Source organism: Pantherophis guttatus, chromosome 9, assembly GCF_059756535.1.
Source record: "Pantherophis guttatus breed Tessera chromosome 9, ASM5975653v1, whole genome shotgun sequence".
Taxonomy (NCBI): Eukaryota; Metazoa; Chordata; class Lepidosauria; order Squamata; family Colubridae; genus Pantherophis; species Pantherophis guttatus.
This window is the reverse complement of record NC_142071.1, coordinates 2,964,005-3,104,819: the sequence shown is the minus strand read 5'-3', so window position 1 is coordinate 3,104,819 and position 140,815 is coordinate 2,964,005. Positions and strand designations below refer to the sequence as shown.

General features: G+C 45.1%; 6 protein-coding genes and 3 long non-coding RNA genes across 10 annotated transcripts in view; 4 read left to right on the top strand and 5 right to left on the bottom strand.

Moving 5' to 3' along the window:
* The window catches only part of LOC148112459 (uncharacterized), a 6,127-nt gene extending 2,515 nt beyond the window's left edge, over positions 1-3,612 (bottom strand). Inside the window, exon 1 of the long non-coding RNA XR_015729321.1 lies at positions 821-3,612. This is a non-coding gene — a long non-coding RNA (uncharacterized LOC148112459). The remainder of the gene's footprint in view (positions 1-820) is intronic.
* A 2,709-nt stretch (positions 3,613-6,321) lies between these two features.
* Positions 6,322-17,215, top strand: PURB (purine rich element binding protein B). Its single transcript, XM_034406005.3, has one exon. It carries the CDS (start codon positions 6,645-6,647, stop codon positions 7,722-7,724), a length of 1,080 nt encoding a protein of 359 aa, XP_034261896.3. The 5' UTR covers positions 6,322-6,644; the 3' UTR covers positions 7,725-17,215.
* Positions 17,216-26,539: 9,324 nt separating this feature from the next.
* Positions 26,540-29,099, bottom strand: LOC117676056 (uncharacterized). The gene is made up of 2 exons (XR_004594337.3): positions 28,856-29,099; positions 26,540-26,888 (listed from the first exon to the last, which is right to left on the bottom strand). It is a non-coding gene; the product is annotated as an uncharacterized LOC117676056 (long non-coding RNA).
* A 4,801-nt stretch (positions 29,100-33,900) lies between these two features.
* On the bottom strand, positions 33,901-39,469 carry LOC148112458 (uncharacterized). The gene is made up of 3 exons (XR_015729387.1): positions 39,439-39,469; positions 36,572-36,603; positions 33,901-34,064 (listed from the first exon to the last, which is right to left on the bottom strand). It is a non-coding gene; the product is annotated as an uncharacterized LOC148112458 (long non-coding RNA).
* Positions 39,395-54,268, top strand: LOC117676055 (histone H2A.V). Its single transcript, XM_034435211.3, has 5 exons — positions 39,395-39,811; positions 47,880-47,957; positions 50,206-50,319; positions 51,584-51,713; positions 52,993-54,268. The coding sequence occupies exons 1-5, from the start codon at positions 39,809-39,811 to the stop codon at positions 53,052-53,054; spliced, it is 387 nt and encodes a 128-aa protein (XP_034291102.1). The 5' UTR covers positions 39,395-39,808; the 3' UTR covers positions 53,055-54,268.
* LOC117676052 (heparan sulfate glucosamine 3-O-sulfotransferase 1-like) lies at positions 52,252-56,525 on the bottom strand. Its single transcript, XM_060683528.2, has one exon. The coding sequence runs from the start codon at positions 56,523-56,525 to the stop codon at positions 55,590-55,592; it is 936 nt and encodes a 311-aa protein (XP_060539511.2). The 3' UTR covers positions 52,252-55,589.
* Positions 54,648-84,458, bottom strand: POLM (DNA polymerase mu). 2 transcript variants are annotated; one of them, XM_087875806.1, is made up of 14 exons: positions 84,305-84,450; positions 83,133-83,367; positions 82,007-82,193; positions 80,797-80,895; positions 79,073-79,243; positions 78,048-78,119; positions 77,276-77,396; positions 76,472-76,604; positions 75,664-75,766; positions 73,483-73,773; positions 71,278-71,361; positions 70,350-70,500; positions 67,541-67,643; positions 54,648-56,804 (listed from the first exon to the last, which is right to left on the bottom strand). In XM_087875806.1, exons 2-12 carry the CDS (start codon positions 83,321-83,323, stop codon positions 70,414-70,416), a joined length of 1,539 nt encoding a protein of 512 aa, XP_087731932.1. In that variant the 5' UTR covers positions 83,324-83,367; positions 84,305-84,450; the 3' UTR covers positions 54,648-56,804; positions 67,541-67,643; positions 70,350-70,413. The 2 variants fall into 2 exon arrangements, with proteins under 2 accessions (XP_087731932.1, XP_060539510.2); XM_060683527.2 differs by lacking the exons at positions 54,648-56,804; positions 67,541-67,643 and having other exon boundaries at positions 70,243-70,500; positions 84,305-84,458.
* A 78-nt stretch (positions 84,459-84,536) lies between these two features.
* LOC117676051 (N-acetylglucosamine-6-sulfatase-like) lies at positions 84,537-106,286 on the top strand. Its single transcript, XM_034435202.2, has 13 exons — positions 84,537-84,980; positions 88,203-88,262; positions 88,899-89,102; positions 89,673-89,738; positions 90,918-91,016; positions 93,095-93,259; positions 93,846-93,928; positions 95,917-96,035; positions 96,518-96,621; positions 98,970-99,071; positions 100,338-100,448; positions 104,742-104,849; positions 105,288-106,286. The coding sequence occupies exons 1-13, from the start codon at positions 84,810-84,812 to the stop codon at positions 105,429-105,431; spliced, it is 1,536 nt and encodes a 511-aa protein (XP_034291093.2). The 5' UTR covers positions 84,537-84,809; the 3' UTR covers positions 105,432-106,286.
* A 7,259-nt stretch (positions 106,287-113,545) lies between these two features.
* Positions 113,546-127,737, top strand: LOC117676063 (SH2 domain-containing protein 6). Its single transcript, XM_060683530.2, has 13 exons — positions 113,546-113,729; positions 114,652-114,713; positions 116,591-116,660; positions 117,125-117,244; positions 118,529-118,557; positions 118,695-118,743; positions 119,344-119,413; positions 120,922-120,952; positions 121,751-121,775; positions 122,913-122,944; positions 123,643-123,726; positions 125,304-125,459; positions 127,157-127,737. The coding sequence occupies exons 1-13, from the start codon at positions 113,546-113,548 to the stop codon at positions 127,271-127,273; spliced, it is 1,029 nt and encodes a 342-aa protein (XP_060539513.2). The 3' UTR covers positions 127,274-127,737.
* The last annotated feature ends 13,078 nt before the right edge of the window (positions 127,738-140,815 follow it).

The window sequence follows — 140,815 nt, the reverse complement described above, 5'->3', positions numbered from 1 at the left end:
AGAATCCTTTCTCATAGGTGGGGAGAGTGCAGCTCCGCAGCAGATGGTTTAATTCAGGAGATGGGGTGGGGAGGATAGATGTCCTTGAGAAAGGAATCTCTGAAAGGAGGGGCAACTTTGAAAGGTTCCTTCTGCAGTTCTAAGGGACGCAGTGGCTCAGTGGCTAAGACGCCGAGCTTGTCGATCAGAAAGTCGGCAGTTCAGCAGTTTGAATCCCTAGTGCCGCATAACGGGGTGAGCTCCTGTTACTTGTCCCGGCTTCTGTCAACCTAGCAGTTCGAAAGCAGGTAAAAAATGCAAGTAGAAAAATAGGGACCATCTTTGGTGGGAAGGTAACAGCGTTGCGTGTGCCTTTGGCGTTGAGTCATGCCGGCCACATGACCATGGAGACGTCTTCGGACAGTGCTGGCTCTTCGGCTTAGAAACGGAGATGAGTACCACCCCCTAGAGTCAGGAACAACTAGCACATATGTGTGAGGGAAACCTTTACCTTTACCTCTGCAGTTCTTGATATCTGGACATGGTTAAAACAAGAAAGTTGTTTCCCTGTTGTCGTTCGGTTGCTAAGTCATGTCTGACTCTTGTTCACCCCATCAACTCCTCCACTGCTGAACTCTGGCCAAACCCATGATCACTGTATCGATGACACCATCTAACCATCTCATCCTCTGCCGCACCTTTCTCCTTTCTCCTTCCATCTTTCCCAACCTCAGGGTCTTTTAGCCGTAGCAGCAATAAGCACTTTAGACTTATATGCTGCTTCACGGTGCTTTACAGCCCCTCTCTAAGCGGTTTACAGAGTCAGCCTCATTTTACTAACCTTGGAAGGATGGAAGGCTGAGTCAACCTTGAGCCGGTCAAGATTGAACTGCTGGCAGTGGGCAGAATTAGCCTGTAGTCCTGCATTCCAACCATTGAGAGGGAGGGAGGGAGGGAGGGAAGGAAGGAAGGAAAGAAAGAAAGAAGGAAGGAAGGATTAGCCTATATAGATTGTGACTGTGTTCAATAAAAACAATTGTTTAGAATAGATCATGGCTGTGTCCTGTGATACCAATAAAGGAGACTATTTGTAACTCAGGGTTGAAATGAGGTGCTCTCTAACTCTTGAACGAGTTAGATCAGGGGTCGGCAACCTTAAACACTCAAAGAGCCACAAAGTGCTTGCAGAAAAAAATGCTTTTAAAAGCCTCTGACGATCCCAGCTGAGCCGCACGATTATCAGAGGCTTTTTTTTTACTTTTAAAAGCATTTTTTTGGCTGAAGAGATTGTAGAAAAAATGCTTTTAAAAGTAAAAAGAAAAAGCCTCTGATGATCGTGCGGCTCAGCTGGGCATGGGGGGGGGGCAAGGATTTTTGCTACCGGTTCTCCGAACCACCCGCCACCATCGCTACCGGATCGGGTGATCCGGTCTGAACCGGAAGCATTTCACCCCTGGTTTGTACCCACGGAGGTTTCGGGGTGTCCTTTAACAATAGAGAGAGATGCAGCCAGTTCATGGGTTACAAAATTGTGGAAACCTTTTGGGAAAAGTGTATTTTCTAAAACTAGCTAACACCACCACTTTTTTTGGGGGGGAGTAGTACCAGGGGTGAGTTCCACTTACCTTTACTACCGGTTTGCAACAGGAGTACGCGCGCGTTTCTGCGCACGCGCAGATTGTCAGTGATGACGTCGGGGCGGTTGGGTGGAGCCTCCCGCCATTACTACCGGTTCACAAGAACCGGATTGAACTGGGAGCAACCCACCACTGAGCAGTACCCTGAAATGATATATCAATGGAAAGATAATTTAATCACGAACACAATGCAATCACTTTTATGAAGGATTTGCTATTAGAATAGCAGTTACCGGATAAAGAAGAAAAGTGAAACACATAGAAAAAACGAGATATGCAAAAACTATCACCACGTCAGCTAATACTTAGTTGGGTAACCTTCAGCATGAATTACAGCCTTACAATGTCTTCCCATGGAGTGAACCAAGTCTTTGAGTTCTGCAGCTGTTCTAATGTGAAACCAAGATTGAATGGTTGCTTCTATTAACCGGGTTTTATGGTTTTATCGCTTCTGACTAAAAAGTTTCTTTAGTCGGCTCCATAGATTTTCAATTGGGTTAAGGTTTGGGCTATTCCCAGGCCGTTCCAGCAGTAGAATAGGATTATCTTGAAACTCCAAAAAAAAAAGTAGTGTTATTAGGCATCAAAACCTCCAAAATACACTTTTCCCAAAAGGTTTCCACAATTTCGGTCACTCCTGTATTGTCAAATCTGAAGAGCTCCGGATGGAATGGTTGCAGCTGGCTCACCAGAGGTATTTGTGCAAATGCATTCCTAGGCACAGCTGTCCTCCAGAGACAGCTGAGGATAAGCAGGCCCTGGCAGACCAGGAATCTCAATTCTTGGGTCTGGTTTCCTACCAGTTCAACAAGCACATCTGCTAATTTAATTCGAGCGTCTTCACTTTCATCCAGCTCCAGTTGACGGAACCTGAGGTGACAGTCAAAAGAGTATCGAGTGATTCCTGGGAGTTAAAACAGCGAAGGGCTAGAGGTCCTGAACGCATTAGAAGCATCTCAATCCAACACTCAACTTGTAATAGGATGATTGCGTTAGCAAAATCGAGATCAGGTGAGGTTCTAGTACCGCTTTACAAAGCCTTCGTAAGACCGCGCTTGGAAATATGGCATCCAGTTCTGGTCACAATATTAAAAAAGAAGAGGTTGAGACTCTGGAAAGAGTGCGGCGAAGCGCAGCAGAAATGATTAGAGGGCCGGAGGCTAAAATATTTGAAGAAGAGTTATAGGACTTGGGATGTCTAATCTAATGAAAAGAAGGACTTAAGGGAGACATGAAAGCAGTGTTTCAATATTTAATAGGCTCCTACAAAGACGAGCGGGTCAAACTATTTTCCAAAGACAAGAAACAATGCTTGGAAGTTAACCAAGGAGAGAAGCAACCGAGAACTAAGAAGGAATTTTCTTGACAGTGAGGACAATTAACCAGTGTGGGAAGCTTGCCTTCAGAAGTTGTGGGTGGCTCCATCACTGGAGGCTTTCAAAGAGACTGGACAGCCATTTGTCTGACGTGGTATAGGATCTCCTGCTCAAGAAGACTTCCAAGGTCCCTCCAACTGTATTATTCTGTGTTCTAATATCATGTATTTAATATGGGAGGTGAGATGAAACCAGTTTGATGTAGTTGAACATGCACCTCCCATCCAGTTCCAAACAGAAGTCATCCTACAAGGTGACCATAATCCAGGGGTGAAATCCAGCAGGTTCTGACAGGTTCTGACAAACCGGTAGCGGAAATTTTGAGTAGTTCGGAGAACTGGCAAATACCACCTCTCGATGGCCCCAGAGTAGGGTGGGAATGGAGATTTTGCAGTATCCTTCCCCTGCCACACCCACCAACCACACCATACCCACCAAGCCACGCCCACAGAACCGGTAGTAAAAAAATTCTCCCGCGGCTCTGCCCACCCGCCCCATTCCCCGGAGTTGGGGAATGTACTATTTCCTGACTCCTACTGCTCACCTTTCTCCCGCAGCTGGCTGTCAGGGAAGGCAAGCGCCCAAAAGTTACCGGAGTCGCTCATTCTCCTTCTTGAATGAGCCGCTCTGGTCCACGCGCCGGCTGCGTAAGAGCACACCGTTTATTTAATTCAGCGGCAGGTTGGGTGTGCACTTGCGCAGCTGGCGCGTGGACCAGAGCGGCTCATTCAAGGAGAATGAGCGACTCCAGTATTTTTGACTTCCCAATCTAGCCTGCTGCCATGAACTTAATACTCTTTTGGCATGGATTCTTAAAAATTGCACAGCCTAAAAATTGTGTTTTGGTGCCCACAATTTTCTTCACTTCGGATCTTTAGCCTCCAAATTTCCCTTAACACACTTTTTTTTTTTTGCTCTGCTCCCAGTGGTTTTATGGTCATCTTTATTTCTAGGTCTTCCGTGCACCTCTTCTAGCCCATTTTTCAATCTAATGGTTCCTTAGCCAAGCAACCTTCCAATTCACCCAACAGCGCTCAGAAATTCTCTGATCCTTTTTCTTCCGTTTCCAATCTTCTTCCCTATCCTTGATTTCCTTCTTCGGGCATTTTGTTTTCTCTGGCTCAGCACTGTTCTTATTGTCCTTCTCTATTTTATCCCCTACGCTGTGGTTCTTTCAGGCTGATCATTAACCTGAGCTGTCAATCCCACTCTGAGATTTTGCTTCCTTTCCGTCTCTCTGGAAGCACAACCTGCAAGTTAAATGCCATGTTTTTTTTCTCCCTCTCATTTTCTGGCTGTGGATGCACCATGACATCACCTCTGGTCAATCAGCGCTAGAAACTTAAAATTTCAAACCAGAAGATACCCCCTGCGGTCTACTTCTGCTATCGGCCAAAGGCCAGATTCTTAGTCCTACCTGGAAAGTGAAATCAGAATGCAAATATAATTTCTGCCACATTCCCCACCACTGTCCCAAAGGTGGTTTTTCAGGAGGCAACTGGACTTCCTTTTCTTTTCTTTTTTGATTTGATTTATATGCCGCCCTTCTCCGGAGACTCAGGGCGGCTTACAATGCGTTAAGCAATAGCTTTCATCCTTTTGTATATATTTATACAAAGTCATCTTATTGCCCCCATAATCTGGGTCCTCATTTTACCCACCTTTGAAAGGATGGAAGGCTGAGTCAAACTTGAGCCTGGTGAGATTTGAACTTGCAGTAATTGCAGGCAGTTGATGTTAAAAACAGTGCACAGTTAATAACAGTGCTTTAGTCTGCTGCGCCACCAGGGACTTTTTCTTTTGAAGACGTTTCGCTTCTCATCCAAGAAGCTTCTTCAGCTCTGACACAGGAGAGTGGGGAATGGAAGGATTTACTCCTTGCAGCCAGCTATACAATTTTAGCTATACAATTTGGAATGAACGCCCTTGGAATGGTGTGGGAATAGGAATGGATTTCCAGAGGGAAAAAAGTGCAGACTACAGGAACCGTTTGCACCACTCCGGTGACCCTGAGGACACAGATAAACCTCCAAGGGCTTCAAGGACCCTCTAAAAGGATGCAAATGACCAGCTGTCTGCAAGGAATACAGTAGTTTCCGCTACCGGTTCTGCAGAACCTGCTGGATTTCACCTCCTGCCCCCCCACCTTTGCAAGCCCAGAACTCGCACGACCCCTCCCCCCACTTTTTTTTTTTTGCTCAGCTAGGGATCATGCACAGCCTTGCAAAGCTTCCCCAACCTACAGCCTCTGAGATCACGTGCGCGCGCACACGTGTCTCCCGCATCCCAGGGCGGCCAACCCGTGCAAAGTGGCTTCTCCACTTCGCAGGGTGGGGGGGGAGAGTCTCGACGACTTCCCTCTCCTTCCCCCCCCCACCCTCCACGCAGGTTGGGAACCATGGGACATGTCGTACGCCCAGAGTTCTAGCGGGGCGAGCGCACCACCGCTTTTCTGAAGTTTCCCCGCGAGGGGGACTACGGGGGAGGGGAAGGAGGAGAAACGCTGCGCGCGCATCCGAGGACGAGCGTGCGCCCGCGTGAGAGTGAGTGAGGGAGTGGGGGGGGAAATGAAGAACGCTGCGCGCGCATCCGAGGGCGAGCCTGCGCGCGCGCGTGAGAGAGGGAGAGAGAGTGAGGGAGTGTGCGGAGGGGGGGAAGAACGCTGCGCGCGCATCCGAGCGCGAGCCTGCGCGCGTGCGTGACAGAGAGAGTGAGGGAGAGAGAGAGTGAGGGAATGTGTGTGTGTTTGTATGGAGTGGGGGGGGAAGGGAAAGAGAGAGAGAGAGAGAGAGAGAGAGAGAGTGAGCGCGGCCTCGCCCTTGTCGCAGCGAAGCGGAAGAAGGGGAGCGGGCGGAAGACGTCACCGCTACGGCGGCGGCGAGGAGGACGTGGGAGGGGGGGCTCTCTCTCAGGGAAAGGAAGAGAAGAGGGCGGAGCTTTTAAAAATTCTGAGGGGGTGGGGGGGTGGAGAAACGAGCTTCCGGCGCGGCGTGCGCGCGCGCACACGCGCCCGCGGTGATAGTGGGAATGGGGTATTTTTTTTAAAGGGGGGAGGGGAAATTTTACTTTTTATTGTTGAGTTTTAATTGGACTTGTTGTTCTTGTTTATTGCCGTGAGCCGCCCTGAGTCCTTGTGGAGAAAGGGCGGCGTATAAGTCCGATAATTAAATTAAATTAAAATAAATTAAAATAAAATAATAAAATAAAATAAAATAAAATAAAATAGTGTTGGGAGGAGGGAGGGAGGGGTGGGGTTAGGCGCGCGCTCGCAGGCAGGTGACTGCCGGAAATTTGGGTTGGAGGCGGCTGAGGAGAAGGAGGCGCGTGAGGCGAAATCTGAGCGCGAAATCTGAGGCGGGGCAGAGCGCGAGGCCAGGCCAGGGCGGCGCGCGCGTTTCTTCCCCCCCCTTCCCTCCCTCCCTCCCTCTCTGTGGGGGGCGCGCGCATGCGTGCGTGCCTCCGTGCGCGTGCGCGTGGACGCCTGCGCCTCCTGAGCGTCTGAGGGGAAAGAGAGAGTGAGGAGAGAGAGTGAGGAGAGAGGCGGACGGACGGACCGACGGGCGGAGGAGGAGGAGGCGGAGGAAGGCAGAGCGGGCTGGGCCTGACGGCGGCGGCGGCAGAAGCAGGAGGAGGAGGACTCGGGGCGGAGAAGATGGCGGACGGGGACAGCGGGAGCGAGCGAGGCAGCGGGGGAGGCGGCGGTGGCGGCGGTGGCGGCGGAGGAGGAACCGGAGGCGGCGGAGGCTTCCAGGCCCACCGAGGCGGCGGTTCTGGCCCCGGCCCCGGCCCCGAGCAAGAGACGCAGGAGCTGGCCTCGAAGCGCCTGGACATCCAGAACAAGCGCTTCTACCTGGACGTCAAGCAGAACGCCAAGGGCCGCTTCCTCAAGATCGCCGAGGTGGGCGCCGGAGGCTCCAAGAGCCGCCTCACCCTCTCCATGGCCGTCGCCGCCGAGTTCCGAGACTACCTGGGAGACTTCATCGAGCACTACGCCCAGTTGGGGCCCAGCAGTCCCGAGCAGCTGGCTCAGGCGTCCCCGGGCGGAGGAGAGGACGGCAGCGGAGGCGGAGGCGTCGGAGGGCCTCGCCGGGCTTTGAAGAGCGAATTCCTGGTGAGGGAGAACCGCAAATACTACCTGGACCTGAAGGAGAACCAGCGGGGACGCTTCCTCCGCATCCGCCAGACCATCAACCGAGGGCCCGGAGGCGGCGGCGGCGGCGGGGCCGGCTTCCCCGGGGGGCCTCCGGGCCTCCAGAGCGGCCAAACCATCGCATTGCCGGCTCAGGGCCTCATCGAGTTCCGCGACGCTTTGGCGAAGCTGATCGACGACTACGGCGCCGACGAGGACGAGCTGGGCGGCGGCGGGGGTCCCGGAGGGGGTCCCGGAGGTGGAGGAGGAGGCGGCGGAGGTGGAGGCCTTTACGGCGAGCTTCCCGAAGGCACCTCCATCACGGTGGACTCCAAGCGCTTCTTCTTCGACGTGGGTTGCAACAAGTACGGCGTCTTCCTGCGAGTCAGCGAGGTGAAGCCGTCTTACCGCAACGCCATCACCGTCCCTTACAAAGCCTGGGCGAAATTCGGCGGGGCTTTCTGCCGTTACGCCGACGAGATGCGAGACATCCAAGAACGACAACGGGATAAGCTTTACGACCGGCGTGCGGGACCGGCCGGGCCGGGCAGTGGAAGCGGCGCAGGAGACGACTCCGATGGGGATGATGTGGACGACGATTGAGAGCCTCCCTCCCTTCCTTCCTTCCTCCTCTTCTTCCTCTTCTTCTTTTCTTCCTTCTCTTCTTCTTCCTCTCCCCCCCCCCATCTCTCTTCCCTTCCCCCACTACGCAGGGAGGGGGGGGTTTCCATGGACCGGGCAGGAGGAGTGGATGGAAATAGGGTGCAAGCCCATCCTAAGCTTCCTTCTCCCCCTAGGACAGTGTTTCTCAACCTTGGTAGCTTGAAGATGGGTGGACTTCAACTCCCATAATCCCCCAGCCAGCAGCGCTGGCTGGGGGATACTGGGAGTTGAAGTCCACCCATCTTCAAGCTTCCAAGGTTGAGAAACACTGCCCTAGGAGGAGGAGAAGAGAGAGAAAGAGAGAAGCCCTGCCTGCCCTGCCTCCACCCACCGCTTCTGGAGCAGCCCCTCTCCCGAAATTGCTTCCTTTCCCCACCCTGTTGTTGCCCCTCACCCTCCCTCCAGGATACAGCATCTGCCTGTGAGTTGGCCCAGCTTTAAGCTCTCACCCCACCCCACCCCAGGCTTGCCATCCTCCTCGCCCCATAGAGAGAGAGAGAGAGAGAGAGGAATCCAGGTGACCTCAGTTAACCTCCGTCCTGGCCCGCTGAGTGGAGGAAAAGGGGATCCTTTCCTACTGTGAAAACTGGATTCCTTTCCACCACTGATCTGCTCCGAGCTTCCCAAGGCTTTCTCATCTTGCCCCCTGAAATATGTGGCGTCTTTTTTTTTTTTCTTCTTCTTCTTCTTCTTCCTCCCACCCACCCGCCTGCCTCTCCCTTTCTTTTTAATTTATTCGGGAGGGGGGCGAAATGGGGGAGAGCATTTTCATCTGATCTCCTTCTCCCTTTTCTCTGGGTGCCCTCTCCCCCCTGCTCCCCCCCCCCCCGCCTCCTGCATTTTGAGATCTCTTCCTCCTCCTTCCTCCGCTCTCAAAACCAGCATTCTGGAGACTGCATGGCCATCGAGCACAGTCGGAAAAGGAAGAAGAGAAGCTGGCACAGCTATCTAAATCCAGCAGCCTAACCGGGCAAGTTGTTTTAAAAAAAAACAAAAAAAAAAAACAAAACACCAAGGATGGTGATTGTAGCCCAATGTGAAGAGGAAGGTTGAAGCCCAAGGCAGATGGGAAAGTTGAAATTGGGGGAGGGGGGGCGAGAGACAGGAAAGATGGCTGAAGCAACCCTGAGAATGTTCCTATGGGTTGGAGAGGGGATGAAGCCTATATTTGGACCAACGTCCACTCTTCTCCTCCTAAATTTTTACCCGTAAAGCTACAGGTGCCTGAACTGGAATTGATATGAAATAATTATTCTAAAGTTGGCAGGTCATAATGAGGTTTTTTTTCCCCTTCTCCTCCTCAGGGGTGGGGGGGTTTGCAAACAGGCAGGTTCAAAAGAAAAAAAAAAGGCATAAAGCACAAGGAATGCAGAGTGGACTAGTTGCTGCTCACTGAAGTTCTTCCCCTTCTCTCTAAATAAGGCGAAAGAGCAAAATGGCTTTAGGCTTTAGTAGGAAGTAAAAATTGGAGCTGCCTTTCTCTGGGCTTTTTTTTTTTTATTTTTAAAGATGATCTACTCCAGTAAGGTGGAATCTGTTCTGCAACTCGCCGGGTTTGTAACCACAAAAAGCATTAAAATCGTAATCTGGTAAAAGAGAAAGAATGTGAGGCTTCGAGTCTTAAAAAAAAAAAATAATAATATGAGAGGGAAACGGAAAGCTGCTTTCACCTTGCAAATAAATGGACATGATCTATGAAAATAGACACCCAAGAACCTCAGGTCCAGAAGTCCAGCATCTGTTGTTATTTTAACAAGATTTTTTTTAACAACAAGAAGAGAACACAATCCATTTCCTCAGTACCTCACGTTAATGTTAACAGCAATGGATTGTTCAGAGCACCGTCTGCCCTATGGGAGGTTCATCAACACCATCAGAAAAAAAAGGAGCAGAATCAAGCCAAGTTCTGTGACTATGAACACGAGCAGCATTTTACCACCTTCAAATTTTACTACAGACTGGCTACTGCCTATTCGTCCAGTTGTCTTTCCCAAGCAGAGTTGGGTCTCCCCACCCAAAGAATTGCCTCATCTATATTTTAAATGGATTCTTACCTAAAATGATATTTTTTTAAACAAATGAAGTCAGTCCTATTCCCTCTAAAAAAAAAAAAAGTGTTTTTAGCTACAACATTATATACTAGCAACTTTGAATTGAATGGAAATTGCGTACTGTTCATTACAAAGTTTCAGGTATTGTTTGTGTGACATCTTAAAAAGAGGCAGGTAAAGCTTCCTCTACAATCTTTTTAAATTGTGCATGCCTGTCCTTTATTTGAGCTGCCTTTTTTAATTTATTGCATACCCTTATTTACCTTATTTTGGTATTGCTCTTCTCTACACTGTCTTTGTTTTGTATTTATTAGAAAGCAAAGAGGCGTATAAAAGGCATTTTCCTCACTTGGTTCTTGCTGCAGTAGGGAAATTGGCTGGAATTTTTCTAAAAAAAAAATAATAAATTGGGTTTTGCTACAGTTATTATAAAGCTCAGCAAATGTCAGATTAGTTTATCACAAACATTGATTGTTTATTTTAAAAGCTGTTTTCTTTATTCCATGCGTTCATGGTAGATCTTATATCCTTGAAAAAAAAAAAAGAAATCCAACCTTTCTTTCCATTTTTCTCCGTTGCAAAGAGCTTGTTTCCTGAATTGTAATGGGAGCAATAGTATTTCTTGATGTTTTAATTACATCCATATACTTGTACTGTATTTTGTACTCTCCGAGGCAGCTGTTTTCAATAATGTCCTGCTGTATTTACCTATGTAATTTTTATTTTTATTTTTTTGGTTCTATTGTATTTAGTTCTTTGTTGCGGAGAACAATATTCACCCACAAAAAAAAATTCAGCGTACAAGGATCGCAGCCTGGCTAGGACTGCAGAGAACTCTGCTTTTAACTAATGAGACTTTAAAAGGCAGCAATGAAAATGGAGGCTGCAAATGCTTAATACCGATTGCTGTAACTCTTCATTCAATTTAAAACAGTGTATAATACTTGTATAGACCAACATTATTTTTTTTTGTTGCGTTAGTGGTAATCGATTCCCTCCCCTCCCCCCCTTTTTATTATTTTGTTTTGTTTTGTTGCTCAGCTGCCATGAGCCAGTTCTTGCAAAGATGCAGTACCTCTCCTCTTCAGGAGAACCTTTGGTGTGTGTGTGGGGGGGTGTTTTGGGCTGAATTGTAGTAACTAGCCTTATTACATGGTAGTGGCAGGGATTTTGACTGCCCCTGGCCAGTGACTATAATAAGCTATAATTAGCTGCCCAAAAAGTATGTGGAAGAAGCGGACAGAAGCATATCAGTTGTTTAAGCAAGGAGCGTTGCCATATATGGTGTTGCCTTTGGCAACCAAGATGGGGCCATTGCAGACCAGCTAATACTGATACCGAGTATACCAAGTGATACATGACCCCCTTCAAGGTGTGCAGTTAGGGTGACAGTGCAAGATGCCAGTGGGGATTACTAAGGTGTTGGGCCTGCTTGTGCTCACGTATAAGTTAGAGGCGTTTTAACTGATTCCGCAAATGTTGAGGCTATCGTGCTACGTTAGGTTAATGCCCAAGAGTCATTTTAGGGAGGAATTAATTCTGGTGCCACAAGCTTTGCTTAGATGCAGCATATTTCAGCGGGGAAACCATCCCTTCTGCTTGTTGGAGAATGGGGAAAGAGTTATATATATATATATATTCCTTTCCCCCTTGTAGAGCTTAAGATGTCTGGGCTTAAACCACAGTGGAGGCTGCAGATACTTTTCAAATTAATTTGACCTCTGTTGGAGAGGGCGCCTCCATTACTTACGGCTAAGCATTTAGAAACCTCTGCCTTCCCAGCTGCTAGCACCATCTTGCACAGACCATATCTGAAAGTATTGCATCCCTGCTCTCTACGTCTGGTAGTTCGCCTCAGCGACCAGCTTTCTGCAGATTGCAAGCGGGCACCTTTGGTGTCCCGTTCGGACGAGTCGCTATTCACGCGGGGGTGGGGCCGTGTCCAACCACGTTAGGAAAAACCCATTACCCCGGAGATACAACCCAACGCCGGTGAACTTTAGTATTCCTGTTATACTCCCGTGCTTAAATGTCCATTTTGAGTAATGAAAAGCTTCTCTATTCTCGGTGCTGCAGTTTTAACTCATATCCTTGATCTCTTTCCTGCAGCGATGTTCGTGGACCGTGTGCCGGTGCGTTTTGCAAGCTGCCACATCCTGCACACCTAAAAAATGGGAAACAAGCTTGACGTCCCACTTGAAGTTTGGGAGTTGAGCTGTGGAACGTGAGGTGTGTCGAATTGAGGTGGCTTGTGGACTGCATTGTCATCTTTACGTGTAGATTTTGTAGAGGTGTGGGGGAGGGGGGAATGGGTAACCCCTGTATCTGGCATTGCCCTTCGAATGGTGCATCTGCTGTACAAACGAAATGTAAATCTTGTATAGCACCAAAAATTGTAAATAGGCGAGACATACAGGTATAAACGCCCATAGCTTTAGCTCACATCTAGTTATGGGCCATGTTCCTATTTCCATAGCTATCTGCTTCAGAGTGATTGCAGGCCCTAACCCAGGAGGCTGCATCTTCATTTTTTTCCTCCAAGAGAAAGCAATTCCCGTTGCTTACCCTGGAATCCTCTTTGCACAAAAAAAAAATCAAAAAAAATAATAATCACAGATTTATTTTTTTTAGTAAGATTTTAGCTTCTGCTTTAGTGTGTCTCTAAAATACAACTTAAAACGATCCTGTCCTTGCTTGTACTTTTCAGGATAATGGGCGCAAGAGGCAGGTTTTCAAATAAACCCCTCATATTGAGTGGCCCCTTTGTTGACTGCACGCTTCAGGTATTGGAATAGCTGAAGTTGGGTTTTGATTTACTCCCGTCATTAACAAAAAAAAAAAAAGAAGAAGGTGTAATATATTTGACTATACAAGACATCTGAAAAGTGATTTAACTCAGGCTACTTTTCTCGTGTGAGGGTGGCAGTTTTGTGATTTTGGTAGAAAATTGTTCATTGCATAAACATGCTTTTGGACCTCTCAAAGTTTTAATAGAAAGATGGTGGTACTTGATCTGATGCACAATTTAATCTCTCAGCAGATATTCGCTTTTTTTTTTTGTTTCTTTTTTAAAAAAAAAACAAAAAACAAAATGTGGCCTTGACTCTTCAAAGGAGGAAAGAAAAACTTGCTTTCCCTGTATGTAAGTGGCACTTTTTTTTGGCTTCAAAATTATTCCGATTCTGCAAGTTCTTCGTAAACATGATATTGATATGCTTCCTTTTATAACAGGTAAAATGGTCGATGTATTGAAATATGTTTGCTATGAATTTAGTTTTATAAAGGAACAGGAATGCCTGAGGCTAAATACCTAAAACCTAAAGGACCATTATGCTCTTTTTAAAATAGCAGTAATCACAATTATTTCTGAAGAAACGCAGTGTAGATCATTTTAGTTCCACCGAGCACAATCCTGCAAAGGCACAGCAGCTACAGTACCGACTGAATGGGTTTATGTCAGACGCCTTGTAATTTTCGTAGCATTATCTGGGGGATGGTTTGATAGGAATGCTTCCAGATACCTAGTGCCCTTCCTTCTCAAAATTTCAAAAAAAAACTGTAGAAAGAAGACAGCAATCAGGTTTGCTGTGCAGTGAGTGACAACTCTGCGCATGGATGTTCCCAAGTCAGTACAAATACCAAGCAGCGACAGGTATATTTCTTGATTCTTTGTTTTACGCCAGTGAACAACCATGGTGTGTAAATGCATAATCTTCACGGCCGCTTGGAATATAATCTCTGGTAGCCTTGGTTTCCGGTGTGTGAGAGGTTTTCTGAAGTCTTGCCCTCTTGTCGGTATTGCTGCTTGCGATTGTTTAGTGCCAGCAGAATTGCAATAGTTAGATGTTGTGCCTGAACATTCAACTGAATCGTTTTGATTGAGGAATTTTTTTTTCCCCCTTAAATTTTGCACAGATTGCAATGATTTAATAGATTATGACTACAGGTGACAGAAAAGTCTGGTTGAAGTGAAATAATTCGCATTCCCCCCCCCCCGCCCCACTTTTGCAGGTTCCAAGAAACCTCAGCTTTTGCACTTTGTAGCTTTTATACCCATTAGTGATCACACACACACACACACGCACGCACACACACTAAGATTATGCTTCGTTTTGTTTTGGAGATAATGTGACATTCAGGAGAGGAACGTAGCAAAATCCAATAGCTGTCTCCTGCAGGATTAAAAGGAACGTTTAATATCTGAAGCAAACATTCAAACATCAGGATGTAACCATGGATGGATTACTACCTCTTGTACCTGTAAAATCACGGTTATCTGCAATGGTGCTAGACTAATTTCACTTTAAATATACTTAACATTGCTTCTCTGTTGTAATGTATAGTAAGGTTGGGTGGTTTTTTTTTTTTTTCCATTGTGAAATTCACTATTCTGGTCTAGACATTAAAGCAACTATCATGTACGGTTGTGTAAAAAAATAGAACAGTTACCAAATGGAGATGCAGTTACCAAGTGGAACAGCAATTTTTTACTAGCTTGACCTAGATTGGATTTTTTTTAGAGAGCAACATGTCCTCTCTATAGCCTGACAAGCCACTCTTCTCAAGGGAGCGGGTTTTCAAAATAAAGTTTGTAGCACAGAGGAATTCTACTTTGTCAAGAGAAAGAGCCTAAAATTACGCTCAGCGTCTACAATTCCACTGAATACAATGAAAGATTTCCGGCCTCTGATTTTCGGCATAAATTTCTATGATTATGGAATTTAAACCCAGCCATGTTAATTGATTTGGGCCCAATTTTGGAAATTTGAATAAAATGATAAAGACGCTCCGTAGGAGTAGAATTCTGGCCAATGGGATTGCTCCCGATGGAGGTTTTCTATTGAGAATCATTAGCCTGCCAACGTGTTTACTTAAATAAGGAATATTGGCGAATTTACATAGGAGCGAAAGTGTTCTTTTGCTACTACTCTCTTTTGCTCCAACTCCTCCATTTTAAAATTTGACCAGGAGATACAGTGCTCACAGTTCCAAGGTCGACTAACAAAACACCAACAAAATTTTATCTCTGAAATTCGGCATAAGGAAGGTTTAGTGTGCTTTGTCAAAGCCATTTGTAATATGCTGCTATGTAGCCTTAATATTGTAATGTATTGTGTGTGTATATATATGTACATATACACTTAAATGCAAAGTAAGTAACCCACGGCCAAGAAGCAGAAGGTTGCGTGGCTTGTTGAAGCTGGGTCCTGCTTTGTGTAGCCAAGATAGGTTGTATTTAAAACTTGCAGAAAGAAAATAATTTAAAACAGCAGTCGCTGCTCATCATTTTCACCTAGGCAAATGTCCAAGGCTAAATTTTTAATTTCTTGCCCTGATTTTTTATTTTTTGTTATTTTTTTTGCGCTGAAAGGCCTGCTGGTTAGAAAATCTCCACATTTGAACTTAAGTGGGATTTACAAGCAGCATACGGCTTTTTTTTTTTCCCCATGTTTTGTTTCCCCTCTTGTGACAATTAGAAATATCGGCCCCGTTACGTTTCAATTGGAAGTCGCCATGCTAGGTGGGTTCGTGAGTTGATCTGGCTTGTGCAGAATCCCTGAATAGTTGAACCCGGCCACTTTTTGCAGGAGAAGGGATGGCTGGAGCTTTGGTAGATAGACACCTCCTATTTGTGAAGCTGCGGTGAACTTTTTTTCCTTCGGCACGCTGGTCTTGCGTTGAATTGAATAACTCCTCCTCCTCCTGGTACCTGGTAGTTAGTATGTTGTTGCCGAAAGTAAGAGTTTCTGGAAAGTTTAGCCAGAAGGATGGTCCTTAACACTTCTGCAAAAAGAAGGTGTTTTTTTAACTGATCATCTATGGATCGGGGGCTCCCCGGTGTTTAACCAAGTGTGCTAGACAAAGCTAAGAACTCCTCGCCTCTCCGTGCGAAGGCTTTTGCACTGGTGCTTCAATTGATGCACAAGCCAGGAAAAAGCCACTTGAAATAGGTTCTCCAAGGTTGGGACGTACAAAAACCCAATGAGGTTTGAGCAGCGGCTGTTCTTGTGGTAAGGAGTTTATTCTTGCTAATGTTAACTTTGCCAGGCCTCGAAGTGCTGGCAGTCTTCCACATTCTCCCAAAACCACTGGAAGAAACGCTTTCGTTCCGATTTTGGAAACCCTGCTCTCTTTCTTTCTTTCTTTCTTTCTTTCTTTCTTTCTTTCTTTCTTTCTTTCTTTCTTTCTTTCTTTTTCTTTTTGCAACTTAAGTTGAACAAACACTTGCACAACGGGTGGAATTTGCAAGCACATGTCCTGTATTGGAACGACCCAATTTTTTTTTTTTTTTTTATCCCTAAGAAAGGGGGCTGAGAAGTTAACTCAGTTCCCCTTAGTAGTTACTGTAAATCTTTCGCTGAAGTGTTTTGCCAGTGGTCAGGACGATGGAAAAAATAAATTAATAAATGCCCAAGTTATGGTGGGGGGGCAGTACAGCCAAGGGAGTGGAAATTTGCTGGGCCGGATGTATAACGTCAGAAAGTAAGCAAATAATTTTGAGTTTGATGTGGCATTCACCCAAACTTGTGCAAGTGATAATAGATCATATACAGACGTAATTAGCCAACCCATTTGTAAATATACACACGTTTGTACATTGTATACATAGAAACAGATGTCCGTGTACATGTGTATGTATTTATAAAATTGTTTCTCTGCTAGATGCAAAAGTAGCTCTAATTTTATATTATATTATAATATATATATATATATATATACATATACACGAAAAGGCTCCCCTCTATAAATATATAAATGCTAGAAATTTGTAGTAATATAGGACTGATTTCAGGAATATCTGCTGAGAGACCAAAAAGTTCACTTTGAAGTACCTTAATTAAAAAAAAATAAAATAAAGTTTATTCCTCTTGTTTATTTTTTTATTAAAATTTAAATGCACTTTAACTGGCAACCTACATACGCAGATCTAGCTGCATGGTGCAGTTTCAGACTTAGAAATGTAAAAGTGCAGCACCCATTGAAAAGACCGACGATTCCTTTCTCACCTGCCAAGCAGAGCGCTGGAAATGAGTTCAAATCCTCCGCAGGGTCAAGAGCTGCCCGTTGTCTTGCTGCCCATTGGCTGAAGCTTAGATTCTGATTTCCCTGGGGGTGGGGGTGGGGCCGCGGGGGGTGGGGGCTAGCAGGACTGCTTTTTAAAGAGGCTGTTGTCAAAATAGGCAGGTCCTGGATTTACCACTAGCTAACTAGCAAAAAAAAGAAGAAAAAGAAGAATGTCCCCATGACCTGAATAATTCCTCATGCTAGTTGAGCGCTCCTTAAAATAGCAGGTTTTTGCAAAATGGAGTTTTACAGTCTATATTTAAAAATTGTATGTTTGTAACAAATAAAAGTATGCGGAAAAGTGAATGAACCATCCTTGGTGTAGTCTGTGTGTTTTTTTGTTTTTTTTTTTAATGCAGTGGGGTTGGATTTTTTTCAGGTTGGAGGGATCCTGTACATACAGGGGAATTGTGGGTGGGTGTGTCTCTTGGGACTTTTGCAAGTGGAATGATTGCAAGGTGAAATATGACCAGGTTTTTCTGGGGGGGGGGGGTGGGAAATAGCCCAAGTGGACGAGATAATCCCACGCAAGAGGGCTCTTCACAAAGGGTGTGCAAGGCGACGAAAAGAAGGAATGGAGTTTACTGCCAGCAACTCCTGAACTACAACTTTTATGAGGTGGGGGCGAGTTCTATTAAAATGCCATTTGAGGAACCAGAGAACTCTTGGGTTTCTGGATGGGTTAGTGTTGCCATTTTCCTGTAAATAATCTGGATTTATTCCACGCTGATAGGATTTGTTTTTAAGAGTTGCCGCCCCAGAGGGCCAGTAACACCGTTTTATTCGTTTTTGACCAGTGAGTAATAGTTGCATAACAGATTGGCTTTGCCATGTACTAAGTGATGATTTATTGACTTAAGCCAAAATCTAGTTGCACAAAATACTTTGCCATAAGCCAGACCTATGAGCCATCGTGATTAGGTGTATACGATGTCCTAAACCCAAATCCCTAAAATCATTAGGGCTTAACACAATAGTGTTTTCTCAACTATGGTAGCTTGAAGATGTTTGGACTTCAACTCCCAGAATTCCCCAGCCAACATAGCTGGTTTAGGAATAAGAACTGAATCATCATTTTAGCATAGAGCAGGGGTCCCCAACCTTGGCAACTTTAAGACTTGTGGACTTCAACTCCCAGAGTTCCTCAGCCAGCAAAGAATTCTGGGAGTTGAAATCCACAAGTCTTAAAGTTGCCAAGGTTGGAGGCCGCTGGCATAGAGAAAACAGGCAGAGAGAGGGTTTCCGGTCCACCCAAAGACTGTTGGCTTGGAATCGGAAAGCAATTTTTTTTTAGCAATAATTGATCTGCCCAAGCACATTGGGTCTTGCTTTAAATCTGATCCAGAGATTTAACTCTGCTCCTGTTCAGTTTGCCACTTCCAAACAGTTTGTTGTGGCTCCCAGCCTTTTGGTGTTTTGAGCCTATTTAACTTTTTCAAGCTTGCGGGAGCTTCATCCCTGGAAGCTTTCAGGATGAGATTGGGCTGCCATTTGTCGGAAGCGGTGTAGGGTCTCCTGCTTGGGCGGGGGGTTGGACTAGATGACCTACAAGGTCCCTTCCAACTCTGTTAATCTAACCTAATCAAAACACCAAGGGATGGTTTTATCATCTGCCATGGAACTGCGCCTACTGGTACCAGTACTAGGGAGAGCGATCTCCCAGATTGCTGTTTTTGTCATTTCCATTCCAAATTTTGTAATTGCCAATATTACAAGCCAGAGTAATCAGAATAAGGCTTATTCTGTTTTGTTTTGTTCATATAATGTTCATATAATGAACATTATATATAATAACATATATAATAACATCCGCCTTGAGTCTTCGGAGAAAGGCGGCATACAACTTGAACAAATAAATAAATAAATAATGTAGGAGAAAGGTCTGTTGGACACATTCACTGTCTTTTAAATTAATTGTAGAATAAATAATAAAGGCAGGATGTACGTTTTAACAGATTAACAAAGTTGGAAGGGACTTTATAAGTCAAGGAGATCCTACTCCACCATTTATGACAAATGGCAGTCCCAATCTCTTCTTGAAAGCTTCCGGTAAATATTGAAATTAAAAAAAAAATAGTGGGAGCAGGTAGAACGTTCCAAATTTACAGAATTGAACTTGGCAATTTGGAGAACGATTAACTGATTGAATTAATCCTTTATTTGAAAATGCGCTGAGTAAAAGAAAACACCTACGACGCAGGGGTACAAAAATGAATATACTGTGCAATATTGGGCACAGAATTCACCCGGTGATTTCTTTTTGCTTTTAAAAAGCAAATACAAGTTTTTAGTCCGCGTGACTGCAAATACTTAATTCACGAAACGCCTAACCAGTCTCTGACTCAAGGAAGTCAATGTAGCCTCCCTTGTATTCCTTTTGTCACATTTCCCTCTTTGGCCTCAAAAATAGAGTGAGTTTAACAGGGAGTGCCTTGAAATCAGATGCTTTTTCTTTTAAGGCAGGTTAAAAAAAAAAAAATTCTAGTTACAGAAGGCAGGTTTGTTTTCAGAAGTCACGGGGCTCTACTTTACAATTTTAGCAAATGGGAGGAAACTGACTTTGACCCAGTCTCTCTCACTCTCAGCCCAACCTGTTTTACGGAGGTACAACTAAGAGACACTCCTGTGTAAACTGCCTTGAGCTCACGGAAGAAATGGGTGACATAAATCTTAACAATATAAAAGTAAGCGATAACTCTGCAGAACAAAGTGCATAGGATACTATGTGCAAAAATGCTGAAAGCTGCCTGCATATCATGGGATTCTCCCTACAGATACACGGACCCTTAGTGATGATTCAATCCTGTTCTTGTTTCTCTGGGCACCACTGCCCCAATCCTTGTTGATCAAACGTTGTATGTGGGATATTGGACCCAAAGAAATACTCTGCAAAAAAGGTTTCCATGTTACGAAGGTTGCAGCTTATTCAGCTCAGGTTACAGCATTTGATACCTGTTGATTCACCTGTAGCTGGCAGACGGCTGGTAAGTGTAAAAGGCAAAACTTTGTGAGTTAGGGGAATTTGAGGTACATACTATAAGGGACGCGGTGGCTCAGTGGCTAAGACGCTGAGCTTGTCGATCGAAAGGTCGGCAGTTCAGCGGTTCGAATCCCTAGTGCCGCGTAACGGGGTGAGCTCCCGTGACTTGTCCCAGCTTCTGCCAACCTAGCAGTTCGAAAGCAGGTAAAAAATGCAAGTAGAAAAATAGGGACCATCCTTGGTGGGAAGGTAACAACACTCTGTGCGCCTTCGACGTTGAGTCATGCCTGCCACATGACCACGGAGACGTCTTCAGACAGCGCTGGCTCTTCGGCTTTGAAAGGGAGATGAGCACTGCCCCCCCTAGAGTTGGGAACGACTAGTACATATGTGCGAAGTGAAAAGAAATTGATTGAATCCTTTGTCACTCCAAAAGAGGCTACAAAGCACAAGTAAAGCTTGAGTAGCACATCGAGGTTCTCTATTGATAAGAGTGCAGCCTCCATTGATTTAAGCCATTTTTTTTTTCAATCTTACTGCTTTGCGTTCCACCTTCCAAGTATTCCACTTTCTGATATCAACCCAGAGACCACGCTACAAACCAGAGTAAGCAATTTTATTTCAGAAGGAAATGGGGGGGGGGGGAGGAATTTACAAGAACTGGTGGAATAAAAAGATTCTTTTCTGGGCCATCATTTTTTTGCATTTTTCTCCTGTCTGCATCGTTAACAACAGAAATTTGGGGCTCAATTTGCGATCGTAAATCAGGGACTACCTGTATTTACCTCACAGAGTTGTTGTGGGCAAAATAGAAGGAGGAAGGACTATTATAGGTACGTTCACTGCCTTGAGTTATTTGTAAAGATAATTAAGGCGGGATATAAATAAATAATAGCAGGTTATTTAAAGTTGCTGCTTTTTTCCCCCTTGTATTTTGCTCTCAGCGATTTTCTTCATTATAAGCCTGAAAATATAGAAATGAGGGCTTATCAGGTTAATTACCTATAAAACCATCCTAAAGTACATAAACTACATTTTTAAAACGACAGGACGTAAAAAGCCATATGAAATTCCAGAAGCCAAACATTTCTGAAATTTTGGAGGGCCCTGCAGATTATGAGGCCCTAAACTGTACAATAGTTTATTTATCTTATACTTAAATCAGATAATTCACCGGCCTAAAAACCTCTTTCAAAATAATAAAACACTAGTCGGAGAAATGCGCAACGATGTACACTATTATATCCATTTTAGTAATAATTCTATTTTATTCCATCAAGACTCCTGTGTGAAACTGGCAAAGGAACTGAGCACAATTTATTGTTATGAAATCAGTTTAATATCAAAATTGCACGTGAATTTCCCCTTCCGGCTTTCACTCCGGTAATGAAGTTTTTCACTTTCTTTCTAATGGGGGTGGGGGAGGTTATCCTCATGGAATTATAAACACAGTGATTAAATGAAATATCTGTAAATGGATTGCACAAACAATGCAAGTCTGCATTAGATAGATAGACAGGAGTAAAGATCGTGGATTAGAGTTGTAGGTGAACAAACTACGATTTAGTAAAAAAAAAAAAACAAGTAAGAATGCTTCCTGCGGCTGTTTGCATGCTCATCCCCAAACGCTATTTAACAAACCACAATAGTGGGATATCACATAACATGGTAAACTAAAGCAAGGCCCATTATGGTTTCACATCCTGGTCTGCAGGATGCAAACCCTTAAGAGGCAGATCCGCCGGGCTCAGTTTTGAGCCATTGTGGTTTAGTTAAATTACGGTTGAGGGTTGAGAGAGGGATGCAAACACAGCCTGTGCCCAAAAACCAGGTTTTTTTTGCTTGGAAGCCAAGCCAGCTTGAGACCGAAAAGGGGAGATGGGGGGGTCCCTACTAAAAAACATGGGGGGGGGCGGGAGCTCAAAAGTCGCAGCTGGATGGATTCCCACTTTCGCCCCCGGGGTGGGATCAGCCTGTCTTGGGGCGATGGGCAGAAGGCAGGTGGGGAGCCTGTGTTTTTTTGGGGAGGGGGGGCACAGAGGAAGAGGAGGAAATGCTGCAAGCCCAGCAGGCTGGAAATATGAGGTGGGGGGGGCAACAGTTCACAGGAGGAGGAAGAGGAGGGGGCACTGCAAAATATGGAGTGGGGAGTCATGGTTCACAGGAGGAGGGGGAGAGAGGAAGAGGAGGGGGCTCTGCGAGCCTGGCAGGCTGGAAATACGGGGGGGGGGGTGACAGTTCACAGGAGGACGGGGTGGGGGATGGAGGAAGAGGAGGGGGCACTGCAAAATATGGGGCGGGGGGGCGACGGTTCACAGGAGGACGGGAGGGGCGTTTGCAAGCCTGGCAGTCCAGAAATATGGGGTGGGGGCCGAGGGTTCACAGGAGGACTGGGGGGGGTGGACGGAAGAAGAGGAGGGGGCGCTTGCAAGCCCAGCAGTCTGGAAATATGAGGTGGGGGGGTGAGAGTTCACGGAGGGGGGTGGACGGAGGAAGAGGAAGGGGCACTGCAAAATATGGGGGGGGTACGGTTCACATGAGGATGGAGGGGGACGGAGGAAAAGGAGGGGGGCTTGCAAGTCCAGCAGTCTGGAAATATGGGGTGTGTGGGGGGGAAGAGTTCACAGGAGAACGGGGGGGGGGACGGAGGAAGAGGAGGGGGCACTGCAAAATATGGGGCGGGGGTTCACAGGAGAACAGGGGGGGACAGAGGAAGAGGAGGGGGCGCTTGCAACTCCGGCAGTCTGGAAATACGGGGCGGGGGAGGGACGAGAGTTCACAGGAGGACGGGGGGGGGGGGTGGACGGAGGAAGAGGAGCGGGCACCGCAAAATATGGAGTGGGGGGCGAGGTTTTCACAGCAAGTCGGGAATGGGGGGGATGGAGGAAGAGGAGGGGGCGCCGCAAAATATGGGGCGGGGGTTCACAGGAGGGTGTGGGGGGGACAGAGGAAGAGGAGGGGGCGCTTGCAAGTCCAGCAGACTGGAAATATGGGGCGGGGGGGGGAGAGCACGAGAGTTCACAGGAGGACTTGGGGGGGGCACTGCAAAATATGGGGCGGGGGTTGACAGCAGGACGGGAGGGGGGGACGGAGGAAGAGGAGGGGGCAGTCTGGGGGTCGACAGGGGGATGGGGGAAAATAGGGGGCTGGGCAGGTTCACCTGAGGACGGGGATGGCGGGGGGGGGAGGGAGAGGCAGGCGTCGGGGCCGCGCCTCTCCCCTCCCCAGCCCTCGGGGGCGCGCCCCGTCCGCGGCGCTGGAGCCTCTCCCGACGCACTGCGGGCGGCGCTTCCTTCCCTCCCTGCCTCCCTCCCTCCCTGCCGTCGGCGGCCCGCAAAGGAGCCAGGCGGGCAGGGCGGCGCTCATCCGGGCGCGGGGGCGCGCTGGGCTCCCTCCCCCCCTCCCCGCCTTACCTCAGATGAACCCTCGGCTCGGCCACGGATCGATAAACCGCGCATGCGCGCTTCTGCCCGGGCTCTCGCCACATTGTGTGCGTGAGTGTGTGTGTGTGGCCGATTCCCACGACCCCCGCTGCGCTCCCGTTTCCGATGCGGCTCGCAGGACTCGCCCGGCCCCACCTAAGCCTCCTCCGACCCGGGACGGCAGCGCAGGAGACAGGCACCCCCCCACCCCCGCCCCCCCCGGGGCTAAGCCTGAGCTGGCTGGTTCAAGCCCCGCAGCCTCGGTTAGAGGCCGGGAGGGAGGGAGGGAGAGGGGGGGCACAGGCCGCTTAAGGGGGGGGGACAATGGGCGGGGGCTTCCGAGGATCAGGGCGAGGGGGGGGATGAGGGGAGGGGGCGAGAGAAAGGGCTGGCGCTCTCGCTCTCCCTCCCTCCCTCTTTCTCTCTCTCTCTTTCTGTCTTTCCCTCTCTCCCCCACTCCTCTCTCCTTCTCCTTCTCTCTCTCCCTCTCTTTCTCTCTCTCCCTCCCTCCCTCTCTCCCTACCACTCCTTCTCTCCCACTTCTCTCTCTCCCTCTCTCTCTCCCATTCCTCCTGTCTCTCCCTCCTTTCTCTCTCTCCCTCCTCTCTCTCCCTCTCTCCCATTCCTTCTCTCTCTCCCTCCCTCTCACCCTACCACTCCTTCTCTCTCCCTCTCTCCCTATAACTCCTTCTCCCTCCCTCCTCTCTCCCATTCCTCCTGTCTCTCACTCCTTTCTCTCTCTCTCTCTCCCTAAAACTCCTTCTCCCTCCCTCCTCTCTCTCCTCTCTCTCTCCCTCTCCTTCTCTCTCCCTCCCTCTCTCCATTCCTCCTGTCTCTCACTCCTTTCTCTCTCTCACTCCTTTCTCTCTCTCTCTCCCTCTCCTCTCTCCCTCCCTCTCTCCCATTCCTCCTCTCTCTCTCTCTCTCGCTCTCCCCCCTCCTTCTCTCCTTCCCTCTGCCTCTCTCCTTCTCTCGCTCTCCTTCTCTCCTCTCTCTCTCTCTCCTCTCTCCCTCCCTCTCCTTCTCTCTCCTTCCCTCTCTCCCATTCCTCCTCTCTCTCCCTCCCTCCTCTTTCTCTCTCCCATTCCTCCTTTCTCTCTCTCTCTCTCTCTCTCCCCCTCCTTCTCTCCCCCCCCCTTGCCCCATCCTTCCCCTCCCCCGCTGTCACTCGGCTGTTGCGGACGTGCAGCATCGCGGCGCGGTGACGAAGGAGCGGGCCGGTCCCTGCCGCCGCCGCCGCCGCCGCGAAGGAGCCGAGCGCCCGATGCAGCCGCCGCCGGGACACTCGGCGCGCACGTAAGACCCGCCGCCGGGCTGCGAGCCGCCGCCCCCACCCCGCTCCCGCCTTGCAGCCTTCCGTGGGGACTTTCCCTCCTGGCAAAGGCGATGGGAGAGGAAAGAAGCCCGGTGGAGCTTCCCTCTCTCGAGGCAGTCTACCTCTGAAGCTGGGAGAAGCCTGGAAAAGCAAGCGACGGGGGGGAACCACCTTATGCAAGCCTTGGCTCCTTCCGTCCCTTTGCACAGGGTCAATCGAATTATGGTTTCCTTCAGGGGGTCTCCAAACTTGGCAACGTTCAGACGGTCCACAAGCGGTGGCCCAGAGGTGGAGGCCGCGAGTTCGATCCTAGGTAGAGGCAGATATTTCTCTCCCTGGGCACACTGAGAAGATATATATCTGCTGGGGGAAAAGAAAAACTCCTCATTGGCGACAGGGAAGGCATCCGGCCATTCAAACACTCCGCTAGCTCCATTCAGTTGCCCAGACTCCACCCCGCATTAAATGAAGATGATTAGTAGTAATATTATCATTAATAATAATATTATAGTTATCTTGCAGTGAGTTCTCCCGCAGTGAGCTGGCGGGTTGCCCCATTCCGATTTCAGAAGGGGTTTGCGCGGAAATGGGACAACTTGCTACAACCAACTTTTTTTTTTAATCAAGTTTTATTGGTTTTTTTCCTTTCACACACACAGACATATTTTATGAACAGAGTATTGACCATATCGTATCTTATACAACTTATCTTATCCAATTTCATTTTACATAGCTACCATTTTTGCCAAAATATTCTTTTTCCATACCTTTTTTTATCTTAATACTTCTATGCTTATTATATAAACAGCATCTCCATCTGCCCTCAAATCCTAGCTTCTTAACATTATTTCAGTTAGTTATCTTATCTTATCCATTGTATATTCCCTTTTAACTTTCATATTAATTCATTCTTCAGCCTAATAAATTTGAACATGCTCAGGGTTGCCTTTCGACCATTTCATCTCCCTTGTTTAACAACAATTCTTTTTCTCCTCTCCTCTTTCCTTCCTGCCTCCTTCCTCCTTCCTTCCTTCCTCTTTCCATCCTTCCTCCCTCTCTCCCTCCCTCCCTCCTTTCTTCCACCTTCCTTCCTTCCTCCCTCCCTCTCTCTTTCCTTCCTTCCTTCCTCCCTCCCTCCCATCCTTCCTCTTTCCATCCTTCCTCCCTCTCCCTCTTTACTTCCGCCTTCCTTCCTCCCTTCCTCCCTCCCTCCCCACTCCCTCCTTCCTTCCTTCCTCCCTCCCTTCCTTCCTTACACTTTCCATCCTTCCTCCCTCTCTCTCTCCCTCCCTCCTTCCTCTTTCCTTCCTTCCTTCCTTACTCTTTCCATCCATCCTTTCTCCCTCTCTCCCTCCCTCCTTCCTTCCTCCCTCCCTTCCTTACTCTTTCCATCTTTCCTCCCTCTCTCTCTCCCTCCCTCCCTCCTTTCTTCCACCTTCCTTCCTCCCTCCCTCCCTCCCTCCCCCCTTCCTCTTTCCTTCCTTCCTTCCTTGCCACAGAAATTAAGGGCAGTTATACCAACCTTATCCACATACAGATTTTAGGATTGCTGCAAAGTATTAATTGAAAGGATGCTAGAATCTAGTTGCTGTAGACATCTATCTATCTATCTATCTATCTATCTTCCTTCCTTCCTTCCTTCCTTCCTTCCTTCCTTCCTTCCTTCCCTCCCTCCCTCCCTCCCTCATTCCCTCCCTCCCTCCTTCAAGAAATGCAGCCCTGGCTGCCTTAACTGAAAATCTCAGCCCCTCCCCCCCTCACCTTTTTGACTCAATTTGTCTGGGGATTTCTGAGACTAACATCTTAAAAGTTGCTAAATTTTGAGGAAACCCTGGCCCACCAACAAGTCCTACAGATCCAGGGCATGTAATGAGTTCACCATTCCTGGGTCATGTAGATTCCCCCCCCCAAAAAAAATCAGGTTCTCTGAGCCAACCCTGTTTATTTTAACCGTTGGGTCAGTATGTTGTGTCAACAAAGCCCATTATATGATGTGTTTTGTTTCCTGCCGCTCTGAGAGGCTAAAATTGGTTCTTGGTATGAAACGTCATCGAAAGCAACGGAGAGCAAATCATCTTAGCAACCTTTTTGAAAGCAGAAACAGGAGACAAGCGGTGCAGAGAAAGTTAGCGCTGAAAACGTACCCCTGGGGTCCCCGTCCCCTTGAACCCTCATTGATGCAAAATTGCTCTCTTCTCCATCTAAATCGTGGAATCATGGGACTTCATATACATTCATTAATCTTTAAGGAGCCAGTTTGCTGCAGGAGTCCTGTGAAGACAAAATCAAAGGGTTAAGGACAGCTCCTGTAGGGAAGGGAAGGATGCAAGCAATATTATTTTAAGCCACGACGGGAACCAGGTTGCAGAAAAGAATCCTAAACCCTGGCTTGCTTCCGTTCAGACAGCCGCTCTTATTTTATTTTTTTTTACTTTCTACATGGCTTTTCCTTTCTCCCTCCTTTTTTTTTTTTTTTTTTACATTTTTATTCTTAAAACCACTATTGGCTCCACGGATGCCTCACTTATCTTCTCTGGAAAGGACTCCTAACTGCCTTCCCTTTCTGCAAAAAGCTCCCCGCTCACACGGAGGACACAAGATTGGCACTGCCCAGGTGTGTGTGTGTGTGTGTGTGTGTGTCAAAATTGCCAATTAGATGCATCCGTGCTTTTCAAAACAGGGGGAATAACTAGGCTCAGGCTCAACCCGTCCAAGACCGAGTGGCTGTGGTTTCCGACGTCCTGATTTAGTCAGTTGATGCCATCGCTGACTATCGGGGGCGAATCGCTGGCCCCCACGGAGAGGGCTCGCAACTTGGGCGTCCTCCTGGATTCACGGCTGTCTTTAGAAGAGTACTTGACGGCCGTGACCGGGAGGATCTTCCATCAGGTTCGCCTGATTCGCCAGTTGCGTTCCTTTCTCGATCGGGACTCCTTAAACACGGTCACTCATGCCCTCGTCACTTCCCACCTGGACTACTGCAATGCTCTCTACATGGGGCTCCCCTTGAGGAGCACCCGGAGGCTCCAACTGGCGCAGAGTGCGGCCGCGCGGGTGGTTATGGGAGCGACGTGGCGCTCCCATGTAACACCTCTCCTGCACGAGCTGCACTGGCTCCCGGTGGTCTTCTGGGTGCGCTTCAAGGTTTTGGTTACCACCTTTAGAGCGCTCCATGGCTTAGGGCCTGGTTATTTACGGGACCGCCTGCTGCCGCAAACGTCCTCCCACCCACCGGTACGCTCTCACAGAGAGGGGCTCCTCTGGGTGCCGTCAGCCAAACAATGTTGGCTGGTGGCCCCCAGGGGGAGAGGCTTCTCTGTGGGGGCACCCACTATCTGGAACGAGCTCCCCCCGGAGATACGGAGGATCCCGGATCTATGCACCTTCCGCCGTGCTCTTAAAACCTTTTTATTTCACCAGGCTGGTCTGGCCTAACCTTTCCCATTCTTTTTTAATGTAAATTTTAATTTGTTCTTAACCTGGGGTTTTAAATTTGTCTTGGGCTAAATTGATTTAATTCGATTTTACTTCTGCTCTTAATTTTTGCATTCTATGCGTTTTATTCTGTGCCTGTTCACCGCCCTGAGTCCTCCAGGAATAGGGCGGTATACAAATTAAATAAAATGAAAATAAAATAAAATAAATAAATAAATAAATCCCTGTGACAAGCATTTTTGTCGCTCCCTGCTTTGCAGAGTAAAAAAAAAAAACTGAAGCGGCTTAATTGGAGAAAGGCCGAGGAACTCCCACCCCCCCTCCAAAGAAAATCTCCACTGTGACCCCCATCTAGGGGCAGTGGGGGGGAGGAGGGCAGGGGAAGGGCATCGTTTTGTGCATTGTTTGAGGCAATGGTGGCTGGGTTGTGTGCAGATCTTATGTTCTTCTCCCTCTCCAAACAAGATGCTCTCCGGTGCTGCTGCGCTTATTGGCACAATCTGTTTTGCTAGCTGTGGGAATAGAACAGCTCTTGGGCATCGCCTCGTCCTTCAGCTGCAGCCAGGGAGCATGCTCAGTAGAGGCTGGGATGGTGGTGGTGGGTGGGTGGGGGGTGAGCTGTGCTTCGCAGAGAGAGCCCAGGCAGCTGCCCCTCCCAGCCGCTGTCCTCAGATGCCCTCTGATGCGCTTCCATCTGTTCTCGGCTTTTCCCATGAATGAGTGCGCCAAAAAGATAAAGATTAATGGACGCAATCGATGCACGGGGGAGAGGGATGGGGGGGGGGTCCTGAATGCTGGCTCACCACATCGTTCGAGAGACACCTGCAGGCAGCCAGAAATTGTGGCCAGGCAGCAAATAAGAGCCTCACATCGACAAAAGGAGCCCTGTTACGTGCCTCCCATCGAAGGCGACATCGTCTTCTTTTGGAATTTTGGAACCTTTTCCTTCCAGAATCCATTAATCCTCGACTTAACAGCCGTTCATCAAACGAGCGTTTGAAGTTGCAGTGGCACTGGGGGACAAAAAAATGTGACTTACAAATGGTCCTCGCGTTTGCAAGCGGTGCAGCATCCTCGCGGTACCCGTCGGTGCTATGGCCGCCCCCCCCCCCGCCAAAGGATGTTCTTTCAAGGGCAGCTGAGAAAGTCAAGATAAATTATCTCCCTCTCACGATTTTTGCAGGCAAATATTGTTTGTGCATATCTAAAGAAACGCACCTCCTGCCTGGCTCCGTTTCGATGCGGTTTGCAAAGGCGGTTCTGTCTTCTTCTACATAACGGTTGGTACTAAGTAAGATCTAAGTAAGTAAGAAAAACTAAATGCAAAGGTACAGGATAGATACCCTGTTTCCCCCAAAATAAGACATTATCCCCTGATAATAAGCCCAATTGGGCTTTTGAGCGCATGGCAATAAGGCCAAGAGCTTATTTCAGGGTTCAAAAAAATATAAGACAGGGTCTTATTTTCGGGGAAACACGGTAGTACCTGGCTCAGTGCTATTAACTGTGAGAGGGATGTAGGAGTCCTACTTGAGCACCACTTCAGGGGTGGATTCTACTTATCTTTACTACCGGTTCGCAACAAGACCATGCGCGAGAGCTCGCTTCGCTCCCCCGCACGCATCTCCACATGCGCAGAAGCTTCTACACTCGTGCAGATCGTCAATTATGGCCACGGGGGCTTTTTATCAGGTTCGCCTGATACGCTAGTTGCGCCCCTTTCTGGATCGGGACTCCCTACGCACGGTCACTCAAGGACTCGTCACTTCCCGCCTGGACTACTGCAATGCTCTCTACATGGGGCTCCCCTTGGGGTGCACCCGGAGGCTGCAGTTAGTCCAGGATGCGGCCGCATGGGGGGATTATGGGAGCAACGGGGCGCTCACATATGACACCTCTCCTGCGCGAGCTGCACTGGCTTCCTGTGGTCTTCCGGGTGTGCTTCAAGGTGTTGGTGACCACCTTTAAAGCGCTCCATGGGCTGCTGGGGGTTCGCAGGGGTTCGGGAGAACCTCTTGCTCAGATTCTGTGCAGTTTGGAGAACCCCCAAATCCCACTCCTGCCCACCTTGCCTCTCCCAGGAGGCCTGTTTTGGATACAGGTAAGTGCAGGGTACACATAGAGGCTCGGGGAAGGCGAAAAATGAGCCTACTGGAAGTTTGGGAAGGCTGGAAACGGCCCCATTTCTGGCCTCCAGAGGGCCTTTGGAGCCTGGGGAGGCCATTTTCGCCCTCTGGAGGCTCAAGAAAAGCCTCTGGAGCACGGGGAGGGCAAATATGCCCCCCGCGCTGTGGTACAGAAGGCTGGTTAGGCCACACTCACCATGGCCACACCCACCCAGCAACCGGGCAGAGAAGCCCTTGCTAAAATTTTTGAAGACAACCCTTTGATCAGGAGGATATCAGGTCTCCTGCCTTGAGCTGAAGGTTGGACTAGAAGACCTTTGAGGTTCCTTCTCGCCCTGATTCTATGTTCTGTCTAAACAGATGCAATCGCGTCAAAGCAACCAGACTGCACTCAGTCTCTTGTTTCTTCCCTCTTGATCAGGGATGTCAAACTCGAGGCCCGGGGGTGAATCCGGCCCGTAGGGGTGCTTCGATCTGCCCCGTGCGGCGCCGCCCTGGAAACAGCAAAGGACCGGGGCCTCCGCCAGCGAAAACAGAGCGCGGGAGGGCTGCTTGCGTTTTCGCTGGGAGAGGGTTGCAGGAGGCCATCGCAGCCGAAAATGGAGCTCAGGAGCCCGTTTTCGCTGGCAGAGCGCTGGGACCACCACAAGCGCCCCCGACACGAGTGACGTTGAGCTGGCCACGCCCAACCTAGCCACACACGGTCAAACACAACCCTGGTGCAATGAAATCGAGTTTGACACCCTTGCTCTAGATTCTTCGTCCGCAAGCAGGGCAGTGTTCAGCTCAGTGGCTACAGCATATCCTCCTTAATTTACTTGGTTCGTCTCTCTCTTTCTCTTCTGAGGAGGACCTTGGCCCATCTTTTATTACATTTGATTAATTTGTTGATAGCAGTAAACGCTCCTCCTTTTGCTAGAAGAGGCCTCCAAGCTACTTGGCGCACGGCACGCTAAAGTGCAATCTCAGAACCACAAAGTACACGGCAGTGAGACGTGCGAGGAATCTCTTGTGGACATCCGAGGAAGAAGCTGAACATTGTCTCCCGTGGCATTGATGCTGTCTGGCTCAGAAATGGATAGCGACCGACCATGGGTGCCTCTGCAGATCCGGCAAGCGACTTCATTTGCTGGGAACGCGAGGCAGAAATGGCGTCATTTGTGTCATTTGCACTGATGTTGCGTCTGAGAGATGAGGGTGGCTTGCCCTGGAAGCTTTTAAGAGCGCTCGTGAGACTTTGCAGAAGAGTATTGTAAATGTTCATTAGATTTAGATTGGGTGTGTTCATCGTTGGCAATTTACGACTTGTGGACTTCAACTCCCAGAATTCCCCAGCCAGCATTTTAAGACTTGTGGAGCATTTAAGACAGCGAACATTTTAAGACTTGTGGACTTCAACTCCCAAAATTCCCCAGCTGGCTGAACTCCACAAGTCTTAAAATGGCCAAGGTTGAACAAGGTTCTCCGAACTACTCAAAATTTCCGCTACCGGTTCGCCAGAACCTGTCAGAACCTGCTGGATTCCACCCCTGCTTCAATCCCATCTCCCACCCACCCGCCCACCCACCGACCCAGTCCGCAGGGGAGAACTACAGTGCTGATCCAGCCCTTAAAGAAATCGGGTTTTACACCCCTGATTTAGACTTAGAATAAACTTTAGTGTCACTTGGAATGTACACTAATCGGCCTGCCGTAAAATTAAATTTTGTTGCATACAGCTCTCAAAGGGTCACCACCTCCAATATACACTACATAAACGTGATGAAATAATGAACAAACAAATAAATAACCACATGGCATATCCAGCTATCATTCCTCCATTTTACCTTCACAAGAACAACCGGTAAACTTGACATTTTCTAAAGTTGGTTGGCCAAAAGACAGCAATAGCCCCAAAGCCCTTCAGAGTGCATGGCGGATGAATCAGGGGTGGGTTCTACTCAGGGGTGGGTTGCCCCCGGTTCGCACCGGTTCTATAGAACCGGTAATAAAACTGGCGAGAGGCTCCACCTACCGACCCCGATGTCATCAAAATGCTTCTGCGCAAGTGCGGCCCTGTTGCGAACCGGTAGTAAAGGTAAGTAGAACCCACCCCTGGTTCTACTTAACTTTACTACCGGTTTGCAATGGGACCGCCCACGCTTCTGCACATGCGCAGAAAGTTCCCGATGACGTCCAGGTTGGTGGGTGGAGCTCCCGCCGGTTTTACTACCGGTTCTTACGAACCGGTCTGAACCGGGGGCAACCCACCACTGGGCCGAATGTTAAAAATGAGTGTATTAGCCTTAAAACTAATCAAACAGGTTTGTGTTGGCTCGACAAGGGAAGCCATCAAAACGGCTGTCCTTGTGCAACTCCATAGAGGTTGGGTCGCCGTAATTAAGAGCTGGAGAGGGTGTGTGCAGAGGCCACGAGTGTCACACCTTCCAGCCCAAAAAACTAGCAAAACAGGAAAAAGAGGTCTCCTTTTTTTTCCACCTTCAAGGAGCTTTTTCCGGCCTCTACCTCAGTTGCAACTTGAAAGGGTAAAGTCCTAGGAGAAACGTTACGGATAAATTCTTAAGTCTATAGTAAGTGGCTTTTCACCCTCCTGTCCCATTTATGAATTCTGGTGTGCGTATTTTTATTTATGGGGCCATGTATTAAAAATGCTACTGTTTTTCAGCATAAAAAGGTAAAGGTAAAGGTTCCCCTCGCACATATGTGCAAGTTGTTCCTGACTCTAGGGGGCGGTGCTCATCTCCGTTTCAAAGCCGAAGAGCCAGCGCTGTCTGAAGACGTCTCCGGGGTCACGTGGCCGGCATGACTCAACGCCAAAGGCGCACAGAACGCTGTTACCTTCCCACCAAAGGTGGTCCCTATTTTTTCTACTTGCATTTTTTATGTGCTATTGACAGCACCTAGTTTTACGTGCTATTGACAGCACACCTAGTTCCCTTAAGCATTCATTGTGTGGTTTAGCTTCCAGATGTTTTATCATCTTTGTTCCTCTGTACTCTTTCTAAACCTGGTCTTGTCAATTCACCCCTACGAAATCTCTGGTACCTCGGAAGCAGATTCTTCCATCTTCTACCTACTCTGGGCTCTGAGTTAGGCTCGTATCCAGGAGAATTTCTGCCCGTTTGGTTTGAAATAGTTCCTGGGAACTTATTCAGCTGGCTTCTCCAGAGCGCTGGTCCTCGTTTGTTTGTGGACGAAGGCTGCCATCTGGTGCCGAATCCAAAAGGGTTGTTGCGAATGTGTTTTAAGCATTGGGTTTCACGTATCTTGATTTGGGAATAGGTAGATTTTGAATACAATTTGGAGTGGGGAGAATAGTGATTGATGGGTGTTGTCCAGAGAAGGGCTTAGAACAGGGATGTCCAACCCTGGCAAATTTAAGACTTGTGGACTTCAATTCCTAGTATTCTCCAGCCAGCATTCCCACAAATCAACATTTGGGATTTCATGGCCATCCTGGTTATTCTGGATGGAATAAGCAACTGTACATCTATTCATGCTTGTCTTTCCAAATTATTTAAAAAAAAAAAAAACCCAACATTTTTAAAGTTGTAAAGCTGCCGTGGACATTTACGTATCAGAGGAAGTAGTTAAGGATTATGAGCATTGTCCAATTGGCACAGACCTTCCCCTGTGGGTTTTTCCCTCCCTGTTTCAAAGGACGGAACCAGCCCATATCCCAAAGTTCCTTAAGTGGAATAAAAAAAGCATTTATACTTAACATGACTTGCTTTGAAATAGATGTCTGTCGTCGCTCTAATCATCCAATAGCAAAGGGTATATCTTGGCTGCTTGAAAGCTACAGGCTTAACCAGGTTAGCTGAAGAGCGACTGAGCAGATTTGCATGGCATACTCATCTTAGAGTTCAGCCTCCCTGGTATCTCTCTGTGTGTGAGAGAGAGAGAGTGAGTGAGTGAGAGAGAATTTAACATGTGTGAACAAGTCCTTTAAAATGAATTCATTCATTAAGAAAGTCTGTTGCGCAAACATAACCACTATGTTATTTCCACTTTAAGCCAATAAAGATTATCAGTAAAGAGGAAAGCTGACCAAAAGTGGTGGGTTGAACATTATCCCCAGAGGTCTTTTAATTATTATTTCTGATTCTTAATCATAATCCATCTCATTTTCTGCTCCTTGGAATCCAGGCACATCCATGGGATGGGGCACGTGTCTCCGAAGTCAAAATGGAAACGCATTTTGTAATTTGTGTCCATGGAGACTAAGCTAAATGGCATAATTCATGTTATTTGTGCTGGTGAGGGATAGGATGCTACTGTATATCTTTTTGTACTGTAGACGTAATGATGGAATTTGTTTTTTTTCAGCTTCTTCCTATATGCAAAGGATTCTTTGTAAACAGCACCCTGGAGCAAATGAGTGAGGAGGAGACCCAAACTCATCGGTAACCTCACATTACAATGAACAAGGACACACTTCCTTCTTGGACTTTGCCCCAAGTTTCCCCATTATGTTAGATTAGAACAAAATCTTCTCAGTAACCCACAGATGATCCGATGCATGCCAGCTGCACCAATGGCACTTGGGAGGGAATGGAAGAGATCAAGGGGATCAAAATATCTCCCCTACCAGGCAAGTAGCAAATCAGTTTTAATATTTGATGGTTGCATTCTTGCACCTCAAGCCAGTCCCTTTTTCTCTGTCCAATTTGAGAACAGAAGATCGACTTCCAGAGCCTCTTTCAAAGGAGGAAAAACACTGCACTTTTCTAATAGGTGGAAATCGTCTTGTTTTTTAATCACAAGACGATTGAGAAATGTATGTGAATGTTCTTTCTTTCGTTTTATCAGCATCTTTGGGGCTTCTCACACTTCCTTCAAACTGCAGGGAAAGACAACTCTTGGGATGGGGGAGAGAAAATGTTCTAAATTGGTAGCGCTGCTGCTGTCATTCCCAGCCAATATCAGAGATTTTCCTCGTTCCTTGCAAATCAGGGGTGAAAGGGGCTTCTTCTTTTTTTAATGTTGACAAAGTCACATTTCAAAATGCTATTTGTATCCACTTCCGGGACTTGATTGAGACCCACAGCAGGAATTAAATTCTGAGCAATTGTGCAGAGATTTTGGATCTTGGACAAAAAGAAGCTGACTCGGCCATCTCACCAGCAAAGGGCAGCTGTCTTCCCACTTGCCTTCTCCACAATGTAGGGTGACTCCCCCCCTCCGTGCTTTTAATATACCTTTACTCCACCCCCGCCCTTTATAGCCTTCAGATGCCAAAGCAGAGAATAATGTGCAACAGGTGCCAGGATGCCTGTTGAGTAACGGGTGCTACTCCTGCCAGGGCTGAGCCCATCCTGGCCGTGACCTCTGATGGTGGGGTGGGGTGGTCACAGATGCTGGCTCTTCTCCCAGAAGGGCAGGTGCGCGATGATCCACCAAACACAGCCTATTGTGCGAGTCTCTGGTATGAGGACTAGAGGGGTTGCACATGGAACAAGTACCAGCTTATGTAGGCGGGTTTCACCCAATGGGCCCATGCCAGCTGCAAGGAAATAGTTTTGGGACGGACTGGAGTAGACTGGGAGGGGTCAGCTTGACCCATACATTCCCTGCCTTATACTAAGTCAGCTTTTGTGGCACTGAATCAATATATGCAATCAAGCTAATGATACTGTGATCTTTGGAGCATTGTGGTGATATTTTGTTTTATTTTATACAAACTCAGGCCTGAGGTTCCTAGAAGAGGAATTTCAGGCAAGGCAAATCAGTTTGCATTTGCGCTATAAAACGGTTCAGGCTTGGATTACCCGCATGGGCTGCAGATATTTGGGTAACCACTAGATGGCAGTAAAAGTGCAATCATTACCCATGTCATATATGGTAAACCATGTTTTAACCATGGCATGTTAGACATGTCATAATGGCTGTACTCATATAGACTGCTACACCAAAATACATTTAATTGCAAATATCCCAGTCCTCCATCCATACATATCCAGAGAGAGCCCGCAAAATACAGGTAGCCAACTTACATGTTCGTTTAGTGACCATTCAGTTACAATGGCACTGAAAACATGACTTATGATCATTTTTCACACTTATATCTTTTCAGATGGTATCTATTTCATTCATTCATTCATTCACTCACACATTTTGCTTTAATGAACATCTAAGTGGTTTACAAGCCTGTTTAAAGTAACTAATATAATATTATGGCAGCCACATTAAACATTTGCAGTGGTCTGGTGTGCCCTCTCATGGCCAGTGAATTTTACTGCATCTGATGGAAATTATGGAACAAATCTGTAGATGATGCAGGGAATAAAATTCACAATCACCATGACAGAATACGCTAGATGGCGTTATGAAAACTGAATTCAGCCAAGAAAAATATAAAGTTTTACATTTAGACTCATTGAATAAACTTACAGAAGACTGTTTAGGATGAAGGACTCCTGGGCCTGTCAAAGATACAAAAGGCAACAAAATTGTGATTGACTACAAACTGACCACAAGAATTCAGTGTAAGGTAGTTTCAAAAAAATATAAATATGGCTGTATTACCAAAACTATGGTTATACAATCATATTCTTATACAATCAAAATAAGAAGTAATCATTTTACTTAAGTACTATCTGTTTTGGAGTGCTGCACTTGTAGATATAAGCAAATTGGAAATAATTTAAAAGTTAGCACCAATATATTTGGGATATTTATTTTTGTACACTTTTTTCTTTGTTGTTAGTGTTGGATGTTTTTAGTCTATTTTCTTTCTTTGTTTTGTATTTTATTGTTGGTGATAAAAGAATAACTGTTTAAAAAAGTCAGCACCAAAAGAACAGAATACAAAGGACTTTATATACCAACAAGATGCAAAATTTTATTTTTCTCTGCAACAAGGACTAAATCTACAGTAAAGGACTTATGACATTAGTGACACCTTTTTTAACCTCACAATTAATTTTAAATATGGTTTGATTATATATATAACTTCTTATACAATCAAAATAACCTTTCTTCCCCAAGATTTTTTTGCGTGTGGTCTGATGGCTTTAAATGGCTTAAATTGACTATCTCGATTGCTTAAGGTTCACATATCACACTAAGTTGTGATTAACTGAAACCAGGCTTTGATGAACATACTGCATTGACTGAGTTCTAAGCCAAAACATGTGGCTTTGTATTGTGAATCCAATGTTTTGGTTTATTCAATAAATCATAGTTAACAAAGCAATGGCTTAGTGTAGTTGAGTCATAACATTGTAACTTCCAGATATGTGGGTGTTTCTTTAAAATAGGCATATAAAATTAGACACATAGGATTCACACACTGATGCAAATTTTTGCATGCTTAATTTAAGTAGGAAGACCAAAATGGCTGGGTTCCGATCACATAGTAACCTAAGAACATAGTTTAAGAACATTTAATTCAACCCATATGCCAAATTAAATAAAATGCATGCATATGGGAAGTCAGATTTTTAAATTTTTAATGACTGTATAGTTTAAAAACAATAAATTACTCCTCCTCCCCTAAATAGGCTAAAATATGTGGGATTTTGACACTTTCTGCAGCAAATCTTTGGTACTTTGGAGCAAGCATTAAAATAGTGCTTGATCAGTAACTCCGCCATACTTTATAGCCCAATGCATAAGACTTTTTCTATCCAAAGCCCTATTTGACTCCAGTCATTCAAAGCTGACTTCTTCCAGGACTGAAACCTCTCATTTCATTGATGAAATAAAACTAATATACTCAACATTTAAACTATTTTCCACATCCGCCCCATGAACTAAGGAGGCTGTGATTTTAGGCCTTCCTTAGATGACTTGGGGCCAAACCCTCTTGCTCAGCCAAACCACCTCACAGGATTGCCTGGGAAAAAAGAGGATCAGTTAACCAAATACAGGTTGTCCTTGACTTACAACAGTTAGTGAACATTCGAAGGTGTAACGGCGCTCAAAAAAAATGACTTATGATTGTTTTTCACATGAAAATTGCAGCAGTTGAGAGCTGTGTGCAATGAAATTTCATTTTAATATATGTCAATTAGTGTACATTCAAAGTGACAATAAAGTTATTATTCTATTCTTCATTCCATTATTCTATTCTATTCTATTCTATTCCTATTTCTATTCTAATTCTAATTCTATTCTATTCTAATTCTATTCTACCCTACCCTAACCTATCCCCATGGTCACATCATCGAAATTCAGACGCTTGCCAACCGACTCATATATATGACAGTTGCAGCATCCCGGAGGGGGGGGAGGGGTGGTCATAACCCGGGGATCCCCTTTTGCAACCTTCTGACTAGCAGAAGCCAGATTCACTTAACAACCCTGTTACTAAATGAACACATGAAGCGATTCCCTTAACAACTATGGCAAGAAAGGTGGCAAAACTTTGGGGCAAAACTCTCTTAGCAAACGTTTCACTTAGCAACACAAATGTTGGGCTCCGCTGTGGTCGTAAGTCGAGGACTACCTGTATAACTTTAAAAGCAACAACAAAGTCGTCCCATCCTTTTTTACTATCACATGAATACAGAATCGCAGGGCTGGGAAGGGACCTCGGAAGGTTTTCTAGTCCGACCCCCCCCAACCCCATCAAAGAAGAGACCCAAGGCCAGTTCGGACACCGACCCTGCCGGTCGTGCGAAGCCCCGGGACCCCCAGACGTCGCGCCTCGCCGCTTTCTGCCCTTCCAAGGAGCGAGTGAGGATATACCAGGCAGGCACTTCCAAGGCATCGGGTTCAGGGAGGCGCTGGGGATGATGGGAGTTGAAGTTCAACCCCCACCCGAGGGCATCGGGAACCCCCCCCGCGCGACCCCCTTCAATTTTTAGCCGCGTCTCCCTCAGAAGAGCCCCCGGTGGACTCGATGGGGCTCCCTTCCACGAAAAGGCGGCGGGGGGAGGGATCCCGCGGGGTCTCCCCCCCCCTCACAACGTCAGATGTTTTCGCCTCAGGTTCCCCGTTTTTGGCGGGGAAAAAGAAATGGAAGCTCCGCCTTCCGAAGGGATTCCTGTCAGCGACGGGACTGTTGTCCCCACACGCAGGGATCAGTTTACGGGGCAGCCCCGGCTGGAGCGCCCCGTCCTGCGTGTGTGAGGAATATAACTGTCAACAGCCTCCGGGATCCATTTTTAACCCTCTCCGCGCAAACAAACAAGGGGGGGAGAGTTAGGGAAAAGTCACAATATGGGCGGGAAACTCGGCTTGCTGCCGATTGGCTCTTAGCGCCGCCCTTCAATCGGTGCCGCCCTCGAAAAACGACGGCTCCTGACGCTTACTGGAGCTCAAGCCTGTCACTCCACCCTTTTCCTTCGGCGGCGGGACCACCTCTCGTCCCGCCTCTCCCTTTCGCTCTCGCTGACGTGCCGTGTGCAAAGGAAGAGTGGGGGGGGGAGGTTGGTGTTTGGTGGAAAAAAAAAACAGCCGTTAAACGGGCCGCGGGGCGGGGCCTCCGCGAGGAAGTAAGAAGCCTTAATTGGATTGGTCAAGGCGGGAGGTTCAAACTAGCACGGGCGGCCCTGATTGGCCCGGGGTGGCCGCGGCAGGCCAGGCTCCCTCCTCGCGCCCAGGCGGGTTATTGTCTCTCGACTTTCGCAGGCGGCTCTCGCGCGGAATCGGGACCGGACTTCGCCCAGGAGCGACGCAAACATGGTAAGGAAGGCCGAAAAAGCCGCGCGACGAGCGGGCCGGAGCGAAGCGTGTGAGGGGAAAAAAAAAAAAAACCGCTCCCGTTCGGCGGGAAGCTCGTGAGGGGATTCCCTCACGGCGGCCGTGTGTGAGGGACGACTCCCGCGGTGGGGGTGTGAGGGGGGGGAATGCTTCGAGTCGTCGCCGCCGCCGCCGCTCCGTAGGAGTCGTTCCGGTAAGCGAGCGGCGGGCCGAGCCGTCTTTTCTCATTGGGGCGGCGGAGGGTGAAGCGGTTCCCTCTTCCGTTTGGCGAGCGGCCCAGGGAAAGCCCCGCCTCTCGGTTACCGCGCCGCGCGGGGAAAGATTTCTCCCTGCTTTTCTTTCCCCTTTGGCTCCGGGAGCGCCTCATCCCGGCGCCGGTCCCCGGAGCGGAGAGAGAGAGAGAGAGAAAAAGAGAAAGAAGGACTCGGCGGTTCCCCTCAGACTTACCGAACCCGCCTTCTCCTCCCTTCCCCCCTACCCCGACTTGGGGTGTCAGTTAGCGCCCCGCCGAAAGAGCCTCGGCCCGTCCGTCCGTCCGTCCCCCGGGTCCGAGCCACGGCGCTTGGCCGGCGCTTCTCGGTTTCCCGCGCACGGCGCCTCCCTTCCCCTCCCCCCCCCATCCAAACGCGGCGCTGGCCGGGACGGGTGTCGCTTTCCCGAGCCCGGCTGACGGGCCCAGCTCCGGCGGTGACAGCCTGGCACGCTGGCAGCCCCTATCTGCCGCTGAGGGAAGTGGCACGGCGGCGGTTCCTTCCTTCTCTTCTCCCCCCCCCTCCCCGCTTTATTATTATTATTATTATTTTTAATATTATTTTTCCTCAACGGGACGTGAGCCGGGAGACGGGGCGGGTTTTCTTCCCCCAATCATCCCGGGTAATTTATATTCGTCCGCTTTGGCTGAACTGACCGAAGCCATCCGTCCCCGTCCCCGTCCCCCCCCCCGGGTGGGGAGGGTGACATTGTGGGGTTGCTGGGAAAGTTTGTGGGGGGTTTTTTTTGGGGGGTGTCCTCCATTCTGTTCCAAATATAAGTTCCCAATAGGGTCAGGAAAAGCCGCAGCTGCAGTTTTTTTTTTTTTTTTTTTTTGTACTTTTTCCAGCTTGAGGTTTGAATGATTTCTCTAAAGTGCTTCTTCTTTCTTTCTTTCTTTCTTTCTTTCTTTCTTTCTTTCTTTCTTTCTTTCTTTCTTTCTTTCTTTCTTTCTTTCTTTCTTCTTTCTTTTTTTGCTGCTGCTGTTTAAGGAGAGGTTGCTTTTGGCTAGAAGGCTCAAGATGGCCTTTTTTTTTTTTCTTCTTCTTTTCTTTCTTTCCCGGGTAATAACTTGCAGCAAGGGAAAACATCTGGGATCTGGGGTGTCCGGCTTTGGCCACTTTTAAGACTTGTGGACTTCGTCTCCCAGAATTCCCCAGCTTGTGGGGGGGCGTTGAAGGGCGCAAGTTGCCAAAGTTGGACAAGCCCGGGTGTGGATAATATGTACAATAATGGTCTTCTCCATTACTTGCAAAGTGCAGAAGGGGAGTGAGAAATAGATTGTTTTGACGATTGGCGAAGGATGTGAGAAAAGGAAAAAGGTACGGCAAAATAAACTTATACCCTTGTGAACTGCATTCTCTGTAACTTTTTAAACCATCCTTACTCCTTCTACCACTTCACTTTCATACATTCTCTTTGTCCTTTAGCTTGTCTCACATCTCCCTCACGTGGGTTTCATCAACCCCATCCAACCAATCGCAACTTTTTCAATTTTATCCATTCAGTCACTCTTATACATTTGCTTTGGGATTTGAACTTCATACATTTGGTCTGTTTGACCATGCCAGCTTAATGTTTATACTGGCAGCTCATCGTTCTGATTCATTCAGCACCAGTACATTTTCTAATCTCTTCTCATTTTACCATGTTTCCCCGAAAGTTTATTGTTTTTAACCCCGAAATAAGCGCTTGGCCTTATTTTCGGGGAGGTCTTATTATTTTGGGGTAAATGGAGCAAGATGGGACTCCTCTTGCCGTCTTATCTGATTTCAAGCTCTGCGTTTAAATATTTTTGGGGAGGGCTTATTGTAGTGCATGCGCTCAAAAGCCCAATTGGGCTTATTATCAGGGGATGTCTTATTTTGGGGAAAACAGGGTAGTTTATACCCTGCTTTACACTCCATTTTTGCTCAACATTTCTGCAGGCTCAGTTCTCATTTCTAGATAGTAATATGACCACATTCTTGCAAGGCTGTTTTTGGTTTTTGACAAATATTCATTACAACAAGCCATGTATTGATATCCATTATATTTCTGCCAATATGTGCACATCTTAAACTTTCTCCATTCAAGTTTACATTTTATCTTTGATATTTCATTTTGAGATAACATTATTTGTTACATCACATAGTCTTTCTGTCAATGGTTGAGAATAATTTTGACTCTCAGCTAATGACATGCCATCACCCAGAGAAAAGTGCGTGCATGTTTGTGCATGCAGTTAAAGCATCTCTGCTATGACCATAAGTGTATCATACGTTTATGTATAAATATGTTCACCATGGAAATATCACATTTTCATTTTATACTTAATCTTTCATTAAGCATTCCATCTATTTTCACACATGCTTTACTTCTGTAATGTATTGTTCTTATCACATTCAGCAGTCTTCAATCCCATACCGGTATGAAACATTCCTTAATTCAAATCTATCCACACTATCATATTTTCCCCCCTAAAACCAACAAACATGGAATATAGTTTATTTCTCACATTCATTCATTTCTTGAAAACCTGCTAAAGAGTCTACACATGCTTGGCATAAAGCTGCATCACATTCCCAAGTTTTGTCCATTATCACCTCAACTAATCTCCATTAGTTTTGTTTTTACCTTTTCCTGTATATAATAGAAGAAAATTAACAGCATTCTTCCAGTTATCAGGCATAGATATAGTCTTCACATATTAAAAAAAAATTGCAAGGCCATTCCATAAATAAACCACTGCCACATTTTAAGATTTTCCCAATTATGCCATCAACAGCTGCAGTCTTATCATTTTTCAACATCCGGACAGCATTTGTGAATTTCTTCTCAACCATTTTTTTCTTTGACAGTAACAGTTACAGCTTTGGTTCAACTCCACACTTTGACATAACAATAACACTCCCATAAAATACACCATTCCTTTCAGTTCTGTCGTTGACACTTTAAATATATATATGTTTTTTATTACTGTGCATTTTGAAAATAATTCCTTTCTCTAACTATATTATTTGCAGCAATATGTTTTGTTATTATATTATATGCTTTACACAATATCCTTCTATCACCTTCATTTTTCACAACAATTATTCTCTTTTTTGCATTTTTTCATAATTCCACCAAGCATTTTTCATATTTCTCATTACTATAACTTTACATGCTTATGAGGCAATTTATAATATTTCTACTCTGTTACAAGCTGCTTCCACATCCTCTTTCCTTAAACTCACTTTATACATTCAGTTGGGAAATTAATCTGTTTTCTTACATACAGGACCCATGCTTTCTTTTCATGTGGCCATCTTCTTTCTTTTAGATCTCCTTTTTCTTTCATATCCATTTTTTCCAAAATCCATTCTTAATACAATGTCTCATGTTCAGAAGTTCTTGTCAACATTGTAGCTTTCATTACTTTTTTAGTCTTTCATGAATAATCAAAAATACTTCTAGGTTTATATTCATCCTTCTGTGTGTACTTATGAATACAGTTCTTCAATCATGTATTTAAAACAAACATCTTTTTTTAATCAAATGCTAAAACAGTAATTACTTTCATTCATTCTTGGATTTCCAGATAGTCCAATCTGTACTGTCTTGAACTTGTTCCCAACTATCCATTTTATGTCATCAAAATCTAGGGTTTTTTTTTTTTCCCACCATGAGCACATTTATTCAAAATGTTGTGCACTTTTTCCAAAATTCATCTTTGGTTCTTTCATTATCACTGTTCATTAGAATGCTGCATGCAACTGTGTTTTTCCCCAATAAGAATTCCTGTTTCATAGGCATCCATAGTGTAGATGCCACTTACTCATACTTATTGATATATTTTTAACACTTTCATTCATAACGAAACCTATATTTTTACTTCCCAGCCTTCATTCATCAATTCCACTCAAGAACATTAGACTATCCTCATTCACATTGATTATACCCCTCTCCGTTCTCTTAGTTTCAAAAGTACACAATATATCTATTTTGCTTTCATTCTTTTCATTTGCTAATTCATGCTGTTTATCATTTAGTCCATTTGCTTTCCAAGTCCATGTTATACAGGTACTATATAGGCCCCTAGGTTAATATCCATGGTCCTATATAGTAACCACCACAACATATGAAAAATTAAGACTTGTGTTGGTTAATCAAGATTTTTACTTTATATTTTTAGGAATGTAAAAAATTAGACTAAGTTACCCACTTAAGTTATATCAGCATTGCTTGGAGCATTCTCTGTTAATGATAAGAATAATACTGCTGATTTGGGTATTTTAGCCAGTACGATGCATGAAATAAATTCCTGTTTTATGCCAAGAACATTTACACTATTATTTTTGGAAGCTAAGACCTTGAATCTAGAGCCTATCTTGCAAAAACAATATACTGTTGCCTGCATCCCACTGCATGCGCTTGGGTTGTAGCTAATTTATCCAATAAGTTTAGAATAGGATGTACCTAATAGTAGAATGCCCATTAGAAAGCTGTTTTCATCGTATTTTTAAACAAACTTTCAATCGTAACTATCACTGTGAGATAGTACTGAAATGGGACCTTTTATACCATGCCCCTTAATTTGAGATAGATAGATAGATAGATAGATAGATAGATAGATAGATAGATAGATAAGAATATATATATATATATACACACACATACATACATACATACACACACAGTATTGTTTGAAAATAAATATATTTAAATCTTGTTTTACAAGTCAGTTTATGCCTTGTCATCTGTCTTGTAGCTCTGCTTAAAATGACTAAAATTAGAGTAGGCTCAATAATAGTGTTACAAAAATAAATAACTTGGCAATTGCCTGTTGATATTTAGAATTAGCATTGCATATTAGAGTAAATTGACTTTAGGAATGTATTTAGGGAGTCTGGTCTGGGATTGTATTTTAGAGGATAGAATCTCACAATTTCAGTGTTAGAACACTATTGCAGATTAATAAACTAATTATAACAATTGCTGTACTGATACTAATGGCTGACAGCAATTAAGGATATTGTAGCCCAAAATCTAACTTTGGATACATTTTTATCTGCACATGAATTAAATATCTTTTACCATTAAAGCTTATCTAGAATGGATGGAGGGAAGGCTGATTAGGGAAAACTAAAGCTGACCACCTGCTTTAGTTCTGAACAGGAGTTTTGACATTCATGTCCTTATTTGATGTAAAGGATCTAGTCTGAGGCTTAAAGAACTGATGTTTTGATAATTCACTGTCACTTGTATTTATTAATAAAACTCTTTTTTCCCCATATGATGAAAAAATTGCATAACCAGAAAAAGGGTTTCTTGTAGCATTTTGCAAAAGTGAGTAATATTTGCGCATGTAACAACTGTGGGAAGTGTAAAGGGGCAAGATATGAAAAAGTTGGGTGGTGCAAGAATAATTTTAGAGAAAGTTATACAAGGTTGCAGTTCCAAGTGTACAAAGTAGGAAATGAGCTCCCCCACTTTTATATGTGCATTTTGGTGTTGCGTGAATAAAAAGAGTGGAATTTATGCATGAATTTGTCATTTTGACAATATTGCTGAAGCCTCTGATGCTGAGTGCTCTTCAGGCGATTCTAGGAGCCTGGGAAAAGTTGATGTCTGATATAGGACCTCCTTTTTAGACATAGTTGCTGTTAACTGATAAGCTTCTGCATTGCTAGACTTCTGGAAAAGGTTGATAGGGTTAGAATCAGCCAGGTAGACATTGTAATTAAAAAAGCAAAATCTCCTAAACTCAATTCTGATGTACTTGGTTCTAAACAAATCTCCAGGGTAAAAGGACTCTTTGGAAAGTAGTCATAATTCAAATTCCCTTTTTGCAATCACCACCTGCCTAAGCTGATGAAAGAGAAGAATATCCTCAAAAGTTCTTAAGTAGGCAGCATTATCATAAATTAGTCTCTATAACATAAATTGTTGATTATATATAGGAGAGTATTCAGGCTGAACAGCTCTCTAATTTAGTTTAATTTACATGCTAATATCTGTTTAAAAAAGGCAAACTTAACTTAGGAAAGCTCAAATGTCAAAATGAGATAAGACCTTGTCTCTGGAGCACGTGTGTGCTACAACAATCTATATCTGAGAGTTGGAAGCAAGTGGTTATGAAGTATTTGAATATCTTAGTTGTTTTTGAATGACCTTTTTGGTATTAGATTCTAGGATATTGATCCTTTTTAAATGTCCAAATAGCATCTTCATGTACTGAATTATAGTTTCAATCACACCACTTCTGCATTAAGGCTATTGAGGAACAATTCCTACTATCAAAGAAATTGTGGATGAGTATCAGAGTCCCTACTATTGTACCATGGAAACTTAAAAAGTTTTGTGATCTGAACATTCTTAAAAAGTATTTCATGGCAGACGTTTATGAATAATACCCAGTATTGCAACAGGAGTGTTGTTGTGAGACAAATTTGGTCATTAAAAATAGGAGTGTGCACACTTTTAATTGTCTATATAATATTTAAAAAAACTCTGAATGCTGTTAAATGACGTAAGTGGAGAACTACCTATATTTAGTTTGAGTTTGGAAGGATAAATAGTATAGAAAAAGCAGTCAGCTTTATATAAGCTAAAGGTGGAGGCTTTCTTCTTTGTTTTTGTTAGCAATGAAATAATAAGCTTTTCATCCAATAATTGTAGTAGATGTTTGCTTAGCAGATCTGGGGAGGAGGTTTTTGGAAAAGTATATGTGAGAGTGATGAAAAAAGAACCTAACTGGGATTGGTAAATATGTTTTAAATTTCCCCAGATCCAAGGCAAAGAGACTATTAAATATTCTGTGCTTGGTTGGAACATTGCGATGCAATAATAAGAGGATTTGGGGTCATAAGAGTCACTTGTTTAATTGAGTGGCTACAGAAATCAAGTAAATAAACAATGCAGTACTAGACATAAATAAAAAGTCAATATGGACCATTTTACATATATGTAAATAAATAGGTTAATATGTTCATAACTCATACCATAGATTTATCTCTCTGTACAGCCAACAGCTATTGAGAACAGCCGCAAGTTGTATCTATGCTTTATGCTCACACTGAGTAAGCACACGAAGTAACCAACAGCTTTTGAGAATGAATTGCTTTTAAATACACCTGTTTTTTGAAAGTCATAGTATCTTCTTTGGGGCACAAAGGATGAAAATGGAAAAAAGTTTCACTGAGTATTGGCTTTAAGTCTTGTCCTACATGCGTTTCATAACAGCCATATACATTTAGAAAAAAATTGAGCAAATGTTTAGCAAAAGAATCCTATCTAACTTTATAGAGTTTCTTTTTTTACATATAAGTTATATATATACAGTATATGTATATATACATATGGCTAGTTATGTATGTTCAAATGATGAACTATATTTTCAAATTTTGTGACTTGGTCTTGGACAAAACCAAACCAACCTGCAAGGTTGGTTGTCTGAGAGAATCAGCCATTGTCTGTAGGTGTAAACATAAGCTAATGTTGCTGTCCTAAAACTTTTTTCTTGAATGAATTGTCCCAAAATATACATGCTTACATATGTTTATAGTATTAAATTGGATATATGCCTAGATTTACTTGTGGCCAATGTTTGATCTTGTGGTTTTTTTTTTTCTTCAAAATACTTTTGTCTGCATGTTTGCATTGTGACAGGAAAAGTCTGAAGAATGGACTTCCTTTTGAAGAATTCCATCAAGATTGTAAATATGAGTTGGTAGCAGGAGAAAGGTCATTGCTACATTTGATACATGTGACATGCATTTCAAAAGTAGTAACACAATGGGCATTATGGAAGATTGATCTCCTGTTATGCTTTTTGTAGGCTGGAGGCAAGGCTGGCAAAGACAGTGGAAAGGCCAAGGCAAAGGCAGTATCTCGCTCGCAAAGAGCTGGGCTTCAGGTAAGTTTTCAGGCAGCCTTTCACAGACACGTTTATTTGTATTTTCTCACGGTCCTAATTAAATTTGGGAAGTACAGCCTTCTCTGTTTGGGGCATAGAAGCATTCATTATGCATTATTTAGTTCAGGGGTGTCCAACCATGGCAACTTCAAGACCTGTGGACTTCAGCTCCCAGAATTCCTCAGCCAGCCATGCTGATTTAATTTATTTAATTTTGTAATAGATTGTTAACTGCTTTTTCAGTCAGACAGAATTCTAAGCAACTCTAAAAGTCTGTTTACCTGGATAAAAGAAGGCTGGAACTGCTTTAGAAGGAGCTGCTTCTCCTTCTCTTTTCCGAGGTTGACTGACATATAAAATTAAGCCCTATTGTGATTTGCCTTATATTGTCCTAGCCACTTATATATATATATTTTTTAAAAAACATTCTGGTTGGTTTTATGTCTGTAGTAAACCAAGTCTTAGTGGATATTTTTCCAGGTGATTGGAGAGTGACTTGGCTTTCTTTTTAACCAGTTCTTGCCCTTTATTTTTAATCAGTTTTCCTTGTGCTATCTGGCTGTAATCTGTCAACAGAAAGTTGCCTTTTTTTAAAGCTATCGAATCTGGGCTGCAGAAATTCAAATGGCACTAGATGGCAGCATCTGGTGGTTGCCCAGAATTTTGAGAGCCTAAAACTAGTCTTCGTATGTGTAAAGATGATCTGCCTTGAGACACTAGGAGATGCTGAATAAAGTGAGCAGTGCTTTTCCTTTCCAACAAATGAATTTAAGGCTTAGCCGTTTTATATATTGGGACGCTTGCCCTAAAACAGTGACCCAAAGTCATCCAAGGCAAGTGATTTTCTTTAGAGACTGGAGTCCACATTCCTTTATCCATGTACTAGTGACCCAGGAAAATTAAAAATACCCCATCTCCTAAGTCTCCTCTAGCGCAAGGGTCTCCAACCTTGGCAACTTTAAGCCTGGCGGAGTTCAACTCCCAGAATTCCCCAGCCAGCTTTGGTGGGGAATTCTGGGAGTTGAAGTCCGCCAGGCTTAAAGTTGCCAAGGTTGGAGACCCTTGCGCTAGCAGACACTCCAGATCAGATGCCAGAGGAGGAAGCCCAGATCAGAATGCTTGCAACAAGAATATAGGCTCCTTAAAAGCAGGCAGGGCTGTACTTTGTACTGCCTAACAGCGCCTGAGGGAGAAATATGCTTCACTGAACTGGGTATTTAGAAGAATTTCTCAGGAAGATACTTGTTCTCTGGCAGTTGCAGCCATGCGTAAGAAGAAGCTCATCATCCTTGCTGATTCCTTGGCCTTCCTCCTGCAGAACTTTGAAGTTCAGGAGGCTGCTTTGGTCCTATCTAACATGTAGCCGTTTCATTGGCTTACATCTTTTAAGAAAGAGAAAAGACCTCTCCTTACTCTTGCCCTCATTCCGGAGCTCTGGGTTCCTAAATTTAAAGTTTACCTATCCAAAATGTTACATTAGTTTCTAGGAGGAAGCTCCTTAATTCCATATTTTAGTCATATTTCAGAAGCTACTGCCCAAAGAATGTTTCCACTCTCTTGCACCAGCTGTTTGCTGTTTATAGTTAAAGCCCCAAATTTGTGAACTTTGTACAGGTTTCTGTTCTTTTTTATTGACTCATAACAAAGTAGCATTAAGGAGGAAGCTCGTCTTTCCATAAACACGGGCTGGCATCTTATCTTTGGAAATTAGAATATGTTAGTAAAAAAAATTGTTTGCTGAATCATGTTCTTTCCTATAGTAAAAGCATTCTGGTTTTATTATACAGTAGTGTTTATATCTCATATTACTTTGATGTGGGATTTTAATCCTGTGCATCTTGCAAGATTTGCTACATTGTCTTAGGTTTATTGAATACAAATTATTATTTTTAAAGTTATAAAACTATATCTATTTGTGAACGAATGAATGACCTTATATAAGTCAATGCTAGTTTGCCAACATTATCAATACATCTTATACCAGAGAACTCCAGATTTTTATGCCTACACCTTGAACTCTGCCAAATAAATTATGTCATTTTCTTAGTTGCAATCCCAGTAATTGTGTACTTGGGCATTTGGTTGTCCGGTGTAAAAAAAACAGCCGCTTATATCCAGACTATACATTACTATAGGATATGACTGGATCAAGTGCCTTCTACCTCTCTGGAAACAGGTGACAGATATGGACTGTCAGTTAAAGTTTCTTGAAAGGGCATGTGTGCTAAAGCAGTCCTTTTGCTTCTAGTTCCCAGTGGGCCGTATCCACAGACACTTGAAGACTCGCACCACAAGCCATGGAAGAGTTGGCGCTACAGCTGCCGTGTACAGTGCTGCAATTCTTGAATACCTCACTGCTGAGGTAGGTTGCTGGAATATGATATTCCTCTAACGCTTGGATATTGAATGCTCCAGTTCTTTATACCTACCATTTCTTCATTTTCCCGAACATTTATTTTATTTGATCTATTCTAATAGTTGTTTGCAAGCTTACACATTTTTTTGCAAAAGCTGTTTTATTGTACACCTTTCTGTTTAGATTTATAAACACCATTATAAACACACCAGAAAATTTAGAATACAAAATATTGAAATAGCAAACCCTGTTGTATACTCTTTCCAATTAGAAGAGGTTGAGTAAGTCCCCATTAGTTCTCCCTTATGTTTTTAAAACATTTAAAATTGTAATTCATTACAAATATTTCTGAGGAAAAGAAAATATTTAATAATGAAGGTATTGCTCATCATTGTATACGTTCTGGACTTCAGGAGGCATGTTTTTAATTGAAGAAAATTAATATTTTCCCTAACTAAAAAAGAATGAGCCAGATAGATATATTTAGACATTATACTGCTATAAATATATATGCATTCATTTTTGCTACAATTGTTCCAAAAGTATCAATCACATATGAATATCCAATTATGTATTTGCCTTCAAAATTTCATAAAAAGCTACCAACACAGTTCTATGTGCCAATTTCGTGCAACACCTTAGCACTATTGTGGATCTTATCGTTAAGTATAATTGTAATATTCATATTACCAACATGTTAGATCAGAATTATCATAAGAAAGGGTTTATCAAGTTTGCAACAATCATATATGTAACACAAACTGATGTTCCTGTAAGACAATGTTTCTCAACCTTAGAAGCTTGAAGATGGGTGGACTTCAACTCCCAGAATCCCCCAGCCAGCGCTGCTGGCTGGGGGATTCTGGGAGTTGAAGTCCACCCATCTTCAAGCTACCAAGGTTGAGAAACACTGCTGTAAGAGATATTAATCTTTTGCATCATTACTCTGAACTTGTTGGGCACAAAAGGCCAGCTCCACATGAGAAAGTGCAATTAAATTGATTTATTGCTAAAAGTCTATGCACACAGGACTCTTCTCAACTAATGGTCAGCACCTGCTTAAGAGTTAGATACGGGACAACTGAATTCAAGGCGCTGTGGGGATTCTAGGCTGATCCCTCTTTAGACTCTGCCACTCCTCCTCCTCCTATAGAACAGTGAAATGTTTACCGCTATTTGCAAAAATTAAAATATGCAAGTTAAGCTTGTTTTATAAATAAAAAAAAAAACCCTAGGAGACTAAAATATGCCGCTGTATTTATTCCCACAGGTGTTGGAGTTGGCAGGCAACGCTTCGAAGGACCTGAAGGTAAAACGCATCACTCCACGTCACTTGCAGCTTGCCATTCGTGGGGATGAGGAGTTGGACTCCCTTATTAAAGCAACCATTGCTGGTGGAGGTACGTATCGTCGTAGCTTCTGAACTTTAACTCTTTATCCAAGGCAGTTCAGTTCCCATTTCAGTACACAGGTAGTCCTCGACTTAACAACAGTTCATTTAGTGAACAAAGTTACAATGGCACTGAAAAAGGTGATTTATGACTCTTTTTCATACGACCGTTGCAGCATCCCCATGGCCGTGTGATTTGCATTCGGATGCTGGACAACTGGTCCATATTTATGACGATTGCAGTGTCACGTGATCCCCTTTTGCGACCCCTCTGGCACAGTCAACAGGGACGCCAGATTCACTTAACCGTGTTACTTAACAACTGCAATGATTCACTTAACAGATGTGGCAAGAAAGGTCATAAAATGGGGCAAAACTCAACACATTTCTCACTCGGTAACCTAAATTTTGTCTCAGTTGTGTTTGTAAGTCAAAGACTACCTGTACAGGTATTTGGCCTACATTCTTTGAAGTGTAAAAAAAATGAAAATCAGCCTATTATATATGGAGAGAAATATTTGAATGTTGGAAACAATGTTTGGCAGCAGTGAAACTTCTGGAACTTTTAATGTTTCAGGACAGTTGATAAACACAGTACAAGTTTGAAGTTGCCCAACATTCCTGAAGTGAAAAATATTATTAAAAAATATTCCAGCTCATATTTTTGTACAGGGTATTACTTTATATATATACATCAGTTCTGCACTTTTTGTCCTTAATTAAATTAAGACAATTTATTTAGCAGAGCTATAGTCCCAGGTTAATTTTAATTGAAGCGCAAACATTGGGTAGCCTTTCCTGAAGAAAGAACACTCCGTCTTCTATTCTTTTTCCGTGTCTAGATCAAACTTTAAACTGCCAGAACGAAACCACTTTCTTGACTTTGCCATTAGCCAAAAATAAGTCATTACGGTACATGTTTCTGGTAGTAGCTGTCATACCAGCAGATGGGCCGGACTCTGTGTCTTTCCACCTTCACAAAGTGTGTTGTTATCCGCAAAGAGCCTCCACTTGTGCGCATTGGTTTCACGTTTAGGTACTCCGACTCTCAACCTGTTCAGGGTCCTCCAAGTAGTATAAGGACGTTTTCCTCTTCCATGAAAACCCTTTTCACTCAAAATATTGGTTGAAGTATGCAATTAAAAGAATAGTAGTTGCTTGAAAATGTGAAGTTGGAATGGGGGAGGGAAGAAGAGATGTTGACGGGTTTGTATAAGTATTGATCAGTATCTTAAATCTTGATGGGATCGTGGCTATGTCTCCTCATCCTTTGCTCTCTCTCTCTGCAGGCGTAATTCCTCACATCCACAAGTCTTTGATTGGAAAGAAGGGACAGCAGAAGACTGCGTAAAGAGGCGCTTTCGGCAGCCCGCTTCCTCCCTGTCATTGTACTGTAATTGGGACAGAAGAAATATGGGGATATGTGGAATTTTTTTAAAAGAATAGTTAAATGGAAGAGCATAGACAATTGACTGTAGACTTAAAACATTTGTATGTTCTAGATTTAAAGTTTGACAAAAAAAAGTACCCTGTTATGTGGCAGCAATTTGTGTGTTGATTGGCTAGGTTTCTCCCATGTGTTTTATACAAAAATGGAACTGATAAAACCATTTTTTACAAAACCTATTCTTGTGTGTCATTCTGGTATACAAGGGATAAATCCAGTAAAATTGAATTGAAATGTTTAGAACAGTCACACATTCTAAACTTGGATATAGCCACAATCATGGTTAACTTTGTTTACTCTTGCTTATTAACATAGAAATCAAAGTCCAGATTTTAATGTCACTTAAAATAACTTCTATGAATTTTAACAATACAACTTTTTTTTTTAAAAAAAATTCTTTTTGCCGAAAATCTTTTCTCTAAATTGCTGTGCTGCACAAACATGGAAAGTGTCGCAGTGTCATATTAGCAAAGATGCCCATCCTGAATTTTGCTGCTCACAGCTGATAATCTCACTGAAGGTGGTGGCTTTGCAGTGAATACTGCTGTATTATTGAACCAGCTCAGTTGCTTTTGTTTCAGTATTATTTTGTTTTGTTCTGACAAACATTTCATCTGTAACAAAATGCTAAACAAGCAATGTTGCCTTGATTACAACTGGAAAGGTTACCACTTTGGTAACCCTCTAAGAGAAGAGCCAGTGTTTCTTTCCACTACTAAGTTTCAGAACTGCTTTACACACTAGAATTATAGGCATGTTGCTGATTAAATAATCATGGCAGAATGGTCTCAAATCTCCAAATTCTTGGCTTACCTATAGTCGTTATCAAATTAATTTGTATAAAATTTTATCTTGGTTATAATTCCAGAATTACTCTGATTAGTAATTTTAGATTAGTTTATCTAAAACTATAAGGAGTTGCAGTCTTTAAAGGAGATTATTGTTAAGAATTTTGGATTGAAGGAGGTCAAATAGGGTTTCGGTGGTTTCTCCATTCCTATCCGTGTGGATGGCTATTTGTATTTTTAAGTACTATTCACTATATTCCTGTGCATTGTAAGTAATTTTAAACATTGTCCTTATTAAAATAGCTTTCAAAAATGCTACATATGGTAAAAGTGAGTGAGGTGAAATTATTTAGGGAAGTTAGATGCAATGGCCAATTTGGATACAGAAGGGACTTTGCGTTACATTTGCTGATTCCATGGTAACTGGTAATCTAACAAAATACTGTCCTAACAGGCGATATTTATATAATAAAGTAGATCGTTGAATTTGGCATAGTTTTTTTCCCCCAGATGTCCCTTCAGTAACAGTGTTGTAGCAGATTAGCACTGCTATAGTAGGAATAGGGTGTTTCTTTTCTTAGGAACATTAATCAATATCACTCTTGTGTAATTGATAACCTGGACTGGCGGCTACAGAACAGACAAGGCTTCTGTTACTAAAGGCTCAGCATTCCAGGAGTTGGAACTTCCATACTGAAGATGCTGCAACTTTTTATTTTTGATGATGGATTAACAATGTCAACAATGCTTTGCTAATGAAAGAGGCTGTTTTCTAACAGATAAATAAAAGAGAAAGGATTGATTGGAGTGAAAGGTTATTTTTGTCAGGAGTTGAAGACAACTAATTTCCAGGCGGTTTAATGCATTAATCACAGTGCAGAAAATTAATACACTTGTTGCTAAGATCCAAATGTTATTGTTACTTGGCTATGTTTTAGGCAGATGGCTGAAATGGATGTGAGTTTAATGGAATACCTGTAAATCCTAGGATTAATTTAATTTACTCATTATTTCTTAGATGTTGATTGAAAGAAATACTAAAGGCCCACAATCAAAGTGCCAGTGTGTCTCTTGGACAGAAAGGCCACTGAGAAGAAAGGCCTGATTTTAAACTCTAATTAAATTATTTCTCATGGCAAAAGTCTTACCTGGCACCTTGGGGTCCCTGACAGTAAGAACTGTATAAGCTAAATAGGGATGCAAATAGCTTAGTTTACAGTGTTGGCTAAAAAAGAGATGCTGAATTCAATTCTTGCAAGCTGTTTGTGGGAATATGGGGGCACAGGTCAACAACAGAGCTTTTCCCATGGTTCATTAAATACAAGATTTTCAGGAAAAACAGTGGACCTACATCCTATAGCTTAAACTAAAATTTTTGGTTTTTTTCCCCCGTGGGGGGGAAAAAACCATAAAGAGCATAATTTCACCTGCTGGGCTTGCTAGAAAAGTGAAAACATTTTTATCAAAACGCTTTTTGCCTCAAGTGGGTTCCCCAAGGTTCTTAAAACCTCCAACTTCAGGCTTGGCTGTTTCACTGATAAACCGATTTACCATACAGTGGTAGAGTTGAACTTCCATTTCGAACGAAAAATGGGAAGATTTTTTTGGGTGGAACATTCACGGAACGCCCAACTCGGCCTCGACGCAAGACTCAGCACCAGTTGAAAGTCCTTCCCACCATGGCAAAAAAGTCCTCGTTGTGCTGACTGAAATAGGTGCAGAGTCTCTCCAGCAGCATTTCATCCACGGTGGGGTGAGGCCGGCCTTTCGACGGGTCAAGGCAGTGCCGTTCTCCTCCGGCCTGGAGGCAAAAGAAGCCCTTGGTTTCGTTGAAATAAAAGTTGTCCGGGCCTAGGTAAGGCTCCAGCCCCAAAAACTGCTCCACGTGACGCATTTCCGAGAGCGGCTGCCGTATTAGGCCGCCTCCGTCTACCACATGAATTTGTGTTGTAGGAAAGAACTCCAGCCACCGAGCCAAGTGTAGCGCGTAGAGGCTGCGTTGCATGGCCTTATAGTCGGTGTTCAGCTCTTGGCCCCTTTTTAGGATTTCCTCCAAGGACTGGTACGGTTTCTGCCGCGCTTTGCGATTGTAGAGGACCTGGGTGTAATCGGACACCAACCTTTCCACAGGATCCCGCACAATCAAAAGGAGCTTCACGGATCTGTCCATGGTATAAATCCGTTCCGGGGCCTCTAAGGAAGCAAAATAGCCTGGCGTTTTTTCCACCGTGATCTGAGTGCTGTGAGAATTGGGCATCTGTTGGCTGTACCAATCCAGTCCCTTCTGGTAATTCTCTTCCACGTTGAAGAAATGGATCTCGGAGTGAGCCGCTGCCACCTGGGGATGCAGATTCAGCATCTCCAGCAAAGCCCGCGTGCCCCCTTTCCTCACACCAATAATTATGCCTTTGGGTAGCCGCTGCTTCCAATCGTCCTCCAGGGCATCGGAGTCGTTCCTTTTCCACTGGTCCAGCAGGTCATTCATGACCTCGGAGTCGTTCCTTTTCCAGTTGGTCTCCCAGCGTCCTTCTTGCGTGTAAATTTCAGACATCTTGAGGCATAGAAGCAGGAGGCAAATTCTGGCCATTTCTGAACCTTTTCTGGAGATGGGATACCGACCGGTATACAGATAACGGTAGAGGTAAACTCTGCAATTCTTAATCCTTCATACCTGAACCTGCTGACAGTTCGATCTCTCCTCTACCCGCCTCCTTTCTACCTAGGAAGGGATCCTTTTGTAGAAAACGATGTGCCACATTCACAATGTCTACTGCCTGCTGGTATTTCACATTCCAATGCCCAGGCTCACAGCAATGCAAATGAAGCCTTCAGCAGAAAGACGTTTGCTCAAGGAAGTTGTCGTCACCTGAAAAAGATAGAAATATTACTACAAAGCTCAAATCTCTGTTATCCTGTTACTGAGAGGCCAAGGATACACGGCAAATCTAAACAGGCAGATATATTTATTTATTTATGTTATTAAATTTCTATACCGCCCTTCTCCCGAAGGACTCAGGGCGGTGAACAGCCAGAAGATAAAACACAGAGATACAAAAATTTAAAGCAGATTAAAAACGAATTAAATAATTTGGCTGAATTTAAAATACTCCATAATTTAAACAGATTAAAATTTGTATTTAAAATTTATATTTAAAAGGGGAGAAGATTTAGGCCAGGCCAGCTTGATGAAATAAAAACATTTTAAGCGTGCGATGGAAGGTGCGCAGATCCGAGATCCTCCGTATCTCCGGGGGGAGCTCGTTCCAGATCGTAGGTGCCCCCACAGAGAAGGCTCTCCCCCTGGGGGCCGCCAGTCGACATTGTTTGGCCGACGGCACCCGGAGGAGCCCCTCTCTAAGGGAGCGTACTGGTTGGTGGGAGGCTATTGGTGGTAGCAGGCGGTCCCGTAGATAACCAGGTCCTAAGCCACGGAGGTTCCCCTCTTGGGCTAAACCATCACATATTTGTCTTAGCATATTGTGTTAGCGAGTGGTGCGGTGGCCCAGAGGTGGAGCTCTCGCCTCATCATCAGGAGGCTGTGAGTTCAATCCTAGGGTAGAGGCAGATATTTCTTTCTCTGAAGCACCATGAAAATAGATCTGCTGAACAAAGCTCCTCATTGGCGACAGGAAGGGCATCCGGTTTAATGAGTCCGGGAAACCTCAGGAAGGATTACTGTATCAAGACTTTAAGGCTCCAAACACTAGACCCAGGTCAGTGCTCTTCAAATTTGGCAACATTGAGATGTGAGGACTTCGATTGCCAGAATTCTGCACTCAGCAAGATGGCTGGGAAATTGTGGAAATTGAAGTCCACACATTTTAACATTGCCAAATTTGAAAAACTCTCGATCTAGATTGTTGCACACAGAGTTAGCGTTTTTTCTGTCTTTTAAGTATCTTTGGGGTTATCTAGAGTTTTGCAGTCCTCCCCACCCCACCCCCGTGGCCTACCTTGTAAAATATGGATTTAGGTTGGTTGGGGTAAACCTGGATACACACTTATCCCAAAACTTTTATTCCTCTTAGTTTGCTATTGATACAATATACTTTTTTTTTTTTTTAATTTGATTTATATGCCACTCTTCTCCAGAGACTCAGGGCGGCTTACAGTGCGTTAAGCAATAGCCTTCATACTTTTGTATATTTTATACAAAGTCAGCTTATTGCCCCCACAAACTGGGTCCTCATTTCACCTACCTTAGAAAGGATGGAAGGCTGAGTCAACCTTGAGCCTTGGAGAGATTCGAACCAGCAGAAATTGCAGGCAGCTGTGTTAATAACAGGGTGTGTAGACCACTGTACTATCAAGGCTCTTTTCCTTGGACTTCGGTAAGGCATTTGACAAAGTAGACCACAATCTACTTCTTGGTAAGATAGAAGAATGTGAAATAGGCAGCATCACCACCAGATGGAGTCACAGTTGACAGGCCCACTGCATTCAAGGTATAGTCCTCAATGGAACTACCGTGTTTCTCCCAAAATAAGACCTGGTCTTTTTCCCCCCCCCCCTCCAAAAGAGGCATTTGGTCTTATTTTGGGGGAATCTCTTCCACTGTCAGCCCCGCCCATCAGGAGCCCCTGTAGCTGCTGCCAGCCTAGCCCACTTCTGCAGCCGCTTGCCACCACTAGCGCGTGGTGCCCCGCGGCCTCCGTTTTGCCGTCAGAGGCCTTCGGAAATGCCTGACTGAAACGGAAACCAGGGCGACGCATGCATCAATCTGGAGCTCTTTTCTTGACTGCGGTGGCCTTTCCTGAAGGCCTCTGACAGTGAAACAGAGACCAGGGACGACGCGCATAAATGGCTGCCGCAGAAGAAGTGGGCCAGCAAGGTGAGGCAGGGGTCGGGGTGTGGGAGGCCCTGCTGCAACTGTCTTAATGTAAGTGGGTGCAGGGCACGTGGAGCAGCTCCACCCCCCATCCCCACCCTAGTTTGATTTTTACCTGTGCACCTTGTCTCACCTTGTGCAATGGAGTGGGCAGGGTCTTAACGGGCTTATTTTGGGGGGTAGGGCTTATATTGGGCGCACGTGTAAAAATCACGCTAGGTCCAACACTTTAGATTTAGAAGATAGGCTCCAGATTCAGAAGGCTCTTGACAGACTTGAGCAATAGGCCCTCTCCAACAAGATGCCCGATGGCTCAGCAGACTGATAGCATTGTGATTAACACCAGCTGCCTGCAATTACTGTAAGTTCGAATCTCGCCAGGCTCAAGGTTGACTCAGCCTTCCATCCTTTCTAAGGTAGGTGAAATGAGGACCCGGTTTGTGGGGGCAATAAGCTGACTTTGTATAAATATACAAAAGGATGAAGGCTATTGCTTAACACATTGTAAGCTGCCCTGAGTCTCCGGAGAAGGGCGGCATATAAATCAAATTTTTTTTAAAAAGAAAAAAGATGCGGTTCAGGGGGGGGGGGAAGCAAGATCCTGCACTTAGGCAGGAAAATAAATAATAAATGCAGGTATAGAATAGACGGTACTGGGCTCAGCGGTAGTTCACTGTGAAAGGGATCTAGGAGTCCTCGTGGACAACCACTGGAGTATGAGCCAGCCGTGTGCTGCAGTGGCCAAACAGCCAATGCAGTCCTGGGTTTCTTCGGAAGAGCTTCATCTTCATCAAGATCACGAGAAGCCATAGCACCACTTTAGACTGTACTGGTGAGACCACAATTGGAATACCGAGTCTAGTTTTGTTTGCCACGATACCAAAAAAAAAAAAAAAGATTCTGAGACTCTAGAACAAGTGCAGAGAAGAGCAACCAAGATGATAAGGCTTCTGGAAGCTCAACCGTATGATGAACGGTTAAGGCGGGCGTCAGCAACCATCACGGTTGTAGGGTCTCCTGCTTGGGTGGGTGGGGGTTGGACTAGATGACCTCAGAGATCCTTTCCAACTCTGTTAATCTATTAAAAACCTCCAAGGTGCCTTCCAGACCTATAATTCTCTCTCTCGTCCAGAAAATTTGAATCTCCGATTGAGAAATGGATCGCCGGGAAGCTCACCTTAAAACAAACGGCGCACTCTCAATCGTTACTGTTAAGAGAAATCTGAAAACAAGAGCAGCCCTACCTGTGATTTCCTTCCTCAGGTGGGACTTTGCTCCCTGCTGTCCCCGTAAACCGAAATTCCTCTCTTGCTGCTTTCGAGCTGCAATGTTTTCTTTTTTACGCTCCAAGGCCTCGTAGCTTAGCTGGCTGTACTTTTTGTCCTTCAAACAAAGACAAACCGACCTCCACTCGGAGGCTCCGGCTTGCCAGATTCGGCGCCAAGGAGAATTCTTGGGTCCGCATGAACTGAGCGGAATTGCACAACTTCTCTTGCGTAACTAAACAAAACATCAGCAAAATGCTGAATTTCTTTCTTTGGGTGGAACCTAAAACTACTCGCCTTCCAGTTCTCAAGTTTCTGCCCATAGACAGTCCTCAACTTACGACCCACAACTGAACCCAAAATTTGCGTGAGGCTTTTGTTAACTCAACTTTGTCCCGTTGGATGACCTCTCTTGCCACGGTTGTTAAGCGAATCACGGCAGTTGTTCAGTTAGTCACGCGGTTGTTAAGGGAATCTGGCTTCCCCGTTGACTTTGCTCATCCGAAGGCCGCAAAAGGGGAATCACGTGTGCGACTATCATAAATGTGAGTCAGTTGCCAATCTCTTGACTTTGGGATTGCTGCAGTGCATGTGAAAAATGGTCATAAGTCACTTTATTAGAATAACAGATTTGGAAGGGACCCTTAGAGGTCTTCTAGTCCAACCCCCTGCTTGGCAGGAAACCGTACACCACTTCAGACAAATGGTTATCTAATCTCTTCTTAAAAACTTCCAGTGTTGGAGCATTTACAACTTCTAGTGGCAAGTCGTTCCATTGATTAATTGTTCTCACGGTCAGGAAGTTTCTCCTTAGTTCTAGGTTGCTTCTCTCCTTGATTAGTTTCCACCCATTGCTTCTTGTCCTGCCCTCAGGTGCTTTGGAGAATAGCTTGACTCCCTCTTCTTTGGGGCAGCCCCTGAGAGATTGGAAGACTGCTATCCTGTCTCCCCTAGTCCTTCTCTTCATTAAACTAGACATACCCAGTTCCTGCAACCGTCCTTCATATGTTTTAGCCTCCAGTCCCCTAATCCTCTTTGTTGCTCTTCTCTGCACTCTTTCTAGAGTCTCAACATCTTTTTTTACATCGTGGCGACCAAAACTGGATGCAGGATTCCAAGTGGATGCAGGATACCAAGGCCTTATAAAGTGGTATTAACACTTCACGTAATCTTGAGTCTATCCCTCTGTTTATGCAGCCCAGAACTGTGTTGGCTTTTTTGGCAGCTGCTGCACACGGCTGGCTCCTATTTAAACGGTTGCCCACTAGGACTCCAAGATCCCCCTCACAGTTGCTACTATTGAGCAAGGTACCGCATATACTGTACCCGTGCATTTTTTTACCGCCGTTGTAACTTTGAACGATCACTAAATGAAGCGTTTGCTTGCCTTCAGAAGTTGTGGGAGCTTCATCGCTGGAAGCTTTCAAGAAGAGACCGGACTGCCATCTGTCAGAAATGGTGTAGGGTCTCCTGCTTGGGCGGGGGGGGTGGACTAGATGACCTCCAAGGTCCCTTCCAACGCCGTTAATCTGTTGCTCTGGATTGTATCTGTTTTAAGTCGAGGGCTATATGTACCCACATAAATAAAAACATCGGAGAGACTCAATTCTCTGCCATCCTCCTGTGTTTCCCTCTAACAAACTACACACAGGTTTATTTTCACCGCATCCTTGTAAGTCAGAAGGATGCTCAGTTGTGGCTTTTGGCCAGCATTTAATTATTTACCTGTTTATGCAAACAAACAAACAAAAAAAGCAGCAGCAATTTCAAACAAGAGAGAAATACCTACCTTTGGGCTGGTTAATCCAGCTCTGTGAATTTCACCCAAACAGGAGAACGAACGATACGGCAGAGTTCCTAGGGGTTCTGATCCCCCTCCCTGCTTTCTCTCCTCTCCCCCCCCACCCCCAAGATTCATGGAAGCCTCACCTCCTTTTCCTGTTAAATGAGACCCCCAGGGACCAACCCTGCTTTCTCACTTGCGTGAATCTGCCTGCTGAAATTCCTCCCCAGAGCTCAGCTTGGCGTCACTGCGGGCCTTTGGATGCGTTGAGGAACTTGCCTGGGAGACCCTCAAGGCCCGTCCAGTTTCACAAAAGTTGCGTCTGCTGAGCTCTACACAATTTCACGGCTGCTAAAATGCTGATGGGAGGGGTTTGGGTTAAGTCCAATATACTGTAAGGTCTCTTGCTTGAATAGGGGGTTGGATTAGAAGACCTCCGAGGTCCCAGGCAACTCAGCTGGGATCGTCAGAGGCTTTTAAAAGCATTTTTTTTTTCTACAACCTCTTCGGCCGAAGAGGTTGCAGAAAAAAATGCTTTTAAAAGCCTCTGACGATCCCAGCTGAGCCGCACGATCATCAGAGGCTTTTTTTTTTTTTTACTTTTAAAAGCATTTTTTTCCACGAAGAGGTTGTAGAAAAAATGCTTTAAAAAGTAAAAAAAAAAAAAAAAGCCTCTGATGATTGTGCGGCTCAGCTGGGCATGTGGAGGGGGGGCAGGGATTTTTGCTACCGGTTCTCCGAACCACCCGCCGCCATCGCTACAGGATCGGGCGATCCGGTCCAAACCGGGAGCATTTCACCCCTGAACCAACCCCTGTAACCGTTTTTCGTATGTTTTAACCTCCAAACCTCTAATCTTGTTGCTTTTCTCTCCACTCTTGCCAGAGTCCCAAAATTAGGAGCCTGGATAGCTCAACAGACAGAGCACTGTAATTTAACACCAGCTGTCTGCAATTAAAGTAAGATCGAATCTCGCCAGGCTCAAGGTTGACTCAGCCTTCCATCCTTTCTAAGGTAGGTAAAATGAGGACCCAGATTGTGGGGGCAATAAGCTGACTTTGTATAAATATACAAAAGGATGAAGGCTGTTGCTTAGCGCATTGTAAGCCGCCCTGAGTCTCCGGAGAAGGGCAGCATATAAATCAAATTAAAAAAAAAAAATCTTTTTTATATTGCAGTGATCAGACGTGGGATTCACATAATTTACTTCGCCCGGCACCGAAAATGTGAGTGCACGCACACATGCGCCCAGCCTCAGAAACGTGCCTAAATAGGACAGCATAGAGCCAGGGCGGTTGGACAGGCCCATCCGTGATTTCTGCTACTGGTTCGCTTGAACCAATCCGAACCGGCTGAATACCTCTGGTGGTGATCAGAACTGGGTGCAATATTCCAAGTATACTCTCAGTATAAAGCGGCACTAATATTTGACTTTTCCAGGGTTCTTGTTATTATTGCTGTAGGAATAGGATAGCGACTAAACAGGAACAGATCTTCGGGAAAAACGGTGACTTGTTGGCTTCATAAATACGAAAAGTGTTATGGCAGAAGGCAATGAAACATGAAGGACACTGGCCTGCCCTTGAATTAACCATGCACCCGTCTGGCTTTTTCAACCCTGTCTAAAGATAAAGGTAAAGGTAAAGGTTCCCCTCGCACATATGTGCTAGTCAGTGGTGGGTTTTACTTACCTTTGCTACCAGTTTGCTTGCATGCGCAGACCGTATTTGATGACTTCCGGGCAGGTGCGCGGTGCGAACTGGGAGCAACCCACCACTGGTGCTAGTCGTTCCCGACTCTAGGGGGTCGGTGCTCATCTCCGTTTCAAAGCCGAAGAGCCAGCACTATGCAAAGAAGTCTCTGTGGTCATGTGGCCGACATGACTAAACACCAAAGGCGCACAGAACACTTGTTCCCTTCCCTGTGGCTAAGACGCTACTAACCCTCAGTGGCTAAGACGCTGAGCTTGTCGATTGAAAGGTCGGCAGTTCAGCGGTTCGAATCCTGAACGCCGCATAATGGGGTGAGCTCCCGTGACTTGTCCCAGCTTCTGCCAACCTAGCAGTTCGAAAGCAGGTAAAAAATGCAAGTAGAAAAATAGGGACCCCCTTTGGTGGGAAGGGAACAGCGTTCCGTGCGCCTTTGGCGTTGAGTCATGCCGGCCACATGACCACGGAGACGTCTTCCGACAGCGCTGGCTCTTCGGCTTTGAAACGGAGATGAGCACCGCCCCCTAGAGTCGGGAACGACTAGCACATATGTGCGAGGGGAACTTTTACCTTTAACCCTTTTGCAGAGGCCTCCTTAGAAGTTGTTTTCAAGCTTGCTTTGATCTAATGAGAAAGATCCTCCTATGGGGAAAGTTTTCCACTTCCTAACACTGGCTAATGACAGGCTACGACACGTTTGGGGTCCCAAGAGCAGAGGCATGGAGGTGTGCGGATTGTAACCAAGGTAACCCCAGCCGAGATATTGCAAAGGCAGCACGAGAGATAGGCCTGTGTTTTCCAGGAAGGCAGGGGAAGACTTGAAGGGTGGAAGCACTTGAAAATGGCTTAAGTAGGGCTCTCGAATTTGGGCTGCGGAAAATCAGATGACCAATAGATGACAATGAAACAGGGATGGGCACCTATGGCCCATTTACGACCTGTGGACTTTAACTCCCAGAATTCCTGTAAACGTTCATTTGCAGTTAGCTGTCCCAAAGGTGCTTTTTTTTCAAGAGGCGGCTGGATTTTCTTTGAAGACGTTTCGCTTCTCATCCAAGAAGCTTCTTCAGCTCTGAAGAGCTTCTTCAAGAGCTGAAGAAGCTGCTTGGATGAGAAGCGAAACATCTTCAAATAAAAACCGGGAAGTCCAGTTGCCTCTTGAAAAGAAGCACTTTTGCGAAACAACCATGACCTGGAGGACAAAAGAAAAAGTAGGAAGGATCTAATGGGAAAAGACGGACCTAAAAATCAAATACAGATAATCCACAATTTGCAACAGTCCGTTTAACGACCGTCCGAAGTTATAACGGCCCTGAAAATTTTTGATCAAGGAAGATCAAAATTCAGACACTTGGCAACGGACTCATATTTATGACTCATGTGATCCGCTTTTGCGACCTTCTGATAAGCAAAGTCCATGGGGAAAGCCGGATCCAGTTGTTAAGTGTGACTCGCTTAACAACTGCAATGATTCACTTGACAACGGTGGCAAGAAAGGTCAAAAACTGGGGCAAAACTCACTTAAGAAATGTTTCGCTCAACAACAGAAATTTTGGGCTCACCTGCGGTCGTAAATTGAGAACTACCTAGATTAACGACACTGTGCTTCCATGGTTAGATGGCCCTAGAGTAGACGTTGATATTTGAAGACAGGTCTTTTTAACATTTTTATTTTAACTTAGTTGAAGTGTTAATATGTCATTGCTAGTCCATGTATGATACCCCATACGCTAAATAAATAAATAATCAAACTCCGCAGAGCAGACAATACATTTTTGCAATAAATCAATTAGAAGCAACTCCAAATAAAAAAAATCTGTTTCAAATTCCTCCTCTCTGCCCCCGAGAGGATATTGGACTCAAACTCTTATGACCATCATCACCCCATGGTATCAGGTTTGCGACCTTAGTGATAGCATCACTAAGGTCGCAAACTCTCTTTTCCTAATTTATGGGGAGACGAATTCTGCGTATAATATGATCTTCAACCCACCCCGTTCATTTAGAACACACACAAAAATGCAAATTCAAGATTAATAATCTCACTTTTTAAAAAATAAGAAGAAAAAGAAGAAGAAGGAGGAGAAGGAGAGAAGAAGGAGAAGGAGAAGAAGAAGGAGAAAGAAGAAGGAGAAGGAGAAGAAGGAGAAGGAGAAGAAGAAGAAGAAAGAAGAAGGAGAAGAAGAAAAAGAAGGAGAAGGAGAAGAAGAAGAAGAAAGAAGAAGAAAGAAGAAGGAGAAGTGAGAAAGGAGAAAGGAGGAAGGAGAAGAGGAAGGAAAAGGAGGAGGAGAAAGAAGAAGAAGAAGAAGAAGAAGAAGAAGAAGAAGAAGAAGAAGAAGAAGAAGAAGAAGAAGAAGAAGAAGAAGAAGAAGAAGAAGAAGAAGAAGAAGAAGAAGAAGAAGAAGAAGAAGAAGAAAATTGTCTTTTTCCCCGAACTCTTAATTCTTTGAGACTTATCTAACCCTGTTCCATTTCCAGTCTGGCTTGGAACTGGCAGAGTTTTTTTTTTTTCTTTTGAAAAGCAGATCAAAGAGAAGAGAGAAGCAAAGGATACAGTTTGCATTAACAATACTCAACATTATCATTTTTTATAGGGCGTTAAAGGACAGGGACTTAATCTGCTCTTAACCTGCTAGCAACAAGCAAACTGAAAAATCCCAGCGACCCTTCCATATTCCTTCCATAGGTCAAAGGACTTCCCGATTCCCTGTCTTATTCCCCCCCAATTTATCCCAAATTCTTACCTTTTGCAAGTAAACTGTCAGGGATCCAAGTGACACCCCCAACGAAAGGAATCAGCTGCGGGGCCCACTTTGCTTCTGTCCAGGTGTGCCGTGTCTTTGCACTAAGTCTCCAGCCCGCCCACAACACCAGCAATCTTTTCTGCCACTAATCCCATCCTGCTCTGCCCTTCCTTGGGGGGAAGAAAGAAATTACTGAAGTCTTCAGGGGACAAGGCGATTGTCAACAACAAATCAAACTGTGGTTTGAAACAGCGGAGCAACAGCCAAGGAAGGCAGGAGCAGAGCTGCTGAGCTTCGGAGCCAACACAGGTATCCATCAGGGGGGAAAAAAAACTTACAACCTCTTCGGCTGAAAAAATGCTTTTAAAAGTAAAAAAAAAAAAAAAAAGCCTCTGATGATCACGGCTCAGCTGGGATCGTCTGAGGCTTCTGAAAGCATTTTTTTCGCCGAAGAGGTTGTAGGAAAAAAAAAATGCCTTTAAAAGCCTCTGTCGATCCCAGCTGAGTTGCCTGATCGTCAGAGGTTCCTAAAAGCATTTTTTTTTCCTGCAACCTCTTAAGGTTGTAGAAAAAATGCTTGATGGGGGGGGGGTTAATGAATTTTAAACTGTTTTAAATTGGGTTTTAATTTTATATCGTTTTTTTTTTATTATTTTGATTTATATGCCGCCCTTCTCCGGAGACTCAGGGCGGCTTACAAGGCGTTAAGCAATAACCTTCATCCTTTTGTATATTTATACAAAGTCAGCTTATTGCCCCCACAAACTGGGTCCTCAATTTACCTACCTTAGAAAGGATGGAAGGCTGAGTCAACCTTGAGCCTTGGAGAGATTCGAATTTACAGTAATTGTGAGATTAACAGCTGGTGTTAATCACAATGCTATCAGTCTGCTGAGCCACCAGGACCGTTTTAATAAGGAATTATGCATTTTACCGTTGTGAGCCACCCTGAGCCCTCGGAGATAGGGTGGCATATAAATTGCATAAAATAAATAAATAAATAAAAAAGTTGGTCACACCCACCGTCACATTACCCCCCCACCAAGCACACCCACAAAATAAGCCACGCCCACAGAACAGGTAGTAAAAAAAATTAGAACCCACCCCTGGCAAAGGGATGTAAAGCCCTCAAGTTCTCCAGATCCAGAACGTTTTCTTAGCAGAGTGGTGGCCAAGAACAAGGTACGAGGAAGAAGCAATTTGGAGTAGGCGTCTGAGCTATGGCTAAGCCCCATTTTGCACACTGAATGGACGTGTAAATGAGAAGCATTACCTGACATTCAGGGGCAGCACTAATTGATCACTTATCTCCAGCTCTGAAAACGCTTAGGATCTCTGGCCTCCAAACTTTTCTCTTTGGTAATATAGATGGATTTCTGTTCCGGAAGGAGAATGGAAATAAGGAGGCTTTATTTAGATTACTGGGATGGGGTAGGAGTTGCAATTATGAAGATAACCGAAGACTTTATACACAGGTGGTCCTCGGCTTACAACAGTTCACTTAGTGACATCAATGGGGAAGCCAAATTCATTAACAACCATGTTACTACCATATTTTTCGGAGTATAAGACGCACCTTTTTCCCCCCAAAAAGGGGTGAAAATCTGGGTGCGTCTTATACTCCGAATAAAGCCCCGCCCATCCTCTCAAACGGAGGTTTCAGAGGCTGGAAAAGGCCTAGGAAATGAAGCTTCAGAAAAAAAGCCTTTTTTTAAGGACTCGCCGATTCCTGATTTACGACAACACAAAGCAAAGCTGTCCTTTTCTTTATTCTTTATTAATTTATCAATCAATCAATCACCTTTGTATAGCTGTCCATCTCAGGGGTCTCCAACCTTGGCAACTTTTAAGACTTGTGGACTTCAACTCCCAGAATAGGTTGTTAAAAAAATGCTTTTAAAACGTAAACAAAAGGCTCTGACGATCGCACGCCACAGCTGATCACACACAACCCCCCTGCGCGCGTTCTACTTACCCCATGCCTCCTTTTGGTGTGCACAGTGCGTGCAGGTGCGCACACACTCGGATTTGGTGCATGATGGGTATTTGCGTGTGTCTGCGCACGGTGTGCGTTTGGTGCGCAGCGCACCTGCTCAACCAGCAAACCAGTAACAAACCGGTTCAGATTTCACCACTTTGTCTCATGCTTTTAGAAGCACCTGCACTTGTAAATGCTGTTGTGGTGAGCTGCTCCCCAGGGCAAAATTTTCAGAGCCAAATGAAGAAGCAGGTGTTCAGTGATGTGCTTTTTGGTCGAGGTTCACCTAAGCGTATCTCCTGCCTTGCTGAACGAAGCATCAGGAAGTGAATTCATGCCAAGAGTGGGTTGCAGGCAAATCTTACCACTTTGGGCTAGCTTGCAAAATGTTCCTCTCAGGGGTGAAATGCTCCCAGTTCGGACCGAATCGCCTGATCCGGTAGCGATGGAGGCGGGTGGTTCGGAGAACCGGTAGCAAAAATCCCTGCCCCCCCGACCCCTGCCCAGCTGAGCCGCACAATCATCAGAGGCTTTTTTTTTACTTTTAAAAGCATTTTTTCTACAACCTCTTCAGCTGAAAAAATGCTTTTAGTTAAAAAAAAGAAGCCTCTGATGATCGCGCGGCTCAGCTGGGATCATCAAAGATCCCAGCTGAGTTGCCTGATCGGCAGAGGCTTTTTTAAAAAAGCCTCTGCCGATCAGGCAACTCAGCTGGGATCGTCAGAGCCTTTTGAAAGCATTTTTTTTACAATCTCTTCGCTGAAGAGGTTGTAGGAAAAATGGTTTTAAAAGTTAAAAAAAAAAAATTGGCCACGCCATGCAGTCACATTAACCCCCCCACCAAGCCACGCCCACAGAACCAGTAATAACAAATTTTAGATTCACCACTGGTTCCTCTATGGCCCCAACCAACTAGCATTACGTAATGGGTCAGGAATGTATCCCTGGACAAGCTGGCTGTCAATTATTATTATTATTATTATTATTATTATTATTATTATTATTATTATTGTTGTTGTTGTTGTTGTTGTTGTTGTTGTTGTTGTTGTTGTTGTTATTGTTATTGTTATTATTTTGTGGGGGGTGGGAGCAAAATGTAAAACTTCCTTAAATTGAGCTTAAATCTTGGTTCAGGGCAGCAAAATGGAAGTGGCTTTGTTTGTATGTCAAAGGGCTTGTAGGTTCATTAGAGTTGAGTCTCATCTTAGATTTGGATAATTCTACAGGATAGCAATAGCCCTTAGACTTATATGCCGCTTCACAGTGCTTTCCAGCCCTCTCTAAGCGGTTTAGAGAGTCAGCATGTTGCCCCCAATAATCTGGGTCCTCGTTTTACCGACCTCAGGAGGTTTACTCAGCCTTCAATTCTTCTGAGATGGGTAAAATGAGGAGGCAAGATGCTCACTCTGTAAACCGCTTAGAGAGGGCTGGAAAGCACTGTGAAGTGGTATATAGTCTATTGCTATCTTCCTTCCTTCCTTCCTTCCTTCCTTCCTTCCTTCCTTCCTTCCTTCCTTCCTTCCTTCCTTCCTTCCTCCCTCCCTCCCTCCCTCCCTCCCTCCCTCCCTGTGGTTAGAATGCAGTATTGCAGGCTGACTCTGCCCACTGCCAGCAGTTCAAATCTCACCAAGCTCAAGATTGACTCAGCCTTCCATCCTTCTGAGGTTAATAAAATGAGGACCCAGATGGTTGGGGGCAAGCACTCTGTAAAACTGCTTAGAGACGGCTGTAAAGCTCTGTGAAGCGGTATATAAATCTAAGGGCTATTGCTATTTGTAGCCTTCCAAGCTAGCTTCCAACCAGCAAAGTCCACGGGGCAAGCTGGATTTACTTAACAATTGCAGCGATTCCTTAACAACCATGGTGAAAAGGTCATAAAATTGGCCGCGATTCACTTAACAACCACACTGCCCGGCAACAGAAATTCTGGTCCCAATTCTGATTGTAAGTCAAGGACCATCTGTTAAGGGGGAAAATAAATCAAAACAAAAACCAGCTTAGTATGAAAAAAAGTGATGTATTTTCTAAAGTTTCATTGAGAAAGAGATAAATTATGTATCACACACACACACACACACGAGTGAAAGTTATATGAAATGTTAACCTGGGTGATTCTCATTCATTTGTGAATTCCGTAGGGTGAAAATAGGACTTTGCACAACAGTGGCTCAAGCATTTCTCTCTTCAGGCAATATATACTCTAGTCCTAGATGCTGGAAAATCTCTTCCTCGGAGGCAGCAGGCAGGAAAATTTTCTGAAGGACGGGCAAAAAAAGAAAGGAATACATATACATTAATCGATCATTGAAAACCTCTTCTTTTTTTTCTTTTCTTTTTTTTTTTTTTTTTGACATCCTGGGCATCCTGGTTCTACCAGAAGTTGGCAAATGGGCCATTTCTGGCCTCCGGAGGGCCTCCAGGGGGGTGGGGAAGGCTGTTTTTGCCCTCCCCAGACTCCTAGAAAGGCTCTGGAGCCAGGTAAGAGAGAAAAACGGGCCTTCCCCACCCACCCACCCCGAGGCCCTCCGGAGGCAGGAAACAACCTGTTTCTCTACTTCTGGTGGGCCCAGAAGGCCCAAAAATCAAGCTACGTGTGCCAGAGCTGAGCTCGCGTGCCCACTGATATGGCTACGCGTGCCACAAATTGGGGAGCAAAGCCTATCTATCTATCTATCTATCTATCTATCTATCTATCTATCTATCCATCTCTCTCTATATATATCCTCTATCCTCTGTCTATCCTCTATCCTCTATCCATCTATCCTCTATCCGTCCATCTGTCCATCTGTCTATCCATCCGTCCGTCCGTCCGTCTGTCTATCTCTACACACACAGACATACATAAATTAATACCATCTAAGTGCAAGATTTTCTTGGCATTTTTACACCAGAATTTGTATCCAGGTCTCACTATCTCTTCTAATGACACCATGTGCCCTGAACCTTTGAACGAAAAGAAAAACGTCTATTATCTAAGGGTGCCAAATCCAAAGTCCTTCCTTCCTGAGATTCTTGTTCCAGGGACCCCTTACCTGCTCCAGGTGATAGAGGCCATGGCTGTTGAGAGTCATCTTCTTCTCCCGCTTAGAGAAACGGCGGAGGTCTCGTTCAAAATTCTGGGAAGGAAAAGGGAAGGAAATGAAAGAACTTAGTCCCGAGTGAAGCGCCAAAGGAATTCCATTTATTAATAAAGGCTCCTCCGAATGTGAGATAGATAGATGGATGGATGGATAGATAGATGGACAGATAGAGGATAGAGGATATAGGATAGACAGATAGAGGATAGATAGAGAGAAATGGATAGATAGATAGATAGATAGATAGATAGATAGATAGATAGATAGATAGGCTTTGCTCCCTAATTCGTGGCACGCGTAGCCATATCAGTGGGCACGTGAGCTCAGCTCCGGCACACATAGCTTGATTTTTGGGCCTTCTGGGCCCACCAGAAGTAGAGAAACAGGTTGTTACCTGCTCCCTCCCAAACTTTGAATCAGGCTGGGGAATGAATTTGGCATTTCTAGGAATGCCAGACTACTGAACATCCCAAATTAGAGGTCCATTCCGATTGCTAGTGAGCAGGAATAATGCCACAAACAAGTACTTCAAGTCTCTACGTAAGGCAGCTTTGAAAACTAACAAGGTGATAACCAGGTAATTAAAGAATTAGAAGAACTCTTTTGCCTTCTTGTAATTTCAATCCATCATTCCATGCAATCTGGAACAAATGAGAACAGCCTTAGGTGGAATTTTTTTTACAGTTATCTGAATTAAATGTCTTTTTTTTTTTAAAAAAAATCCACCTTAGTTCTTTAACTTATCCGTTTTGAATTTGATTTCAGTCTTCTGAAATCTGTCAAGTCTTCAGTCTTCTGTAGGAGATTGTGTTGAATTTGACAAAAGGAAAGGAAATATCTCAGAAAGCAAACAAGCAAAGGACGGGAGATTCTATTACAGGCTTATAAAATAGAATCGACTCTTAATCCTTCGTACAAACATTCCAGAAAGAAGAAAGCCGAACGTTTCAAAGAGATCCTGGCCAAGAATTCAATAACAATGGAGGCCCAGAGGGTTCCTATTTCAGTCCCAATATTTGGTACTCTAAGCTCTGATCCTTAGGGACGCCTTCGAGAAGAAAGCCTGGATGAATCGTTCTTCCACTCTGCAGTTGAAGGGACTTGACCTTCCCTCACAAGGATTGCAGAAGGATTGGCGTGTAAAGGTTAAAACGAACTCTTTGCCTGCAGGAGCACCGTCCTAGCATCTCCGGGTAAACTCCAAAACAAACAAAAAAAAAAACAACAACACCTGTTGGAAATTCTGGATGGGATGGAGGAAAAGAAAGAGAAAGAGAAGACAGAGAGAAAGAGAGAGAGACAGAGAGACTGCCCCCAAATTTGGAGTCCTAGTCAATTTGACATCCCAAATACCTGCATAGTTTAACTACATGATGGATGGCTGGATGGCTGGATGGAGATAGATAGATAGATAGATAGACAGGCAGGCAGGCAGGCAGACAGACAGACAATAGTTAATTAGATATACAGACAGACAGATATAAATAGATGCAGAGAGAGAGAGATAAGATAAGATAAGATAAGATAAGATAAGATAGATGGATGGTAGGTGGATGGATGGATGGATGGATGAATGGATAGATATGTATGTAGATAAGGGGATGGGTAGGTAGGTAGGAAGGAAGGAAGGAAGATAAGTGGATGGATGGATGGATAGATAGATAGATAATAGTTGATTAGATATTAGATAGGTAGAGATAGATGAGAGAGAGAGATAAGACAGAGAAACAGACAGACAATTTAATCAATATATAGGCACAACTATAAATAGATAGAGATACACACACAGAGATGATAAGATAAGATAAGATAAGATAAGATAAATGGATGGACGGACGGATGGATAGGTATGTATGTAGATATGTAGGTAGATAAGTTGATGGATAGGTATGTATGTATGTATGTATGTAGGGAGGGAGGGAGGGAGGGAGGAAGGAAGATAAGTGGATGGATGGATGGATGGATGGATGGATGGATGGATGGATGGATAGATAGATAGATAGATAGGCCCTGGACTCCTACTTAACTTGACATCCCAAATACCTGCCTGAAAAGCTCCTTAGGAACCTTCTGCCACCAACCTTTCCCCCAAGATCACGCCCAAATGAACACGAAACCACCCCAAGTTCAAACCCAGGACCCAACCCACGTGGAACTCACCCGTGAGCCGGTCCAGCCGAGCAAAGCAAACGGGAACTGGCTGGAGGGCGTCACAACCAAATCCACCCGCACAGCTTTCCGGGGACAGGACGACGTGCCAGACCCCACCGAGGTGCCAAACTTCTGAACCCCAGCGGCACCTGGACGGCTTCCAGCAGGGTCCCCGAGATGGAAGATGGAGAGGCAGCGTTCGAAGTGGTCCATGGTGCTCGAACCGCCGCTAACCCACAGCTCTTCGTCTTCGAGGGAGAGGAAGCTGCTTCGGTGGAAACTGTGATACAGCAAGAAGCCCTGAGAAGAGAGCATCCCAAAGACGATAATCACGCCCACAGGTTACAGGTAGTCCTCGATTTAGGACCGTTCGTTTAGTGACCGTTCGAAGTTACAACGGCAAGGAACAAAATAGACTCATGACCAGTTTTCACACACTCACGACTGCTGTGGCATCCCCATGGTCACATGTCCAAAATTTGGGCACTTGGCAACTGGGAGGGATTTACGACAGATTATAGTTACGATGGGTGCAGTGTCCCTGGGTTCAGGGGTGGGTTCTAATTTTTTTTACTACCGGTTCTGTGGGCATGGCTTATTTTGTGGGCGTGGCTTGGGGGTAATGTGACTGGGTGGGCATGGCCTTTTTTTTTTTTTTACTTTTAAAAGCATTTTTTCTACAACCTTAAGAGGCTGTAGAAAAAAATGCTTTTAAAAGCCTCTGACGATCGGGCAACTCAGCTGGGATCGTCAGAGCCTTTTAAAAACATTTTTTCTACAGCCTCTTCGGCCGAAGAGGCTGTAGAAAAAATGCTTTTAAAAGCCTCTGACGATCCCAGCTGAGTTGCCCGATCGTCAGAGGCTTTTTTTTTTTACTTTTAAAAGCATTTTTTCGGCTGAAGAGGTTGTAGAAAAAATGCTTTTAAAAGTAAAAAAAAAAAAGCCTCTGATGAGGTGGGCGGGGTAAGTGAGCGGCAACCGAGCCGGGGACCGGTTCGGGGGCGCGGCCAGCCAATGTTATTACCGGTTCTCCGAACTACTAAAAATTTCTTACTACCGGTTCTTGCAAACCGGTGCGAACCAGGAGCAACCCACCACTGCCTGGGTCACATAATGATCCCCTTTTGCGACTTTCGGACAAACAAAGTCAACCGGGAAGCCAGATTCACTTACGACCGTGTGAGTAATTTAAAAAGCGCAGTGATTCAGTCAACACCTGTGGCAAGAAAGGTCGTAAAATGGGGCAAATCTCCCTTAACAAAAGCCTCACTTAGCAACATAACTATTGGGCTCAATTGTGGTCGTACATTGAGGACTATACCTATAGAGGTTAATCTTTCCTTGAAGCTGTTTTCCAAAGCACCTGAAGGCCAGATAAGGAATAATGGATGGAAACTGAACAAAGAGAGATTCAACCTGGAAATAAGGAGAATTTTTCTGATAATGAGAACAATCAACCCATGGAACAGACGTTGCCTTCGGAAGTCATGGGAGCTTTATCACTTGAGACTTTCAAGAAGAGATTGGACTGCTATCTGTCGGAAATGGTGTAGGGTCTCCTGCTTGGGTGGGGGGTTGGACTAGATGACCTACAAGGTCCCTTCCAACTCTGTTAATCTGACTCTATCTAAGATGATCAAAGGCCTGGAGGTTAAAGCATACAATGAACGGTTGCAGGAACTGGGCATGGCTAGTCTAGTGAAGAGAAGGACCAGGGGAGACACGATAGCAGTCTTCCAATATTTGAGGGGCTGCCACAGAGAGGAGGAAGGGGGTCAAGTTATTTTCTAAAACACCCAAAGGCCAGACAAGGAATAATGGATGGAAACAGATCAAGGAGAGATTCAACCTGGAAATAGAAGAAATTTTCTGACAGTGAGAACAATCAACCCATGGAACAGAAGTTGTCTTTGGAAGTTGTGGGAGCTTCATCACTGGAGGCTTTGAAGAAGAGACGGGACTGCTATCTGTCGGAAATGGCGTAGGGTCTGTTTTGGGCGGGGCGGGGTTGGACTAGATGACCTACGGGACCCCTTCCAGTTCTGTATCTGTTGGCAAGTCCTACCCTGCAGATCTGTGACTTCAGTGCAAGTTTTTAACCAAACCTACGTTTGCTGCTTCCACTCGTGTTCAGATCTGCCTGTTTGGCCAGATCTTCCCCTCCCGTTTTACGTTCAACCCTTGGCCTACCTGCCTATCCAGGATACTGATGACTTTGGGCAAGAGTCCCATTTCTTCACCTTCAGAAGGATGGGAGATGAGCAGGTCCACATCGTGGCCACACGGCTTCCCTCTGTTGGGGGGGAAAGACAGACGGTCGCAACAAATTTCTGGCCAAGTTTGGTTTTTTTTGGCATTTAACATTGTTAACAGTGCTAAAGGTGGCTGCATCAACCCCCATTGTCTGGATTCAGACAAAAACATTATAATCAAATTATTACTAATTGTTAGTAGTACTCTTTGAACTCTGGTGCCGGAGAAGACTCCTGCGAGTCCCTTGGACTGCAAGGCCATCCAACCGGTCAGTCCTAGAGGAGATCAACCCCGACTGCTCTTTAGAAGGCCAGATCCTGAAGAGGAAACTCAAATACTTTGGCCACCTAATGAGAAGGAAGGACTCCCTGGAAGGAAGAGCCTAATGCTGGGAAAGATGGAGGGCAAAAGAAGAAGGGGACGGCAGAGAACGAGGTGGCTGGATGGAGTCACCGAAGCAGTCGGCGTGAGCTTAAATGGACTCCAGAGGATGGTAGAGGACAGGAAGGCCTGGAGGAACATTGTCCATGGGGTCGCGATGGGTTGGACACAATTTCGCAACTAACAACAACAATTAGTAATAATAAGTCAAGGAGGAAAAGGTGGGAGGTAAATTTGCAACTGCAAATTTGCACCCTCTTTGCAAAGTAGTAAATAAAATTACCTTTGTTTTCTCTCGGGAGTTTTGGCTGGGGACGATTGTTTATTTCAAAACTAAACAACGAATCCTACAAAATCTATTCACCTCCTAAATCCTCCGGTCAGCGTGACTGTCGCTCCAGGCAAAATCTGCTCAATCACCTGGCGTACTACCTGGCTGATGGCCTCGGCTTCCCAGAGCTCCACGGGGGTATTGAGGTCTTCGTAATGAAGAAGTCCTGCAGAGAAAAGGAGAGAAGGAGAAGAAGAAGAAGAGAAGAGGAGAAAGGAGGGGAGGAGGAGGGAGGAGGAAGGAAGAAGAAGAAGAAGAAGAAGAAGAAGAAGAAGAAGAAGAAGAAGAAGAAGAAGAAGAAGAAGAAGAAGAAGAAGAAGAAGAAGAAGAAGAAGAAGAAGAAGAAGAAGAAGAAGAAGCAGCAGCAGCAGCAGCCTTGAAATACCGTATTTTTTGGAGTATAAGACGCACCGGAGTATAAGATATAGTTTAGTTTTTGGGGAGGAAAATAAGAAAAAAGCTGATTGGCAGGTGGATCTGTCTCCCGGAACACCCCCAATCAACTGTTCCCAGGGTGAATTTTAGCAACAGGTTCCTTGGTTGTGAGCTCTGTGCTTTGCTTTTCCCCCCTTTTTTTCCTGCCTCTGAAAGCCTCTGAAACAGCTTCAGAAAAAAAGCCTCTGAAGCTCTGTTTGGAGGCTTTTTTTCTGAAGCTTCGTTGCTGATGCTTTTTTCAGCCTCTGAAACCTCCGTTTGAGAAGCTGGGAAGGGCTACATTTGGAGTATAAGACGCACCCAGATTTTCACCCTCTTTTTTGGGGGAAAAAGGTGCGTCTTACACTTACAAAATACGGTAAACTAAATAAAAATTACTTCTCTTTTGCCTGAATTACCCACCTGCTTGTTGTTCTTTGTTCAGTTTTATCTGGTGCAGCTGTAAGTCCGCGAGGGTCCGGAGCCCTTCCTGGTACCAGTGGCTGGCTATCTTTACCCCAATTCCAAAGATCTTTGTGAAAAGCTATGGAGAAAAAAAGAAATTCCTTAAAACACCTTCCCTGTCTGGGTAAGCCAAAGGCCGGTAATTCAAACCATGTAACAGACCAAGAATGGAGCAAGAAACATATCACATCTCACTTTATATATATAAAAACCCCCAATAAACGATAATCCGCAGGCTCCAATTAACATCTCTAGGCTGCCCAAGTGGCTTATAGCAGTAAGCTGAATCCAAGGAAAAGTTATTTAAAACTCCTGAAATAATTTTCACAAAAATAAAATTCAGGGACAGGGCCCTTCTCAAGTCGGAAGGTGGGTAAACCTTTGCTCCCATGTACTTTGTATAATTTTGGGGAGATTTCGCTAGATGTAGAAGTAAGTTTCCTGAGCTATCGATCTGAATATAAAATATTCAGTGGGAATCGGGTTTTTTTTTTACTCGGGGATTGAAATTTCAGCACATATCTTGACCCTAGAGTACACTGAGGACTAGAAACTTGCAACGGCACTCCAAAACTTAAGGAAGCTAAATTCTCCTGAAACCAGCAGTGCACCCAGGATTCAGGGAGTGAATCTCTGACAATAGTGATGCATAAAAAGCCACACCCCCAATTCCATGCAGTGTGCTCCCCCAATTCCAACAACAGCCATTGGCCAAACAGGGCCTCTGCACCTTCATCGTCCGGTATCTCTCCGATTGTCTGACTTTCTCCACCTCTGCAGACATCCCATCTTCCAGCATTTCCTGGAGGACACAAACAATACAGGTAGTCCTTGACAATTGAGTCCGGCATTTCCGTTGCTAAGTGAGATAGTTGTCAAATGAGTATGGCCCCCTTTTATGACTTTCTTGCTACAGCTGTTAAGTGAATCACTGCAGTTATTAGGTTAGTAACACAGCTGTTAAGTGAATTAAGAGGAAGAGGAAGAATAAGCATAAGAAGAGGAAGAAGAAGAAGAAGAAGAGGAGGAAGAGGAGGAGGAGGAGGAGTAGGAAGAAGAAGAAGAAGAAGAAGAAGAAGAAGAAGAAGAAGAAGAAGAAGAAGAAGAAGAAGAAGAAGAAGAAGAGGAGGAGGAGGAGGAGGAGGAGGAGGAGGAGGAGGAGGAGGAGGAGGAGGAGGAGGAAGAAGAAGAAGAAGAAGAAGAAGAAGAAGAGGAGGAAGAAGAAGAAAAGAAGAAGAAGAGGAGGAGGAGGAAGAAGAAGAAGAAGGAGAAGGAGAAGGAGAAGGAGAAGGAGAAGGAGAAGAAGAAGAGGAGGTGACCTTGGAGAAGGTATGAAATACAGCTGGTCTTCAACCATCATAGAGTCTAAAATTTCCATTATTAAACAAGACCATTGTTGAGTGAGTTACGTCCTGTTTTACGAGGAAGAGGAGGAGGAGGAAGAAAAAGCATAAGCATAAAAAGAGGAAGAGGAAGAGGAAGAAGAGGAGGAAGAAAAGGAAGAATAAGCAGAGGAAGAAGAAGTAGAAGAGGAAGAAGAAGAGGAAGTGGAAGAAGAGGAAAAAGGAGGAGGAAGGAGGAGGATAAGTAGAGGAGGAAGCAAAAGTAGTAATAGGAGGAGGCGGCAGAGGAGAAACATTTTAAAGGAAAGGGTGAAATGCCAATCAAGATGAAAAACAAGGGACATCAGAATGCGAAACGAGCAGGAAGGTCACGATGCTCGAATGGGAGAAGATGACGTGAGGATTCCTCTACCTGGAGGATTCTCCGCGAATGCTCTCCGATGCAGGGCACGGTGTGGAGCTGCTGGATCCGTTCGACCTTCCAGGGCAGGGCCTTCAACACCGAAGCCGCCCGGGAAAAGGCCAAGCTGCGGACTTCACTGCCACTGAATTTCGCCTCTTCCGCCATTATTTCGAGGGCATCCTAGGAAAAGGCAGACAATAACGCTGAGACCTCTCCACCATCCAGCTCTGTGGTGGGATTTACATTTTTTTTACTACCGGTTCTGTGGGCGTGGCTTGGTGGGCATGACGCGGCTTGGTGGGCGTGGCAGGGGAAGGTTACTGCAAAATCTCCATTTCCTCCCAATCAGCTGGGACTCGGGAGGCAGAGGATAGATGGGGGCGGGGCCAGTCAGAGGTGGTATTTACCAGTTCTCCGAACTACTCAAAATTTCCGCTACCAGTTCTGCAGAACTGGTCAGAACCTGCTGGATACCATCTCTGATCCAGCTGCTCCCTGTAGCTGAAATTTAAGGTAACCCCTTAAAAAAGACTGAAATGGAAAGGGGAATACAGGTATTCCACAATTTACGACCACAACGGAGCATAACATTTCTGTTGCTAAGCGAGACATTTGCTAGTCGAATTTTGCCCCGTTTGACGCCCTTCCTTGCCACCGTTGTTAAGTGAATCACTGCAGGTGTTAAGGTAGTAACACATTTATTAATTGAATCCGATTTTCCCCATTGACTTTTTTTGCTTGTCGAACGGTCGCAAAAAGGGATCAAAGGACCCCGGGGCAATGCAACCGTCGTAAATACGAGTCAGCTGCCAAGCGTCTGAATTTTGATCACAAGACCTTGGGGGTGCCGCGACAGTTAAAAGTGTGAAAAACGATTATAAGTCTCTTTTTTCAGCGCCATCGTAACTCCAAATGGTCACTAAACGGATGGTTGTAAGTTGAGAACTATCTGTAAAAAGAACTACAAAAAAAAAGGAAAAAAAAGAAACAAGCATAGGAAATCTGAGGCTTCTTTTGAGCTTAGCCTGGCCCAGAATATCAGTGTCTATCTCTCCTATCTGAATGTACTTTATGTCACGGTTCCCACGGATGCCCTAATTAAATCATGAGCCTCGAGCCAAGCTTCAAAAGAAATCCAGTTATTTATTAGGAGCTTCATGTCGGCAGGTTCCCAAGTGAACCCAGCTCTGACCCTATGTAATTTATGCCCCAATCATGACCCTGTATCCCCCCTCCCCCCAGGGTGTGTCATCAATCGCATTCACCAACGAAGCAATTTTCAGAGTTGTAGAGGTCACTCCCCTCCGGCTGCTGCAGGTAACCCTGGGATACAGCCTTGAGAGAGAGATGTGTGGAATGTGCATCTGTCTTTGGCTATTGTGCAATTTCGCTGGTTTACCATTCCCCCCTGGCCTATGACAACTCGAGAGTAGGCCAGGAATGCTTTGCGAGTTGACACTACGTGTAAAAATCTAGTTCAGCCTCTTCCAGGTGCACTGCAGTGAGGACTGTACCACATGTTCCATAGAAGGTGGAAAGCGCCAGGATTCAGGCAACAAACTATCTTAAACCCGGCTCAGTCTCTATCCCCAACATGGTTTATATTTTGTGGCTGGGAATGGGGATCCTATTCTCCACATCGGCAACTTGCTGAGCTAGGGAATTCTGGGGACTGAAGTCCAACACCCTCTCTAAGTTGTTGAGGTTGGCTGGTCTAGATGAAGTCACGTTACCGTGAGTGTGGAGTTGTGGTGCAGCAAGGGAGTCCGTCTCTGGCAGATGTAGGGAGCCACCTGGCCCTTTTCTTCTAGTGGCTCTGCAGGAGTGGCCACCTGGACAAAAGGGAACAGGTGAGATGCTTCAGAAGTGTCCAAGTCATCCTTCAATGAAAGCAAAGCCATAATAAACCGGCAAGCTTTTGCTCTGATTCACATTCCAGCAAAGTCTCAGAAACCATAGGAAGGAAGGAAGGGAGAGAGAGAGAGAGAAGGGAGAGAAAGAAGGAAGGAAGGAAGGAGAGAGATAGGGAGAGAGAGAAAGAAGGGAGGGAGGGAGGGAAGGAAGGAAGGAAGGAGAGAGAGAAAGAGAAGGGAGAGAAAGAAGGAAGGAGAGAGAAAGAGAAGGGAGAGAAAGAAGGAAGGGAGGGAGAGGGAGGGAGGGAGCTAGGGAAGGAAGGAAGGGGAGAGAGAAAGAGAAGGAAGAGAAAGAAGAAAGGAGAGAGAGAGAAAAAGAAGGGAGAGAAAGAAGGAAGGGAGTGAGAGGGAGGGAGGGAGGGAAGGAAGGAAGGGAGAGAGAGAGAAAGAGAAAGGAGAGAAAGAAGGAAGGAGAGAGAGAGAAAGAGAAGGGAGAGAAAGAAGGAAGGGACGGAGAGGGAGGGAGGAAGAAAGGAAGGAAGGAAGGAAGGGAGATGGAAGGAAGGAAGGAGAGAGAGAGAAAGAGAAGGAAGGAAGGAAGGAAAGAGATAGGGAAGGGAGAGAAAGAAGGAAGAGAGGGAGGGGAGGGGGAGGGGAGAGAAAGGAAAGGAAAGGAAAGGAAAGGAAAGGAGAATAGAAAGAAGGTAGGAAAGAGTGAGTGAAGGAGGGAGGAAGACTTAAGACCAACCAATCATGGCTGGTTTAAAACACCAGGCTGTGTTGCTTAAGACATAGTATTAGTACACACAGTGTACACTAAGTCATACTTTACTCATCACAATGGCTGGTTCACACAGAATACCGAGTCAAATGAAATAAATCTTCAGCCAGGACGACCAATAAGTTTTTCTCGCTATTTTTTCTTGAATTCAGGGATGGTTTCCTTTGAGGTCAATACCAAAGGCGGCTTGGCCCATCCCTGAAGGCCTCCGGTTGAGCAGAGCCAGGGGAAAAGGCATACAGGTGAAAAGCTACAGCCTTGCTCGTAAAAGACAACCTCAAAGTGCCACCTGTAAGGATGCTTCCCTACCTTCAGACGGTGCCTGGGTTCAATCTCAACGGGCCGCCCGGCACCCATGCTCTCGGTGAACCAGCTGAGGTCCAGCAGAGCTGGCCCATCTCCTGCAGCTTCGGCAGGCGGCCTCCCGTTCTTCTTCAGCCACTCAACCACCTCGTCTCCAGAATTGCCTTCGGACACAATGTGAGTCACTGTCTCACTAGGACCAAAAAGCAAAGATTTATGGAGCTGAGTCAATCACAGGTTGAGGCTTAGATGGGGTCAGATCTCTTGGCTTCAAAGATGGGGGAGTCAGATTACTTAGGTGCAAATAGAAATACATACTATTCCAAGAGCAAGGAAGATAAAGCAGGAATGGTTCAGGGGGGAAATGTTCCCAGTTCGGAATGGATCACCCAAATTGGTAGCGATGGTGGTGGGTGGTTCGGAGAACCGGTAGCAAAAATCCCTGCGTCTCCCCCCATGCCCAGCTGAGCCACGCGCTCATCAGAGGCTTTTTTTTTTTTACTTTTTAAAGCATTTTTTCTACGTCTTCAGCCGAAAAAATGCTTTTAAAAGAAAAAAAAAAAGAGCCTCTGATGATCGCGCGGTTCAGCTGGGATCGTCAGAGGCTTTTAAAAGCATTTTTTCTACAACCTCTTCGGCCGAAAAAATGCTTTCAAAAGTAAAAAAAAAAAAAGAGCCTCTGATGATCTTCAGCCGAAGAGGTTGTAAGAAAATGCTTTTAAAAGCCTCTGACGATCCCAGCTGAGTTGCCTGATTGTCAGAGGCTTTTAAAAGCATTTTTTAAACAACCTCTTCGGCCGAAGAGGTTGTAGAAAAAAATGCTTTTAAAAGAAAAAAAAGCCTCTGACGATGTTCTTATCTGGATATCATTTCTGGAATTTGTGCTGACGAAGAAAAAAAAAATGAAACTTTGAACTTGGTTTTGTTGATTAGAAAGATTTGGTGTTATAGGAACGGCTAGTTATATATTAATGTGTAAAAGGAAAAAGTTGAGGCTGGAACGTGTTTATCTTGTACCGTGCTAAGAAGAGTTTGTTTGTTTGTTTATTTATTATTTATTTATTTATTTATTATTTATTTATTTATTTACACTCCTCCTGGTCCTTCAGCCCACTCCCACAGGGACACTTACCTGCAGGGATCATCTACACAGAAGCCTCTACTGCGAGCCAAGGAGGTGAGGAACGTTTTCCGGCTGGTGCCCATCCTCTTCTCAACCAGGCCGACCACCACTTCGGGGAAACGCACCGGGTACTCGGAGTTAGCTGGTTGACCCGGCTTAACCCGCGGAGGGCGCCGTTTTTTCACCGGCAGTTGGGCCATGATCTGCCCACTGGTGGGACACACCCTTACTTCTCCAAAGAAGCCTACTTAAAGAAACAAATTAGGTAGGTGTAAATTCCACAGCAGTATGGGGAGGCCTCTGTGCCTCCCCGGCCAGGGTGCTAGCGAGGGAATTCTGGGAGTTTATTTATTTATTTATTTATTGGTTCGATTTATATGCCGCCCTTCTCCGGAGACTCAGGGTGGCTTACAATACGTTAAGCAATAGCCTTCATACTTTTGTATATACCTGCTTAGTAGGGCTTTCGGCCCCCCCAAGCGGTGTTCTTTTTTTTAATACAAAGTCAGTTTATTGCCCCCACAATCCGGGTCCTCATTTGACCCACCTCGGAAGGATCGAAGGCTGAGTCAACCTTGAGCCTGGTGAGATTTGAACTTGCAGTAATTGCAGGCAGCTGGTGTTAGTTAACAGCGCGTTAGTCCGCTGCTCCACCAAGGCTCCCTTATAACGTGGAATAATTGGAGAATGGTAGATTGCAACTTAATATAAGTGTGTATTATTATTAGAAATATAGAAGTTGATTCAATGTAATAACCATGATTAATTCTACTAGTTTTATGTGTATTAGGATGTATGACACCCAGATGCCAGGCATTGATATATTTGTAAAAAAAATAACAAAATAAAAAACTTCTTAAAAAAAAAAAGAAGAAAATCCAGTTGCCTCCTGAGTTTGGGATTCCCAACATTACTTTAAAAAAAAAAAGAGAGAGAAGGAAGGGAAAACGAGATTCAGCTCAGCCCCCCAAGTGAGATACCCAGCCGGGACTCAGGTTCCCTCCTTCACTTTCCCTTTTCATTCTTCTAGGGGGGGATGGGGTGGCTTCCCACACCTTCTTGGTCAGCTTGGGGGTGGGGGGAAGAAGGATGCTGGCGGAGGGAGGGAAGGGGGGGTGGACACAAAACTGCAAAGCCTCCCCTCCCCTCCCCCATCCCCTCTCCGGAGAGAAAGTGATTACCGCACAAGCTTCCACGCGTCGTTTTCTCCCGCAATCCGCCGCCGGGAAAAAAGTGCCTGCAAAATGCAAGACGGGGGAAGGGAGGAAGCCCCCTCCAGGTGCAGAGATCTGCTCCAGCTGCGGTCCGAAGGAAGCAGCAGGCCCCGCCCCCCTCACTCCCACTGGCCCCGCCCACTCATGCAAATAACCTCCCCGTGGGGGGGAAGGACTTAAAAGAGCGCCGCGCCTCCCCGCTTGCAATCCAGCCGCGCGAAGCGAAAGTGAAAGTGATTCACTTTCTCCCGCTTCCAGCCCAAGCGGAGCCCAGTCGGGCCACGGGAGTTTGTTTGTTTGTTCTTTTGCAGGGTGTGTGTGTGTGTGTGTGACTTGTGTTTGTGCGTGGGGGGCTGTTTGTGCATCCTGGCTGCGTGGGAGGCTGGAGCAGCGTTTGCCAGTCATAAGACGCGGACCAGCGCGCTTCCTGAAAGTCGCAGCGCTGGGAAAGGAGCCGTTCCGCGGAGCGAGGATGCTACCCACGCGTCCCGGGAGGGGTTTGGTGGGACGGGAGGGTCTCCCGGGGGCTTTGCTGCTCCTCCTGCTGTTCCTGAGCGCGGGACGCGGAGACACCGGCGCTGCCAAGAAAGCCAACATCGTTCTCATCCTGACCGACGACCAGGATCTGGTGCTGGGGGGAATGGTAAGGTACTCGAACCTCCGTGGAGGAGTTGCTCCACGCGGGACGCCCACTTGGAAGCAAGCCTCTTGCGCACTCAACGCCCAGCCGAAACCTATCTGCTGGCTACGGTGGGCGTTGTTTTGGGAAGGGCCGCGGTGTGGGGGGGGGAGGGCCCGCAGATAGCGAACAGGTGCGGAGGAAGGTGGGGGGGACTGAGTTCCCACGGTTGCTACCGGGTGTAATTTCCTCTGGCAGAAAGGATTCGCAGAGAAGCCTGAAAAAGAAGAGGAAGAATCTTGAAAACTTCTGGAAAGGGGAGGGAAGGGGTGAGAAAGTGACTCAAGATGGCCCTGTCTTGATTCTCTTCCGTAAAAATTTCCAACCTTGGCCATTTTTAAGACTCCTCGACTTCAAAACAATTCCCCAGCCCCAAACATGAAAGTTTGAAGTGCACAAGTCTTGAAAGGGGCCAAGATTGGAGATTCCTGCTCTTCTCGGATATAAACGGGTGGAGAAGAGGCAATCTATCTGCCTTTGGAAATTTTGGTATTGCACCACGCAACAGTAACATCCTAGCATTTATAGTTCTTGCCGAGTCCTTCCTGACCTGGCCTACCTCGAAGGGCTGACACGTTGCAAGGGAACATCCTTAAGAGTTGGAAGCAGAACTGAATGTAACACAGTTTCTACACAGAAACGGTGTAGAAATAGTCTACTAGCGGTGCAAATGAATAATATTAATCGGCAACTTGCCTGTCAAGGTTATTTAAAAGTAATAGATTATATTGGAGTTCCCTAAGATCTAATATGTGGGGGGCAATTTAAGGAGAACTCGCTCACTGCTCAGCAGGTAGAAGAGAGGCTCCCAAATTTGCATATAAATAATTTATTACTTATTAATATTGTGAATGTTAATAAATGGAAGGACATGAACACAGCAATATAAAGATTAAGTAAGGAGATGCAGTTTGACTTGGAAAGAGTAAATAATGAATGAATGAATAAACTCTGCAAATTAACATATATATATATATATATGTTAATTTGGACAAACTCTGGGGACGAACTCTGACGAAGTCGGTAGGGGCCGACGAAAGCTTAGCACAAGTTTTAAAATAAAAAAATTTAAACTTTTAAACGTTCCGGAGAGTGTGATGTCTATCGCCTCTTCTATAACTATACCTGGAACTCGCATCTTTAGGACAATTCTTATATATATATATGCAAAAAATTAAAATCTCGGGTGTTTTCCCGCGTCATTGTAAATAAGTTGGTTAAAATATTTAAAATCCTGGTTAAAATCCCAGCTTAAAATCTTCTAAAAATCCTTACAGAGCTCTCTGCAAGGTCCTTTAAAACCTCAGCTAAAATCCTACCAGTGACTTTAAAAAATTTTCTTATAGCAACGTTTCGACAGTTTACAATGACGCGGGAAAACACCCGAGATTTTAATTTTTTGCATATGCACACCCGCGAAAACTTAAGAAGACAAATATATATATATTTTTGGTCACAGAATGCTTTAACACAGGGGTGTCAAACTCAAGGCCCGGGGGCCCTATGCGGCCTGCAGGGTCCTTAGATCCGGGTCACAGGGCTGCCCTGGAAACAGCAAAGGACCGGCCCGCAGTGCCTCTGCCGGTGAAAACGGAGCTCGGGAGGGCCGCCGTTTTCGCTGGCAGAGGGTTGCAGGAGGCCGTCGCAGCTGAAAACGGAGCTCAGGAGCCCGTATTCGCTGGCAGAGTTCTCGGGCCGCCACAGCCGCCCCCAACACAAGTAATGTCGAGCTAGCCACATCCACTCCACCACCACCCCAAGGTCCAACACAACCCTGATGCGGCCCTCAATGCAATCAAGTTTGACACCCCTGCTTTAACAGGGGTGGAAGGGACTGGTTTGAAGACCAGTCTACACTTTTAACGCTGTTTGTGTTAAAACCCACTTTTGTGCACGCGCCCTACTCCAGAAGAGGAGGAAATTATTCCCCCTCTTTTTCAACAGTAACTCCATGGGTGCTTAGCCTCACTCCAAGAGAATGGAAAACGATTCTAATCCGAAAGTTTTCTCTGATCGCTGCTGCTTGTGGATTTTGGAAGGCAATGCTGTGAGAGTTCCAGCACATGAAGGGAGAAAATGTTTAGTGTGGATCATGTGGCTTAGAAGAAACCACAAACAAGTTGCTGTGTATGAAGTTTCCGTTCTGGTTTTCCCCAGTCGTGAAGGATGTTTCATCTTGATGTTGAAAGCGTAGCTCAGTTTGGTTCCTTTTCTGATTCATGGCCAGATCAGAATAATAAAAGAATTGGAAGGAACTGTTGTCACTTAGGCTTCCGGAGTCATTAAAACACACGAGTAGTCCCAAAAACCTCTTCTATTGCAACAGCTGTGAATTATGTTCATTCACAGCTGAGTCCCAATTAGTTGCAAAAAGTCCTTCGGGATAATCGCCAACCTTTATCTCCCTTGACAACGCTGCCAAAGACCTACTTGGCAAAGCCACACGGAGTCCAGAATCAAACAGATGCTGACTGGGAACAGAATTAACAACTTTGCTTTCCTGCAAAGGGCCCACATGCCTTTGCTCCTCTTTTAAGCCTTATGGGAGGAGCCAGTCATCTCCAGGCCTTACTCCCGAGTCGTCCCTTTAGTTTTAACTGTTCTTGCCTTCTGGCAGCTCTGCGCATGCGTGTACTAGGAACAGGCTCCTCCTGTTCCTCTGCCTCTCTGCTATTCGACTCTAGAGGCTCCGGAGTCCGAACAGGGCTGTCTTAACGCATAGGCTTGATGGGCACTTGCCCGTGGGCCCCACAAGCATAGGGGCCCCATACTAATCTCTGTATGTTAACCCTTCAATGCACCTTGTATCATATAAATACAGCAACTCTACGGCTTACTGCGTATTATTGTGTTTTTTAAGCCTCGTGTATTGTTCCAATGTTTATCATGTTGATTAGAAATAGATGTTTAATTTTATCGACCATTTACATTCCTGGGAGTAGTTGTCGTAGGGGCCCCAGTACCCTGCTTTATCCAGGGCCCATAATGCTGTTAAGACGGCCCTGGCTCCCGAGCTCCATTTTCGTCTGTGATGGCCTCCTACAACCCGCTACAAGCAAAAACGGAGCTTGGGAGAGCCGCCCGCGGCACGCAAGGATATAAGAGTGGAGTTTCTCCAAATGGAAGGGGCTGTTTAGTAGTTTTGTTTTGAAGGCTTCCTTCTGATTCTTGACTTTCAATTTTCAGGGCCCGATGAAGAAGACCCAAGTTCTGATGGGTCACTTTGGAGCTACCTTTGCTAATGCAGTAAGTATCCCCAAAATGTGGGTTGAGAATTACTTGGTATAGGTCAGCGATGGCGAATTTTGTCGGCACCGAGTGCCGAAAAAGGAGCACTTCTCGTGCCAGTGGTGAAATCTAAATTTTTTTACTACTGGTTCTGTGGGCGTGGCAGGGGAAGGATTCTGCAAAATCCCCATTCCCACCCCATTTCTGGGGGAAGGATACTGCAAAATCCCCATTCCTGGGGGAAGGATATTGCAAAATCTCCATTCCCACCCCACTCCAGGGGAAGGATACTGCAAAATCTCCATTCCTGGGGGAAGGATACTGCAAAATCTATTCCCAACTCACTCGGGGGCCAGCCAGAGATGGTATTTGCCGGTTCTCTGAACTGCTCAAAATTTCTGCTACCGGTTCTGGAGCCGTTCCACTGGTTAATTATCCTCACCGTTAGGAAGTTGGGTAGAAGCATTTGAACTGCTGTCCGTTCGCCAATTTAATAGCTTCTGTCATCTCTTGGAAATAACTCGGTGAACTCCGGCTGCCTTCAAGGCTGCATCTAAGGAAGAGAAACTTGGGGGAACCTCTGGAGTTGTGCTACCTTGGAGTAGACGGTGAACACAATCCATCCCTTCTCACAACTGATTTGTCTGTGTTTAGTTTGCAGTGACCCCACTGTGTTGTCCTAGCCGGAGCAGCATCCTGACAGGCTTGTATCCCCACAACCACTTGGTGAGGAATAATTCCTTGGAAGGGAATTGCAGCAATGCTGCCTGGCAGAAATTCCAGGAGCCCTTAACCTACCCAGTTTACCTGCAGAAGCAAGGGTACCAGACTTTCTACGCTGGCAAATACCTCAATCAGGTAGAGCTACCTGTTTCCCTCTAAAGCAGTGGTGAAATCCAATTTTTTTTTTACTACCGGTTCTGTGGGCATGGCTTGGTAGGCGTGGCTTGGTGGGCGTGGCAGGGGAAGGATACTGCAAAATCTCCATTCCCTCCCCACTCCTGGGGGAAGGATATTGCAAAATCTCCATTCCCTCCCCACTCCAGGAAAAGGATACTGCAAAATCCCCATTCCCTCCCTACTCCTGGGGGAAGGATACTGCAAAATCTCCATTCCCACCCCACTCCTGGGGGAAGGATACTGCAAAATCCCCATTCCCACCCCACTCCGGGGGAAGGATACTGCAAAATCTCCATTCCCTCCCAACTCCTGGGGGAAGGATACTGCAAAGTTCCCATTCCCTCCCCATTCTGTGGCCAGTCAGAGGTGGCATTTGCCGGTTCTCCGAACTGCTCAAAATTTCCGCTACAGGTTCTTCAGAACCTGTCAGAACCTGCTGGATTTCACCCCTGCTCTAAACACTTTCCTTTTATCGATTGTGCAAATGCGTCGGCTGTGCTTTCACCAACATTTCTCCTTTTCTTACAGTACGGGCACCCCCAAGCCGGCGGCGTTCAGCACGTTCCCATGGGATGGACATATTGGCTAGGTCTGGTGAGTAGAACAACACCGGGTTTCCTCCCAAGTCAGGAGTATCCAACCTTGGCAAGTTTTAAGACTTGTGGGACTTCAACTCCCAGGATTCTCCAGCACAGACCCACTGGGGTGAACAGCTGCCATCCTACAAATGGTGTTGGACTCCAGCTCCCATCAGCCTCGGCAGGACAATTAATCAGTGAAACGGCTTGCCTTCAGAAATCGTGGGCGCTCCCATCACCGGAGGTTTTTAAGAAGAGACTGGACAGTCACTTGTCTGAGATTGTGTGGGTTCTCCTGCTTGAGCAGAGGGCTGGACTAGAAGACCTCCAAAGTCCCTATCCTATCCTATCCTTATTCTAATTTTATCCTATTCCATATTCTAGTCTAGCCTAGTCTACTCTACTCTAGTCTGTTCTATTTTATCCTATTTCTTTATTCTATTCTATTCTATTCTATTCTATTCTATTCTATTCTATTCTATTCTATTCTATTCTATTCTATTCTAATCCTATTTTTTATTCTATTCTATATTTCTGTTCTGTTCTGTTCTGTTCTGTTCTGTTCCTATTCCTATTCCTATTCTGTTCTATTTTTATTCTTATTCTAATTTTATCCTGATCCTTTTCCTATCCCTTATTCTATTCTGTCCTATCCTATTCCTATTCCTAATTCCTATTCCTATTTTCCTATTCTATTCTATTCTATTCTATTCTATTCTATTCTATTCTATTCTATTCTATTCTATTCTATTCTATTCTATTCTATTCTCCTATTTCTTATTCTAGTCTATATTTCTGTTCTGTTCTGTTCTATTCCTATTCTGTTCTATTCTTATTCTAATTTTATCCTATTCCTTATCCTATTCTATATTTCTATTCTGTCCTGTTCCTGTTCCTGTTCCTGTTCCAATTCTATTCTATTCTATTCTATTCTATTCTATTCTATTCTATCCTATCCTATCCTATCCTATCCTATCCTATCCTATCCTATCCTATCCTATCCTATCCTATTCTGAAATGTTTTAACCTAGGCTTTGTATCAATTTGTTCTAACCGCCATTTCAGTGTTTTGAACCTCATGTAAACTGCTGTGGGTTTTTTTTTTTAAGACCAAGCCGTGCATTTTAAAGCAAAATATTTTAAATAAATAAATAAATACCCCTGTGTCTAACAGGCCATGTGCCTCCTCCCACAGGTGGGCAATTCCAAGTACTACAACTACACCCTTTCACTGAACGGACACGAAGAGAAACACGGGGACCACTACGAAGCGGACTACCTCACGGATCTGCTCGTGAGTCACTCCTCCGCTTCCTCCTGGGCTTCACCTCCACTGTGGTGTCATGCAGGGTTGGCCGCCAGGTAGGCTCAAAAAAGTCAAGATGGCAGCTGCGGCCAAAACGCAATACGCAATGGCGCATCAACAGAACAAGTGGAAGTTCGACCGGAGCGTGGCGGCTGCCACCTTGATTTTTTTCTTCACCGGCTCCCTGAAGATGGCACTGGTGCCACCGGCTTCAGCTGCCCTTCTCAACGAATTAAGCTGTTCTGGCACTAGGAGATAACCCCCTTTGCTTAATGCTCAGAGTATATTTCTGTTTTGGGTCATCCGCCAAGACCAATGGGGATGGCCTGTGGCTGGGAATCTTTCAAGGCTCTTGTTTAGGTGATATGGTTGATTGCTTGAGGTTCAATAGCCCTTTCCAGTCACAGCTTGATAATAGAATAAAATTGAATTGGAATAGGAATTGGAATTGGAATTGGAATTGGGAGTAGAGTAGAGTAGAGTAGAGTAGAATAGAATTAGAATAGAATAGAATAGAATAGAATAGAATAGAATAGAATAGAATAGAATAGAATAGAATAGAATAGAATAGAATAGAATAGAATAGAATAATAGAATGGAATGGAATGGAATGGAATGGAATGGAATGGAATATTTGAATGAAAAGTAGAGTAGAATAGAATAGAATAGAATAGAATAGAATAGAATAGAATAGAATATTGGAATGAAGAGTAGAATAGAGTAGAGTAGAGTAGAATAGAATAGAATAGAATAGAATAGAATAGAATAGAATAGAATAGAATAGAATAGAATAGAATAGAATAGAATAGAATAGAATATTGGAATGAAGAGTAGAGTAGAATAGAATAGAATAGAATTCTTTATTGGCCAAGTGTGATTGGACACACAAGGTATTTGTCTTCGGTGCATAAGCTCTCAGTGTACATAAAAAGACAAGATACACTCGTTGAGAATCACAAGGCACAACACCCAGTGACATACGGTACAATAAGCAATCAAATCATACTAGGAAAAAATATCAACATAAATCACAAGGATACAAGGAACAAAGTTACAGTCATGCAGTCATAAGTGGAAGGAGGTGGGTGGTGGAAACGATGAGAAGATTAATAATAGTGCAGACTTAGTAATTAGTTTGACAGTGTTGAGGGGATTATTTGTTCAGCAGAGTGATGGCCTTTGGGAAAAAACTCCTTGTGTCTAGTTGTTCTGGTGTGCAGTGCTCTATAGTGTCGTTTTGAGGGTAGGAGTTGAAACAGTTTATGTCCAGGATGTGAGGGGTCTAGTAAATATTTTCCCAGCCCTCTTTTTGACTTGTGCAGCATACAGGTCCTCAATGGAAGGCAGGTTGGTAGCCATGGTTTTTTCTGCAGTTCTAATGATCCTCTGAAGTCTGTGTGTGTCTTGTTGGGTTGCAGAACCAAACCAGACAGTTATAGAGGTGCAGATGACAAACTCAATCATTCCTCTCTAGAATCTACAGAGATTCTCAGTCATCCAGGTCATAGTTGTCCCAAAGGTGTTTTTTTTCCAATTGGCAACTGGACTTTCTGTTTTTTGGGGGGCTGTTGGTTTGAGCTCCGAGCTTGGCGCAATCTGGTTGCAAACGTTTCGTCACCACTCGAGGAGACGTCGTCAGTACGTTTCGAGTCATCCACTCCAAACGCACTGACGGCGTCTCCTCGAGTGGTGACAAAACGTTTGCAACCCGATTGCGGCAAACTCGGAGCTCAAACCAACAGCCCAGCTACCCAACCCGAGTTGCTAATATTCAAATTCATTTCTTGTTGTTTTTTTCCTTGAAGACCTTTCGCTTCTCATCCAGAAAGCTGCTTCAGTTCTTGAGGAGGAGAAGAAAAAAACCCAAGAAAGCCCAATTGCCTTTTGAAAAAAAAAGCACCTTTGGTTCAGCCAGGTGTAGAAATTCCAGGAGGAATTTCTTTGGGGGGGTGGGGTGAGGGGGAAGGCATGTGAGTGCCTGGAGCAGCTCCTGCCTTTCTTCACTCATGTTTTTTTGTATCCTTTTGTGTCATCTTCTACCTTTCCCAATCCTTTCGGTGTTGCAGACCAACCGGAGCCTGGAGTTCCTACGGAAGCTTTTGCGCCCTCCCTTCCTCATGGTGTTAGCTCCACCTGCTGCACACTCGCCCTGGACGGCGGCTCCTCACTACAAGTCCACCTACAGTACCCTCAAAGCCCCTCGCAATGGCAGCTTCAATGTGCACGGGAAGGTGAGTTGCTGATGCATGCCAGGCGGGTCAGTGGGCTTCAAGCAGGCTGAAGCTGAGTCATTAAAACACACGACTAGTCCCAAGAGCCTCTTTGATTGCAACAGCTGTGAATTACGTTCATTCCCATTTAGTTGCAAAAAGTCCTTCGGGATAATCACCCACTTTTATCTCCCTTGACACGCTGCCAAAGACCTACTTGGCAAAGCAACACGGAGTTCAGAATCAAACAGAGATGCCGACTGGGAACAGAATTAACAACGTTGCTTTCCTGCAAAGGGTACATGTGCCTTTGCTCCTCTTTTAGGAGCAAAGTCGTAAAAGTGATTTACAACCGTTTTTCACACTTACGACAATCGTGGCATCCCTGTGGCATCACTTATAAACAGTGGTCGTAAAGGAGGGCAAAGTTCACTCAACAAGTGTCTCGCTTAGCTACTGAAATTTTGGGCTCAGTTGTGGTCATAAGTCGAGGACTACTTGTATATGGGGGAGGGGTGTCCTTTTATAAATCCTTCCTATCTAATATCCATCCTTGAATCATTGGATAGCTCTGGAAGTTGCCTCCTGGATCTTCTTCCTTTTGTAGGACAAGCACTGGCTGATAAAACAAGCGAAGACACCAATGTCCAACAGCTCCATTCAGTTCTTGGATCACGTTTATAGAGCCCGGTAAGAAAATGTGACTTCACTGTTACCAAAAGTGGTGAAACCCCATGGACAACGTTCCTCCAGGCCTTCCTGTCCTCTACCATCCTCTGGAGTCCATTTAAGCTCACGCCAACTGCTTTGGTGACTCCATCCAGCCACCTCGTTCTCTGCCGTCCTCTTCTTCTTTTGCCCTCCATCGTTCCCAGCATTAGGCTCTTCTCCAGGGAGTCCTTCCTTCTCATTAGATGGCCAAAGTATTTGAGTTTGACTTCAGGATCTGGCCTTCTGAAGAGCAGCCAGGGTTGATCTCCTCTAGGACTGACCGGTTGATCTCTGGGACTGATCAAAGTCCAGATATTTTTGTTAGTTGCGCAGTTGTGTCTGACCCATCGCAACCCCATGGACAACGTCCCTCCAGGTCTTCCTGTCTTCTACCATCCTCTGGAGTCCATTGAAGCTCATGCTGACTGCTTCAGTGACTCCATCCAGCCACCTTGTTCTCTGCCGTCCCCTTCTTTTGCCCTCCATCTTTCCCAGCATTAGGCTCTTCTCCAGGGAGTCCTTCCTTCTCATCAGGTGGCCAAAGTATTTGAGTTTCCTCTTCAGGATCTGGCCTTCTAAAGAGCAGAACACTTTCAGCACACAACGAGAAAAAGGTTAGCCAATCACTGCCCTATACCATTTCAGACTAGTGGCTGTCCAATCTGTTCTTAAAATCAACCTCCAGTGATGGAGCACCAGCTACTTCTGGTGGCAAGCTGTTCCACTGGCTAATTGTCCTCACTTTTAGGAAATTCCTCCTTAATTCCAGGTTGCTTCTCTCTTTGATTACTTTCCATCCAATGTTTCTCGTCCTGCCTTCAGGCGCTTTGAAGAATAAGTTGACCCCCTTCTTCTTTGTGGCAGCCCCTCAAATATTGGAACACTGCTATCATGTCTCCCTTAGTCCTTCTTTTCTCTAGACTAGCCATACCCAGTTCCTTCGACCCCTTTTCATATCTCTTCATATCTTTTTTTTATAAACACTTTATTAAACTTTTATTACATTAAAAACATGTCCTGATTTTATGATTGGTTTTAATAACTTTGATATGGCTTTTAATTGGAATGTTTTAAATTAATGGGCCAAATTTATTTAATTATTTAAAATTTATTTTAACTTTTGTATATAAAATGTTTTATTTCTGGCTGTACACCGCCCTGAGTCTGAAAGGACAAGGGCGGTATAGAAATTTGAATAAAGATAAAGATAAAGAAAGAAAGATAAAAAATGATTTCACTCAACAACAGCTAATTTTGGTGTTTTTCTTGTGACAATAATTCGTGCATTATTTACAAAAATTAAATTGTGCATATTTACATTCTTATTTTATCTGTTACTTATACTTAATAACTATCTATCTTCAATCTATCTCCGTTCTATCCAGTTATACCACTGTTCCCACACATTGTAAAATAATCAATGTCTCTTTATCTTTTAAAGGCCTAGCCTAAATGGTTTTAATTGGGATTTTAAATTTTATGGATTTGGGGTTTTAAATTGGGTAACCAGTGATTTAATTCTTTTAATTATCTTAACTTTTGCATTTGTATGTTTTTTAATTTTGGCTGTTCACCGCCCTGAGTCCCTTCCGGGAGAAGGGCGGTATACAAATTAAATAAATAAATAAATAAATAAATAAATAAATAAATAAATAAATAAATAAACTCAGCGTTAATTTGTCCACTCTCTTCATATCTTTTAACCTGCAGGCCTTTAATCATCTTAGTTGCTCTTCTTTGCACTTTTTTCCCCCAAAGTCTGAACATCTTTTTTCATAATGTGATGACCAAAACTGGATGCAGAATTCCAGGTGTGGCCTTTACTAAGGCCTTTATTAAGCAGTATTAATACTTTACGTGATTTTGATTCTGTGCCTCTGTTTGTACAACCAAGCATTCCGTGTGGTTAAACTTTCAAGGGGGAAAAAAAATCAGCATTTACCCCGTGGTTTCTCTTTGATCTTCAGGTGGCAAACTCTGCTGTCAGTAGATGATATGGTACAGAAAGTGCTGGATCAGCTGAAGTCCCTGAAATTGCTGGACAGCACATACGTGTTTTATACCTCAGATCATGGTTACCACACAGGTGAGTAGAAGTAGATGTTTGTAAGAAACTCCGTGAAGGGACAAACGGAGATAGGGAATAATTTAAAGACGTCCTCAGAGAATATTGGGAATATATAACCCTTCCACCAGAAATCATGAATACAGGCAGCAACATTCAAAACTAGATTTAATAATAAACCATGAATTACAACCGTTAGTTAATTGAGGCAGAAAAGCAGCAGAAAATATGATTCTGCAAGAAGCCCTACCATCAAATAAAATGTCCAAATCTTTTCTTATGTGAGTTATCTGGATCAATCTGATCATTTGTTGTCTCAGTCAGCCTGATCTGGAAATTCATTTTGGTGATTGGATTTGAATTGCCTTTGGATCCGATCTCCAGACTGAATATTGGCACTTGCTGAAGAACGAGTCCTTTTCGTGTTTGCTGATCGTCCCTATTGACTTTCTCTCCCTTTCTGTCTGTTTTGCTGTCGTTGTTTGTTTTTTTCCCCCTCCAAGGACAATTCTCGCTGCCCGTTGACAAACGTCAACTTTACGAGTTTGATATCCGGGTGCCGTTGCTGGTACGAGGCCCAGGTGTTAAAGGAAATAAAACATACCTGGTAGGTTTACTTGCTCCAGAAGAAAAGTCTAGCGCAGGATTTGTTGAGGGCATCTTCAATTAAAATGGAGGCATGATGAGTTATAGGTGAGATGAGCATACGTTGTTCCCAAACCACGAAGCAGATAAAAAGTCCCGATAAAAAACCCTTTTTATTAAGTTACTTGTGAATTTCTCTCATTCACATCCAGCAAAGTCTTTCAAGGGTGAATTTTACAGTCACAGACCTTATCTGGCTTGGAGAGCTGCCAGGACGATATCTTCAAAACTTGGCAAGAAGTCTCTGAGAGTCACAATGCAATTAAGCGAACTAATTGTCTCCTGCAAACTCCACTCCCCTTTCGCTCCTCTTTTATTCCCTCTGGGAGGGGCCATTCATCGTCCACCTGTGGCTTTACTCCCAAGTCGACCTTTGTTCTTTAGCTGTTCCTTTTGTCTGGCAAATCTGCGCATGCTCACACTGGGATCAGGCTTCAGCTGTTCTGCCTCACTGATGTCCAACTCCAAAGGCAGCTGAGAACTGTCAGACGGCCCTGGTCCCATCTCTGCCTTCCCCAGACTCCAGGACTGGCCCATGTTCCTCCCCAACCTCCTCACTGTCCGAGTCTGCTGCCAGCTCTGCTGCCTGCGGTGGGCCACGACATACGTTCTCCCTATTGAGTTGGGCAAAGGTAGGGCTATTGGCGGCCTCCAAGATACCCAAAGATCAGCTTGCTTGGCTAGACTGCAATTAAAGTCTCTCCACCCTGAAGTCCCATCCCAATCAAGATTGCTGCTTGCCGTTCCCCCATTGTTAATGGTCACAAAGAATCTTGGCTGGAGTAAACCCAGCAATTTTGTCCACATCCTCCAGCTGATAGTAGGTCAGTTGGAGTGTGGGAAAAAGAGGAGGCTACCCAGGCTTTATTTGTGCTCTCCTGCCCCTGCCCCGCCATGATTTCAAAACAACAGAGCCTGCAGTCCTGATGCAAAAGATCTGAAGCCCCAGAGCATATTGGTCCTGTGGGGCAGTTTGCAGAAGGTAGTGTCCTATCATCTTTTCCTTTATTGCTTCATCAGTTGTAGGCCTCGTCTGGAGGTTACGTGGCCAAAACCGCTTTGATACGTTTCCTGTTTCAAAATGAAGAGCAGGTGTCCAGACAACATGCTTCGGAGCAGCTCTTGAGGGCTACGCAAAAAAGTTTTGAAGGCGGTCCGGAACTCTTGGCTTGACTGCATGTTGCCCGTTGATGGTCTACAGCTTCCGTTCTCCCCAGCCAACGTGTGGCTGGAGAACAGGGGAACTGAACCAAAAAGCTGGAGAGCATCTTCTTGGGATGAGATAGACAATAGTGTGGCCTGAGTTTCTATCTTAACAGCTTTCTTTGCGTAACCATAAAGGTGAAGGAAAGGCACTTGTAGGGGGAATTCGTCTCCTGTGCAGTTTTCCTGCCACTGTTTTGGAAAGTCGAGGTAGTCCTCGATTTACGACCACAATTGACCCTCCCCCAAGATTTATGTTGCTAAGTGAGACATTTATGAAGTGACTTTTGTCCCATTTTACGACCTTTCTTGCCAGTGTTGTTAATCATTATAGTGAATCATTGCAGTTGTTAAGTCAGTAACCTGGTTGTTAAGTGAATCTGGCTTCCCCGTGGACTTTGCTCGTCGGAAGGTCTCAAAGGGGGAATCACATGACCCCCGGGACACTGTGACCATCATAAAGATGAACCAACTGGTCGAGGACCTGGATTTTGATCATGTGACCATGGAGATGCTTGCAATGGTCATAAGTATGAAAAAAAACAGTCACTTTTTTCCCGTGCCGTTGTAACTTTGAACGGTCACTAAATGAACTGTTTTAAGTTGAGGCTCTCTCTGTTAGCTTCCTACAGGCTATGAGGATGAGACTTACTGGTTAGGGAACCATCATCCCGAGTTGCTTTCAGTCGCTGTCTCTGTCAACTCGCAAAGCATCCCTGGCCTGGTCTTCGAGTTGCCATAGGCAAGGGGGATGAGAAAATGGCAAAGCAGCACAGCAGCCAAAAACAAAAGCACATTCCAGACATATCTCTCTCAAGGCTGTCTCCCAGGGTTACCCACAGCAGCTGGAGGGGAGTGATCTCTACAACCCGCAAAATTGCTCCATTGGCGAATGTGATGGATGACACATCCTGGGGGAGGGGGGAAAACAGGGTCAAGACTGAGTCGTAAATTACGTGGGGTCAGAGTTGGCTTCACTTGGAACCTGCAGGCATGAAGCTCCTAATAAATAACTGGATTTCTTTGAAAGCTTGGCTCTTGAGGCTCATGATTTAATTAGGGCATCCCTCGGAACCCTGACAGCCTCCTCTCTTCTCTTCCTCTCAGGAACCCATCCTGAATATTGACCTGGCACCCACTTTCTTGGACATTGCAGGAGTCAACGCTTCTCAGACCAACATGGATGGGGTCTCCTTCCTGCCCCTCTTGGTAATAATACATTGCCTTGAATCTGGGTATATAGTCCAGTGGATGGAAGAGTCCAGTTAGAAAGCTCTTCTGAAGAACAGAGGCGGGTTGGGTTTTGTTTTGTTTTTTAAAAAAAGCATTTGCGGTGTTTAGGAAGGAGGATTTTGCTCAGAAGCTGCACATGGGACTTTGATGCATTGCAGAATCACACCAGAGAATGTAAACTTGAGATTCATGGGGTTTAAGCAGATCTCTAATGAAATTCAAATAAAGAAATCTTGAGAGTCCTGCATGGATAGAGCTCACTGTCATAGAGAGGGGGGTGGGGGCGGAGATGGAGAGAGAGAAAGGGAAGGAGATAGAGAGAAGGAGTGATAAGGAAATAGGGAAGGAGATAGAGAATGAGTGGTAGGGAGAGAGGAGTGATAAGGAAATAGGGAAGGAGAGAGAGAGAAGGAGTGATAGAGAAGGAGTGGGAGGGAGGGAGATAGAAAGAGTAATAAAGAAATAGGGAAAGGAGGGAGAGAAGTAAGAAAGGGAGAGAGAAAGAGTGATAAAGAAATAGGGAAGGAGAGAGAAAGAGTGATAAAGAAATAGGGAAGGAAAGAGAGAAGGAGTGGGAGGGAGAGAGGGAGATAGAGAGTGATAAAGAAATAGGGAAGGAAAGAGAGGAGTGGGAGGGAGAGAAGTGAGAGAGAAAGTGGGAGAGGGAGTCTGAGTCTTCGGAGAAGGGCGGCATATAAATCAAATTTTAAAAAAAGGGAGAGAGAGAGGAGGAGTGATAAGGAAATAGGGAAGGAGAGAAGGAGAGAGAGTGATAGGGAGAGAAGGAGTGGGAGAGAGAAGGAATGGGAGGGAGGGAGGAAGGGAGAAAGGGAGGGAGATAGAAAGACTGATAAAGAAATAGGGAAGGAAAGAGAGAGGAGGAGTGGGAGGGAGAGAGGGAGAGGGAGAGGGAGGGAGAGAGGAGTGATAAGGAAATAGGGAAGAAGAGAGAGGGAGAGAGAAGGAGTGGTAGGGAGAGAAGGAGGGGGAAGAGAGAGGGAGAGAAGAAGGGGGAGGGAGGGAGGGAGGGGAGAGAGAGAGAGAATGAGAATTACCGGTAGTTTATTAAAAAACATTTTAATCTTTCTCTCTTTCGTACGTTAGGTGGGCAATGAAGCCTGACCGGGCACAAAGGAAGTGTCTAAAATACATTTAGAAATCTTAACGGAAAAAGAGAGGGAGGGAGGGAGAGGGAGTTTTCTATTTACGGCTGCTTCTTGAAACGAATCCCCTTTCATGCAGGTGAACAAGGTACAGAAATCTGCATGGCGGTCAGATTTCCTGGTGCAATATACTGGAGAAGGCTACACAACCATGGACCCCAAGTGTCCGAAATTGGGACCAGGAGTGTCCGTAAGTGTCCGTACCGGCTTAATTTTCACGTATTTCATGACAAAACGTTGATTCTGCCATTTGCATCCATGACACGTGGCCAGAAGACGGTTCCCTCCTTTGCAAATATTTATTTTAGTTCTGAAAGCCGCTCAGATACTGCTTACTTCTACCTGGGTCATTTTAGCCGGCTAAATTTCCATTTGTTTTGCATGTAAAGAAAACATTTCTAGTAATAGGAGGCAAGAGTATAAAGGTAAAGGTAAAGGTTCCCCTTGGACATATGTGCTAGTCGTTCCCGACTCTAGGGGGCGGTGCTCATCTCCGTTTCAAAGCCAAAGAGCCAGCGCTGTCCAAAGACGTCTCCGTGGTCATGTGGCTGGCATGACTCAACGCCAAAGGCGCACAGAATGCTATTACCTTCCCGTCAAGGGTAATCCCTATTTTTCTACTTGCATTTTTACGTGCTTTCAAACTGCTAGGCTGGCAGAAGGTGGGACAAGTCACGGGAGCTCACCCCATTACGCGGCACCAGGGATTCGAACCGCCGAACTGCCGACCTTTCGATCGACAAGCTCAGTGTCTTAGCCACTGAGCCACCGGGTCCCTAGGCAAGGATATAGCTCTGGTTTAATAGGTAGCTGCCAGAAGACCCCAACAAAGAGGGTAGGCAGTTCTGTAGAAGTCTACAAGTTCTCCTACCCATCTAGCCAGCATGGCCAATGGCAAGGGATTATGGGAGTTGTGATGCAAAACCTCTGGGTGGTGGAATGTCGTCATTAAAAAAAAAACTCAGTCCCTCGCTGTGAAAGAGAAGACGGCTCTTAGAAAAACCCTGTTCTGTTTGATTGCACCTCTGTCTGTATTGGTACTCTGTTCCCATAATGGCCAACCATAACTTAGGTGTTTGGCAGAGCAAACTGACGGAGGAAGGATGGGATAAACTTCTAATAGCAATAGCACTTCGACTTGTAGACCGCTTCATGGTGCTTTCCAGCCCTCTCTAAGCGGTTTACAGAGTCAGCCTCTTGCCCCCAACAATCTGGGTCCTCATTTCACCCACCTCGGAAGGACGGAAGGCTGAGTCAACCTTGAGCCGGTCAGGATCGAACTCCTGGCAGTGGGCAGAGTTAGCCTGCAACACTGGCTTCTAACCACTGCAGCACCAGGAAGGAGAAGGAGAAAGGGAATAAGAGGGAGGGAGGGAGGGAGGGAGGGAGGGAGGGAGGGAGGGAAGGAAGGAAGGAAGGAAGGAAGGAAGGAAGGAAGGAAGGAAGGAAGGAAGGAAGGAAGGAAGGAAGGAAGGAAGGAAGGAAGGAAAATAGCAATATCACTTAGACTTATATATCATGTCACAGTGCTTTCTAGCCCTCTCTAAGCGGTTTACAGAATCAGTTTATTGCCCCCAACAATCTGGGTCCTCATTTTACCGACCTCGGAAGGATGGAAGGCTGAGTCAACCTTGAACTGGACAGAATCGAACTCCTGGCAGTGGGCATAGTTAGCCTGCAATACTGGCTTCTAACCACTGCAGCACCAGGAAGGGAAAGGAGAAAGGGAATAAGAGGGAGGGAGGGAGGGAGGGAGGGAGGAAGGAAGGAAGGAAGGAAGGAAGGAAGGAAGGAAGGAAGGAAGGAAGGAATAGTAATAGCAATAACACTTATATACCACTTTGCAGTGCTTTACAGCCCTCTCTAAGAGTCAGCATGTTGCCCCCAACAATTTGGGTCCTCATAATAATTGAACATTGTTTCATTTGATTTCCGAGAAACAGGCTCTTTCACCCTCCCTAAAGCAGTTCCGATCAGGAATGGCATTTCTATTCCAGACGAGGCTGGCACATTTGCCTATGCAAAGCAGATCTTCGCTTTGGCCCTCCCCATCATTTCCCTACAGTCCTACTCGGGCTGTGAGACCTGCTATTACAGCTTGAACCTCTCCGTAAGAACGATCCTTGGCTCCGTTTGTGGAGAAAGATCTAGTTTAATAGAAACCGAGCGTATTGCAGTAATGCAAAGCCGGAACTGAGATTCGCATGCCCAAATCACTAAGTTCTACACACACACACATACCTTGGTCTGTCCTGCAAGATGTTTCCATAATAGTCAGTCTGAGCCCAGGGTGGTATGCAGCTCCCTCCTCCTTCCAGCTGGGTGACCTTGGAGTGGCATCGTCAGTGGTTTCTACTTTTCCCCCCAAGCATCCCCCTCCCTTCATTCCCCACAGTTCACGACCGACTGTCACCGCATAAAGGACAAAGCGAACATAAAGTGGCACCTGATACAGGCCTTAACTAGCATCCTAAAACACTATTGAGAGAGGGGCTTTCTTCCATTCTCACATGCCTACGTTGGCATGGTCTCCCATCCCTGGGCACCTAATTCACCATGTAAGAGCAGGAGTAGGGCAGTAGGACAATGAAACGGATGTTCTATAAAGGGAAAGAAAGAGGAATGAATTTTCGTCTTTCCCTCTTATTTATGGGAGCTTGGAGGTAAATAGGGCCCGTGAGACGGTTGTGCTAGTGATGATAATTGAAGTTGTTCTTGGTTGCCATTATGCATATTTGCCCTAGTTTAACTCTATTTGTGTCTCTAATTCTATACAAGCCAGTAAGAGTTGCTGTTGAAAAATGAGCAGCTATACCAATTAATTAGATCAGGGGTGTCAAACTCAATTTCATTGAGGGCCGCATCAGGGTTGTGTTTGACCTCTGGAAGCCAGGGTGAGCGTGGCTGGGATGAGCGTGGCCAGCTCAATGTTACTTGTGTCGGAGGCGCCTGTGGTGGCCCCAGTGCTTCTGCCAGCGAAAACGGGCTCCCGAGCTCCGTTTTCAGCTGCCACAGCCTCCTGCAACCCTCTGCCAGCGAAAACAGTCCTCGGGAGGGCCGAGGGTTGAGGAGGCCCTGGCAACCGAAAACTGAGCTCGGGACCCTGTTTTCGCTGGCAGAAGCACCGCGGGCCAATCCTTCACTGTTTCCAGGACAGCCCCGCAGGCCAAATCTAAGTACCCCCACAGACCGATCTAGCCCTCGGGTCTTGAGTTTGACACACCTGGATTAGATCAATAAAAAGGTAAAGTCATTGATGTCACAAAGTGCTGTTATCTTCCCACCAAAGCGGTACCTATTTATCTACTCGCCATTGCATGCTTTCGAACTGCCAGGTTGGCAGGAACGGGAGGGGAGGACGGGAGCTCACACCGTCACGTGGTGTGAGTCTTGAACCTGGACTGCCGGCTTTCCAGCTGACAAGCCCAGTATCTTAACTGCTAAGCCACCACCCCGCCTTAGATCAATAAATAAGGAAATATAACACTTAACACAGCACAGTACTTAAGCAAAATGGTTCGGTTGAGATCTGCCTATGCGGGACTGATTGGGGTAGATTGTAGGGTTGACATCGAAATATAATTTTATCATATTTTATATCTTAAATTATTGTATTTTATCCCATTTTCATCGTAGATTGTACTTTATTCCAATTTCATTTTAAATTGTATTTTATCCAATTCCATTTTAAATTGTATTTTATCAAATTTCAGTAATAATTTGTTTCTGGAAATCTGCACTTTGATATGGCCCAAGGGCTATTCAATCAATAAATATTATTGAATAAATAAGGAATAAATCTGCTCCAGCCAGCCAACTAGCTATGCCCTCTTTACCATGGAAGAATTTTAGCCCCCATGAGGTTGCGTTGACATCTACCTGCTCTGCTAAGAGTTTTCATCGTTCCGAAAAAGGCCTTGCAATTTTGCAAAGCTCAAACAGGGTTACAGCCTTCTGATCACCCTTGATTCTGGTGGCTCTAGCTTGATGAGGATCAGTTGGGCCCAGGGATGAGATTCAACCGGTTCAGACCGGTTTGGGAGAACCAGATGCTAATTTTACATCTGGTTCACTGAACCAGTACTTGCAAAGACTGGCTGGCCCCGCCCACCCCACTACTCCCCTCCCAGGAGTCTCCATGTGGCCCATTTTGGGTGCCAGGTAGGTACAGGGCCTGTGCGGAGGCTCTGGGAGGTCGAAAAACGGGCCTCCTGGAAGTCCGGAAACAGGCCTATTTCCGGCCTCCGGAGGGCCTCCGGAGCTCAGGGGAGGCCGTTTTCACCCTCCTGGAGGCTCGAGGAGAGCCTCCGCAGCTTGGCCTCCACTGTGATGCAGGAGGCCGAGTAGGCCACACCCACCAGGGCCACGCCCAACCATTTTTGAATCCTACCCCTGGTTGACCCTCACTGGCTACATTTGTACTTGGCAAGTTGCTCAATAGATCTTCAGTTCATGAACAGTTTCCCAACCTTGTTTTGCACAGCAATGTTTCCCTGACTGCGTGTGTGAAGATGCCTTCAACAACACGTACGCCTGCGTGCGCACTCTGAGTGCTGCGAACATGCAATACTGTGAATTTGCCGACAAAGAGGTAAGCGGCTGTGGTTTTGGTCTCGCCCTCTCTAGCGCCAGGCGGTTCTATGTTAGGGCTGAGAAAGTCGGATCTGTGGCCTTCAAGAATGATCGGAGCTTCTAATATCAGGAAAAGGCCTTTCTACCTTGATTGGCTGACCTTACCTTACCTTAGCTGGCTGAGGAATTCTGGGAGTTGCAAGTCCACAAGTCTTAAAAGTTGCCAAGGTTGGAGACCCCTGTTCTAAGGGATGATTCTCCCAAATTGGTTCTGCCAAGGGGTTGGAACCTTCCTCCAGGTATGAAGGCAACTAGGACCACCTTGTAAGAAGATGACAGTGTGGATGGACGTTGGCTTCTCAAGGAAGGCTGTGGGTGGAAAACCTCCCCCTTCTGTGGACGGATTTCCTTCCGGAGAGGCTGCCTCCTAACTGCCCGTCCTACTTTTCTCTTGCAGAATTTTGTGGAAGTCTACAACCTAACGGCAGACCCACACCAGCTTTCCAATATAGCCAAGAGTGTCGACCCTTCGCTGCTCGTGCAGATGAACCAGAAGCTGATAAAATTGCAAGCTTGTTCCGGCGCTGGCTGCCGTTCTTGAGGGTTGGAACATTTTGGCTGGGACCAAGAACCCAAGACCCCTCTCCCTTTCCTCGCCATTTCCTGGCCTGGTTTCCTCCTGTCTCCAAACCGAAGTGCATGTGATGCTGCCTTTTAATTTAGGATGGCTCAGTCTTTAATCCCAAATTTGGATTAAATTTGCTGTGCTGGAGTAGGGTCGGGGTAGAGCAGAAGGGAAAATATGGGTGAGGAGCAAAGCTTCTCACCCAAGGGTGTCCAACCTCGGCAACTTTTTAAGACTTGTGGACTTCGACTCCCAGAATTCTGGGGGATTCTGGGAGTTGAAGTCCACAAGTCTAATAGGTTGTACCCCCCTGGCGGTAACAACTCTAAAATACACCCTATGGAATTCTAGTGCCTTATATTTCCCTTCATTGCTCACCTTGTCTCATCTGTTGGCCAGGTAGTAGCCAATGAGGTCTCACTTCAGAGTGAAGAATATGTCTGGCCCAGTCAGTGCTGACCTTCTCAGTCTGGAGCTTTCCAAATGTTCTTGGACTACAGCATCCTGCAGCAACTGTCACCTTTGGGACGACGTATCCCACCTTGCACTGCTCTAGTTGGGTGAGGGATGGGGAGGATTCTTTCCGTTTGGTCGTTGATGAACACAGCATGAAGTAACCTGGGATGGTTTACCTCCATGGTCATCTCCTTCCTTTCTTGTGCTGGCTGAAATCCTGGAGGCTCGGCATATCCCCGCAGTGATCATTGTGCCTGGTTTGACTTCTCTGACCAGGTCCTTTTGTGTAGTCCGTGGTTGTTACTGCAGTTGCTATCTTCATACTGTGAAAAAAAATAAAAATGGAATAAAGCATTTTTTTAAAAATTAGAAAAACTGGTCTTCCGTATTTGTGTCGTCCCTGCTATGGAGAACCAGACTCCTAACTAGGTGTCAGTGTTCTGAGTAACACACCCATTGAAAGCATAACTCCGAGGCAGGTAGATGTCAACCCTGAAGCTGACCTAACTATGGCCATTTTCTTTTTGTAGTTTTCCTCTAAGGAGGCTTCTCTTCGCATTGCTTCAGGGCTGACACAGTCTGGAGCTAAGGAGCCAGGGAGAGGGGTGGGGGTGTAGAGTTAACTGGAATGTTGTAGCCAAAACAAAATTCTTTCCCCTGGGAATCAAGGACGTTCATGCAGGTGTTTGAAAGGTGGAGACTGAGATCACCTAGCAACTGGCCTACATGCTGATTGGACCATGGGATTGGAGACTCTGGGGGGGAAGTGACCAAGTTTTACTTTTAATTGGGTGTAAAACCAGCGGGAACCTAGAGGTGGAGGGGCACGGGGGTAGGGGGGCAGAACCGGTTCGGTGACGTCATATTGTCACCGCTACCGGCTCGGGAGAACTGGGCCGAACCGGGAGGAACCCACCACTGGAACTAATCCTTACTTCCTTGAAGAGAAGTCAGTTCCTTTGTAATCATTTGTCACCAACCTACACCCATGTCAAAGGTCCATTTGCATGATTTACAACCGACAAACCTGTTGATGGGGAAGTGCCTGAAGGGGCAGGTTGAAGAGAACCGAGAAGGAAAATGGGGATAAAGACTAGCAAACTTGAGTGCAGAGTTCAGGCCAATTGAAACATCTCGAAAACTAAGTGTCCGGCAGCCTCCTTTCTAAGTTGTACAGGTAGCCCTTGGCACAACTGCGTTCTCTTCGCTGACGATGTAAAACTATTCAACACAACCGACAATGCTGCTACCTTACAAAGAGACTTTCACTCTCTGGCAGAATGGTCAAATAATTGGCAACTTCAAATATCAACCAACATATGCTCTGTTTTACACATTGGCAAAAAAAATCAGAAACATAAAATACAAGCTGGGCGGATATGGCCTTGTAGACGGCCCTCACTCTGTCAGGGACCTTGGAGTACTCATCTCAAATGATCTAAGTGTCAGGTTTCGATGTCATCTCAAATAAATTGCATTTCCAAACAAATAATATTTGCTGAAATTTTCCATTTATAGAGTACAACAATCTGTTCCCGACTCCATCATAGCCGACACTAACCCTCTGACCCCAAACCCTTCCCTTTCCGTTCCCCAATTCTCAGCGTCTCATTGGCCATCTTCCAAGTCAGTCTTCCCATCTCCTGACTTCAACTCACAGGAATGTCCCCCCTCCCATCCCATCTCCTAGGGGATATTATCTACAGAGAAAATAAGTAGGTGAAAAGTCAAGCCTCTTCTTCTTCTCTTTATGGCAGCACTAGAATGCTGACACTAAGTGCCAGAGCTCACTGCAACAACATTGCCAAAAAGGCATTAAGAGTTGTTAACCTAATCTTGCGAAGCTTCTTCTCCGGTAACATTGTACTGCAAACTAGGGCATACAAAACCTTTGCTAGACCAATTCTCGAATACAGCTTGTCTGCCTGGAACCTGCACTGTATATCAGACATTAATACAATTGAGCGAGGCCAGAGATATTTCACGAGAAGAGTCCTTCACTCCTCTGCTCACAATAGAATACCTGAGACAACCCAACCCTACCTGCCATGCCATTAGCTGAAACCAAGTCCCTTCCCCACCTTCCCTGTCGATACCTGCAGCATGCTTATGCAAATGGGCAAACACAGTCCCACTCTCTCTCTCTCTCTCTCCAGTGCTGGAGATTCAACCGGGCACGGAGAACCTGCTTGGCTTCAGCATGGTAAGAGATCGTGGCGTTATTTTCTGGGGGAAGGGTTGAGGGTGGATGGATGGGAATTAACTCCCAAGGCAGGGGTCTCAAACTCGATTTCATGGAGGGCCATGTCACACAAATGAAGCTATATGCCTGTGTGAGCCTGCCCCTCACACAAAACCGTTGCCTCTTCCACCTCCTTCCCCCCTGTGCCATGTCCCCAACCCGGAAAGATATTCCTCATCACCAGTGGTGGGATTCAAATAATTTAGCAACTGGTTCTCTGCCCTAATGACCAGCTGGGTGGACATGGCCATGGTGGGCGTGGCCAGGGGGTATGTGAGAAGCAGCACTCGGCCTCCTGCACCCCCTGGGAGCAAAAATGGGCTGCAGGGAGGCCACACCACACACCCCCAAACACCCCATTTTGGGCCTAGTAGGAGCAAAAACGGGCTGCGGGGGCCCTGCGCTGCACCCCCATCCCCCACCCCCACTTTGGGCCTAGTGGGCCTCCCTGCAACTTATCTGGGAGCCAACCCAGGGCACGTGGGGACTTCTGGAAGGGGTGGGGACGGGAGGGGCCAGCCAGCAATTTAACAACCGGTTCGGCTGAAGTGGTGCGAACGGTTGAATCCCACCACTGCTTTACACGATCATATACTTCTGCATATTTGGGAACATCTGAGTGTACAAAAGAGCACTAGGGAACTTTTGAATTAGCTCCACTTATCCTCGGGCTGTCAGTGCTACTAAAGTTCTTTGATGATTGAGAGATAATGGAATGTTAAAAAATTAAGGAAGATGTTGATGACATTTTCATTCTGATTTCTCTTTCTCTCTACAGAATATATTTGGGAAGAGTAAGGCTCCGTGAGTAACAGTCTCTATGGAATTTTACGGCCTAAAGTCAGACCCAGAAATATAGTGTAATAAACTGGGATAAGCTGTGGACATTTAAGGGTGAGGTTTTATCTCTTCTTATCTCTTAAGACGAGATAAGACGAAAGAACAGGGTGTCTTAAAAGGTCTTGTACAAAATAGCAATAGCACTTAGATTTATATACCGCTTCACAGTGCTTCACAGTCCTCTCTAAGCGGTTTACAGAGTCAGCCTTTTGCCCCCAATAATCTTGGTCTTCGTTTTACCCACCTCGGAAGAATGGAAGGCTGAGTCAACCTTGAGCCAGTCAGGATCGAACTCCTGGCAGTGGGCAGAGTCAGCCTGCAATACTGCCTTCTAACCACTGAGAGGGAGGGAGGGAGGGAGGAAGGAAAATAGCAACAGCACTTAGACTTACATACCGCTTCACAGTGCTTTTACAGCCCTCTCTAAGCGGTTTACAGAGTCCACGTATTGTCCCCAACAATCTGGGTCCTCATTTTACTGACCTCGGAAGGATGGAAAGCTGAGTCAACCTTGAGCCGGTCAGAATCGAACTGCCAAATTGTAGGCAGCCGGCAGTCAGCACAATTAGCCTGCAGTACTGTATTCTAACCACTGCGCCACCACAGCTCTTAACAGCTACAAGACCATACTTAATTCACTGATTTTTACCTTCTGAGGCAGGACGTGCCTTAATTCCAAATAGGATGCTATTATAAGAAGGCTTCATAACCAAAATTCTTTCTGCGCGATAGAATAAGATGTTGGTTGCTATCTAGTGTTCTATGTCTATGTGTAGGTTTTCTAAAAACTTGATGGAAGCCAGTTGAGCATTGCTGCAGGTTGGAGACCAAATGGGGCAAGGGAGAAGGAGGTGCCGTGTGTCTCTTCTTCAGCTCTTGCAGATATAAATTGACGCGGGGTGAAATCCTTCGCTATTACCGTAGTTTGCAAATGTGAGTGCGCACGCGCCTCCTCCAGGCATGTGCAGAGGCTTTTGCACGTGCACAGAGGGTTAAAAACGGGACGTGATGACATCTAGGTGGGTGGACGGAGCCTCCTGCCGCCAGCACTACTGATTCACCCAAACCGGATAGAACCAGATGAATTTCATACTGAATTGACCCAATAAAATACAACCCAAGTTAATGGTAAGGGGTTTTTTTTTTTTGCTCTGGCAAGAGAATGAGATAGTAGTGAGGTTGCAGGCTATTTTTAGCGACGAATGTAGGAAATAGGAACCTTTCGGGAAGGCTCTGAATTCACCATCTTTGTCTGTGGTCCTTAAAGGTCTGAACTTCCACCGGAGCCTCCAAAGAGACCTGGTAAGTGATCAATTCCATCGCATTAGAACGATCCTGTGATTTTTCATACTGAAAGTTCAACTTCCTTAGCAAGTGCCATACTTGGCATCTTCCACAGCTTACAGAAAAGTTTTCATTTTTTCATTAACCGCTTAAGAGACCTCCTAAAATCAGACTTGGATCCCAGTCAGCAAAATTGCAGTATTTCTCTAAGTCCGTGATGGCGAACCTATGGCACGCGTGCTGGAAGTGGCACTCAGAGCCATCTCTCCAGGCATGCCGGCCGTCGTCCTTTTCTCTTCCGGATGCACCGCCCAGCTGTTCTTCAAATGCATGAGAGCGCTGGAAACCGGAAGAGTAGCTCTCTGGCACACATGTGCGCACCGAGAAGCTGAGTTTCCAGTTTCCGGCATGCACATGCGTGCCGGCCAGCTGGTCTTCATGCGTGCATCTCCGCCAGAAACCAGGTGACCAGGTGACTGGCGTGCATGCGCACGTCGGAAACTGGAAGCTCACCTTCCCAGCACGCACATGCGCACCGGGGAGCTGCTCTTCCGGTTCTGGCGCTCCTCCATACGCGAGCGTGCGCTCCCATTTTGGCATTTAGTGCCGAAAAGATTCGCCAACACTGCTCTAAGCGATACCATCAGACTAGGGGGACCTTAGGTAAAAAAAAAAGGCTTTGTAGCCCAAGATTTGGGGAAATGATAGTCAGAAATGTTTGTTGACGACCTCATGCCCGTCCTGCAAAATTACTTCTCAAATGACACCTAATTGTAGTAGAAGGCGTGGCAGAACCTGGGGCCAGAGTTAAAAGAGGGATGAGCCTAGAATCCCTACATAGTCACAAGCAAAGTCCAACTTCCCATGAATTCCACAAATCCTTCTCTAACTCTCAGCAGATGCCGGCTGAAAAGATTGACAGGATTAGCAATAAATTAGTTTAATTGGACTTTCACACGTAGATCGTGCCTGACTTTAGATGAGCACAGTTTGCGTTCTCCTTTCTATCTTTCTTCTTTCTGCTTTTACGGACCTAAAAACTGAAATACGTAAAGGTTGCACCGTTCGGGACTTTCCCAGGCTGAGTACTTTGGAATTTGTTTTCAGTAGTTCTGGAAAGTTCTATGCTTTCTGATATAGAGATAATGCAAATTGCTGACTTTGTTCACGTCTTTCTTTTTCCCTGTTTTTTGCCTGCCTTTTGTTCCGTTTCTAAGTTAGTTCTGTTCTCCTGCTTGCTTAATGTTTAACACATAAAAGGCCAGGTATATTTTCCCTAGCTGATCAGAGTGGCCTGCGTACTTGTTCTGATCTGGGTATATCACGTCAAGCGTTATGACAGACATAAACCAGCATAACAAGGGTGTGTGTGTGGGGGAAGAGTCATTATAAGTGTGAAGAGTGAAAAAAAACCTCATTGTGTTGCTCGAGTTAAGGCAATGAATCAGTGGTGGGATTCAAATAATTTAACAACTGGTTCTCTGCCCTAATGACTAGCTCGGTGGGCGTGGCCATGGTGGGCGTGACCAGGGAGTTGACAGACAGCACTCGGCCTCCTGCACCCCTCTAGGAGCAAAAACAGGCCGCGGGGGAGGCATGCCACCTCCTCGTACCCCGTTTTGGGCCTAGTAGGCCTCCCTGCATTTATCTGGGAGCCAAAATGGGGCGCATGGGGACACCTGGAAGGGGCGGGGAGGGGAGGGGATGGGCAGGGCCAGCCAGCAATGTAACAATCGTTTTGTCCAAATCGGTCTGAACCGGCTGAATCCCACCATTGCAATGAATGCAATTGACCCAAACTCTTTTTGTGTATTTCAGACATCCAAGGAGAGGTGGTAAGTATATGGATTTCCCCAAAACCTATTTCTCCAAGAGCTATGCACACTTAATGACCATTGCAGCATCCTCACGATCGGGTGATCAAAATTTGGGCGCTTAGTAGCTGGCGTGTATTTATGACAGTTGCGCTGTCCTGAAGTCATGCGATTGCCATGTGTCACCTTCCCAGCTGTCTTCCGACAGGCAAAGTCAGTGGGGGAAGCCAGATTTACTTAACTGTAGTGATTTGCTAAACATCTGTGGCCCAAAGGTTGTAAAACAGGGCGTAACTCACTCAACAATGGCCTTGTTTAATAATGGAAATTTTAGACTCTATGGTGGTTGAAGACCAGCTGTACTTCATACCTTCTCCAAGGTCGCCTCTTCTTCTTCTTCTTCTTCTTCTTCTTCTTCTTCTTCTTCTTCTTCTTCTTCTTCTTCTTCCTTTTCCTCCTCCTCTTCCTCCTCCTCCTTTTCTTCCTCCTCCTCCTCCTCCTCCTCTTCTTCTTCTTCCTTCTCCTCCTCTTCCTCCTCTTGTTCTTCTTCCTCCTCCTTCTCCTCTTCTTCTTCCTTCTCCTCCTCTTCCTCTTCTTCTTCCTCTTCTTATGCTTATTCCTCCTCCTCCTCCTCTTTTTCTTCTTCTTCTTCTTCTTCTTCTTCTTCTTCCTTTTCCTCCTCCTCTTCCTCCTCCTCCTCTTCTTCCTCCTCCTCCTCCTCCTCCTCCTCCTCTTCTTCTTCTTCCTTCTCCTCCTCTTCTTCTTCCTTCTCCTCCTCTTCCTCTTCTTCTTCCTCTTATGCTTATTCCTCCTCCTCCTCCTCCTCCTCCTCCTCCTCCTCCTCCTCTTCTTCTTCTTCTTCTTCTTCTTCTTCTTCTTCTTCTTCTTCTTTCTTCTTCTTCTTCTTCCTTCTCCTCCTCTTCCTCCTCTTCTTCTTCCTCCTCCTTCTTCAATGTTGTTTAATGACCCCTTAATCCTTTGTGGGGTGGAGTCGGGGCAACTGAATGGAGCTGAGTGTTTACTGGCCAGATGCCCTTCCTGTTGCCAATGAGGAGTTTTGTTCAGCAGATATATTCTCAGTGTGCCCAGAGAGAGAAATATCTGCCTCTACCTAGGATCGAACTTGCAGCCTCCTGATTGTGAGGCGAGAGCTCCACCCCTAGGTCACCGCACCACTTTCTCCAAGGTCACCTCTATGCTCTTCCCTTGCCTTCTCTACAGCACCGCTCTCTCCAGCTGAGCTGGGATTAGAATTGTAGGCCCAGCGCATCTGACGGATCCCATGTGGGAAGGGCTGGCTCTGGAAGTGCTCCATTCTCCAGGTTATCCAAAAGGAGGACCTACTTTATCTGGAGTTGGGCAGGTTGCAACCTTGAATTCTGGCCTGTGATATTTGCCCTCCCACCTCTGTTTTGTTCTTCTCGTGGATTCTCTGCACCTGTTTGGAAGAAGCCATGGTGTACTGGGAAAGCATCAGGAGCTCATGCCATTTTCTTGGGATGTTCCTTCAGGTTCAGCCAAGCCCTGCTGAAGAGGAGGAGGAAGCTCAGGATACCTATGAACCTCCCCCAAGAGAAGAGCCGACTAAGAAAACGCCTGTAGTCCCACCGCAAGAGTCTGAACAGGGGATCTACCTGGGTAAGGTGCCAAGGGGAGAGAAGCATGCCAGGATTATCATAATAATGGGGGGTGGGAATTCCTTTAACCTTAGTTACTGGATTTTGGCAGACCAAATCGTGATGCTATGCAAGGGATATTTTGGGACATGGTAGATTTTGGAAACCAGTCAGGTGCTCTGCTCCCTCCCTCCCTCCCTCCCTTCCTCCCTTTCTCCCTCCCTCTCTCTATTTTTCTTTCTTTCTTCTCCCTCTCCTTTCTTTCTCTTTCTTTCTTCTTCCTCTCTGTCTGTCTCTCTCTCTTTCTTCTCCCTCTTTCTCTTTCTTCTCCCTCTCTCTCCCTCTTTCTCTTTCTTTTTTCTTTTTTCTTTCTTCTTCTCCCCCCCACTCTCCCTTTCTCTTTCCTTCTTCTCCCTCTCTTTCTCCCTCCCTCCCTCTTTTTCTTTCTTTCTTCTCCCTCCCTCTCCTTTCTCTTTCTTTCTTCTTCCTCTCTGTCTCTCTATCTCTCTTTTCTTCTCCCTCTTTTTCTTTCTTTCTTCTCCCTCTCTCTTCTTCTTTTTTCTTTCTTCTTCTCCTCCCACTCTCCCTCTCTTTCTCTTTCCTTCTTCTCCCTCTTTCTCCCTCCCTCCCTCTCTTTTTCTTTCTTTCTTCTCCCTCCCACTCTCTCTCTCTCACACACTCACACAAACAAAGAGTGTTTAAGGTTGCCGACCCTTGCTCCAGACAAAGGGCAATATCTCTAATTTAAGACACGTACATTATGATGTAGCAAGGTTGGACTCAAATCATCCACGGAGGACCTCTGTGTACTAGAGAAAGAGGTTTCACGGATGGAGAAGATGGGATAGGAGGAGAAGGAGGAGGAGAAGGGGCAGCAGCGGAAAATGAGGAAGTGAGGAAGAGCGAAGGTCCTGTAACATCTCGGATCATTTCTTTGTCCATAGATTGTCCAAATGTGAGGCGCTTTTCTGTGCCGCTCGGCAGTTTGCATGCCAAGCCCTGCATGGTAAGAGACCTGTTGGAATTTGTGAAAATGATCAGAATCAAGCCGAATAGAATAGAATAGAACTATGGAGAAACTTCCTGACTGTTAGAACAATTAACCAGTGGAACAACTTGCCACCAGAAGTTGTGAATGGTCCAACACTGGAAGTTTTTAAGAAGTTGTTGGATAACCATTTGTCTGAAGCGGTGTAGGGTTTCCTGCCTAAGCAGGGGGTTGGACTAGAAGACCTCCAAGGTCCCTTCCAACTCTGTTATTCTATTCTATTCTATTATTAGTTATCCATCACTCAACTACTATGTTTTTCAAGAGTGAAACCAAAGGGTTGAATCCCATAATCTTGTCCTGAATAATTTCATCGTGTCCTCCCCAAACCTGCTTTTGAACTTCGCATTGTATCAGCTGAGTATTCCATTTTCTCCTATGACTGAAACCATGAACTTTTTTTCATATAATTAGGGCTAGTCCTCGGCTTATGACCAGAACTGAGCTCCAAAATTTCCATTGCTATGCAAGATAGTTGTTAAGGGAGTTTTGCCCCATTTTTACGACCTTTCTTGCCACAGTCACTAAGTGAATCACTGCCGTGGTGAAGTTAGTAAGCCCATTGTTAAGTGAATTTGGCTTCCCGTTGGCTTGGCTTCTCAGAAGGTCGCAAAATGGGATCACGTGACCCCAGGACTCTGCAACCGTCACAAATACGAGTCAGTTGGGGGATGCTGCCACAGTCATAAGGGTGAAAAAACGGTCACGAGTCATTTTTCAATGCCATGGTAACTCTGAACGGTCACTAAATGAATGGTTATAACTCAAGGACTGTCTGTATAGGCCAGTTGCCAAGGACTTTGATCACATGAATCTGAGAATACTGCAATGGTCGTAAGTGTGAAAAATGGTCCTAAGTCACTTTTTTTTGTGCCATTGTAACTTCAAACAGTCACTAAATGAACGGTTGTAAGTTGAGGACAACCTGTAAGAGGAAACCAACCACACCTGAAATTCCCTTCGCAGCCGAGATTTCAAGATTTACAACTGTAACACGAGAGATTTGTGGGCTGAACGCAGATATTGCTGCTAAACTATAAATATATTTTCTATTTACCGTATTTTTTGGAGTATAAGACGCACCTTTCCCCCCCCCAAAAAAAGAGAGTGAAAATCTGGGTGCATCTTATACTCCGAATGTAGCCATGCCCAGCCTCTCAAACGGAGGTTTCAGAGGCTGAAAAAAGCCTCAGAAATGAAGCTTCAGAAAAGAAGCCTCCAAACAGAGCTTCAGAAAAAAAGCCTCCGAAACAAAGTTTCAGAGGCTTTTTTTCTGAAGCTGTTTCGGAGGCTTTCAGAGGCAGAAAAAAAAGTTTTTTCTGAAACAGAGTTTCAGAAGTTTCAGAGGCAGAAAAAAAAAAAAAGCAAGGCACAGAGCTCACAACAAAAGAACCTGTTGCTAAAATTCACCTCTGGGAACAGCTGATTGGGGGTATTCCGGGAGGCCGATCCACCCACCAATCAGCTTTTTTCTTATTGTCCTCCCCAAATACTAAGGTGCGTCTTATACACTGGTGCATTTTATACTCCAAAAAATACGGTATATTTTGCTTATTCAAACCAGCGATTTAAAAAAACCAGATAGCCGATTGCAAAGTCCTTTTGGTCTTCTCTTTAAAAGAAGCTTGATCATTTGCAAAATGAAAATCACTGCCGACAGTGTTTGCTTCTATTCACATCATTTTTAAACCCCGGGGTGTCCAACCTTGGCAACTTTTAAGACCTGTGGACTTCAGCTCCCATAGCTGACTGGGGAATTCTGGGAGTTGGAGTCCTCAGGTCTTGGAAGAGTTCTCTTGCTTGTCCTACCAAATTTCCCCTCTTGTGCCTTACAGTTGCTCACAAAGGCCGGAGCTGAAGACAGTGGTGATGAAGGGACAATCAACATCAAAGCCATTGAGGAAGGTCAGAGGAAGGGGCTGTTGGAGGGGGTGGGCCTGTGTGGGATGCAACACTGTGACGGAAGGGCTTGCATCTTTTAAGGTGGCCTAATTTAGTTTTCTAACCATTGCTTCTTGGCAACTTTAAGACTTGTGGACTTCAACTTCTTTTTCTCCAAAAGAGAAAAATATCTGCTGTGAACTCTGCATAGGTGTCAGGAAGGGCATCTGGCCAGTAAATGCTCAATTCCATTCAGTCGCCCCAACTCCATCTTAAATCAAAGGATTACAATGTCATAAAGAGGGGGGAAAATTTACTTCTGGGGCAAAGGAAACGGCAGGGACTATTGTAAGAGAAGGACAAGACAGCACACCATACTTCATATATTTCAATATGCTATAAAATCCACTTTTTTCTGCTTCTATTGAGCAGCTAAAGATTCCCCGACACTGTGCAAGTTGAATAACTATTTTTTTTTCTCTTCACAGCACTGAAAAAGGGATTGATGAAGCCTCCTCAGCCCCCTTCTCTCCCATCCTCAGCTCGCCGGGTGTCTTTGCCTGCTTCAGTCTTCTCTGGACATCCAGCAAAAGTGGCCATAAACAACGGTAGGTAGAATTGTAACAAGGTGTATTACAGTGGTGGTATACAGCCAGTTCTATCTGGTTCGGGCGAAACGGTAGCGGCGGCTCCAGGAAACTCCACCCACCCGGTTGGAAGTCATCACGTCCCGTTTTTTATGCTCTGTGCATGCGCAGAAGGCCCCATGCACCCCGTTCTACTTACCTTTACTACCAGTTTGCAACGGGATCGCGAGCACGCGCTCGCTTTGCTCGTGTAGATCGCCGATGACGACATCTGGGGCAGTGGGTGGGGCCTCCTGCCAGTTTTACTACCGGTTCTTGTGAACCAGTCCGAACCAGGGGCAACCCACCACTGCCGTGCACGCTCATATTTGCGAACCGGTAGCGAAGGTAAGTGAATACTACGCCTCGTATATTACCTAATGATTGGCACCTAGGGAAATTTCCAGGATTTGGGACATATTAATTTTTTCTTTAACGAACTAAACCAACCAGTTGCATCAGCAATTAAAGAGTTTTACTGCAATACATGCTGACAACTTACCGAAAATTTGGAAAAGAAAATTGGAGTTTGCTATTTTAACATTTTTTTTAATGTTATGCATTTTTAAAAATGTTATATATCTTTCTTGTAATTTTAAGGTGAGGTTAAAAAATTTTCACCAAAAATTTTATTTGGGGTCTGTTGGAACTCTTGATGGACAATCCTATGTTGAAGATGCAACAGATTAGAAGATATTTTAGCATCCCTGGTTCAGGGATGGGTTCTACTTATTTTTACTACCGGTTCGCAACAGGATCATGAAGCTTCTGTGCGTGCGCAGATCACTGATGACAACATCCAGGGCGGTGGCAGGAGCCTCCAGCCGGTTTTACTACCGGTTCTTGCGAACCGGTCTGAACCGGGGGCAATCCATCACTGCTCTGGTTCTGTTATGTGGTCTAGCCCAGGATTGTCCAATCTTGATAACTTTAAGACTTGTGGACATCAACTCTCGGAAAGTTCTTCTTTTGGTCCCAAAGATGCTTCTTCAAGAGGCAACTGGATTTTCTGTTTTTTCTTTGAAGACGTTTCGTTTCTCATCCAAGAAGCTTCTTCAGCTCTGACTGGATGGTGGGGAATGGAAGAGCATCCAGTTAGAGCTGAAGAAGCTTCTTGGATGAGAAGCGAAATGTCTTCAAAGAAGAAATTCCAGTTGCCTCTTGATAAAATATGTTTGGGACAACCATGACCTGGATGACTGAGAATCTCCACGGACGTTCTTCTTTTGGTGTTGTTCATTCTTATTCTTTGAACTTTTTTTGCAGATCTTTTTCTGGCTTCAAAAGATGACAAGGTAACTAACTTTGCATCAAGCGACAAATTCCTTGTAGTTCATCTGGAACATTCCAAGAGTTCTTCTGTACTCTTACTCTTAACACAATACGATGCTCCAGTTTCTATTAGGCTCAAAATTCTTTCTCCCTCTTGCAGGAAGAACCTGAAGATCAACCTATCTATCTGGAATGTGAGGCCACCACAGGTGAAGTTTCTTCTGTTGGCCCCTTATCTTCTCCAAGGTAGCATTTCTGGGGAGCTCAGTGGGACCCCATATGCTTTGGCTATCGCTACGTTACAAACTATTCCGTGGAATATTCAATTAATGATGTGACCTACCGTTTCCCCACCCCCAAAATACGACCTACTCAGAAAGTAAGTCCTACCCGGGGGTGGGTTCTACTTACTTTTACTACCGGTTCGTAACAGGACTGTGCGCGCTTGCACGCTTCTGCAAATCACCCATAATGATGTCGTAGCGGGTGGGCGGAGCCTCCCGCCGGTTTTACTACCGGTTCTATAGAACCGGACCGAACCAGGAGCAACCCACCACTGATCCTACCTTGATTTTTACTCGTGCGTCCAAAATAAGCCCTAATTAAGACCCCGCCCACTCCAGGGTGGCACAGGTAAAAGTTAAGCTAGGGTGGGGATGGGGTGTGTGGAGCAAGAGGTATTTTCTTAAATAACCTGGCCCTTTTCAAGCTTAATTAGAGAAAACCTGCTCCAATCTTAACATTGTGATCCTGAGCTTCTTGTAAACCAACTTTCTCCTGGAGCTGATCTGTTTTTCATTTCTTGCCAGGCTTGGCTCCCTGTAAAGGATCTACTTCTTCAGCCCTGGATCCTCTAACCTGCCTCTTGAAACAAGCCAAGTGAGTCAGGGGTGGGTTCTACTTACCTTTACCACCGGTTCGCCAAGGGATCGCACGTCGCCCTTCCATAAGGATTATGGGGTTGTTAAAAGAAGATGTTTTATTTTGTCTATTATGTTTATGTAGTGTAATATTGGAGGTGGTGACCCTTTGAGAGCTGGATGCAATGAAATATTTTAATGCATGCGGATTAGTGTGCATTCAAAGTAACAATAAAGTTATTTTAAGTTCTGTGTAAAGGGGGCCGATACACACAGTTATCTTGCGTGGCAGCTATTTAAAACATGCTAGCTGTTGTGGCTCCGTTACCTGAGCCTGTGTCATCGGCAGGAGAGGACTCAGAGAGTGAAGGAGAGGAATTGGCAAGGCCTCCCTCTCCAGGACCCTCCTCTTTGGCAATGCCTTTGGTGTCCGCCGAAGGGCAAGAGATAGGGCCGGGGCCAAGCCAGTCCACGCAGTCACAGGTGGACAGTGATGAGAGTAATGAGTCTTGGCTGGATCCTCAACAGCGTCGCAGAGATAAGCGCGCGCAACAGAAGAAAAGGCGTGCCCGAGATTAGGCTGAGTCACTGGACCACACCCCACAGGGTATAAAAAGGAGCGTGGTGGCCAGTCAAACCTTGTGACAAACAAAGCTGAAAGCTTCCATGCCATTCTGCATTGCTGGACTTTTGCTATAGACTTTGCTGGATTATCTTTGGACTTGATTGACTCTGTAATTATTGAGCTGTTTCTTTTGATGTACCAGAAGTGGGGAGAAGTTATCTCTCCTCTTCGTAAGTAATAAACTCTTGGCAGGCAGCCACTAGGTTGTTGCCAAGTTCCGTTATCATAAGGAAAAGGATTTTGCCGGCTGGTTTGGTCTTTAACTCTTGAATGTCTGTTGGTGTGTGTGCATGTGGGACAGGGACAGAACACTAGCGTGTTCTCAAAATTCCAAATGTTGTCACCCAACCTTTGATGTCTCTGATGTAATGCATCATGTAAGATCTGTCTCTTACACATTATACCAGGGGTCTGCAACCTTAAACACTCAAAGAGCCATTTGGACCCGTTTCCCACAGAAAAGAAAACACCGGGAGCCACAAAACCCTTCCCGTGCCTGACTATTTCTTGAGCGGCCACAAAACTAACATATGTAGTTGAATTAAACGTTCTGTTTTTTTCCGAAACTTTTCTTTTTTTGGATTTATCCATGGTTGGCCTACGGGGGGTTGAAAAGCTCAAAGTGTGCCGGCGGGTGTCGCACATTGGCGGTTTTGACGCATATTTTGAGTGACGGGGTGAAAGCAGAGGTGTGAAAGAGCCACATACGGCTCCAGAGCCACAGGTTGCTGACCCCTGCATTATACCAATGATTTTCAGCCTCAGCATAACTTTAAATCAGCACAGCGTGCTGGCTGTGGAATTCTGGGAGTTGAAGTCTTAAAAGTTGACATGGTCGATAAATACTTCCTTATAGTATGGATCCCATGTAGCATAATCCTCTCTCTTTTTCTTTCTATTAGGTCCAAAATTTCTTCTTTGGGATCTCAACAGGTGAGTGGATAAGCTTGAGATAAGGAGCGGATCAGGCAGCTGACCTTAAAAATGCCTGGGTATATTTTTAAACTATTTTTTTTAAAATTTGTAGGTTTATGGGCATAGTTGGGTTGCAGAGCAGTGGTGGGTTTCAAAATTTTTTACTACGGTTCTGTGGATGTGGCTTATTGGACGTGGCATGGCTTGGTGGACATGGCTTGGTGGGTGTGGCAGGGGAAGGGTACTGTAGGATCTCCATTCCCACCCCACTCCAGGGGAAAGATATTGTAAAATCTCCATCCCCTCCCCAATCCAGGGGAAGGTTACTGAAAAATCCCCATTTCCTCCCAATCAGCTGGGACTCGGGAGGCAGAGAATAGATGGGGGCGGGGCCAGTCAGAATTTTTACTACCGGTTCTACGAACTACTCAAAATTTCCGCTACCGGTTCGCCAGAACTGCTCAGAACCTGCTGAAATCCACCTCTGTTTCAGAGTTTATATTACACCAAAGCAAGCCACTCTTTCCTTGACCCCATTTAAAAAAAAATTTGTAGGACAAATGTTCTGTGGGTGTGTCTTGGTGGGCGTGGCAGGGGAAGGATATTGCAAAATCTCCTTTCCAACCCCACTCTGGGGCCAGCCAGAGGTGGTATTTGCCAGTTCTCCAAACTACTCAAAATTTCCGCTACCGCTTCGCCAGAACCTGCTGAATTTCACCCCGGACGTGAACCAACTTTGTGTAAAGGAACAGATAAAGAGAGGTATCTGATCCAGATTAGGAAAATAACCATCTCCTCCATCTTTTCTCTTCCCAGGGCTGTCCAGAAGACAACACTGAGGGTAACAGTCTATGCTTTTACATGGATGGATGTGGGCATGGACAGTGGAGGAGAAAGATCAAAGCAAAAAAATCATGCTTGTTATTACAAGGGCTGCTTCATCCGAGGAACTGTTCTGACCTAGACTTCCCCAGCAGCACGAAGCCGAGTCCTCGTCCCGATAAACCCCTTTTATTTAATTTACAGTGACTTCCTCTCCAGCCAAGTCTTTCCTCTCCCACAGCCTTTCAAGATAGTTCACCATGACCAACCTTTATCAGGCTTGGAGAGTGGCCAGGCTGATATTTTTCAGACTCTCGCAATACTTGGCAAGAATGCGGAATGAATTAATTGTTTCCTGCAAACTCCACTCCCTTTTTGCTCCTTTTTTATTCCCTCTGGGAGGGGCCCTTCATCGTCCACCTGTGGCATTACTCCCTAGTCGACCCTTATTCTTTAGCTCTTCCCTTCGTCTGGCAACTCTGTGCATGCGCACCCTGGGAACAGGCTCCAGCTGTTCATCTGCCTCACTGATGTCTGACTCTGAAGGCAGCTGATACCCATCATATGGCCCTGGCCCCTCTCTCTGCCTCCGATGCAGAGCCCTCATCAGAGTCCTCCCCAGACTCCAGGATTGGTCCATGTTCCTCCCCAACCTCCTCACTATCCAAATCTGCTGCTAGATCCACTGGCGGGCCACAACAGGAGGCCCTTCCTCCACTTTTGCAGAATTGCAGAAATATCACTGCCCCAGACCGTCTTCCAGATAGGACTTTATTCCTACTTTATTTCTCTTGACGTAACTCATTTGTTCTGCAAACCCATGACCTCCAGTCTGTCTGTAATAGTATGGGGAAATGACCTGGGAAGAGGGGAGGAAGAGCAAACTAGGAGCAGTCAGATAAGAGACGGCTGAGGCCACAAGTCTCAGAAGGAACCCTCCCTCATTTCTAGGGATGTAGAGATGTGGGGGAGGGGAACGATGTACTTTCAGACTTTTCTGGACTTTGTTCAGGAAACCTTAGAATAAAGATAGAGGTGGTAGACCTTGGATAGGCTTCTTGTCTGGGCCTAAGCCTGGCCCTGGCATTGGGGAAAAAAAATAGGTTGTGACCTCTACAGAACCCATGAAATGCTCTGTCGTTGTTGTTTTTTCCAGGTAGGCGCCTCAAAACTGATAACCTTCCAGAGGTGAGCATAACTGCTGAGCTATCAGAGGTGTTCCTTTGACTGTGGGGTGGGTTACAAAGTTAGAAAGAAAGAAAGAGAGAGAGAGAGAGAGAGAGAAAGAGAGAGAGAGAGAGAGAGAAAGAGAAAGAAAGAAAGAAAAAGAAAGTAAGAAAGAAAGAAAAACAGACAGAAAGAAGGAAGGAAGGAAGAAAGAAAGGAAAGAAAGAGAAAGAAAGCAAGAAAAACAGAAAAAAGGAAGGAAGAAAGAAAGGAAGGAAATGAAGAGAAAGGAAGAAAGTAAATTAGAAAGAAAAAAGAAAAAGACAGGAAGAAAGGAAGAGAGAGAGAGAGAAAGAGAAAGAAAGAAAGAAAGAAAGAAAGAAAGAAAGAAAGAAAGAAAGAAAGAAAGAAAGAAAGAAAGAAACTTCCCTACTATCTGGATGGTAAAATATAACAGAAAGAGGGAGACAGCATGGCTGGTTGGGGAGATCTGGGAGTTGAAGTCTACCCATCTTAGAGTGCTGAGAATGAGAAACACTTGTGGAGAGACATCGCTGTAGAAGAGGGATGGGTGGGCTACAGATTTGCCGGGTCTGGGTACAATCCAGGAAAGCCAATGTCTTCTCTCCAACTCTTGGATTACTGTACACTTTGGGACATCCCGAGCCAAGGATCCATCTGCACTGATCAGTTTCACTGGCTCCGTTATATTTCTGCAGGATCCTGATATGAAAAATGCTCCATGGTATGCAGGCAGTTGTGACCGGCGTACAGCGGAAGCAGCTCTCCTCCAATTTAACAAGGTAGCTTGGCCCTGTTTTATGATTTTTATAAATTCCAATCTCTGGTTTGCACGGTCTGAGCCGTCACTGCAATGCAACCCCATCACGTAGCAAGCCTGACTGTAGCAATAGCAATAGCACTTAGACTTATATACCGCTTCACGGTGCTTTCCAGCCCTCTCTAAGTGGTTTACAGAGTCAGCCTATTGTCCCCCAACAACTGGGTCCTCATTTACTGACTTCAGAAGGATGGAAGGCTGAGTCAAACTTGAGCTGGTCAGGATCGAACTGCTGGCAGTGGGCAGAGTTATCCTGCAATACTGCATTCTAATGTAGTATTAGAGGGAGGATACCCTCCCAGTACTGAGAGGGATGGAGGGAGGGAGGGAGGGAGGGAGGGAAGGAAGGAAGGAAGGAAGGAAGGAAGGAAGGAAGGAAGGAAGGAAGGAAGGAAGGAAGGAAGGAAGGAAAATAGCAATAGCATTTAGATTTACATACCGCTTCACAGAGCTTTCCAGCCCTCTCTAAGCGGTTTACAGAGTCAGCCTCTTGCCCCCAACAATCTGGGCCCTCATTTGATCCATCTTGGAAGGATGGAAGGCTGAGTCAACCTTGAGCCGGTCAGGATCGAACTGCTGGCAGCGGGCAGAGTTTGCCTGCACTACTGCATTCTAACCACTGTGCAACACCATCTATAATCTCAACCTCTTCTCCACCTTGGAGAAGTCCTGCTCTACAGAAAGAAAGGTCTTGGCCTGAGAGCTTCTCCATGGGGCACTCAAGCCAGAGATTCCTTAAGTCCACAAGAAAGAGAAGAAAATTCATTTGGATCTAAAATGATAGCATTTCAATAGATGATTGGTGGGCTGGAAGCTAAAAGATGAAGAACGGTTGCAGGAACTGGGTATGTCTAGTTTGATGAAAAGAAGGACTAGGGGAGACATGAGAGCAGTCTTCCAATATCTCAGGGGCTGCCCCAAAGAAGAGGGGGTCAAGCTCTTCTCCAAAGCACCTGAAGGCAGGACCAGAAGCAATGGGTGGAAACTAATCAAGGAGAGAAGCAACTTAGAACTAAGGAGAAATTTCCTGACAGTGAGAACAATTAACCAGTGGAACAACTTGCCTCCAGAAGTTGTGAGTGCTCCAACACTGGATGTTTTTAAGAAGAGACTGGACAGCCACTTGACTGAGATGATATAAGGCAGTGATGGCTAACCTTTTCTGGACCGAGTGCCCGAAGTGTGTGTGTGCACCCAAACCCCAAAAATTCAGTGCGGCAGGCCCCCAGCGCATGAGCAAACAGCTCCCACATGCTCCGCCCCACTCATGCACGCGCCCCCCACATGCACCCCCCGTACATGCATGGCAGAGACCCAAAGACCAGTTGGCCAGCGGAAGCCGCGCAGACATGTGCAACGGAACTGGGGCAACGTCTTGTGTGCCATCAGAGAGGGCGCTGCTTGCCACCTCTGGCAAGCGTGCCATAGGTTCGCCATCGTGGGTATAAAGTCTCCTGCTTGAGCAGAGGGCTGGACTAGAAGACCTCCGAGGTCCCTTCCAACTCTTGTTCTCCTCTGCTCCCCTCCTCTTTGTTGCAGAACAGCGCCTTCATGGTACGGCAGAGTTCCCACCACTCTGCCAGCCAGCCTTTCACCTTGGTGGTGTTTTACAAGAATCGGGTCTACAATGTTCCTGTCCACTACCAGGAGAGCAGCTGCCAGTTTGCTCTTGGCAAGGATCCCAAGAGGCATGAGGTGAGTTGAAGGGAAAGTTGGATCTCCAGGAAGTAGTTGTTAGTTGCGAAGTCCGACCCATCGTGACCCCATGGACAACATTCCTCTGGGCCTTCCTGTCCTCTACCATCCTCTGGAGTCCATTTAAGCTCACGCTGATTGCTTCAGTGACTCCATCCAGCCACCTCCTTCTCTGCCATCCCCTTCTTCTTTTGCCCTCCATCGTTCCCAGCATTAGGCTCTTCTTCCTTCTCATTAGGTGGCCAAAGTATTTGAGTTTCCTCTTCAGGATCTGGCCTTCTGAAGAGCAGTCAGGGTTGATCTCCTCTAGGATTGACCGGTTGATCTCCTCTGGGACTGATCAAAGTCCAGATATTGTTGTTAGTTGCGTAGTTGTGTCTGACCCATCGCGACCCCATGGACAACGTCCCTCCAGGCCTTCCTGTCCTCTACCATCCCCGGAGTCCATTTAAGCTCACGCCAACTGCTTCAGTGACTCCATCCAGCCACCTCGTTCTCTGCCGTCCCCTTCTTCTTTTGCCCTCGATCGTTCCCAGCATTGGGCTCTTCTCCAGTGAGTCCTTCCTTCTCATTAGGTGGCCAAAGGATTTGAGTTTCATCTTCAGGATCTGGCCTTCTAAAGAGCAGTCAGGGTTGATCTCCTCTAGGACTGACCGGTTGGGTGGCCTTGCAGTCCAAGGGACTCGCAGGAATCTTCTCCAGCACCAGAGTTCAAAGGCCTCCATTCTTTGGCGCTCAGCCTTCCTTATGGTCCAACTTTCACAGCCATCCATTGCCACTGGGAAAACCATCGCCTTAGCTATACGCACTTTGTTTGGCAGAGTGATGTCTCCAGGAGATCCCACTATACAGATAGTTCATGACTTACAATCTATTCATTTAGTGACCGAAAGTTACGACGGCAGTGAAAAAAATGACTCGGGACCATTGTTTACACAATTGCTATTGCTATTAGCCTCTGCTTAGAAGCTACTTGGCATAGACAACCAATGGGAGTGGGCCAGGGGTGTCAAATGGCCATGAATGACGTCCTGTGTGTAAGTTGTCCCCAATTTTGCTCAGTGATCTCATCTCGGCTTGGCAGGCAACCTGGTAAAATTATGTCGGTTGTGGATAATTTCCTCACTGGATATTTTAAAGAAGAGTCTAGACAGTCACTTATCTAAAATGATATAGGTTCTCCTGCTTGAACAGGGGGCTCGACTAGAAGACCTCTAAGGCAGGGGTCTCCAACCTTGGCAACTTTATGACTTGTGGACTTCAACTCCAGCTGAGGAATTCTGGAAGTTGAAGTCCACAAGTCAGAAAGTTGCCAAGATTGGAGACCCCTGATCTAAGGTACCTTCCAGCTCTCTTCTCTTCTCTTCTCTTCTCTTCTCTTCTCTTCTCTTCTCTTCTCTTCTCTTCTCTTCTCTTCTCTTCTCTTCATTCCATTCCATTCCATTCCATTCCATTCCATTCCATTCCATTCCATTCCATTCCATTATTCATTCTCTCTTCTCCTCCACTCCACTTCATTCTATTCTATGTAAACAAACATTCATTGAAAAGGATAATTATGAAGTGCCTGGCCCCAAAGTCAGCCCTGCACCCAACTTTGCCCCACGACATCCCCTGATTTACGGGAACTCAGATCCAAAAGTAGGGAAAGGAGTGAATTGGGGACACCAGATGTTGATTTGTCTTTCCCTCGCCAGCTGTTTGACAGCGTTTCCAGCATCATCGAGAAGTACTCAGAGCGCCCCCTGGTGCTGATCGACGGCAGCACTTCTGCCAAAGAGCAAACTCGACTTTTGTTCCCCGTGACACCGTGAAGATCGGCGCCTGCCACACAGAGTGGATCCCCAGTTTCAGCTAGGTGCCCCGAGTGTGGGTTTCGAGGCCCTTCTGGAGCAAGGACAAAACGTTCAGAATTCAATCTGGCAACCTGCGTTATCTCATTCATAGCCTGCTTTTCAACAACTTTCCGGAGGCAGAAGAAAGTTGGTTTGCAAAATTCTAGACATGATTTAATGATGAAAAAGAAAGAATGTCATAATATAAATGTACAATTATGATGATAGAGGTGAACAGACTAGGTAAAACTGAAAGGAACTTGAAAGAAAGTATATATTAATATAACATTGGGGATGCTTGGATACCAAATAGGGGAAATATTGGACAACAAAGGGGAAAGAAAGAAGAGAGGAGGAGAGGGTAAGATAGAAGAGGAGAGGGAGAGAGAGGAATGGAAGAAAGGGGAAAGGAGAGGAAGAAAAGAGAAGGGAAAAGAATAGGAGAGAAGGTTAGAAAGGGGGAAAAGAGGGGAGGAGTGGGGGAAAGGAAGGGGAAGAACGGAAGAGGAAGGAGAGGAGGAAGGGAGAAAGTAGGAGAGGAGAGGAGGTAGGGAAGGGAAAGAAAGAAGAAGGAGGAGAAGGTTTGTTGTAAAATGAGGGGGAAAGAAAGGGTAGAAGAGCAATCCCGAATGTAATTAAAATGTTTTATTGTTATGCTTTCTTTAGCAAAAATATGTATATGTATGATTAATTATGGATAAGAGAATGTACATTTACAATATGTGTATAAGAAATAAAAATAAAAATCTTTTCAAAATAATAATAATAATAATAATAATAATAATAATAATAATAATAATGAACTTTAAGAGTGGCATTGGAGTGGCCTTTAAAATGGATCCTTTGATCAAGCGTGCCTGTTGCTCCTTGTACAGTCATAACAATAATAATTCTCTGTTACTGTTTGTATGACTTTGCAATTAATAACATACACGGAGTCTTTGGCTTAACAATAGTTCATTTAGTGACTGACATTACAACAGAACTGAAAAAAACCAAACCGTTTTCCCCACTTATGATCGTTCAGCTCCTTGGCAATGACTCGTATTTATGACCGTTGCAGTGTTCCGGGGTCATATGATCCCTTTTTACGACTGTCAGACAAGCAAAATCAATGCGGCAGCCAGATTCCCTTAACAACCGGATTACTAATTCACTTAACAACTGCCTAATGAAAAGGTCGTAAAATGGGGCAAAGCTCACTTAACAAATGTCTCACTTAGCAACAGAAATTTTGGGCTCACTTGTGGTCTGAAATTGAGGATTATCTGTACTGTGTCTCCAACCGATTTACATGCCATTTGGAAATGAACAAAACTCACTGTCAGAATTCAGGGATGTTACTAACCTTTGAAGCACAGCCAGAAAAAAAGAAAGAAATTAAATGGGCAGGCTTGAAACTACCCCAAAGATAACCCAAGGAGTAATCTGATGCGGAATAAACATTTGAAAGAGGGAGGCCAATGGCAGAAGCTTTCAGCTGAATTCACACGTCGCGGTTTGCTTAAACATGGTTTATTTTTAAAAACCACAATAGCCAAAGTTTGCATAAATCACTATGCCATAGATTGCAACCGACGTTCACCCCAAATGCTCAAGTGAAGCTTTAAAATAAACTAGGATTCTCATAGAAGAGAATATTTGTAGCTCAAGGTTGAACTGTAGGGATTTTAGTGCTCTCTGAGCTTGGTTGTTTTCTTTGCAAGGGTTTCATTACCAAGCTAGGTAACATCATCACTGTTAGAAGGATGTAGGGTTTGCTCTGAACTAGGATTGTGCAGTAAAATCGCCCTTCATCTTTTGCTATTAGTCCTCGTTCAAATCTGCTTTCCACACTCCTTTCGAAAGAAAAGGGAATGTACAGAGTGGAGGAATTCAAATTTTTTTTACTATCGGTTCTGTGGGCATGGCATGCCTTGGTGGGCGTGGAAGGGGAAGGATACTGCAAAATCCCCATTCCCTCCCCACTCCAGGGGAAGGATACTGCAAAATCCCCATTCCCATCCAATGTATTTGACGGTTTTCCGAACTACTCTAAATTTCCGCTACCGGTTCTCCAGTAGGGAGAGAACCGGTAGAGTTGAAATCCACACAGCTGAAAATTTCCCAGCTCATGAAGGCATACAGTTTTTATTTATTTTTATTTAGATTTGGGCGCTGCCCGTCTCCTCTAATAAAAAAAAAGTTTCATAAAATTTGGGAGTTGGAAAAGGTGCCTTCGGGCTCCTTCAGAAAAATTTAAAAAGCGATTGACTTTTGAGGGGATGGGGTGGGTTGAAGTAGTCCATTGTTCTGAAAGGAATATCAAAGCCTAGATTTAGGAAACTTTTGGCTAGCACCGTAAAACAACAGAAAGAGAAAAGAGAGCAGTGAAGAAAGAAGGCCAACGGTCAGTCTGACATTTTTCTCTGCTTCTTGCCAACTCAAATAAAATACAGAGTTATAGCTTGGGCGAACAGATCCTCTCAGCAAAAGAGAGAGAAAAAGGAGATAAGACTCAAAAAAACAAGAGCATATTTGATTGTGAAGAGGTAGATTAATTTTTTTCATGTTTTATTTGTTTTTATTTATATATCCTTCAATTTTCATCAAACTGTGTATTCTTGGTAGAATTATGTTTAAATAGTCATATTTATACATCTTTGTTGTGACAGGTCATCATCATCATCATATAAATAATATAGTAACATAATAATAACATTAATACTTAACATTTAATATCATCTTCTTTAACAACTCTCCTCTATACCATTTCCTCCATTTATATAACTCCTCCTTTCTAACTTCTGTTTCTGTTATCTAGCCATTGATAGAATATGTCCCATTTCAAAAAATATTCAGTTTCTTCTTTATCCTTAATAGCAAGTGTTAATCTATCCATTTCTGCACAATCTTAATATTTTTTTAATTACATTCCCCTCAGATGGGATCCCATCATTTGTCCACTGTTGCGCAAATACAATTCTAGTTGCAGTTAATATATGCAGGATCAAATATGCAATCTTTTTATCATATTTTTCTGGTAGAATGCCCAACAAAAATATCTCTGGTTTCAAGTCTATATGTTGCGTTATCATTTTCTACAGCCATGTGTGTATTTTTGTCCGATATTTTATTGCTTTTGGGCATGTCCACCACATATGGTAATATGTGCCAGAGGCTTGATTACACTTCCAACATTTATCCAATCTGTCTTTAAACATTTTTGCCAATCTTGCCAGTGCAAAATGAGGTAGATTAAATTTTAACAGAGATGTCTTTCGCCTTCCTGCAGGGTCCCTCGGCCTCTTATTTTTTTCCCAATTTCACAAAATATTTATTTATTTATTTATTAGTTTGATTTATATGCCGCCCTTCTCCAGAGACTCAGGGCGGCTTACAATGCTTTTAAGCAATAGCCTTCATACTTTTGTATATACCTGCTTAATAGGGCTTTTGGCCCCCCCAAGCGGTGTTCTATTTTATACAAAGTCAGCTTATTGCCCACACAAACCAGGCGCTCAAATTCTTTTCCCACATTCATGAACCCCAGGCCATCCTCTGAAATAGTCATAGTGTGGGCTTGAAGACTTTTCCCTACATTGGTTCTTCTTGTGTGATAGCCCTAGCAGATGTTCAGAATGGAATAGAATGGAATGGAATAAAGAATGGAATGGAATGGAATGGAATGGAATGGAATGGAATGGAATGGAATGGAATAGAATAGAATAGAATAGAATAGAATAGAATAGAATAGAATAGAATAGAATAGAATAGAATAGAATAGAATAGAATGGAAGACTGAAAGAATAGAAATAAAATAGGATAGAATAGAATGGAATAGAATAGGAAGGGACCTTTGTGGTATTCTAGTCCAGTCCGCTGCTCAAGCAGGAGAACAGTTCTGGGCTGCATAAACAGAGGGATAGAATCAAGATCACGTGAAGTGTTAATACCACTTTATAAGGCCTTGATAAGGCGACACTTGGAATAATGGATCCAGTTTTGGTCGCCACGATGTAAAAAAGATGCAGAGATCTAGAAAGAGTGCAGAGAAGAGCAACAAAGGTGATGAGAGGACTGGAGGCTAAAACATGTGAAGAACGGTTGCAGGAACTGGCAATGTCTAGTTTAATGAAGAGAAGGACCAGGGGAGACATGATAGCAGTCTTCCAATATCTCAGGGGCTGCCCCAAAGAAGAGGGAGTCAAGCTATTCTCCAAAGCACCTGAAGGCAGGACAAGAAGCAACGGGTGGAAACTAATCAAGGAGAGAAGCAACTTAGAACTAAGAAGTTTCCTGACAGTGAGAACAATCAGTGGAACCACTTTCAACCAGAGGTTGTGGATGCTCCAACACTGGAAGTTTTCAAGATGTTGGATAACCGTTTCTCTGAAGTGGTGTAGTGGTACCTAACCTGGGGGTTGGACTAGAAGACCTCCAAGGTCCCTTCCAACTGTTATTCTATTCTAACCTATACCATTTCAGACAAGTGACTGTCTAGTCTCTTCTTAAAAAGCTCCAGTGATGGAACGCCCACAAGTTCTGCAGGCAAGCTGTTCTACTGCTAAATTGTCCTCACTGTTAGGAAGTTTCTCCTCAATTTCAGGTTCCTTCTCTCTTTGATTAGTTTCCAACCATTGTTCTCCTCCTCTTAACTCGTCTTCTTCATTTGCTCCAGAAGAGTTGCAACAGTTATAATGCACTTGCATCTGTTGATGTCCTTGATCTTAGATGAGGTTAATCCATTGTAGCTTTGTTTTCATTGTTCGCCTACTTTTTGCATTCTTCTTTTCAGGCGTGATTGTAATTTACGTTTGGCTGTAGATCATAAATAGAAGTTATCACAACCTAGTGTTTCCTCGACCTTAGCTACTTTTAAGATATGTGGACTCCGACTTAGAATCCTCCCAGCTATTGTCAATGCGAGGGTGAAAATTGTTATTCAGTGGAATAACATCATCTAACAACAAAAAGTTTACGTTTACTTTATTGTCACTGCACCTTGTACAACGAAATTAAAAAATATTTGACTGTGCCACTGAGCAGAATACATGTACAGTATAGTGATGCAATCCACCTGGAACTAATGAATGGGAGTTAAGGGCCTTGGTGGTGCAGCAGATTAAAGCGCTGTTAAGTAACACCAGCTGACTGTAATTACTGCGAGTTCAAATCTCACCAGGCTCAAGGTTGACTCAGCCTTCCATCCTTCCAAGGTAGGTAAAATGAGGACCCGGATTGTGGGAGCAATAAGCTGACTTTGAATAAAAAAGAGCACCGCTTTGGGGGGGGGGGCGAAAGTGCTACTAAGTAGGTATATACAAAAGTATGAAGGCTATTGCTTAATGCATTGTAAGCCGCCCTGAGTCTCCGGAGAAGGGTGGCATATAAATTGAACCAATAAATAAATAAATAAATAAGGGGAGGAAAAACAGAATAATAGAGTTGGAAGGGACCTTGGAGGTCTTCTAGTCCAACCCCCTATTCAAATAGGAGATCTTATACCATTTCAGACAAGTGGCTGTCCAGTCTCTTCTTAAAAACCTCCAGTGATGAAGTACTTACAACTTCTGGAGGCAAGCTGTTCCACTGTTCTCACTGTTAGATAATTTTTCCTTAGTTCCAGGTTGCTTCTCTCCTTGTTAAGTTTCCATCCGTTGCTTCTTGTCTTGCCTTCAGGTGCTTTGAAGAATAGGTTGAGCCCCTTGTCTTTGTGGCAGCCCCTCAAATATTGGAACACTGCTATCACGTTGCCCCTAATCCTTCTTTTCACTAGACTAAACAAACCCAATTCCTGGAACTTTTCTTGGTATGTTTTAGCCTCCTGCCCCCTAATCATCTTTGTTTTGAGAACATCTGGGAGTTGAAGTCCACAGATTTTATTATTTTGTACGTCCACATGTTTTAAAGTTGCTGAGGTTGAGAAATGCTGACCCAGCACAACCAAGGATAATCACTTCATGTTTCTGATGTTGGGGAATGTGATTTCTTGGACCTGCCGTTGAGCTCCATGCTCCATAGATGGAAACAACACAGTGGCACTAAGATGTATAACCATATAATACAAAGGGGAAAAAAAAACCCCCATCATTTTGTGAGGCAAAAAAGAAAAATACTTCAAAAAGAAAAAGAAAAGAAGACAAGCTTATTAGAAGGCAAATAAAGGCTGGGGTGCTGGTGCAGTTTAATTCCATGCAGTCAGAGGAATCCTGATGGAACAAGGAGAAAATGACATTCCTTCCTTCCTTCCTCCCTCCCTCACTTCCTTCTTTTTCTCCTTCCATCTCTCTCGCTTTCCTCCTTCCTTCCTTCCTCCCTCCCTTCTTTTTCTCCTTCCATCTCTCTCGCTTTCCTCCTTCCTTCCTCCCTTCTTTTTCTCCTTCCATCTTTCTCGCTTTCCTCCTTCCTCCCTCCCTTCCTTCTTTTTCTCCTTCCATCTCTCTTGCTTTCCTCCTTCCTTCCTTCCTTCCTCCCTCCCTTCCTTCTTTTTCTCCTTCCATCTCTCTCGCTTTCCTCCTTCCTTCTTCCCTCCCTCCCTTCTTTTTCTCCTTCCATCTCTCTCGCTTTCCTTCCTTCCTTCCTTCCTTCCTTCCTTCCTTCCTTCCTTCCTTCCTTCCTTCCTTCCTTCCTTCCTTCCTTCCTTTCCTTCCTTCCTTCCTTCCTTCCTCCCTCCCTCCCTCCCTCCCTTCAATTTTTAGAGCAAATCATCTGCTTTGATCAATCTCTGATGGTTTTTTTCCCCTCTCAATTACTTTCCTGATAGAACTGCTTTCCTTTGGAGTAATCACAATTTACGTATTTTGCTGATGATAACAGCAATATTCACGCCACGGCTTATACTGCTTAGCACATTAACCTACATTCTCAGTTGCTAGAAAAATATCCTGTCCCATAACATCATCCAAAGTTCTGGATCTTTGCAACAGGCGAAGCGGAAGAGGGAAGACGTGACATTTAAACAAAAGAAATTTAACAGATTGTGCAAAACGCTACGGCCACCTGCTTTGCATGTTGTACATACCCAGTAAATCTCCAAGCCTAGTGTCTAATTTTACAAAACCAACAGTGGAGGAAAAGGCCCCCCTAAGAGGTGTTCTTTTTTATACAAAGTCAGCTTATTGCCCCCACAATCCGGGTCCTCATTTTACCTACCTCGAAAGGATGGAAGGCTGAGTCAACCTTGAGCCTGGTGAGATTTGAACTTGCAGTAATTGCAGGCAGCTGATGTTAATAACAGTGCTTTAGTCCACTGTACTACAGGCTCTTGACCTGTAGTCCTCTTGATATTGCAAAATCTCCATTCCCTCCCTACTCTGGGGCCAGTGAGAGGAGGTATTTGCCAGTTCTCCAAACTAAAAATTTCCGCTACCGGTTCTCCAGAACCTGTCAGAACCTGCTGGATTTCACCCCTGCCCAACAGAGGTTCTTCTCTTCTGCACCAATTGTCACCAGAAGTCTCCAAAAGGAGTGAAGCCAAGAGAACCTACTGCCTTCCTCATCCAGATGACCTTAACAGGGAAGTTATGTCCACGGGCCAGATTCTTCCTTGAAATAAGAAGACCACGATTTACCCTCCAGCCCTCTTCCCTCAATAAAACCTCCATCTTTGCTCAGAAACTATGACTCGGTGGAAAATACGGCAGGTCAAAGTAGAGGGGAGGGGCCAGAGATGGGGAAAATTGTGCAAATTATGACTCAGTACTAAAGGGCAGATTTCACTGTTAAATCACAGGTTTTGCTTCCCAACCCGTTTCTCTTTACCACAGAAAAGCCAAAATTTCTTGCCTTTTTACTTTTGCAATTCTGAGGTTAGATACCTCCTCCACCCCCCATGGCTAGATCTTCTGGAGTGTGGGGGAGTTGGAAGCCAGTTTGATGTGAGCAGAACATCCATCTGTCCCAATAAAGCTCTCTTTCCTTTTTTTTAAAAAAAATGCAATTTGTGGAATACTTTTTTTTTTCATAAGGATAAACATGAAAGCATGTATAAAAGAAAATTAAAAGTTAAAAAGAGAAAAGGGTAAAAGTGTGAGAAACGATAACACGCCCGTTCCCCTAAGATGGCAATCTAGTCTCTTCTTGAAAGCCTCCAGTGATGAAGCTCCCACAACTTCTGAAGGCAACTTCTGTTCCATGGGTTGATTGTTCTCACTGTCAAGAAATTCCTCCTTATGTCCAGGTTGAATCTCTCTTTGGTCAGTTTCCATCCATTATTCCTTGTCTGGCCTTCAGGTGCTTTGGAAAATAGCTTGACCCCCTTCCTCCTCTCTGTGGCAGCCCCTCAAATATTGGAAGACTGCTCTCATGTCTCCCCTGGTCCTTTGGTTCATTAAAGCCAGATTAACAGAGTTGGAAGGGACCTTGTAGGTCATCTAGTCCAACCCCCCACCCAAGTAGGAGACCCTACACCATTTCTGACAGGTGGCAGTCCAGTCTCTTCTTGAAAGCTTCCAGGGATGAAGCTCCCACGACTTCTGAAGGCAACTTCTGTTCCATGGGTTGATTGTTCTCACTGCCACAAAATTCCTCCTTATTTCCAGGTTGAATCTCTCCTTGATCAGCTTCCATCCATTATTCCTTGTCTGGCCTTCGGGTGCTTTGGAAAATAGTTTTTCTGTTATGGAAAGCTCCATGAGCTTTCCTCACGGAATTGTGGGTTTCTCCATTGCTGGAGGTTTTCAGAAATAGATTGGACAACCATTTGACTAGGCTCCTGCCCTAAACAGGGGCTTGGAAGAGAAGAAACACGAAGTTCCTTCCAGCCCTATGATTCTATGTTCTATGGAGGCCTCACATATGCTTTCCCCCCCCACCCCTCAATTCTTTCTTTCTCGTTCTGGCTTCTATGCAACTCCGGATCATCCTTCACTTTCCATACCCCCGTCACCCGTCTTCCTATTTTGAGATGGAGGGCCGAGTGGGAAGTCCCATCCCATCCCACACGCAGCACAGCTGCGAAGTTCAGCCGTGGGGCACGAGTGCCAGAGCGAAGCGCTCCCCTTTATGGTGGTTCTGAATTTGGAAAGTTGCCCTATCACATTATGCTGAACAGGCAAATGAGGTGGTTTCAGCAGCCCCAGCGTTAATGATGAGCAGAAAGGCATTTCTGGAATGGAAACAGTCTCACTTGTTCTTCTAAAAGGGACAAACAGCAACGGTTTAAACCGTTCAACTGGTACTCTACGGCCGATCAGTTTAGTCCACTTTAAGTAGCACTTGTTATTCTGGTGGCAAGCTGTTCCACTGGTTAATTGTCCTCACTGTTAGGAAGTTTCTCCTTAATTCCAGGTTGCTTCTCTCTTTGATTAGTTTCCAACCATTGTTCCTTGTCTTGCCGTCTGGTGCTTTGGAGAATAATTTGAGCCCCTCTTCTTTGGGGCAGCCCCTCAAATAGTGGAATACTGCTATCATATCACCCCTAATTCTTCTTTTCTTTAGACTAGCCAGACCCAAAACCTGCAACCATTCTTCAGATGGTTTAGTCTCCAGGCCTTTGATCCTCTTAGTTGCTCTTCTCTGAACTTGTTCCAAAGTCTCAACATCTTTTTTTGTAGCGTGGTGACCAAAATTGGTTGCAGTCTTCCAGGTGTGGCCTTATAAGGTTTTATAAAGCGGCATTAATACTTCACGTGATCTTGATTCTATGCCTCGGTTTATACGGTGCTGTGATGTGGCTTCAGAAATGAGATTGACTACAATTCTAAAAGTTCTCCATGGAACACCTGTGTGTCAGTGGTGGGTTTCAAATTTTTTTTACTACTGGTTTTGTGGGTGTGGCTTGGTGGGTGTGGCAGGGGAAGGATACTGCAAAATCCCCATTTCTTCCCGATCAGCTGGGACTCGGGAGGCAGAGAATAGAAGGGGGTGAGGCCAGCCAGAGGTGGTGTTTACCGGTTCTCCGAACTACTCAAAATTTCTGCTACCGGTTCTCCAGAACTGGTCGGAACCTGCTGAAACCCCACCTCTGCTGTATGTTTGATTTCCTGTTCTGACTTTGCCTTGGTTACTGCTTCATTTCATCCTGTTATTTATATCCCTTGTGTATGAATGATCCTAATTATCTTGAAAGCTATTTCGGTCTCCGAGGATATTAGCTGTCCTAGCCAGTTGGCATTTCCAATGGGCCCTTCCAAGAAGCATTTCCTGCAATGTAATGCTGAAATCGTTAATGGATTGTTGTCCTCCTTACCTTTTAAAGTAGTGAAGTAAAGAAACCATTTCTAGAAAGGCCACAACTTAATGGAAATATATTACGGTATGTCTTGCCTCTGTGTAAACCTTGGCAACTTTATCCCAAAGGTGCTTTGTATCTTTTCTTTTATGTACACTGAGAGCGTATGCACCAAGACTAATTCCTTGTGTGTCCAATCACACTTGGCCAATAAAGAATTGTTCTGTCCTGTCCTGTCCTGTCCTGTCCTGTTCTATTCTATTTTTTCAGGAGGCAACTGGACTTTCTTGTTTTTTCTTTGAAGATTTTTCGCTTCTCACCCAAAAAGCTTCTTCAGCTTTGACAGGACATGGGGAATGGAAGGATTTATATTCCTTGCAGACAGATGGCCATTTCTGCAATTTTTTTCTTTCGAAATCCATTCCTACTCTCATCCCATTCAAAGGGTATTCATCCCAAATTGTATACCTAAAAGTCTGTAGAGATTCTCAGTCATCCAGGTCAAATGGATGACTGGAGGAACCATTTGCACTACTCGGGTGACCCTGAGGACACAGGTAAACCTCCAAGGTGCTTCAAAGACCCTCTAAAATGATGCAAAGGACCAGCTGTCTGCAAGGAATATAAATCCTTCCATTCCCCACCATCCAGTCAGAGCTGAAGAAGCTTCTTGGATGAGAAGCGAAACATCTTCAAAGAACAACCAGAATGTCCAGTTACCTCCTGAAAAAGCACCTTTGGGACAACCATGACCTGGATGACAGAGAATCTCTACAGACTTGGCAACTTTAAGACTTCAACTCCCAGCATGGCTGGTTGGGGAATTCTGGGAGTTGAAGTCCACAAGTCTTAAAAGTCGCCAAGGTTGGACACCCCTGGATGTAAAAGAAGTCCTGAAATCACATTTTCAAGCCCGCCGTTGCTTCAGAATTTTGTCCTTCTTCTTCTACTTCTTTTCCTGTTGTTTCAGCAGTCACTGCCACAAGACAAAAGTGAAAATTTCCCCGTGAAGACAAGACGCAGAAAAAAAGACTTAAGAGGCCAAGGCTTCTTACATCGTGGGAGGCTTAAGTCTGTCTGGGTTAGAAAGAAAATCCAACAGCAAGCGAGGATTTTCCTCATCTTCCTAATGTAATTTCTTTTGCAATTTCTAATAGGATTAAGTCCAGGCCATCTGCAGGAGATTTTAAAATGACCCAACGGCCTCCCTCCATAATGCAATCCTACAAGAGGAAGGGCCTGAGGGCCTGGCCTCTTCTCTAAGCATCCTTCAAGAGGGTGGCTTAAATCACCCGTCACCACGGCAACGTATTCAGCCTCCCTGGACTTTTGCAGTCTGAAGAAGTCGCAACAGGTGGCCAAGAGGAAAGAATCGGCTACCCGAGGGACAGGAATTGATCTCAGCCATAAATCAATCTCAGGAAGAAGGCATCTGAGATGCAGATGCATTTTGAAAACATAGGAGTTGGGGGCGACCTGTTATAGGTAATCCTTGATTTATAGCCATTTTTTTAGTGACTGTTCCAAGTTACAACAGCGCTGAGAAAAGTGACTTATGACCGATCCTTGCACGTTAATAACTGTTACAACATTATCACGGTCACAAAATCTGGGCGCTTGGCACCCAGTGTGAATTTATGACAGTTGCCCCCTTCCGTGGTCACGAGATCGCCATTTGCAAACTTCCCAGCCGGCTTCCTATTCCTTTAATAATTGCAGTGATTCGCTTAAAGGCCACGGTAAAAAAAAAAAAAAAGTTGGCCACGCCCACCCAGTCACATTACCCACCCACCCACCAAGCCACGCCCACAGAACCGGTAGTAACAAATTTTACATTTCACCCCTGGGCTAGATCCACCTATTCTTGGGGCAAATACAAGCCTACCATCAGTCACACTGTACATGTTTGAATAGCTGTGCTATCTGGGAATGGGTCTTGTCGAAAGGAAGGAAGGAAGGAAGGATGGAAGGAGGGAAGGAAGGGAAGGAGGGAAGATTATAATGAGAGGGAGGGAGGGTCTGAGGGAAGCCCTACCTTAGCACTTGGACACCACAGGTGCCCCTGATACGTGTGACGTTGAGCTGGTCATGCCACCCCCGCGGTCAAACACAATCCTGATGCCGCCCTCAATGAAATTGAATTTGACACTCCTGGTCTAGCCTAATTGTTTCTTTAGTGTAAATGTTGTGTTACATAAAACAGCAGATAAGCCTTGATGCTACCAGCAATGTTGGCTAAGGGTCGTTTTTAATTCAGCTTCATGCAACAAAATGCAATCTATAATTATCACGTAATGCACAATCCGAACCCATCTGAGTCCCCAAAGCTTGGCTAGGTTCTATGGAAACCTCTATATCTAACTGCCAAACTGTATTTTAAATGGAAAATAGTCTGAACACAAGACACCAGAGACATAATATGAACTATTCTTTAGTTCCCATTGAAAAGTATGGTAATTAGAATGAAATTTATGTTTCCTTCTGGCATCTATTATTACTTTTAGGAAGGTACCACGCCCAGATTTCAGGAAGTATCTGGCCTGGAAAAATTGTGCATTTGTATTTTATTTATTTATTTTCACTTATTAAACTTTTTAACCGCCCATTTCCCTCACAAAGAAGATTGGCTTCTGCAAAAGAAGGTACAAGCGGGATAATTCATTCCGAATAAAACTCCAGATCAGTGCTGAAATATAAAATTTGTTCTATGGGCGTGGCTTGGTGGTGGGGGGGTAATGTGACTGGGTGAGCGTGGCCAACTTTAAAAAAAAAACAAACAACTTTTAAAAGCATTTTTTCTACAAGCTCTTTGGCCAAAGAGGTTGTAAAAAAAATGCTTTTAAAAGGCTCTGACGATCCCAGCTGAGTTGCCTGATCATCAGAGGCTTTTGTTTTCTTTTAAAAGCATTTTTTTTCCCGCTTCAAAAACAGGCCAAAAAAAGCCTTGAAAATGAGCCGAAAAAAGCCCTGAAAACTTTTTGTTGTTGTTTTCCTCTTCTAAATTTAGGCGTGTCTTATAGTCAGGTGTCTTATAGTCCGAAAAATACTATTTTCATGCAATGCAGAAAATGCAGCCAACTTTCTCACTTAGCAACAGAAATTTTGGGCTCAACTGTCAAGAACTACCTGTACATATTTGCCAGATCCATTTTTGTGATTTGCTGTGTTTGTCCAGATTTGGGCAGATGGTAAATCTCACACAGCATCTGTAAGCATCAGGTCAATTACAAGTTATAATTCTGCCTCTATTTTCAGTTCGAGGGACAGCCTGTCCTATCATATGCTCATTGGTTCTCATATCATTTGAGTCAAAGCTCTGCCTGAGCTAATTCTTCCCTCCACGTCTCTTATCTCTCTTTTCCCTTGAA

Excerpts from the sequence above, each read along its gene's own strand:
- PURB (XM_034406005.3), top strand. The coding sequence starts at position 6,645 with ATGGCGGACGGGGACAGCGGGAGCGAGCGAGGCAGCGGGGGAGGCGGC.
- LOC117676055 (XM_034435211.3), top strand. Across the intron at positions 50,320-51,583 it reads TTGAATACCTCACTGCTGAG|GTGTTGGAGTTGGCAGGCAA; the intron begins GTAGGTTGCTGG and ends TTATTCCCACAG. Across the intron at positions 51,714-52,992 it reads AGCAACCATTGCTGGTGGAG|GCGTAATTCCTCACATCCAC; the intron begins GTACGTATCGTC and ends CTCTCTCTGCAG.
- LOC117676052 (XM_060683528.2), bottom strand. The coding sequence starts at position 56,525 with ATGGCCAGAATTTGCCTCCTGCTTCTATGCCTCAAGATGTCTGAAATT.
- POLM (XM_060683527.2), bottom strand. The coding sequence starts at position 83,323 with ATGGCCCAACTGCCGGTGAAAAAACGGCGCCCTCCGCGGGTTAAGCCG. Across the intron at positions 82,194-83,132 it reads TGTGTAGATGATCCCTGCAG|TGAGACAGTGACTCACATTG; the intron begins GTAAGTGTCCCT and ends TTTTGGTCCTAG. Across the intron at positions 78,120-79,072 it reads ATTCGCGGAGAATCCTCCAG|GAAATGCTGGAAGATGGGAT; the intron begins GTAGAGGAATCC and ends TGTGTCCTCCAG.
- LOC117676051 (XM_034435202.2), top strand. The coding sequence starts at position 84,810 with ATGCTACCCACGCGTCCCGGGAGGGGTTTGGTGGGACGGGAGGGTCTC. Across the intron at positions 84,981-88,202 it reads ATCTGGTGCTGGGGGGAATG|GGCCCGATGAAGAAGACCCA; the intron begins GTAAGGTACTCG and ends TTCAATTTTCAG. Across the intron at positions 91,017-93,094 it reads ACTACCTCACGGATCTGCTC|ACCAACCGGAGCCTGGAGTT; the intron begins GTGAGTCACTCC and ends TCGGTGTTGCAG.
- LOC117676063 (XM_060683530.2), top strand. The coding sequence starts at position 113,546 with ATGGTGTACTGGGAAAGCATCAGGAGCTCATGCCATTTTCTTGGGATG. Across the intron at positions 116,661-117,124 it reads CATCAAAGCCATTGAGGAAG|CACTGAAAAAGGGATTGATG; the intron begins GTCAGAGGAAGG and ends TTCTCTTCACAG. Across the intron at positions 119,414-120,921 it reads TGCCTCTTGAAACAAGCCAA|GTCCAAAATTTCTTCTTTGG; the intron begins GTGAGTCAGGGG and ends TCTTTCTATTAG.